Source organism: Motacilla alba, chromosome 8 (assembly GCF_015832195.1).
Source record: "Motacilla alba alba isolate MOTALB_02 chromosome 8, Motacilla_alba_V1.0_pri, whole genome shotgun sequence".
Classification (NCBI taxonomy): domain Eukaryota; kingdom Metazoa; phylum Chordata; class Aves; order Passeriformes; family Motacillidae; genus Motacilla; species Motacilla alba.
The window spans coordinates 16,037,880-16,182,058 of NC_052023.1; the positions used below are offsets into that span (position 1 = coordinate 16,037,880).

At 38.8% G+C, this 144,179-nt stretch overlaps 3 protein-coding genes across 15 annotated transcripts in view; 1 reads left to right on the forward strand and 2 right to left on the reverse strand.

Moving 5' to 3' along the window:
- Positions 1-863: 863 nt before the first annotated feature.
- On the reverse strand, positions 864-74,377 carry ZNF644 (zinc finger protein 644). 11 transcript variants are annotated; one of them, XM_038143766.1, is made up of 9 exons: positions 48,791-49,062; positions 29,541-29,596; positions 18,100-18,172; positions 14,800-16,843; positions 13,815-14,370; positions 13,038-13,643; positions 10,386-10,508; positions 3,051-3,153; positions 864-2,559 (listed from the first exon to the last, which is right to left on the reverse strand). In XM_038143766.1, the coding sequence occupies exons 4-9, from the start codon at positions 16,810-16,812 to the stop codon at positions 2,367-2,369; spliced, it is 3,594 nt and encodes a 1,197-aa protein (XP_037999694.1). In that variant the 5' UTR covers positions 16,813-16,843; positions 18,100-18,172; positions 29,541-29,596; positions 48,791-49,062; the 3' UTR covers positions 864-2,366. The 11 variants fall into 11 exon arrangements, with proteins under 11 accessions (XP_037999694.1, XP_037999684.1, XP_037999692.1 ...); XM_038143764.1 differs by lacking the exons at positions 10,386-10,508; positions 48,791-49,062 and adding exons at positions 17,280-17,372; positions 49,069-49,163 and having other exon boundaries at positions 1,988-2,559; positions 13,815-16,843; positions 18,067-18,172; XM_038143765.1 differs by lacking the exon at positions 10,386-10,508 and adding an exon at positions 17,280-17,372 and having other exon boundaries at positions 1,988-2,559; positions 13,815-16,843.
- Positions 74,378-87,156: 12,779 nt separating this feature from the next.
- HFM1 (helicase for meiosis 1) lies at positions 87,157-118,981 on the reverse strand. Its single transcript, XM_038144496.1, has 38 exons — positions 118,911-118,981; positions 118,488-118,609; positions 116,743-117,049; positions 115,717-115,982; positions 114,167-114,214; positions 112,457-112,527; positions 111,845-111,977; positions 109,478-109,629; positions 109,012-109,089; positions 108,707-108,868; positions 108,075-108,275; positions 107,905-107,993; positions 107,199-107,242; positions 107,006-107,107; positions 105,581-105,726; positions 105,070-105,164; positions 104,163-104,296; positions 103,219-103,266; positions 101,208-101,288; positions 100,497-100,588; positions 99,572-99,678; positions 99,436-99,483; positions 99,124-99,221; positions 98,905-99,036; positions 95,970-96,055; positions 94,936-95,019; positions 93,773-93,930; positions 92,973-93,076; positions 91,353-91,508; positions 91,009-91,104; positions 90,477-90,595; positions 89,566-89,648; positions 89,365-89,474; positions 89,162-89,284; positions 88,640-88,730; positions 88,268-88,373; positions 87,558-87,715; positions 87,157-87,288 (listed from the first exon to the last, which is right to left on the reverse strand). The coding sequence occupies exons 1-38, from the start codon at positions 118,979-118,981 to the stop codon at positions 87,222-87,224; spliced, it is 4,368 nt and encodes a 1,455-aa protein (XP_038000424.1). The 3' UTR covers positions 87,157-87,221.
- Positions 118,982-142,563: 23,582 nt separating this feature from the next.
- The window catches only part of CDC7 (cell division cycle 7), a 17,257-nt gene continuing 15,641 nt past the window's right edge, over positions 142,564-144,179 (forward strand). For 2 of the 3 annotated variants that reach the window (XM_038145110.1, XM_038145111.1), the window contains exon 1: positions 143,292-143,390. In XM_038145110.1, coding sequence (XP_038001038.1) covers positions 143,335-143,390 — 56 coding nt within the window. In that variant the 5' untranslated portion in view covers positions 143,292-143,334. Of the gene's footprint in view, positions 143,044-143,291; positions 143,391-144,179 lie in introns of those variants that run through there. The other variant, XM_038145112.1, reaches the window with a different exon arrangement.

Below are 144,179 nucleotides of genomic sequence, written 5' to 3' on the forward strand. Positions count from 1 at the left end.
TAATTAAATAGAATTAACTAGGATTTTAAAAATTATTTTTATGAATCTAGTAAGAGTCTTTTGCTAACGCAAAATTCTGCACGGTATGGCTTCACCTTACAAGCATTCTTAACAACACTAGATAAATAGCATTTGCACTTAATTGATTTTTTCATTTGCTAAACAGCCATAAAATATGGTGCTCTCACAAGCACCTTTTTTGGTGAGAAGGGTAAACAAGCACTCTATTAAAGCATTATAAACATTCAAGGTGATGTGATCACTTCCCTCTATTCTGTTTCAACACACTGCTGTAAATCTTCAGTTTTCACGTCGTATAAAAAAGCTCCACAAGTATCCACAAATTCAGAAATTTGTTAGTCTGCGTACACTATTTGTCTGCAATACACTTCAACATCCCAGTTATCTTTTCTAAAATCTCTAAAGTATTTATTCCTCCAGCCTTTAAATGTAATGATGTAGATTTTCCACTTACAAGAGAATAAATTTCAACAAGAAAGCTAAACTTAACTGTAGTAATTTGTACAGTTAAACACCTGACGCCACTAGTTCAATGACAGCCTTGGCAGAGCTAGGATGGCCTTGTCTGAGGCCTCTGTCTTGCACAGCCGTGCATTTTTAGCCCATCTATTCTATCAGAACATGAACAAGCCTCATGTGTTAACTCTGAACTCTGTGCATCCAGGAAGACAGACATTTATTCATACTTTCCACCAATCAAATGTAATGCATCTGTGAACAATTCAGTTTATTGCAAGTAAATGTACTTTTACTTAAGATCATGAGAAGATTCTAATCTCAAGCAAGACAAATCAATTCCACAAACTTAATTCACACAATGCAAATAAATGCTTCACATTATAGACATTTAGATTTTCTTTAAACCTTTTTATTTAGAGATTTTTCTGGTAAGGAGATATACCATAGGAAAGCAATTTCACTGGCAGTGAGGTATGTATATACTCTACCAAAATACTCCTCTTGCTTTAACTGCTTTTAACTTTATTTACATATAAAGAAAATATCAATGCATATCCTTGGCTTAACTACAGTATCTGTTACCCTATATGAGTAAAATGAAATGTTACTTGCATACAAAATTGATTTGTAGAGGAATCTAATTTGATTTAAACAAAAATCATGTTCTGAAGACAGTTTAAATGAACAAACACAATTCATCATGACCAAGACACCTGCACCATATTTCCATCCTCACAGCACATTTATTTCAATAATTCTGTAAGTAGGTCCTTAGCATGAGCATAGTGTTACAGTTTTCATACATATAATCACATCCAAAACAAGCTCTAAAATTTAAGTTGTAAACATTCTCTTCATACGTGGAAACATTTCAATCTGTGTTTGAATTTTCTAAAATGATCAATCTTTTAAACAGAATTATAAATGAAAAGCCTACTCTAACCGTGTAGTGAGCAATGCTTATTAGTACATTTCTACAGTGTTAAATAAAATAGTAGAGGCAAACTTCTGTAAGCAAGTCAGACTTTAAGTAAATTGCCATAAAAGTAACAAACTTGTTAACAAAAAAGATGCTTTGTAATAAAGAAAGTTGGATTGAATCTACTATGATACAAAAACATAAGGGTAAATACCATCTTTGTTGACAAGTAGGAGGTAGCATGGATGCACCACTTTATTGTCAGTGAGAAATGCAACTGAAGTAAAGAATATTTCCTTACCACAAATTTCCAGTATTATGTACATATTTCTCTTAGAAATTTGTTTAAACAAGTTTCCCTCCACTTTTTAGTACAAAAAGCCTCATGTGATTTAAAAAAAACACTTACACACCTAGATAGAATAGTACTAATTGCCCTATTTGAACGAAACAGTCTCTTGAACTATGAAGTACATGGTATTTAATGCCCTAAGTTGAGTAAATTGTATTAGCAGTTCTTGGTATTATACAAAACACTACATACATACAAACAAAATATAATAGTATCTTATTTTACTATGTAATTCTTTTTGGAATAAACAGAACCTTGATTTGGGTAACACTGAAGAGAATGTGGTTTCTTTGTTTTATTAAAATCTGTCCTTTAAGTACCCATGTGCAACAATTTAAAAATGGCTGCCATACATATAATGGTCTTGTATTGATAGTGAACACAGTAACTGACAAAAACATAATAAACCTTAAAAACACATCTTCCACCCTATATAAAATATAAAGACTACTTACTGTAACTGTTAAGTATTCAATTTATTTTGATGTTACTGTAATCCACTTCCTCTATTTTCTGTCTTTAGCATTTATAAACATAATTTAGTGTAGCCATTTATTTTAAAAAATGAAGTATTTCAAATTTACATCCAATTAAAATTTAAAATGTTTCTGTGTTCTATGATGCTGCTTCTGCCATCAGTAAAGAAAATGAAGTTTCAGTAATTGAAGCAGGCTTTTTAAGTAGTGATGTGACCTCAACCATGCCAGCTCCAGTCCGTGGAAGATTTGCGTTGACAATGTGTCGCTGCAAGTGCTTTATCCAGTCTTCTTGAACAGACAAAGGTCCTCGAAAGACCAGACCACAGAACCTATGCAAATATTAAAATTAATCCATAAGATACATCTCTCACTACTGAAAAACCATAAAAAAAGACAGTAAGAGGGAAGTCTTAATTTTCTTGAAGTTTGTTTCTACATGTTTTAGCCGAAAAGCTTAGTAATTGAGTTCATTAGTAGTAACTGTGAGCACAAAACCCTGCAGCTTATACAACTCACATTCTCACACTTTCAATGCCAGTAATAACAATCTGTTGTTCTTACATAAGGTTTCTTTTGAAGGACAGAATATTACTCAGACACAACCAGTAAGATTTTAGCTAGAGACACAATTGGCAATCTAACACCCAAGAGTGACTGAATCAAATCCTCTTGTTCCAATTAATGAAAACAGGCAATTCTTTTCCCCCTTCATTATTCAATTTAATCACAAACATTTATGGATGCAATAATGAATGTCTTTATGACTTACATTAGTAAGCTCTTAAGAATGTATTCTTCCAGTTAAAATAGCACTATGTACCTGCATCTGAGTATGTAAACTTCATCAGCACTATGAGGTAACGGCAGCATTTTCTTCTTGCTTCCAGATCTTGACCTTGACTTCTTTTGTTTACAGTCTAAAGCTAAGAAGAGAAATTTTCATATGTGAAAGTAATACTTCAATGAGTGTCAGTCAAAGAGATATTCAGTAAGTATTCCCTATAGCAGTAATGAAAAGACATCTACCTCCTTGTTTTTCTACATTTAATTATAACGTAAATCCAAAACAATTACAAAGTATTCTAAGAAATATACTGGCAGAACACATGAAGCTGTTTTTTTTAGCTTAGCATTGTGCTTGCTCTTTGAAAGACTAGATAATTGACATTCAGCATTAAACTGTTGTTTTAGTATCAGCAAGCACCTACAAACCTATTGCAGAATTATACAGAAGCAAAGCACCATCGGAAATTCTCTTTCATGCATTAAACGCTGTCAAAATCTCAGAACTTGTTTTGTAGTTCAAGTACCATCATAAAACCACTCATGTTCGACCAAGTTACAACTTTATGAAGTTGTAGCTTTCAGCTACTACAATCAGGAATTTCTAGCTTGAATGAAACACCTGCCATTTGTTTTCAACACAAAGCAAAAACTTGTCCTTTTGTTCTAAGAGTTTCAAATGAAGCTTCCCTTTCACTCCTGTCTGAATTCTAATGAAGTTTACAAAAACTATGTATTAGTCCTTGGCAGTGGGAGCTGGTATTAGGACAATCAACAGACAATCAAAGGCCACTTTTTAAATTCAGTCTAAGCATTCAAAACTGTGTATGAAAGTAACGTGTGTGAACAGGGAACATACAGCAAATGAGTTCAGACAGCTCTGAGGTCTGTATCTCCCATAAACAAATGTAATGGGAATCTGAAACAAAACCTGGAGATTCTAAAAAGCAGCCAAAGTGGAGGATGAGTGGATTAAACTGAATTAATATTGTTATGATACAAACAGTTTATAAAGCTCAAGAAGTTTGTGACTGTTTGAACTGAGAAGTGTATCTACCTACACTGTATTCCAAAACACAAGACACCAACAATGTAACTCCAACACCAAAACTTTTGCAAACAACCAGTTACACCACTTCAACCAAAACTCCACACAAACCAGAAAGACAGCACCAGGTGGTATTCTTGATACCAAGAAGGCATAATGCTATGCTACTGAAGCATCTTAACAGTAAAATGGGAAAAAAATTGTTACACTTGGCTAAAGTTTTGACTCCTAAAATATGAAAACAGAAGAATTAACTTCTCAGCATTCTGAAGCATAAGACATTGTCTGGTGAGGTAAAACATGTTGATTGAAAGAAAGCACAGTCTTGATTGTATCCTTAATTTTTCTCATGCCCTCCAAATGAGCACCTCTCAAGCTTTTACCTTGTAGCCCAACTTTCAACTTGGTAGACATACTAGACGTTTTTCAGTTCTATCCCCAGATCCTACCTATCTAAAATTTAGAATGAATTTCTCAGGTTTGAAGGTATCAGAGAACCAATAAAATAAGTGGAAAGCAGACACCAACCTAGAGACTTCTTCAACATTAGGAAAATGAGGCTTAACAGCATTTTTTTCTGACAGCAACAACAAAACCAGTCTGGATAAAAAGGCAGTAACCCAAGGTGGCAGGGGGGAGAGAGAGACAACTGGCTAAGATGCTTCTGGAAAAGCATCAAGGGGTTCTTAATACTTCATTCTCTCACGAGAAACATATTTTTCATTTAATTAGGAAGAAAAAAGCTAACTAGCATATCAGGTAGGAACTACCACATATTAAAGTGTTTTACATACCACAACTTCAGTAACACCATCAGCAAGGTGAGCAGATAAAATACTGGAACCCAGACACCCATGCTTTGAAGAGAACTGTCTGTATGAGGCGCAACTTATCTGCAGCACTTACTACAGCAAAAGCTTTGCCTTTGCTATTTTGTGGAACATCATGGGAAGAAGGGAAACAGAAGTCGGTACTACCCGAATGCAAACGTGTCCATGAGCTGCATCTGATGATAAGTTAGTTGATGTCAGTTTATATGAGTGGAAAAGAAAAAGAAGCAGTAGTGACAACAGACTCCTCCTAGAAAGGCCAACATGCACTTGGAACAAGAACTTGCTGATTTCCTTGATGTTGGCAAAGACATTCATTCTCACCAAGAAATTTGATTCTACTCACATGCATCTGGAGCATTTCACAGAGCTTTTCCTTGCCTCTAAGACCTGGGTTGGTCTTCTGCAACAGAATGCTGACACCTAATGGGTTTGTGTGTGTGTGTGCGCGTAATCTTCTAAGAAAAAAACCGTCTGAACTACTGAGCAATCAAACAACAGCAACACTGACAGAAATTGCCATAATGAACCAGGAGAGGTAGTTTCTACTTTCTTGAAAGGTACCTTTTCCATGAACAGTGAGAAAACAAGGAAAACAAAAGGAAGGACATTTCTCTCAGCCATTTATGATGGAGGCTCTATATAAGGAAATTATAAAACCAAGAGAAGAAAATACCACAGCAAAAGACCACAAAAAAGGACCCCAATTATGCTACAAATTCTCAGAGCAACTCAGCTAAATTTCAAAGTAGATTTGCACAAGCAAGAAGCTGTTAGACAGAAAACACTAAGAACACAAATCCTGTGTTCTGCAAGGGTCAGTTTTTTGATCCCTTTGTCTTCTGAGATACTGAACATATACTTTCACATTTTAGGGAGCTCAAAGCAGCACGAGGGTGTTTTGAAGTTACTCCCATGAAGATGGAAAGTGAGTGAAGAAGGAGGAATGTCTGAGTAAAGCTCATTGAAAACTACAATTTAAACAGCAGTTATGAGGCATGCATACCAGTAACTATCACATTAATTTCATTTTGTCTATCCAGAGAACAAGTTTAAATAAAGTCACATGCACACACTTGAGTACTCTGTTGATACAATGCTTACAAGCAGTTGCAAACATCAACTAAATCACACAATTGTGTCAGCCATTGCCCATAAAGTAGCCATGTTCTGACCAAAACTCAGTTCCTGCTTTTTCTATGCCTTTAACTGCAACAAAACATGATCTCCTTAGAAAGTCTTTTATCATGTCTGGGAAGAGACCAAGGATAATTTAGCTCTAGTAAGCTGCATGGAAACTGCAGTAAATTGCTAGAGAGAGGAAGGATCTTTAACAGCTACTTCGTAGTTATAACAGCTTCCAAACTGTCATTCCTCATTCTCCATAAAGGCCTACTTCTTTTTGGAAGAACTCTCTCTCTTTCAAGTTTGGCCAGCTGGTGTTTCCTAGCTGATAACTGAAAAACTTCTTGTGAAGTCACACAACATCCTCAAACTGCTGACACAACATGATGGAGAAACAACCCATTTAAAACAAAAGACCATCAAACTTAGCAGCATTCTACTTGAGATACTTATGTACAATTTCAGAGCACACTACTTTGAAAACACTAGGTAAAAACTCTGCATACAAAAACCTCTGTGATGACTTATCAAGAAAGACTACAAGCAGATGGACATAGGAGGTTTCAATGAGCATGCCTAAGTGAATCAGACAGGTCACAATTAGATGCCCTTTCATGCCATGACATTTGGTCTGCAGTTCCAAATTAATATGCTCTGCTTCCTGATGTCCCCCAACATGAAATGCTTCTTACTTCAGGAAACTGAAGCTGGGTCTTTATTCGGACTTCATTACTTTTGTCAAAGTGTACATAAGCTAAAACAAGTTGAATAATGGGACACGGAAATTGAACTAATTTGAAAACACTACCAAGTAAAAAATAATGAACTGTCTTTCTTGTACATTTAGTCACTAATTTTTCAAATTCAATCACTTGCTAACTATCCTCATCACTACTGCACAGTGAAGTACATTAAATAAACCCCTCCTATCATCTGCTCTCTGTAAGATTTTATAGGATGCTGAAAATGAGCTCATCATGCCGGTTGATTTGTTATGACTGTAACAGCACAGAACAATGACACACAAAGCCAGTGGATCGCAGATTCCTGCATGCTTGATATGCTTCCACCACAAACATCCCAAAGCTACAAGTTTGACAAAACAACATTCGAAATTATTTGAACATGTAGTACCCCTCCTGAACCACTACCTCAGTCACACTGCTGGCTTGAAGGCCAGACTCCTTGCTCTGTACTTTATTGCTCCCTCCCAAACTTCTGACAAAGCAGTCTCCCCCTATAGGAGCAGACCAAAGAAGAAAGTGGTGATTCCCAGAAGATGAAAGCCAGTAAAAAAAGACTCAGTATGTGAAAAGGGTCAACAAAGAGAAGATGTAAAAAGCCAGGGAGCAAGAAAGAATCAAGAGACTTGGGGAGAGCCAGGACAGGAGGGACCAAGAGAAGCCCAGAGAGAAAAAAAGAAAGGAAGCTGAATATACAACTACACAAAGAAGAGTGAGATGCATTTTGAAGATTTTGTGTAGGTTTGTTCAATGATCTAAAGATACTCAGAAGAAAGAAGCAAGTTGATCACCTGTTCTGAGAAACACTAATGTGTTGCTATACATCAAAATAGGTATAAAAGGAAATTAACATCTACTCAAGATGAGCAATTACATTGTTAAAAATTGGACTGAATAACAACAACAAAAAAGTTCCAGCCAGACGTCTGAAGACACAGGTATCTGCTCTACAGTGGATCGATAATGCATTGGTATAGGCACAAATAAAGTTCAATAAAGAGTAACCTCAAACAGCCAACAGCCTAGGAACTTTCACTTCCAGGATGTTTTTCTTGAGTCCATTCTCCAAAGCTACCATTATGTCTATGTCTACTATACTGCTAAAACTGTCAAGTTGCATTTGAAAAGAAAAACAGGCTAAGATTTAACTAAATATGATGACATTACTGACTGAAGAAGCAGGACATCTGCTGGAAAAGCAATATGGTAACAGTCAATATCAAAAACACATGCAGACAAATGGAAAATCTGAGACTAGTACATAAGCTAATGTAATGCTTGGAAAGGCCTCACTTTGGTGGCATGCAGGGATCTCGTATTTCTCATGTTATTTCTCCTAAAAAATGGTAGTGCCTGGACAGGTCCCATTACACCTGCTAGATAAAATAATTACAGTGTTCACGTTTAGACACCATTATTTTATTACAGCAAGAAACTGAGATAATTATTCAACTGGTGTGAATTATTTTTGGTAGTTATGTTTGCTTTATAAGATACAAAAAAGGCTTAATGAGAAGCAACGTGTACAAACATGTCCTCATTGTCTCCATACAATGGTTGAAGACCACTGAAGGTTTAGCTGTGGTCCAACTGAAGACATCACAAAACTGCTCTCAACCACAACCATCTTTCAATAAGAAAACCCATGATCTACTCAAGAGCAACACTCATAACAAGAGTGTACTTGTGTGTACTTTAAAACTAGTGTGAACTAGTGAAATCTTGCATTAAAATAATTCTCTTCACAAAACTTATATAATAAAGTGGAATATCAAACAGAACAACTGTTTAAAGCATATTTTTTGGTCTACAAGCCTTGCATTAAGCTTGCTTGAGTGAGAAGTCACTGAGCAAAGTTTACAACCTTCACGGAGGTGCAGCAGAGTAATGAATAAGTTGCTACAGATATACATTGGTTACATGATGTTATAGCTAGAATTCAACACTGACTCCTTAAGTCAATGGTTTCAGCTATAGGCCTTTATCCATGGTATAAGTTACTTATCTGGCTTAGCTCCAGCTTCTGAGAGCAAAAGATTTTTTTCCCCAAACTTTTGTTTCAAATCTTTTATATAAACTTTGTTTCTAACCCCATTTTGTTTCCAACCTAATTCAAAACCAACTTCTAGGTCCAATGACACAAGACTCATGAGTTTTCTTTCCATTCTTTTAAGAAAAGTGGCACATGTTCTGATGACTATGCAACTACTTCACTAGCAAAATACATTTCTTAGAGAAAGCAAACAAAAATCCCTGAAGGTACCTAAACCAGCTTCCTTTACTTTTCTCACTTAGCAAAAGGGAAGCTAGGTACAAAGTACTTCAATCTCTGTACTATCCTATTTGCTTTGCCAGTGTCTCCTTCACTGATTTACTGTTAAGTTATTAATGTGCAATATAAATATATAGCTATTGAAAAATATTTCCTCAGTAGGTATATAAGAAAAGGAACTTACCACAGGGCTAATATCAAATCACAGCAGTGGTAAATGAAGTTAACTACTATCACCCTTCTATACTGAATAAATATGAAAATATTCAGAATCACTGACTAAAGGCATATTCTTCTACATGTTAGGTATTACTGCATCTGCTGACTTCCTTCCAAACCTCCTTTGTTATAGCACTAATGTAAAGAAACAGAAGACCGGGCAGCCACAGGCCTGTATCACAAAAATATTACTTTCAGCCTTCTACAGAGAAAGCCTGCTACTCAGTTTGTCATTCTTAGCATAATGAATTACATTTGCAGATCAAAAAAGGATTATGCACTTTCCAAGAGCATTATATAAAAGTCTGTGTTTGTTGACACAGAAAACTGAAGGTTGCCCTTCTTAATTACAGAATATTTCAGGCTTCATATCTCCAAATTTTCCTCATTATATTGCATCTCTGCTCCTCAATTTGCTGTTGACCATGTGAAGTCCCACTAATCTCAGCAATAATCCGAGTAAACTCAGAAACTGCCTACAGCCAAGCAAGCTGCAGGTCTCTGAAAACAAATCAAAATATGGCATATTAGAAGAAGTTCAAAATGAAGTGTGTTTTAATAAAACACATTAATAGCAGTGCCAAATGCTGTACTACCCTCACTCAATGTCAGAGCAGGTAGTTTTTGGGTTCTGAGCCAAACAAGATATGAAACCAACTGCATATCATATGTTGTCAGAAATATACAGAGTGTAAAATGACTTGCTTTTCCTATTTCACTGGAGTATTCTTTGTAACTATATGTACTAGACAGCAAACACTACTTGTTGTATCGTTGCCTTTTTTCTCCCCACCGCTCTCATTTCAGAGATACGTTAAAACACTTCATTAGAAGGCCAACTATCTGGTTTGGAAGTTGCAATATCATAGGAGAATGAATTTAAGCAACCATCTCTTAGTTTTGCTTACATACCTTAAATGTTGGATCCAAAATCAAAGACTAAGAATGAAAATCAGACATGAGAGTGGACAACAGCAACAGACGTTTTCTTACAAGTTGCTGAAGTTTTATGGCAAATAAATTGTTTACCGGCAGAAGCGTCAAAATTATTTTGAATTAACATATGCTTTTGTCCAGTCTGATGAAGAAAATGTATCATAGACAGACTTGCTTTTACATCTGTAACAAAACATACCTGTCCCAGTCAAAAGTCCAGCACTCTTCTTTCGTGCATAAGCGCGTAAGTGGTTGGACAGGCTAACAGCACTTGTAAACGTCGTATTGCAATGCACACACGTTCTAAGCTTCACAGGCATACCTATCATTCAAAAGAAAACTATAATCCAGTTCTCTCTTCAAAAAATGAAATTCTCAAAGCGTTGTAAAAAGATTTCTGCAATAAAGATGGTTTAAAATATATTCACTGCATTGACGCAATTGTTTAGTATATTAGAAGGATCCAAGTTAACCGTTATTAGTTTTCCACCTAGTGCTTTAAGCCAAACCATATTATTTGAAAAAGAACAGAAAGGAGGCAACTTGAGCCCAGTAGGCTACCCTGCATTTAATACCTACAATCAAGCTCCTACAGATCTCCACATAATGAAGCTCTAATTCCAAAATACAATCCTGAAATTTGAATAGCACAATTCTGTTGAGAAATTTCAGAGCTTTCAGAATTTCCAATAAAGAGAATTTGAAAAGTCAAGTTGACAAAGTGGTAATTAGAAGTGTTTTTACCCATAAGACTAAAGCACTCAATACTAAAATTAGGCTGCTGTTGAAGGCTCAGAGAAACAGGTGGTAAAGCACACCACTGTACAGCTGTTAGACAAAACCTTTTGTTCAGTGCATTTTCTAGTCATTATTTTAGATGCACAATTGATAATGAAAGTAAATGATTTGCAGGTTTTTTTTGCTTAAATCTTTGCGCTAAATAAGTATCAACAAAGCAACATGCTATTTATCACACGAAAACAATGAAACAATACTGAACTCCTCACTTAGAGAAAAAGAAACCATTATAACTTATCTCCTGCTCAACTTCACCATATTTCTCCCTGCATTTTACAAAAGATACGCTGTTTTGGTGAACTAATATTTCAGGTTGTCTACTAATAAATTATTAGAAGAATAAATGAAAAAGCTAAAACTACTCAGTTAAAAGTCTCTGCAGAAAAGAAAGAATGCTATTCTCCAGCAGCCCACAGAAGACATGCTGTTTTTTCAGGCAAGTTACAGAAGAAGAACACCTGGTTGGTAAAAGCTTTTATAAAACTAAAACCAGAATTAGGAATATTTGCCTTTTTTAGGAAAAAAGGAAGATTTTCAACTTGATGTTAAATATTTTCTTATTAACTCAACTGGCACAGTGCGTTAGTTATCAAATTCTGTTACCTCAGCCACAGAAAACTACCGGGCCACATTCAGAACTGTTAGTACTATGCGAGCGTATGTTCATTTTTACTTGGTTGTTCATCATAACCAAACAGGTTCTACCTAGTATTGAGCAGTAAATACTACACAGAAAGCAAAACACATGTCAGGTTTGGCAAGCTATTCCTTGAGCATTATTTTTCAAATCATTAAACCTGTCAAAGATGCACTTCCTTTATTAAGCAATCTCCTGTCTTAAGGGACAACCACAGACGTACAGAAGACACAAAATGTAATTATTTTCTACTTCTACTATGTCATTTTAGAAAGCCACCCTTCTTAAGAGATTTATTGCCACACTTTTATAGCCCCTAAAAGAACTTCTGAGCACATCAGGTTGTTGGGGATTTTTGTTTAAAGAAAGAAAAGAATACAGTTGAAAAAGTACTAGGCACTGCCAGTTTTACTAACCTGGTTAATAACAAGAAAAGAAACAGCACAAAAAAAAGTCAGGGGTATAAAAATAAGATCCTGCTCTCCAGCAGCACTGGTGGTGTCCAACCAAGAAACCAGTAAATGCAAGCTCTACACACACATTAAAAAGGATGTTGCAAGAGTTCCCCAAGACTATAAATAATTCTCATGTGACAAGTAAGTTAAAAACATCACCCTAAAAAACTGCTCTATTAGTATACAGAGTAGCTAGGAAGTTGATTGTGGAATTGTTTCATTAGCACAATTCTCAGTGGAGGGACAATCTAGGTCCTTTTTGGTCAGAGGCTGTGCACTGGAAACCTGCTGGCTACAACTGTATGCCAACAAAGCTTGAACCAGCACAGGTTGTCACTCAGGATAGACAGGCCCTAAGCAAGCATGAGTTTCTCACAGCAGCCACAATTTGCAACAAGCAAGAATTAATCTATGTTGTAAGAGTATGTTTGCCTAAAACCATCAAAATTAGTTGATAGTGATTCACCAATCTGCAGTATTATGCATTTATAATGGTATCAACAGTTCTGTTAGTTTGAGCAAATGCTGCCTTGCACAAACCTTGAAGACTTAAATGCAGTATTCCTAATCCAGCTGTTTAACACCCAAAAACAGGGTTGCAAGCCCAAACATTTCAGAACTGTTAGTCTACCAAATATGCATGGACACGTCAACTTTACTGCAGGATGTGTCTTCTTCCTTACTGAGGCTCACTTTGTGTCCACTTTTAATTTGCATGCCCAGTCATATGCAGAACAGGAACTATATTCCATACAAAAACCCTTCAGTGATGCTGAGGGGTTTTTTCACTTTCGGAAAAACATGTCAGAAAAATTTGCTGCGCTACCTCTCGCAGTCAAGTATCCTCTGGAAATGAAATAATAATTAAATGAACAGAATCCCAAATAATATACTCTGCACTGGTACATTTTCTCTGAATTATATGATTCTTTGGAAATGTTGTCAAGAAACACCTTCTTACCTGACTGCATAGTCAAGTCCATTTTTTGTGGCTGATACATCAATGGACTGTCTTCATTTAATGGAAGAACACATTTCTGAACAAACCTCTTTCTTGCAGTTTGGTTATGAATCTTTTGAGGGGAAATATCAGGATTCCTCTCTTCTCCTAACCTCTTGTTTTTCAGGAGTTCTATCAGTGTAAGTGACTGATTTCTTTTTTCATCATGTAGTACTGCTTTTGCTTCATCACATTCGTTAAGGAAACTCAGCCCTTCTTCCTCCGATGCAGACACAGATATATCTTCAGTCTTTAAGCCATTATGGTATGCTTCAAGAGGTATAACATTCTGAGATAAAAAGTCATCATTTGATGCAAATTTCTGAGCAACAAATGGTCTGGGAATAATACGGCGACTGTTCAAAGCCTTTAGGATTTTTTCATACTTCTCTTCATTTTGCATCATCTCATTCAGAACACAGATGGGAGACTTGTGTGCGTCCCACTTGGTTTTGCCAAGCCTCTTCAGGTGTCCTCGCACATGATTAGACAATCCAATTTTAGTATCGAACCAGCCACCACAGAGCTGACATGTATGCTCAGAGGAAGTTTCAGATTTCTCAATCGCTACAAAGAAAATAATTATAATGGTTTTGGACAATTATATACAATTCAACATGACAATTGCAAATCACAAGAAGAGAGGCTTTACAAGAAGCTAAAGCAAGCCTTGTTCAGTGCTCAATAAATCCCTTTGTCCACCCAACTTCATACCCAAATAAAAAAACCAAATCTTACCTTTTCTAACACGTTTAACTGGAGTCCCTGTTCCAGCTCTTTTAAAATGCTGCATTTTGTCACTTGTTGCTATCTGTTCTGGTGAAACAACATGACGGGCTTCATAGCTTAGTCCAGCTCTGTGAAGATGTCCTCTGACATGATTGGACAAGCCAACACCTGTTTCAAAGGTTGCTGGACAGTATGGGCATGATTTCTTTTCAAGAGACAAATCAGTCCAGTGGAAAACTGAATTATGCTTTGGCAATGCTGATCCTACATTTTCTAAATTCTGAGGATCATGCAAGTCATGCAAGAAGTTATTACCCTCAGCATCTTCATAATACTCAAAATAAAAGCCATCATTCTGCTCATAACCAAGTGAAGATTTATCACCAGCTTCATTATCTTCCATTTTACCTTTGAATATGGGGTATAGGTTTACATGCTCCTGATTAATATCACTGTAAGATTCATCCTCCACAGACTGTGTAGTGTAATCACATAGTTCAACATTATCCCATGAACTTTCATCCTCCGTTTCATAGCTGTCTTTTTTTTCAGCAGAGTTTAGTTTCTGTAAAACAACAACAGTCATTTTATGCAGAAAATCTGGACAGCAATCCAAATCATCTCCTGTAACAGAGCCTTCCCTCTTGGATTCTTTAACCACTCTTTTTACAGCTACATGCCTATGATCTTTACAGCCTTCTGCCCTTTTGCAATCAAGGCTATTTGAATCCATGACAAAACAATTATTACTTGATGAAGAAAATAAACATAAAGCACTGACAGATTTGGACTCTTCCTTTTTTAAATGCAAAGGGTAAGAGTCACTAGATTTTTTAATAATCCTGTAGTTTTCATATTTGTGTCTATATAAATAATTACTTTTTTTGGCACTAGCTTTCTGCTTTGCTGCTTGATGAAAACATTTACGTTTTCGGTCAATGCTATTTCTAATAAAAAAGTTCTTGTTTGTAGAATTTAGATTGCACACACTTACAGATGACTGTGAAACGCTTTTCCGAGCCTTCTGTATCCTGTAGGGTCTCTTGTGAAGTTTTGCGAAGTTACTGGATTGTGAAGTAGAGCCAAATGATCTTTTTACATCCTGTTTTAAAGCAGAGTTCTTTGGAAAAGTAGAAGAATGTTTGATCAACTGTTTTGTCCTGCTACGAAAATCTAAAGATTCTTCTATTATACTGCCTTTTCTTTTCTCTAGTCTAAGATGGCTACCAAAGGGATCAAGGCATGATGCTGAATGCAAATATGCCATGTGTTTTTTTAAAATGCTTCTAGCTGAAGTAGCAAACGGACACAGCTTACACATATAGGTCGATGACTTTCTTGAGGATCCTAAATAAGGATCTTTCAAGGATGCCTTTTTCTGAGTTTTTCTCTGGGACAAGTCGCTACCAATAATTGAACATTTGACTACTGCTCCATGAGCGATCCCTCGATGGCATTCCAGTTCATTTTCTGTCACAGCCATGAAATTGCATTCCTCGCAACAGTAATATCTTTTATCTTTTTCATGGGTCTTTGCATGCTGCACAAACGTTTTGGGACAATTGGTACCAAATACACACTGTGGGCATTGTAACCGTGCACTCCTACCCTCATCCTGAAGTTCTTTCAGCTCACGGATTTCTTCCATCAGTTTCTGCCTTCTTTCCTGGTGAATTATCATATGTTTAAGAAGGGAATTACGATCTCGAAATGTCCTTCCGCATTCCCTACATGCATAGGGCCTGGGGACATTGAGATGCCGGAAATGACTGTTCCCATCTAAATGGTACATCATATGCCTATGCAGATGTTTCTTCTCTCTAAAATTCACATTGCACTTTGTACAGGGATAAAATGATGGTTCATCAGTACTGAAAGTAGATGGTGGTTCAGAATCATTCTCTTCACATTTGTTTTTCAAAGTATTGGATAGAAAAGTGCTAGTGTGAACAGGAGAAGTATCTTCTGCACAGTTACTAGTGGGACTATAAATGAGCTGCTGGATACCATCAACAGCTTCCAGCTCTTCATCTGTAGATTCAGGCTTTACTTTACTCAACAAATATTTCTGTGGTTCTACTATTTGTAGCTCCTCATTCTGCTCTAAGAATTCAACATTTAATAGTTTTGATTTACTAGGAATACAACTAGTATCATCAAAACAGTCTTCAGTATAGCGTGTTATTTTACTAACATCCATTTTCCTTTTTCGTTTCTTTTCTAGCCCTACCTTACAGTGAACGGGAGACTTTTCTATTGTTTCTTCATTAGTCATAAGAAACTGTATAAACTCTTTCTGTGGATCCCAGCTGGGATCACATCCTGATCTGAAGCCACCTGTACCTGAGGAAATGCTTGTTAACGTATCGACACAATCATCTTTTAATAGTAAATTTTTATCATCCTCACAAACTTCTACTTGGTCTACTAAAGTGCTATCTACACTATTTCCTACTGTTTTCTGTGAATCACAACCAACTGAAGCAGAGGTAGGTAGATTTTTAATGGAATGAGTCATGTTCTTAGCATGTGCTACATCAGGTAACAAAAATAAAACTTGGTGCTGATTGGATTTCTGTGTTGTACTCTTCGCAGGCAGCTGAAGATCATGAGCCACTGTCAAAGTTGAGCAGGAATCTGTGAGAGGACCTCCAGGCTGTCCAGTGGTTAATGAAACGCTGCCTTTATTCATAATGGAAGTCTTTGTTGAGGTGGAGTGTGAAACTGGTCCATTAACAGCAGTTCCTCTAGACAACATAAAGTTTTCACTAGAAACAGTAGGAGCACCAGTGTGTATAAATAGAGAAGCCTGGCCTCCACTTAAGGCTTTTTCAGATCTGTCCCTTGATAGCTCCTCAGTCAGAGTCAATGTGTTGTTCTGAAATGATGTGTCACTCTCTTCTGGTTTGGGAATGCCACCCTCTTCCTCAGACGCAAAATTGTCATCACATAGGATTTCTTCTTCTTTAGCACCAGTGACTCCAGTATTTGTCTCTAAATCATCCATATTGCTGGTCTGTCCATTAAGTACATTTATACTAAAAAACAAACAAGAAAAAATCAGGCAATTGCAGAAATAAATAATGGCAACTTTAATTTACAGCTTTTCTTCAGGATCACTCTTTACACTGTAATCTAAAAAGATGTTTTGAACTTGCCAAAAATCTACTTTTCATTTAGGCTATCCACAACATATATAGTGAATCAATGAAGCAATTTTTAAAAAATTCATTTTTTTTGCTATACAATATTAATAACTATACAAACTAGTCACTGCAAATATCCCAGTTCAAAGAAGCCTGAGACCTACACACAAGCAAGATGGGGAAAATCAGATTGTCAAAACAAAAGCAAATACATTCTATATGTACATAAATACAGATTATCTTCAGTTGTTCTCCAGAAGTAAAAGTAGGCGGTAAAGGCTACTCAGATATCTACCAGCAATTCTGTTGTTTTTTTTTTTAAACATACTTTCTTTAGGAAACTGAAACAGTCTTTATATTTCTCAAGGTAGCACTTTTTTCGAAGTACTTCCATGCAACTGACCTGATGCTACATGGAAGCCTGCAGAAGGGAAAAACACAATTTTTTGATTTTGAACATCTGATTAGTGACAGAGACACAGCAAAGGATCAAACTCACTGAGGAAATTAGATGTCTTTCTATTCCCTTCTTACAAAAGGACCCTCATTGCTTTAAAACAAATAAATCTCATTTGCTTATAAGGCTATTTAAAATGATAAGCAAATTAAACAACATCTTATCAAAGGTGGGGGGGAAATACTGTAAGAACAAGACATTTCATTAGGATCTACCTACCAGATGAAGTCACCGTGTTGAATCCAGAGCATGACACTAACAATATTTTCCAGTACAGAGAACTACTGCATATTAATTCCCCATGGGTGGCCTTGTCTTTCTTTAAGTGACTCTTACTCATACATCAAATCATCTATTCAATGTTTAGTGAGCACAAAGGAACTGCCTTACACATGAAAATCAATGTGTGACCAACACAAATGTAAACTTCAGTCCACGCTGGCATTCACTTTTTACACAGGTCCTCAGAACACAGTGAGCATAAGGCATTAAAACATTCATCTAGGAGTCAGGACATCTATATTTTACAAAAATCACATATTTTACCCTTAGAGAGTACTACTCACTTTGATCTTTTGTGGGATTTGATTCCTGCAATCACATAGTTTCAGTTACTAATTAACATTTTGAATGGAACTCAGTTAAAAGGAGTTATTACCTAGACTCTTTGAATTAAGATTTTATAACTCACAACTAATATCCATGGCTTCCTGCAATGGTCCTTTATTGAAATCCAGGAAGACCACTTTGGACATCCTTTTTTCCTAAGGAGAGAAAAACAACCTAGTTAAACAACACCAGTTTCATCTTCATACATAACATTTTAAAATACATCCAGTATTTTAAACTCAACAAAATGACAGTAATCCACACAATTCAAAGCTAATAACTATGACTTCACAGAAATTCTCTTTTATTGCACTTATTTTGTTTCAAATCAGCAAAAGGACAAAACAATTACTTAACCTCTTCTGAGTCTGTAATGTAAGATAACTTACTTTCGCAGATAAAAAGTAATTCTATTTGGAGCAGAAATACAATGAAAAATTAAGTCATTAAAAAAAGTATTTCCTTCACTACTCCACCACTGAACTAGCCAATTTAGAAATACAGCAATGCTCACATCAGAGGCATAATAAATATTAAAAGTGTGTGAAATATTTTATTGTATCATTATCTATAACATACCTTTACGCAAATGTTCTACTAGACACCCAGTTCCTCATCTTGCCATTTCTTAGATTTTTTCTTTGCTTTGCTGTTTTGAGATGGGTCATTTTTCACTATAATAACGACTTCCAATAAGATCACATCCAAAGCTATCACCCTAAAATGGTGATAATGCACCACCCAGCAGGAGTCTTTACATCACCTACATAAGTTAGAAACGGGCAGCGCAAACATGCGCTGAGAATCAGCAATGCTAAAGTCAATTAAAAGAAGTGAAACCTACATTGATGCACAACAGCTCCAGCAATTTTACAACTCAAAAATGTAGGCTTCGTATAGTATCAGGCAGCAAAGTACATAACTGTTCACAAAACCGTGGTAAGAAATTGAGTAAGACAATTTTGCCTGGAAGATGTGCGTTTCCCTTGGTTTATTGCTGCACAAGCAGACAAAAGCGTGCTCAGTCAATCGGAGAGCCTGTATTAGCTTTTCTCAACAGGAAGCAAAGTTGCTAACGAAGTGGTAAATTCAGTGTTAATGAGTGGCTTCACTGTTACCACCTCTGAGGTAAAACCTTCCATGTTCCAAGTTCCACCCATCTGTTCTGGTGTGAGGGGTTCAGAGGAAGAACAGACGCTTCCCATTTAAAGCAACTGCACTGGTACCCCCGAACAGCGGGGAGGCAGACTGAGAATACTGTGCTGCTTGGAGACTGCAATCCTCATTATCAGAACGGCTCCTCCAAACTTCTCACAGCTTTACAAGATCAAGACAAAACTATGTTGTTCTACATACAAAATCATACTGCTAATAAATATTAGTATGAAAGCTGAAGTTAAGAAAGTGGCTAAGACACCCTGTGGTCACCATTAAACTGAAATTCTGTTCAGAGTTCTCAGAGATATCTAAAGCATTACCTAATGCAATCGTGTAAGAGACTTCTCTCCATACTGTGTATTTATGGAGATTGGGAACTGCTCCATATGGGTATGATTAGAACTCTTCTATGGTAAAAGAGGTATCCCTATAGATTCAGTCTTTGAATCAAGCCTGAAATGCTTACTGTATCAATAATATCACTGCTACATTTTAATAATTTTCAGCTAATTATAATTTTTATTCTTATCATAACGTATTATGAGCCACTCATTAACACTGAATTTTTCCAGCTATCAAGTTGGTACAATCCACTATTTTTTTGTGCAGGACAACAACAAAGTTAACGGAAAACAGAAAATGTATTTTTAAATTACAATACTTTAATCTTGTGATAACACTGAACTAAGATGCAATAATTCAGTTACATTATCTACTCCACATGTCAGAATTTATGCAGTTACAATGACAGTTATAACTAAAGACACAATGCTATGTTTTTTGAACAAATGTTATCATCCAACTTGTCTCTCGGGAAAAAAAGAAAAATCAATCATTGTAACTAAGATGTAACCAAGGCTATGCAATACAGTTTGCATGCTTCCACCAGAGTTTTAAAATTATCTTCTCTATACGATATCAGGAATACAAAATTATTAATTCTGTCAAAATAGACAGCATTTAATACTTGGCATATTTGAAAGATTAAAAATTAAAATATTAAAAATAAAAAAATTAAAGATTGTTGAGGTAATTTTTATTTAAGCATCTAGTGCAATATACCTAGGAGATATATACATGTAAAAATGGTGATGGAAAGTGTCTGGAAAAGCCTACACAAGTGTACACAATTCCAGCTCCTACCTTTGAAACACACTTTATCTAAAGGCTAGGTTGTATTCAATTATTCAGTTCAATTCAATTATTTCAGTTAAGCCTAGAGTAACTGCAATGCACTTAACAGTGTTATTCTTGGTTTACATGCTATGCTATTTACTATACAGAAATTATTTCATGTCCAAAAGTAGAAAGGAACCAATTACTTATTCAGCTAAGCCACACTCCACTCTCTATTAATTGATTTAAAATCTACCTAATTTTAAATACTGTTGTTATTCATAAAGTATCAGTTTTAAAAATCATAATGTGTTCTGCAGATATGACTGCCTGTGGCCAGACAGTCTAAGCACTAAAAAAGTGTAAGGTCAGATCTATCTTCAAGCTGACAGATCATAATTTAAATGCCTTAAGCTAATCTTATTGTCTTAAAAAATCTTGCACATCAGTATTTTTGCAAACTATCAGCACTTGCTGTAACACCCTTACTACACTACATCTTGAGGTTACTACAGAAGAAATGAGGTGATAATTGCATATTAACATAATTATTTGGTAATCCCTCCAAGCAGGCTTCCTAGGTCACTCAGTAATTCAGATTAGATGCAACCTTCCTGACATCAGATCTATGCTGTCCACTTTCTGTTCATTAATAATTCTTTTTGATAGGAATGTATTTAAATCCATTGTTCTATGTACATTATTAATTTGTATTTATTACCAGTCGGCTTATGACTTTTCCAAGTTCTTATTTCATAACTACAGCCTTTACTACGCAGTAGGGTCACACACCAAATTAGGAGCACAGCCTTCATGCAATGCTAGATCAGTAAAGCTTACACCTCAGTGCAAGCCCACTGTCATTTTATAGGGATTTACAATAAATTTGAAAGCACACTGGAGCTGAAAAATTAAGACAGAAGAATTTGCCCGAGTCTCTGAAAAGCATGAAGTGCCTTTATATGTTCTGATATCAAATTTCTCACTAAATTCATAACTGTGAGCCAATGAGCTAAACGCACAGAGCGACAATTAAGCAGCACAAAAACTTAGAAGCCATCTCCTAAATGGCTTGAATTTCTTCAGCCTACTTAAAGAAACTGAAGAAATACAGTGTCTTTCAGCAGTGCTGTAACAAAGGTAAAAACATACTTGCCTGTGCTAGTAACTCCTCATAAGTCAAGCTCTTTTCGCAGATATGTGAATAACCAGGACACTCAAGGAATTGTTCAAATATTCAAGACATAGGAAAGGTGCTTCAGGTTTGCACTGCTCCCATTTAGATTTTTCTTCAAAACTTCATTATGTAAATAGAGAAAACTAACAAAACCTACCGCTTTTCCACAAATGTTCCTGTAATAAAGCTTTCTCAAGTGACAGATTGTATTATGGGTGATGGAACCAAAGTCACAGATTTTTAGGCAACAAACAGAAGACCAGAGAGAGTTAAAGTACATCATGGTACAGGACTAAAAAAGCATCTCCTTCCATTTTGCCCAATCAGTCAATGCTTTAAAACCTTAATCATTGCAAACATCAAGCACAGAACTTCTGCCAAAAGAGAAAGGTTTAAGAACCTCTGGAAAATGAAGGTCTGTACAGAGTAATAGAGGAACTGGTAGTGTACCAGCACAAACCAGCCACATCTTGAGAAAAAAAGAACAACCTCAGAATTCAGCTGCACAATATTTTTGCCTCCTCCATATAGTGATGCACAGAGTTTATGCCTCTGGAGCTTTGGGTGTTATCTAGCAATATAAATGGCCCAAAACAACAAAAACACAATACTTTGAGCATTAGAAGAATACCTATTACTTGTTTTCCAGTTTATTATTCTTTTAAAAAAGCTATCCCACTCCACCCATCAGATGGAAATAAAACCACAAAGCCTGACAACTAGAGATGAGCCAGTGACTCACCTTGCCTTCCCTCAGTTTCTATTTGTGTTTGCAAATTAAGTTGTTGAAAATACATTTCCTTCTGCACAGCAGAAACACTGTAGACTGCCTTACTCAGCTTTGAAATCTACAAATGAACACTTCTGCATTTTTTTCAAACTTCTGTAGTGAAGAGACAGCTTGTTTAATATGCCTAACACCATGAGTACTGCCCCCCCACAGCTACTTTACACAGTCCACAGTTATTAATCTAACTGGAACACGAAGAGCTCCATTCAAAACTAGTTATCTTCAATTCAAATCCACAGCTGTTCATGTAACGATACAAACACTGGAAAACTCCCATAGCTAACTAGACTGCCATAATACATTTTTTTAAAGCAGTATGAAATATTACCAATACAACATTTGTATTATACCTAAATAAGTACTAAGTTACTGCCACCCACAGTATAACCTTTTTAATACTGTTAGAAAGTTGACTGAGTTGTCAAATATCTGCGGAAAAAGGTGACCACAGAGAAATTCTCAGTTATAGAGCAGCCATGACAAGAGCAGCTCATCTTTTCAGTAAGATTATAATTGGGAAGATCAAACCCAAAGCACACTTTTTTCAGAAAGTTATTTTCCTAAACTTAGTTCCTAATGCAACAATGTCTTCAAAAGCTCTCTGTCAGGAACAGTAAAGAAACCCAAAATTACTTAAAATGTCAAAATTTCAGAAACTTGATTTCTGGTCTAAAATATCTAAGAATGATATTAACATCTCATGTGAAAGGAAATGGAACAAAACTTAAGAACAACCATCACACCATTAGAAATCACAAAAGAGAATTCCATTATTGCCACCAACCATTCTTAACCTTACTCCTCTAGTATTGATTTGCTTGGGGAAATAACCAGTTTGTCACAATGGGGGGCATCATGCTAAAATTCAATACTGAAATCAATAATAATAAATGACAGTACAATTTAAGTGTGACAAAAACCACATGTATCACTATAGAAAATACTCTGGTTTTAACTGCTCATGCAGCAGTTTAAGACAGTTTCATGGGCAGGTGCTTTTCAAAATGAACTAGGTATTTCTAAAAGATGACTAGCCAGAACACAAAACCAAGATGTTGAATCTGCTAACTTAAGAACAGTCACGCACCGTCTAGCAACTCCACAGGCTTTGTAACTCCTGCCCAGAATTCCACAGCCCTGTTCACAGAGGACAGCCAGGTACTTGTCTTCATGTTCCTGCAGCTCTCTAGTTTGGATTTTTAGTAGTGCAACGTATTTTAAATTGTACTGTCATTAGCTCTACTAGAGATGAGAACTACAATCAAATATTGAATTGTCCTAAATGCAGACATACATGGTAATGACTAGCAGTATTCCAATAAAGACATAGAAGTATTAAAAATACAAAATTATTGCTCTGTGAAAACACACACTATTTCTCCTCTAAACTTCTTTAATATAGATATGAAAGTATTTTTAAAATGGTTTCCAACTACCAACTTTGAATTTATCATTCTGACAGCTGCAGAAAATTACACAAAAATTATTAGGGATACGGTAAAAGCATGTTCTCTCTATCCCAAGTTATGTAGAATATATTGACAGCAAATTTAATGTATATAATTTAATGCTCTTCTCCCTTCTACCTCTCTTCCAGGGATCCTGTTTTCCAGAGTTCTCTCACTAAATAAAATAATGTCACTGAGTACTATTATCACACTCAAATTTATAAAAACGCATTTCCCAAGTCCTACCTAATTTTCTAGTTGCATTTCTACAATTTTAGATTTTACACAAGATGAATCTCTCTTCTTCACCACCATATACTTAAATACCTTCCTCATGTGTCACACCTCAATTGAGACTTGTCAGTGTCAGCTCTTCAAGCAACACAGGAAAAGTATTTTGTCCCTACAGAACCCACTGCCACCAGCAATGTTCCTCTCCAGTCGCACTAAGTGAGACATTTCACAGAGACCATGTTTAGGAAAGTATCTGCACTCCTCCAGACTTTAAGATTACCACTATAGTCATTACATGGGGCATTATACTAAAATTAAAGAACCTGCTGACTACTGCAGAAGATTTTGGCTTGCAGAGAAGAGGAAGTATTTTCAACATGGCATCATATACTGTCAAATTACTGGGCCATTCACTGGAATTATGCTTTTCTTTGAAGCAAAGCCAGTTTAAATAATTGCTGCCTTCTTCCACTCTCCCAAGTTCCTCCTTTCACAATTTATCAACCATTTCATTATCCAGTTTAAAAGGCTGGGACCCAAACACCGCTGAATCGGCACAGTCGAGAGGCGACAACTAGGGGTAAGGGTACAAACTTGTACTAGCTTTGTTGGCAGAAAAATCCACTGGGGAATCTTTTCCTGAAATCTACACGAATAAATAAAAAAGTAAAAACGTAGAGAACATTTCATAAGGCAAAAAAGAAGCTTTGACAGTCCTCTGCATTAAACTGCAGAACGCAGCACTATAAAGAATTCTACCATGAAGCAAATTTTATGTTCTAAAATTATTTGAACTAAACTACTCAACTGAAGCAAAATACTGGAACTAAATGCTAAAATAATTCAACTGGGGAACATTAAATACATCTTCTGAGAATACTATTAACACAAGCAATACTCTTAAATTGCGTATTAGACACGATAGCTAGATTTTCCATAGAGACATACAAATGCAAATCCTTCCAGTAGGGTAAATAAAAAGTATTTTCATTTCTAAAACACATAACGAACTTTCAGAAATTTAAAAACTAATTCACTCCTCCTTAACCTGTAGTTTTACGGGATCAGCCACCTTATCTGCCCAGAGACAAGTCCTTCTGAAGCCAGGTACTGCCACCAAGTGGTGGTGAAATTTGGATTTACAAATCCAGTTATTCCCCACGTGTATAGCATACACAACTGAAACATGTTCCTGCAGCTGCCAAATATGAGCAATGCCCTGCTAACACAAGACATTTAAAAATTAATCAAAGCAGAGCCCAGGTATCCAAATCTAAAACTCATCTTCAATGTAAAACAAAGGTTTTTCCAACAATTTGGTCCTTTTGTTCAGAGACCGCTTGTAAGCAGTTGGGTAAAAAAAACCTTTTTTCCAATACAAATCCAATACATACCAATAAAACAATTAGGTGTTTTATATAACTTTATGCAAATTCCCAATGATTACAACTATATCACCAGAGAGGTCTTATTTTCACGATTTCAGGACAAAGAGAATTCTGTAACTGACATAAAAGACTTCTTAATGTATAAATATCCAGCTTTTCTGGATAAGCTGCCCACTCAATTTACATTCGTTACTATGTAAAGATCACAATCAGACTGAGAGGAATTTTTAGAAAACAGACATATTTGACTATTTTTACAGGAATATTTCACAAGTTAATTAAACAATATTTTTGGTTACCTGCATGAACTAGTTGTGAAGTGTCAATCCAACAGATCACAGATGAAAACTTGAATGACAACATGATGCTGCTGCATAATGGATTTAGACAACAACTTTCTTAAACATGATTTTAAGGACACTTTAACCCAGTTAACACAACACATCTTTCAACTTCAGAACAATTCTAACCTTATTTACTGTTACATTGAATAAAAGTTGTCATTCTTTTTATCCAACATGACCTAAAACACATCTAGCAGTTTCTCATTATTTTTGCTTTTTTTGGCTGATAACCACTTGCTGTACAAATGTTAATGTAATCACAAATTTTCAGGCTGTATCTCCTGCTAATGTAACTTTTAAAGCATTGTATCTTTCCCAGTTATAAAAACACTAGCTGGAACAAACACTCTGCTTTTACTAATTTAATTCAGAACCTTAGAGTAATGAAATACATTCGTGATATTCACTCATCAGCAAACTGGCTCTCATCCTACATTCTTTCAGTTACCAGGGGTTAAAAAGCTAGTAAGATTTGAAGTAGCAGTACCAGGTAAGGAAAAAAAAAGCCATCTTGTACATTTTCAGGTTAAGAACAAAAAATTCTGTTGACTTGGAGAAGGTGATTGCACTTACTGATGAAAATACAAAATCAGAGCTTTTAAAGAACTCAAATCTATGTAACACCGCACATGACCAGAAAAACATAAGTGAGAAGAAAAGCTCAGGTCAGCCCACTAATACTTAGTGTTTTTTCTTTATTTTTTTAATTTAAAATAAAAAAGTCATTACCAGAAGTGATTAATGGCAGAAAACTGAACTTCATGTTACCAGGATAATATGAACAAGACAAAATTATATGAGATCCTCTCTGAGCCAAAGAAACAAAAAATTCCACATACTAAACTTCAGCCTGTGCAGAATTCTGTATATAACCTATCCTTGTTCACTATTCCTGGTACTATTCACTAATTACACCCTTCCACTTTTAGGTAAAGCAATACTAAATACATTCAAGGCAGTTTCTGGAAGCAAGTTTGGTTTGCCTGGTATCTAAAATGCTTAAAATATGACCTCACTTCACTGTACACACTTAATTACAGGGAAATTCAGCACAAGCATGCAACTTCTGCAACCTATCCTGCTACACAGAAGTGTGCCCCATTGCACTTTTAACACACTGAGATCAAGTTTATTTTTTCCTAACTTTTCTCTGTACTTAAGACAGATTCTCCTGTGGAATTCAGAAATGCAATCTGTAAATCAGAAATTTTAAGACCAAATACTATGGTAACCCCAATAAAGTACATTCACTGTTTGTAAACAGTATCTTATACCTGTGTGTTTTTAACTAGTAACAGATTTCTTTATTTATTTACATAAGTCAGGACATATTTTATATTTGCCTTAGGAATGTGAATGATTTGAAATTGTAAGAACAAAACTCCAAACCCTTAACAAAAACAAAAAAACCCCACAAAAACCACACAAACAAAAACCAAAACCAACCCAAACAAACAAACAAAAACCAAAACCACAAAAAAACAACCCAAACCCTACATGGAAAGCACACTAGCAGTCTCAACAGGAAATGCATTATGGTCAAGTGTACAAGAAAAATGCTTGAGCAAATAACTAAATCACATTTTCAGCTACTGCTTTAAAAGACATAAGCTTACAGAAAAAGGCAAGTGTGCACTGAGCTGTGAGAGTGAAAATTACTGTTCATAAGTTTCTGAGATGCTGCAGCTACTACACTCATGAGTGGAGACTGAAAACAGAGGCAGCTAGGAAATGCAGGTTGTTCTTGAAAATTCTTTCAGACATTCCTGCTGCCTCTCTCTGAACCTTCTTCAGCTCTTCTCTCTTGTTTTTCAGTCACTTGACTAGAAGAAGCAATACACATTGCAATGCAATGCAGTTATGGTACACCACAAATCCGCAGAACTGGATCTGGGTTTTGTTTTGTTCCCTAATAAAGCACAGTAATTTCATTGATTTACTAACTATTCAGTTGTCATTTTTACTGAACTCTGGGAACCTCAAGATCTCCTCCAAGCAACAGCAATACTGATGAAACATCATTACACTGTTTCCACTTATTCTTTTACACATTTTTCTGTCCTTTTGCCATGAATGCAATCCTACAGGCATTCTCCTCAGAGACCAGCTTTTTCCTACTAAACACAGATAACCACCATTAAGATGAAAGGTCTTCAGAGTTTCATTCAGAAGACTTCATGCTTAAAACTGCACTCAGTTATTTATACATCAGACTTTTCAACTAATTTTCTGTATTTAAACCAGTAATTAGATAACCACACAAACTAAAAAGAAACAGAGCATAAATGGCAAGCTAAGGCAAGCTTTAAGTACTGAAAGCATTAGAAGGCACAAGGAACAGTCTACTAAATTGAATTTTATTGAATTTTACTGTCAATTCAAGTCCCCTTTCTAGCCATAATTTTTGTTTTACCCTCATCCTTAGATGAAGTATTTCCTTTTGCAGAGTTATATTCATTTGTTTTCTCAAAGCAGCACATTTCAGAAACCAGTAAAGTCAGGCTAAGGCAGTAAACATCTTCTACACATAAGTATATGCATAACACAGTGGTAGAGCTTATTTTTAATTGTTCATAGTTCAGAAGACAATTCATAATCAAAGTCTTGAATCAGTTACACATTATACAAAAGATCAACACTCAATAGAAGAGTTATTTTAAATTCCCCACAAAGCACTCTTCTATAATCAGTATTTTAAAGTTGACAGCAACAGCTCTGAGGAAGTCTTAGTGCAACAGAAGATATGAACAAAGCAGTCACGTCTATTTTAATATGTACAAACTACAATTTCACGGCAATATTAAGTCTATGTAATAATTGGAGCTTGGAACTGAGGAACAAACTCATTTAAGCAAATGGGATCTCCCTCTCACCTCTTCAAAATATCAAGTCACTGCAAGCAGCTACATTCTGAGACGGTACATTAGTCAAACAGCAAGCAGGAAACTTGAGGAGACATCTTTGGTTTGTTACAGAGGTCTCTGTAGCTGAGTCCATCATGCCATGTCTCCAAAGTAGAGCTTACTGAACTGTGGGGCCTTACCTAAAGATTCTCTTGAAAGACTCAAGTTAAAACGGATTAAAGTTCATTGTTACATGTTTCACATAATTATATGGAGACAAGATTAATTTTGTAGTTCAAATTATTCCCGGAGTAGCAAGTAAATGGAAGAGAAAAAGATAAGCTTCTTAATTCTTTTTCTTAAAATAACAGAGAAAGGGGGTGGGGGAAGGAGGGAAATGCCAGTCACAGGAAATTTTTCCTAGATGGACACTTTGCAATTGCAAATGGACACTTAAGCCCAACCAGCAGTAAATCTCCATAAACTTTGTCTTTCAAATAGCTTGCAAATGGATTCCTAAAGACAGGAAGAGAGGACAAAGTTCCAACAGAATTTCACTGTTTAAAACTTGAAATGCTATTCTGATAGTTGGTCAAATTTCCCACAGTTATTTATTAATACATTAGGTGCAAGTTTAACATGCTGCTTTTACAGTGCAAAGTACACTTTCAGTTCTTTGAAATGAGGAAGATAATATGTAGAGAACAAAATTATTTAAAGTGCTCATAATTTTGTCTCTCAACAGCTAGCAGAACACCTTGATAGCTTTTTAACTATAATAGTTTACAGAAGAAAAACATTATTATCATCATAATACAAAATAATGGGGGAAATATCTTTTGTTCCTATTTTGGTTTTGTAGAAGTAACACTGCACCATTACAGTACATACACTGGGTACATTATAGTGAGCAAGATACAAATTTCAAGAGAATTTTCACTGACCACTTTTCTGCAGGTTTAGCAGTATACCCAAATGGCATTTTTTGGGAAAAAAAAAACCACCAACATAAAACTCCTACTCACCTTTGCTTGTTTGATTTACATTATGCTGTAAGATCCACTTCCACATTAAAACAAACCTGCAAAATAAAACAAGAACTTACTGTACATCTGTCATTGTTTTCTGCTTGCGTCCTAGTCTATGAGACAAGACAGGCAAAGCAGGGAGGTAAGATATCGCCAGCCATAAAAGTATTCTACCTTTTTGATCTCAGGGTAAAAGTATCAACATTCCAGTGGTCTTCTCTCAAACATGTGTAATTTCCAAATAACATAGCTACTGGCATTTTCATTTCAAAAATCTACCAAGAAGTTGCATCAAATATACACTTCCTATTAAATTAAGTGAGCAGAACAGGGGAAAAGAAGTTGCATGGCAAGAAAAGCTCTGCATTTGCTGCTAGTGCCTTCAAAGTCAGCTATCTCAAGATCCCTGAACAAGGAATGATGCACAGAAAGGAAATTGTTACAAATGAATACTTTTTAAAAAATCTTTTTAGCAAAAATGATCAACATATCTGAGATTAAGTGTTGGAGGACTTGAAGCCTGGGCCTTTCTAATTTCCCATCTTTTCTAAGGCAAAGTTAAGTTTATGATTCTAAGGTTAGCTGGCTCCCTTAAAAATTATAATTTATTTGTCTGCATGAAAGCTGATCAATGTCAGATGAACTTGTTTTGCTCATGTATCTTTAGAACTAACTATACAAGGTCATTTTTCACTTCCTATTTGGAAATTTTGAAGAGACTCCAAAAGCAACTGAAGCTGCACAAAAGCAAGAATGGATTTGGGTATGGTATCTCTACAGAACTGGGTCTGCTAACGAAGACACAACTACCAGCACAAAGCTTTACAGAAAGGGTAGGTTGTTCTTATGTAGACTAAATATTTAGGGCATCATCAGAACTGACTCTGAACGAAGTAACTATCATCACACACCGTCCTTATCTTATTCACACACAGCTTTTTGATTCAGAGTTCCCCAATCAATCTGCAACTGTCTCATAGTCCCTTGCCTAAATTACAAAGACAGAGAGTAAAAGAAGACAGACCTCTCAAAAAAGTTTGACAGGATAATTTAAAGCAACAGAAGATAAGTATTTGAGCTCCTCTTCCTAGCACCAGGATTGTGTCCCAAGTATCATATTAAACTGTAGCTTTATGCATGAATGTTACTCAATATGCATACTTATTTCTCAAGTAAGATTTATTACAGAAAAAATACAATTCTTTGGTCAGATTTTAAAGTAATATTCATTCACCCAGAGAAGCAGAAGTGCTACTTTCAACCAGCAGTGGAGCTCTACTGCATGTTACAGGAAGTAAATGTAAAGCTGCAGTTATATTCCCACAAAAATAACAGTCTCCATATGCGAAGAGGCAAAACACCTTCCATAAAATGAGAAAGTAAGTCAATGGTCCTGGCTTTACATGATCAAACACTATGATGAGCACTAAACCAGACATCTCAGTAAGCCTGGGCACTTTGGCTGGGGAGTGACAACCCCAGTCTAACACTTCTTTAATTAAGAACTACAATGACTCTGCCCCCGTGCAAAATGGCCTCAACACCTACATCTTCTACACTTTGCAATGAATAATCATTAGTAATAACTGGTCTCAACACAGATCTCATGGCTTGTGAGTCAAGTGCAGACAGAATCTTTAGGTCAAAGGATTGAGCCCAGACAACTGCAGATCACTGGGGTGATCAGCAGTACAGTGTCATACCACCCAGTACTCTCTGTAAGTGCGCTTCAACAGGAACACTTTGGATCAGTCAATTGACTTAGTGTAGGGTAAGACTTCCCATTTTATGTGAACAATCTATCTAGAGGATTCTCATACTCACTGAAGGTGCACTTTGCAGGAAACTCAAATGCAAGTACTGTTGCATTTCAGTACTCTTTGGATCACAGGGAGCTCACAAACGATGCTGGGGATAAATCTGGGTTATTCTACATCTGGCAGAGAGGGAAAGAGAAGGAAAAAGAGAAGATGGGCCATCATAATTTGGATATTGTCCAGCTGAAGGAGAGGTGACAAGTTTCACAAAGAGATCACCAGCAAGTAAATTGCTGAAGGACCAAAAGGCTGGTCACTGTAGTCCTGCATCAAAAACTTCAAAGGGCCCTACAGAATTAACTCCCCTTTTTGGGATTTCAAACCCTCTGATGTACAAAGCTCCACCCAATGTGAGATGGTACTTGCAGTGTCATGCAAACATCTTCATGAAGGCAATACAATCCACAGGACACCAGATCTTAGCCCAACCTATTGACAGCATCGAGACTGTTTAAAGCCACCCACCTACAGTGCTTAAGCAGCATTCACATCTCTCAAAGGTCTTTCTGCTGTCAAATAAGATTTCTCTCACTCCACTACAAACCCTAACACCTACTATTAATTTCGAGGGTGATGACATTTGAAATAACTGAGTACCTGACATTCTTTACCAGCAGATTTGAGAAAGGTAGTTCTCCAAAAATTTCCTTAGAGAAAGGCAAAGATTTCAACATCATAAATGCTTTTGCTTCAAATCTGCCTGTCTTAATTCTCATTATCAGGAAAGGAAGTGGGAATGAAAGTCACTCTCCCGTACCAGGTAATAAAAGAGGGCATGAAAAGGGTGACAGAACTGAGTAAGAAATGTAGTTACAGAGCCCTCACCTGAAGGCCTCGATATTCAGAGTGAGAAGGGGGACCACAGCAGGGAAAAAGGACTGCGGTAAAATGGTGAGGGTTCTGAGAAGCAGCTTCCTGTTCTGGTATGGGCAGTGAACAGGAAGTGGAAGAAAACCAAAATGGTAGAGATGAAAGAGATCACAAATGCACCCCCAGTGATACTAACCAAAAAAGATGGGACTGAAAACTCTTGCTACAATGAAGGATCTCCTAACAGCATATCCCATCCCTCTCAGAGGAAAAAGTTTAAGAAACACTGGAATGCAAAGGTAAGTAAAGTTTGCTGTAATCAAAACAAGTGCTTTGACCCATTTGTTTACTATGCAGCCCTTATTTCGTAACAGATCTGCGTTGTAACTGACATTTCCACATCCATCTGGGAAAAGACACCATCACCTTTAACTACCACCTCCTCCTGGAATGACTGCAGCGAGGAATGTAATTCATATGGAAGCTTCTTAGGTGGTTTATCCAACGGTTTTGTTTTGCTGTGTGTTGCTGTTTAACACAAAACCAGTTTTGCTCCTATAGCTGATTATGCTTGTGTGGGAAGAAATAAAGAGGAAGAAACAAAGACCAGAATAACTCTACTATACAAACTACTTTTGTTGATATAAACTGTGGCTAAACAGTCAATTCCACCAGCTTGACATAACACAGCAAAAAGGCTTGCAACTGTAGACTTGACTTCATGGCTTAGAAAATTTGATTAGTTAGTCGAGAGAGGCAGCTACATTTATTAGGGTATGACCATCCCACATTAAATTCAAATGCAGGGTGTGGGGTGTGCTAATATCTGTTGCAGCTCTGGAAAAAAATCTATACTCTTACAAAAATCTAACAATCTTAAATATCAATGCAGGAAAAAACAGCCAGCAGAAAACAGAGATTACTAAGAAAAGGCTATTACAAGAAAGCCAGAAGGTCCTGCCAAAATTGTACATGCAGTATGAGGGATAAAGTAATTTCAGAAGACGACTGAAAAGGCAAAAACTCAGCTGATGAGAGTCCTACATCAATTGATACAGCTGAAAAGCTCTTTAAATACAAGCTTATACCGCCATTTTCCAAACAAGTAGTCAGCAATGACCTTGTCTGTACAGAATACAGTTTCCTGCTTTCTATTTGCAGAAGGAGCTTTGATTGTCTTTGATTTCTATTTAAAAAGTATAAAAACAACTTAATCTACATTCTGTACCCACAAATATCTAGAACTAACAGCCAGTGTAGATTAAATAATCATTTGAATTTAAACATGAGGTTTTCTAAAACCACAAAATTAATTCCTTTCAAGAATTTGTAGAACCTCTCAATCTGTGCTATTCCAACTGTAGTTTAACCAACTGAATTATATATGCCACAACCCCATTTACCAAAATTAAATTTGTAAAGAAAAAAATAATAAGCACTCTTCTTAAAATAGTTAATGAAGAGTAATACTTAAGAATAGGCATTATACTAGAACCTGAATTACCCAGAAGCCAAATTAAGCAAAAGTTCAACACTTTATAACGTGAAGAGACAAAATTTAAGTCTTTACTGGAGATGCTCCTGACTTCAAAGAATCTGCAGTGAGTGAACAAAAGCAAACAAGAAACTGCAAGAGAGAAGACTGCCTCTTGCATTTTGAATCTCCTGCTAGATTTTGAGAGTTATCTGAAAAACAGTTCAAAGAAGTTACAGTTCTTCCTTTGTCTGTTCATCACAGTAAAAGCCACATGCACAGTTCCCAAAGCTGCGGTAGGGCTTTCACGTGGAAATGTTGAAATCTCTCATTTTTCTACTCGCAGAAAGTTTTGCTTTTTGACAACACTCCATATGGGACAGTGAAGCACTTCAAGGAAATGTGTGACAGCATAGGAAATGAACACAACTGATCATACCTCAGACTGGGAAGCTGTTTCAGTCCAAACAAGATTACAAGTAGTTGAATGCAACATTAATAGGAATATCACAGTAGGGAAAAAAGTAGTCTCACAGAGTAGCTTGAATGGGAAAAAAGGAACCTCTGTTTATATCATCAATTTGTCTAACGAGAGATTTAATTATTATTTCCAAAATGTGCATACCATAAATAAAAAAAAAATTGAAAAGTCATCACAGCGAAAAGTATTCTGAGAGGAAAGAGTTTGAAATACCAAAACATATTGGTTGAAAAGGTTATTTTCCCCCTCTATCAGTAAAGAGATCAGATGCAAACATTCAAAGATGTACACAACAGACACACAATAAAGATGCAAAGATGTCTACAGAGAAGCAAGGGGAAACAAACAATTTGAGAGCTATTTACTGTGGGCATACATTATCCAGTAAGCAAATATGTGACAATGAACACACAAATGAAAGCATCATAAAAGCACTAAACTGAAGCATCAGTTTGAAGATGTGAGTCCTTAAAACATTTAGAATTTCAAGACCTTATGAGAAAATACTACCATGTTGTTTCTAAAGGTTACCTACCAATGCAGTTTCTCCCCTCAGCTAAGACGGGTGCATCATTCCAAGTATCACTGATATTAAAAAGTTTAGAGTCCATCAATACCCTACTAAATTGAATAGCATTTTTCACAATGACATTTAGCATAAGCAATAAGCTGCAGGGAAATAATTACCTGTCTTTATAATCTCTGCCCATTTAAGCTACAGATCAATCTACCACTTGCATAATAAATTTCCATACATATTCAGTTACCCTTCAGCCTATTCATTTAGACCACATGAACTAGCTTTTCATTACTGCACTTATACACCTTAAATAGAACAGCTTTTCTTAAAAAGGGAAAGCTTAAAGCCCAGAATGACATCATCTCTCCATTCCACTCCAAACTACTAATGGCACTGTACAAATCCTTGGCATCATCCTTGTCTCTGCACACTCCTCTGTTCATTACACTGGCAGCAAAATCTCATCAATATGTTACCTGTACAGGAACTGCCTTCACCCTTCCAGTTATACAATCACTCTGTGCCCAGTAATATATATTCCTTCACCATACATCATCACGTAAGCTTTACACAGAGCACCTCAAAATACAGTGACATACCCTATGACTATAAGCACTGCAAAAAAGCATTCCAGAAGATAGTTACACAAAATCTTCTGTACCTCGTAAGAAATTGGATTATGGTTCCTTAATAATTTTTAGTCCAAGTTTGCACCTCCCATTTCTCAGCTGAAAAGTAACTGAAAATGCAAACCAGGAACGCTTGATCACTGAAGTGCTTTCTAAGGAACCAACAGCCTTAAGTAAAAAACATGCATTTTGCGTCGTAAACAAAAAAAGCAAGCTTTTGGAAACATCTGAGGCAGCCTCTTATATTTCAAGGTTTGTTTTAAAAATACTAAACTGCACAGTGATGTTACATATTTGTAGATTTGTCCTCTCCTTTCTCCAGAACTACAGAATTTTAAAAAAAATGAAGTTTTTATTAAAGTTAAGCATAAAAGTAAAAAAGTTTAAGCTAAGATTGTGTCCATCAAATTAGTTCATCTCCTTTAGTGTACCACTAAGCAATACCATTCTACAATTCAAACATCTGTCTCCACATACTACTCATTTTTCTACAACTTCCAAGTTTTATCTTATGCATATTTGGCACACATTACAGTAAACAGTTTATCAGCCACACCTCTTACTGAATCAATCCAGTGCCTTTTCAGTCAAAGAACTCTGAGAGAGAAACAAAACCCCCAAAATGAAAAAAGTATAGAAAAATGGGATCTTCTCTAGGTATAAAACACATCACACATATGGGACTTTGAAGAAGAGCAGACAGTTTACTGTCAGACCACACCTGTCCTCAATCTGCCACCTGTGGAATCCTGACAGACAGAAATTATTATTCACACATTCACTGAACTTGACATATCCCCTTCCTGATGTAATGCATAAAATAACTCAGAAATTCCTCAATGTAACTGCAACCTATTAATTGAAAACCTGCAAGAAGTTTACGACACAATGCATACACTTATGTCCTTATCAAACAAAGTACAATACAGTCTCCCAAGTAGATTCCACTCTATAATCTGACCCTTATTTATATATCTTGAACCTTATTTATAAATCTTCAAACAGAATTTAGGTTGGGCATATTTATTTCAGCCTCAAAATATAAAAAAAAAATCTTAAAAAAAGCTTTGCTGCATGCAGAAAAAACACTCAGGGCTTAATTTTAGAAAGCCAGAATTATGTTATCATATACAACATATTTTGTGAAATAGTATCTCATTACTGTTTTTTTTTTTTTCCTGCAAGTTGTTTTATAAGGACATTATGTTTATTATTAAAATTTAAAACCATTAAGCAATGTTTTTAGTGTAGAAAAGGCAATAATGAGGTTTTAAAAGATATTTACCAGAAATTAGTTTCTCCACTAAGCAGACTGGTATTCTAAAACAGGAATGCCTGATGATATCCATTATATCTAAATGGATTAAAATATCTGTTCCCTTTAATGACATTTTTACTTCAAAGCAGTATCTCACACAACATTTCTAACAGTAGTTAGAGCAGCACATTAATAATCACGCCATGTTCTTACTGTAGCAACAATAATTTCTGGTAGCCATTTTCTTTGCAGCTTTAACACAGTTTCAAAGCCAACAGTCCTTCCTGCAACCTCTGTATAAATTAAACCCAAAGGCAGCAAACCGCTCTGCAGTTTTTGCTGGCTACACTCTTCAGCTGCCTCCCTCCAGACCGTGTCCAGTCCAGCGTACTCACCTATCAGCATTCTCTAGCGCTGCACTCCACTCAATTTCAGTTTACACTAATGGAAATGTAACAGCGTGGCAGTTCCCCTTTTAAAAAACCCCAAACGACCCAACCCCCACATTTAGGAGACTGAAGAGTTTGCTACTAAAGGATACTTTGCGGGCAGGGCAGCGCTGCAGTTCATGATTGTCACCTGCAGGCGCCGGGAGCACGGAGCCCAGCGCAGGATCACGGAGCCGCAGGCAGCGCCGCGGTCACCGCACCGACTGCAGCCACCAAGCTCCGCAGATCGCAGACAACCGCACCAACGCCAGCGCTGGGGCCAAACACAACTTCTTAGCAGACTTATTCTGCATATCGCTGAATTTTCTACGTTGTAAGGCAGACTAGTGTACACATTCATTTCCAAGTCTTCTCTGTGTTTCTAAAGTCTCAAAAATGACAAAATTTAAAACACTTTCTTGAATTAAGACTGCAATGCAGTTTTCAAAAAAAGGTTGAGCCTAAAATCCTACAGCTCAAAATTAGTGATTAATGATTATTTTCTTCTTTCCTTTAAAAAAAAAATACCAAAAAGTCTTCCCTTCTTGCTATCATGACAGTTTGAAAAAAAAAATAAAAACAGTAGAGAAGAGAAAGTAAATTACATAAACATTTGTAACAGCAATGGCAGGAAATAGTGAACTGGTATTAGCACATAAGTACCCCCTTCAAAACAGGATCCTAAGCCCAAATTCAGTTCCTCACAAGTTTGTTCCAGTTGAAAGGGCAGCTATGCTGGGATCACGAGCTCTAATGCCTGCTGTTGTCTGTCTAGACAGCATTTCTGACATTTCCTGACCATAGCAGGAAAGGGAATCTCCTGTTCCTAGTCTCAGAGGAAGTGTATTTTCTGTGCCCATGAAAATGTAAAATCTAACAAAATTTTCCTAGAGATTTCATGCACACTTTTCCTAAGTATTCACAACGCTTTGCTCATTAAGCGCTAAGAAATAATTCATTAAGGGCTTACTTAGAATGAAGAAAGGCTTATGGTGAACTCTGAATTGGTGCAGCAGAGATTTTATTCTGATATCCCTACGCAGTGCCTTCCAGCAGAGGACAGAGTAGACACTCTGGAGTATCACTCCCTGTAAACAGCACTGCTAACTCTCAAACAGCCTTCTTTCTTATCAGAGGACTAAGCTGTGACTACAATGAATGTTCCAAGGTGAAGAAAATAACCATATAAAACAATCCCCAAAAAATTCAAATCCCAAACCAATCACCTAAAAATATAAATTCCAGGACTGCTATTCTTCTAGCAAAATCTTTTTCCAAATAAAATATACACATATTTCATACAACAGGATTCAGCCAATGCTTATCAGATTTGAAGTGAAGCTACAAAATGCTTCCTAACTGGGTTGATATATAAGCTATAATCTACAATCTATGAAAGAGCACTTCAGGGAGCCACACATACTTAGCCAGTAACATAAGGACTTCCCTCCATTTGGCTGGAGCCTGCTTTTTGGTAACAGAGGAATGGTTTTGGTGAAGAAGAAGAGTTATAATATGCTGTCAACACTATCCCTTTAATAGCCATTGAAAACATAAAAAAATCCATTCCCCGCTGAGCTGCTCAGTGTTCATTTTTGGTTTGGTGACACTGTAAGTCTCCAGCATTGTCCATGGCCTACATAAATAGGTAAAAACTATTTCCTACCTTAGATAAGCTGTAGCAATGCAACATAATTAAGCCAGTTGTGTTTTATTTTACACCTTCATGCCAGATAGCTGCATTAGAGTTTTCGGAATAGGAACAACAGTCATTTTACAGCTGAGGTTATTCTACCAGACCTCGCCAGCAAAGTGGGACAAATGCTTCCACATCTCTCTTTGAAATGTAGCTTGTGACCACCAGTTACTGTCATGAGCACTCAATGGAGCCAGTCACTCACCACCAGCACCACAACCACAGTTCAGCTCTAACACAGCATCCACATCTCGTTGGTAAGCTCCTATGCATGGTCCCTGCGCTCAATTGGACAGGGTCCACAAGCTTTATTACTAACATAGTCATCCTACAGGAGTTCCCCATAGTGAAATGTCACAGAGTTTACTAAAGTTACTGCCTTTCTAACAAAATTATTCCATGAAAAGCATTTTGCTATGAAGCAGGTGTTTTCAAGATCTACCCAAGGACTCTACTCAAGTTACACACTACCTTGAGGTCTACTTTCTAAACTGTTTAATAAACATCTATGGAGTCTCCATGAGAGATTGCAAGAAGATGCAGGCTTCACTTCAAGATCAGGGTTTAATTACTATTTTTCTTTTCAGCAATTAACCCTTTAAATGCTTGTGAACTTATTCACTTCCTTTTGTTTCAGGGAAAAGCTAAAAATCTTTGATTCTTTTGCTATTTTAATTAGTTCTTCCAAATACACAAAGGCAAATGGAAAAACTTGGTGTTTCCAGCATGCCACACCAGTTATCCTCACCTGTGCATATCCAGCCTATTGGCTATCCTTGATTTGTCAGTTTTCCTAACCAGAGCAGGTTTCCCAACCAAACTTTCAAAAGTAGCTCAAGAAACAGGAGAGACAAGACAGATCTCTAAGCCTATTTCATACACTTTACAGTGGATTACTAGGATAGCACCAAAGAGCTGGATCGGCAGGGACTAAGACTGCATAAAATCCAAGAGTATAAATGGCACAAGTCATTCACATCATTACTTTGTTTCAGAATATAGTCATGGTTTTTTAATTGAAGCAAAGAAACCTGTATTTTCCCACCCTAAAAAGGAAAAAAACCCAAGACAGAAATATTTTCTTCTAGCAAGTAAACAGCTTATGTTATTTGCAGTAACAATGAAGCTTCTTAAAACAAACCAAAGTCAGCACCAAAGATAAAGGAAACTTTACCAGCGTCTTGGACATTCACAGTTAAAAAAACCTCTGAATACCTTGTTCAAAGGCTTCATAAATTCACAATGACTAATATGTCCCAAAAGCTTAGTGTTCTGTATTAACAGAGGTTCTGTGCCTTCTTTTGGGCCCCTCAATACAGCTGACTATTTGCCTACTGACTGGCCCCAGAGCTACCACGTTTCGTCATCACCAGGAATTTTGTAAGCATACAAGTTAGATTTCAAGACCTCCTGGTTGTTTTCCACTGAAACGCTGAAGAAAATATAACCAATACTTAAATGTTGAGAGAACATGTATGAATATGAAATCTGGTTTAAATGGATAAAAGGAGCAAGAGTAACTTTTCCTCAAGTTCAAAGACAGAATATGGAAGCACACTAAATTAAAGCAATTCTGATAAATAAGTTCAGAACTTACTTAATACCTACTTAACTTTAAACAGCTTCAGAGAAAACAAGAGCCGTGAATGACACTGCAGAACTCTGATAAAAGTACAGAAATACATAAGGGATTGTTAAAAATTTAAGAAATAACCTGTGTTTATCCTCAGATTCACAAAACTAAAGAAATTCCGAGAATAAATAAAACAGAAAACAAAGGAAGTTACAGCACAGAACAGGTCAACTTCTCCAAAATTAAGCCTTCAGAACATCCTAACCAAAGCTCTTCCTTGAACCAGAAAACTCTCTGGAATTTACGATATTTAAAGGAAAACAGTGATATTTGTATCCTTGATTTTTTATGAGGTATAGGCAGCCAGAAGGCACTTGAAAAGTGCTTGGTCTTGAAAAGTCAAGAGGGTTTTTGGATGGGGTTTCTTTTTGTTGTTTTCTGGTCAGGCTGTTTTGTTTTGTTTTTTTTTTTTTTTTTTGGAGGAGAGGGCTGAGAAGTGAGGTGGGTTTTTTTACACTAACAGGATTGTCCTGTGGAAAAGTACTGGCAATTTCAACAGTTTTGCATTCTTTCAAATAGCTGCCGATTTAACATCATACAGGTTTGGGTTTTATTTCTGAATGCTAAAATCTCCTTTAAGGACAGGAAGAAATGCTAATGAATCTACAGTGACAGAAACCATGAAGAAAAAGAACAGCCTCAAGCAGGTAAAAACCAGAGCACTCTTTCCTGCTGAAAGTGGCATTCTGGAAAATTACTTTAAAAAATGGAAGGAAAGTTAAGGTAAAACTGTCTGTCATAACAAAAGTGAAATCACAGAGATTTTTTTTGGACAAAAGCACCCTAGCTCCTAGTATTAGCATCACTAAGTTGGAAGAAAGCTTTGATGAAAGAAGATCATGGAAACCACAACACAGGTGATCACTAGTTAATCCTCCCTCCTTTATATTTACATCCTTTGAAAATAGTATGCATCAGCACACTTCAGAAGCAGCTTACTAGATGGACCTAAAGCCAAGACACTAGAAATATATTGAATAGAACTTTATTTAAAACAGCACTCAGTATCCTAAAGATCAAAGCAATCACCTCACAGAAGACAAACAAACCCACTTTTCTCTAAATGGCTCCACAAGAAAAAAAACCCGAAACAACCAAAACCCAAAAAGTAACTCGTCATTTTTGCTCCAAATTACATGAAGGAAGGTCCTGCTGTGATACTGCAGTAGTTCTCATGCAAAACTATCAACTCATCTCTCTAATTTCCTAATGGACATAGCTGAACTTCTGAAAAGACTACAGAGCCTGGATGCCTTCAGTTTTACTGAACGTCAGTACATTATCCTAAATACTGCCTTCATTTAGAAGTTTGTATGATGTTCCAAAACACAGTATTCCAACTTTAAATTTTTTGTCTACATACAAATACTGGTAAATATCTGTAAAGATATACAGACAAAGAAACACAACTGCTTATTTGTTCTTGACATAACTCCTTACTAGACAAGTCATCATCTCTGCTCATCTCAGGTAACACTTCACAGAACTACAAAAATGAAAGGCAAATTCCAAAGTGGTTTTTAGTGTCTAAAAGACATTTCTAAAAATGAATTATCACAGTACCTGTATGGTGTTTTTAGAAATACTGTGATGTTTCAGTTTAATAGGAACCTGGATGGCTTCTCCCAAGCATTATTTCTATTTTTTGCACTCTCCTTAGTGGAAAAATACATTATACCTTTTAGTGATCATTACTGCTGGTAAAACAGTGAAAAGCAATAGCAGTCTTACCACGGTGATACAGAGTTACCCGGAGAACAACTTTTTTCAGGACAAGCTGTTATTCTTCCTCTCCAAATCTTACAGGAAAGAAACAATCTCTCTCATCCACCAGCTCTTTCAGCCACATGTACAGCAGTGAGAATCACACTGAACATCCTCAGCAAGTCTCACCACCCCCAAAGTCTGGGAACAAGGGCCTGGCACGTAGGGGAACATGGCACGGACCACTGTGATGTAGTGATGTAGTTACTCCAAGACACTGACAAAAGGAAAGGTCTCTAAGAATCCATGCTAAAGCAGTTCACCAACAGCTCAACTACTTTTCATCACCTGAGTCACTACTGTCCAACACAGACAAGGCTTCACAAGGACACAGAAAAAGACAATCACTATCCTAAACCACTTCTGTAAGAAAACAAGTTAAATAAAACAAATGTTCAATAGTTTCCCCAAAGCGAGGATCTAGAAAGACCACGGACAGTACCTACTATCTCTGGTTTATGTAACACATACGCAACCTTTCCACCTCTGTTTCTGCAGCATTTCAGCTCAACTTGCATTCCAGACATTCAAGTTCTACTCCCTCCCATTCTGAAATTGCTCCAAACCTTTCCAATTTTTTCACTGTGGCTTATCTAGGTTAATTCACCATCACGTGTCTCCCCAACTTATCTTCCCCCTCTTACCCCAGCAAAAAAACTGTCACAACATATTTTTTTGTTAACAACTACCTGATTAGGGAGTTCTGCCATTTTGTTCTCAACTTTCTACAAGATGAGAAACTGTTTAAAAAGTAATTTCAGAATGCTAATATTCACTACAATTCACAGTGAGGTTATTTTCATTACATGCCACAGATTCTCAAAGTTTTGCCCAAGAACACAAAAGATCAGGTGATTTCAATATGTCAAGAAGTATGCTATGAAAAAGCAAGCAAAAGAGGGCAGAGTACTCACTTCAGTGTGGGAGTGAACTGCGAGAAGCCAGCTGCAGAACTGCCACTTCCCACTCCCTGTGATAGCACACACAATCAAGACTTTCTCACAGAAGATACACTCACAGCTATGGTATTAAAACAAAAAACCCAACACTTCTGTGAGCAGGAAGAAAGTTATTTATATTGGAACTTCGTAAGCAGAGCATGTCCTCTGATGAAAATATTGTTTCTAATACCAAGCTGACTGGGTAGCAACAACAAAAATACAGCTGTTGGAAAAAAAACACTCCCCTCCTCTGCCCTCCCTACCAATTATCACGGGGAGAACACAGAATCTGGTGTCTTTGGTGAAGGCTCCTAAGAACATTCATAAGAATATACAATATTCTTATATGCATAAATACAATGACCTACATAAGAATAAACACAATAATAAATACAACAACCTACAACCACTGTTTTAGTTTCTTGGGAGCCTAATTTTAGGATACAAGTTCTATAAATTTCCACACTCTTCTGACTGAAAAGGATAAATTCAGAAAACTTAAGTTAATATCAGAGACAGTTCCTGAAACTCAACAGTCACAAAACTGTTGTATATGCCCACATTTGAAGACGAAGAAAGCCATCAGCAACAAACATTATAAACATTGAGGGTTTTCCAGAAGTAAGCATCAAAAATTGTATCACATAGGGCTCCTAGGAGAGCTGAGTAGAAGCAGGGGCAAACAGCAGAAACATACAGAGGACAACCACTCCAGAAAATAAAAACTGAAGCTAAAATAGAAAAAAAACCCTATCAGCCAGAACACCCCACCAAACCAATGAAAACCCTAAACCATAACCACCACCCACCACCCCACTGACTGCAGCCAGGCAAGTAGCAGACACCAGCCACTTCCTACCAGCAGCAGCAAGGAGCAGCTTCAGAGCTGCCACGCTTTAAGAGCCGACATAAGGATCGGTTTTCCAAAAGCAGTCACCTGACCTCCTGTTGTATGCCTTTTCTGGAAAACTTACCCAGTCCTACCAAAGAGCCACACTGGCAGAGTAGATGGGAGAAAGCACAACTCAATGCCATCAATGATGGCAAAATACCAAATATTATTCTGGGGAAACACAGGCAGAAGGGACTCATTACTATATTTCAATGATTACATTTGCTAAGGAATTCCCTGTCTTTCACTCAAACTAAAAATGGATGCATCGGGCAAAAGCCTGTAAATAAAGGTAAATTACACAAGAGATACTTTGCTGTGAAAAGTATTTTTACAAATGGGTGCTAACAGTTGGTCCAGAAAACAGGGAAGGTACAGTGATCTCAATTCATAACTTCAGCTACAATTGGACCAATCAATAAGGCACCTGTAATTCCTCCCATCCTGTTTGCCAAAATGCAGCCTCTCTCCTGTTCTACTGCTTTGTAAAAATGAACATTATCAAGTAGACAGCAAGCAAAAAACACAGTCATTCAAATACTCCCAAAATAGTGTCCCTTTATGAAGAAAAAAAATCCAATTAAGTATGATAAATATCTAAGTCGTAGCGTTCAGCATACTGAGAAGTTACAACACACTAACAAGGGGCCTGAAATATTCCTAAACCCAGCCATCTGACCTTTATTCTGATTTGAGCATGAACTTCACATAAACTGGATTAAGTTTCAAGAAATACCGAATTACTAAACAGCCCATCATCCTTAAACTAGTTAATTATTTGTAAGACAAAGCACTCGATATCAATCAATAAACATCAACTCGAGAATTCCATTTCCAGCATCTGGATTTAGTATGAACCATCAGTTCCCATACCAAAAGCATTACAATTACTTTTCCTGGAGCAAGAGTTCCCTGTAATCCCAGGTTTGCTCAGAACTCTCATGTCAGTTAACACTTAGTGCAACCAAAACACACACACACACAGTTAAGCCACTGTCTTCCCCCATTTAACCTCACTGGCAATGTAAGGGCATGGCTGCAACATTTTGTCAGCCTCACAGCTGCTGAGTGCAGATGAACAGTGACAGGAAGGCAGCACAACTGGATTTAAAAGAAATTACTTTATATGAAATTATTGTCCAATATATTTGATTATGAAATTTTAAAAAAGCTTGCTCTCCTTCTCCTCTACCACTATGGGTAAATCCTACAGGTTCTTGGACTTTGTGCCAAGATGAAATATTCACTACACAACACTGAACTGCAGACTAGGTAAGTAACAGAGCCCATCATGCTTTTTCAAATCTTGAAAACAACACATATCAGAAGTTTATGTAAACTCATTACATGGTATTTCTTGATGGTGAACTGTGATTTGAGCATCAAATTACATGCCATAGGATTACTGCACTGTAGAGGCGCACAGTATTTGCACCTGGTTTTACATGGCCATTTCACATCCTTGCCATCAAAGAACTATTCTACAGAAAGTTTTTTTCTTCAGAAGAAACTTCTACAGAAGTTTTCTGTGAACAATGTGGGCTACTATCACTGCTTGCATAAAAGGTTCCTCTTAATTGATCTAAAGGACACAATGTATACAGACATTAATGTTTATGTGAGCTTTCTGTCTGGGTTTTGGGGATTTTTTTGTTAATTAGGCATAAAAAGGATATTTTTTCATGACACTACAAACTTATGAAATCCTTTAACTCATTCTGAGAGTATCTTTATATTTATTAGCCAGAGTGAGCAACAATCACAATTTCCACAGGTAACTTAAGCTCTTTATGCAGTACCAATATGAAATTTACATCTACATTGGTAAAAAAATGCAGCAAGGAAAAACCTTAATTAACAAAATTCAGATTACAGATTTGGCTTATAGGCAGAGTGCTCAAGAAGACCAACAAATATATTTTCAGAGATGACAAACTGGTTTTGGTTCATTGCACCAGGCATTCCTTTACATTCTGAAGTGGGGTGGACATTATTTTCATCTGAACAAATATGGTTTTGGAGGTTATGCCAAGTTTACTCAGTCTTATAATCAATTTAAAAGAGTGCAACATTGTTTAATTTTATTGTCATTTCCCCAATCTCTGAATACATAATACAAAATGCTCTGCAATCCAGAGCACAAAGGAAACTAATTAAATGTGGCTTGTAGTAACTAACATTGCAGCAGTGCATTTGGTACTTAAAGAATAAAGGGAATAAAACAAGTATCTTAAGGCAGCCCTGACAGCCACATCACTTGAACTTTGCTGAAGATAAAAAGTTGCTTGAAAATGTAAAAATATGAGGACAGTGAACCAGCAGCTGTTCAAAAACCTTTAATTCAAACCAACTTCAGGTGAAGCTGCAGAGCAAGTGACATTACTACTCTGTATTTTCTCCAGTTGTAAGTCCTCAGAGCTTTTAAAAACCTGAAAGGGTTTGAAACTAATAACTGTGTGTGCTTTATTACTATTGAGAATTTTATTCATTTTTCAGCTCCATTTTCTCCATAAATTACTTGAAAAGGTGTGCATTAAAAATGTAAACACGCTGGTAGGCTGTGCTAATACTAGCAAGCTTAAGCACAAACTACTGCTCCAGAAACTCCACTAACAACCCTTGACTTCAGTGTCCATTTGAAATTCAGTTAAAGTCGAAGGCATTGCCATTCTTGTTGAATATCCTGTTTATTCAGTTGCTGATGCTCCCATTTCAGTCAAAATTTTCTGTATTAAATGACCTCACAAAGACGCTCCAAGTGGTCAGTGCCTTTTTCTCCTACTAGCCAGGTCACCTGCTGAGAGTTCAACTACCTTTTTGCATCAAGAACTTTCACACTTTCCTAGGCATATTCGTCCTAGTGCTACTAAGCATAAATCAGACACTGGACTTCATGAAATTTAAAAAAAAAAAAAAAAAGTCAGAGTAGTACACCCTCAGTTGTTTGGTTGGTTTTGGGGTTTTTTTTTTACAGTAATACTTGCCCAGGGATTTTTTTTAATTTAAAAAGAAAATCATGCAGACTGAATAAAAGAAAAAAAAAGTATAAAAAGACAAGTCAAGTCTCTTTGGTGACATTATGGGTGTTTTCCTCTGCAAAATTGTTCTTCCTTGGGTAGGTCTTTTTAGTAAAAATGAAATCTGTAGGAATGAATACTAGACATCAGAAGAAACTGTTCTAAGAAGATATTCTGAAGATTATGAATTTCAATTCTCACTGTATTTCTTGTATAACTCTGCACCATATTCCCATGCAGTTACATTATACAGGTTTGCAACATCAGCTCTGACTCTAAGTCAGTGTAACAGGATTGTCACACTGCACTGCTCTTTGATGCACCCTGCTTAAACTCCTCTCCAATAAGAAAATTGCTGCATTTCTCTGCACCTAAGTGACCCACTAAAAGCTTCCCCAGATTTATCCTGCATTGTCTAATCAGTCTATTTATTCTGTCCTCAAATCACCAACCTTGCACAAGTCAGGAAGTAAAGACTTCTACACAGAAAAATCACATTAAGTTACCAAAACTCTGAAGCACTTTGCCCTCTACTGTAAATAATCTTCTCTTTAAAATTTGTTTTAGGATTTGAATCAAAAATTATGTTGCAACTTGTATTAAAACCCCTGTCAATTAATTCATGCGTTAATTCATTATTCTATACAACATGAAATGACTTCTCACTCTAAAATCTGGTGCACATTCATTCTTCATATGCGTTTGAAAGCAAAGTTCCATGACACAACCTTCATAATTAAATTATGCACTGGATGCACTGGAAAGGGAGGCAGGAATCAGAATACCACTGCGAATGCGGCTTTGCTTAAAGGGCTAGAGCTGTACAGCACTGATGGAAACGTATTTTGACATATCATACTTGTTTTCCACGACCACTTGATTTGTCAGTTTGCAGACCACACTACCACGACAGGGGTGCTGCCAACAGGCTGAAGGTTACACCCAAGCCGTAAGAAGAAAAAGACTTTCTACATTTCACACCCGTTCTATTTGTCAAGATGATGCTCATCACTGCAAGCTGGTAACACAAACTTTGTCAGAGAAACCACCAGATCCTGAAGCTGATGGGAGCCCGAACACACGACTTTGGTACCTGAACCGGTAACTTTTCCCTCGCTGTTGTAAACCACCTCTGCGCCGGGAGCTCTACCACCGCTCCCGGAGGGCACACCGGCCAGCGCCGCGGCGGGCCGGGGACTCGCCGGCCCTTTGTACCGACACCAGGCGCTTCAGAGCCTGCCCGCTTCACGCCAAGAAGGAAGGGAGCGAAGGGGAGGGTGAGGAGCGCACGCTCCCCCTGTCCCAGGACGGCAGCACAACCTTTTCCGGGCTGGCCGCCAGCGAAGGGGGGCGGCGCGGGCGGGACCCGCACCGGGGAGACGCGCGGCGGAGCGCAAGCGGCCTTGCGGGACCCGCCGGGCCGGGCGGCGGCAGGGCACGGACGCCTGCGGGCCCCCAGCGTGAGCCCGGCCACCCTCGAGCGACGGCGCTGTCCCGCCCGGCTCCCCCGCCCGCGGGGCATTACCTGGCTCCCGCGGCCGCGCTGCCGCCGGCCCGGCCGCAGGCCCCGAGCGGCGGCCCCGGGTCGCCCAGCTCCTCCGCGCCTGGCAATGGCGGCGGCCCCGCTCCCCCTCCCCGCTCCGCGCTCACTGGCTGCGCCGCTTCATGTGACCGAACAAAACCCTCCTCGACACAGCCCTTTGTGTCCCGCCCGGCCGGGGCACCGGGAACGCCGCTCGTCGGCTCGGGGAGGTGCCGAGGGGCGCTTGTCGGGACGGAGAGAGGCGACAAGGCGGGCTGGAGAAGGAAGGGCCGGGGAGGGCAGCGCCTGCCGCGGCCGCTCGGCCTTCGCCACGCCGCCGCCGCCGCCCCGGCCCGGCCACTTACCGCGGCGCGGGCGGCTGCGGCCGAGCCGCGGAGCCGTACCAGGTCGGAGGCGGCCGCCATGTTCCCGATGCGGCAGGATGGGGCAGAGCCGCCCGCTCCGCCGCCCGCCGCTAGGGCGGGCGGCCGGCCCGGCCCGGATTGGGTGGGCTCCGCTCGGCCCCGGCCCGCGCCCCCCGGCCCGCGGGGCCCTGCGCCTCCCGCTCTCCCCCTTCACTCCGCGGCCGGGCGGGGGCGGCGGGGGCGCGATACAAAAAACTAAATCGTAACGGGAAACTCACGGGCTCGCCGGGCTGTGCGTCACGCCGGGGTTACGTCCTGCGCGCGCCGTCGTGACGTCATCGCGCAAGCCTCCCGACCGCCCCGCCGCCCCGCGCGCGGCTGCACGCACACGCGCGCACGCGCCCCGCGGTGGGCGAAGGGCGCACGCGCACGGCATTCCCTCCCTGCCCCCGCCGGGAGCGCGCGCCCCCTCCCCGCCGCGGCAGGCGCGCGCCTTGCCCGGTCCCGGGCGCGGCCCCGCCCGCTCGCAGGGAATGGCCCCGGGCCCGGAGGGAATGGGCCCCGGCCCCGGGCCCGGAGGGAATGTCCCCGCGGGCGGCTCCCCAAACGCGCCGGACGCACAGCGCCGGCTGCCAGCGCGGCCGCCGCCCGCCCTGCGGGCTGCCCTTCCCACAGGCCTGGGAAAGCGGGTCAGGTGCGGCAGGATGCGCGCCGGGGCGCTCCCGAGGCAGCGGGGAGACAGAGGCAGGCTCAGGCTCAGGCGGCTGCGGACGGTGCCGGGGGCGCGGGGAACCTGAGCGCAGCGGGCACTGCCCGGGGGGCGAGAAGCCGTGAGGTGACAGAAAGACACGTTCGGTGCCATTCTCTCCTCAGACTAATGCTGCTGAAGCGAGCCCCGGCTCACAGAGGGAATTCTGCCGGAGTCAGGGGAGAAAGCTAAGTGCGTAGAGACTGCTTAGATGAGTTAATTTTTTCCCTTCAGACTTGCCGGGCCCGGGGGGTTTCACACTCGAGCGAGAAGCTGATAAAGGCAACGTTAGAGGTGTGAGCGGCGGTCAGAGCGCTCAGGGACACGACATATGTCAGGAAAGGGGAAGAGGACACATACAATTCAAAGCGGAGGAACAGGTAGAGCCAAGCACTGTCAATCATTCCAGCCTCTATTCCCAGACAAGTACTGAAGCAAATGATCACACATCTTTAAGTACATGATAGCTAATGAAGTGGTAAGTTACAGCCAACATAGATTTGTCAAAAAAATCACATCGAGCCAAACTCGTCCCAAGCTGTGACAGAATAACAGGCCTTGGATGGGAGTAGTGCTCGGTCGGTTATGGCTCAAGTCAGATTTTTGACACTGTCTGAGAGAAGTCTTAATTGAGCAAGCAAACGACATAGCATAATGAAATGACTGCAGTGGTGCAAAGTTACATCGGCAACGTTTCACTGTGACAAATAGCAGGACAGCAAATATGGTTCCCTGGAGGTGAGTATGTCATGACTGTGGTCCTAAGTCTAATTATATATGTGACAAAATACAGTTTACATGGATTGGATTTGCCAACAACACCAAAATGGCAGAGCTGGAAGCATGTTACAGCACAGGGAAAGAATTCAAAACCTTCCTGAAAAAATAGTTGCAGAAATATGATGCAATTGAATAAATACAAGTGCCAACTTCAACATTTAAGCAGGAAAATAACAATTGCACAATTGCAAGACTGGGAACAGAAGAATAAACACCAGGTTTACAGAAAAGGGGCTGGGGATCAGAGTAAATCTCAAACTGAACATGCATCAACAATGTCACACCGTTGTGAAAAAAGCTGCAGTACAGAGAGATGCGTAAACAGAACTGTCATATCTAGGACATAGGAAGAATTCCTCCTCTTTAATACTGGTGAAGCTTCATCAGTGTGTTCCGATTTGGCCTCCGCATTTCAAAAAAAATTTCTTGCAAAAACTTCCAGTAGTAGACAGTACAAGGAAAGGAGAGGAAAAAAGTCACCATTTTAAAAGATGTGCCCCTAACTGAAAATAGGAATGTGTGGGATTTTTTAGTCTAGAGAATAAATGACCATGGGGAGAAAAATCCATTGTTCACTGAGTCCACTGCAGACAAGGCTAAATGTAACAGCTTCAAACTGTACTGAGAAATTTCAGTTAGACATTAGGAACAGTTCTGTTGCGATACGGATAAGTAAAACTGGCATATATTCTCTACAGGATCCTGGAAATGGTATTAGTATGGTTTTTAATACTAAGTTAAATATCTATAAGGAAAATATAGAATAATTTGACTGCTGTGAAGTAATGGAGGCACACTAGGTTATAATTGTTTTCAGCATAATTTTCTGTAGCTGCAGTTACTATCCAGATACCTAGATATCTGTTCTGATCCTATTTTTTTCTGACAAAAGTGAATCCCAGAGGCATTTAAACATTTAATGTGTTGTCACGATCTTATGCACAGGTGTAGATATCCCCTTTGGGAGCCTCTGTCATGTTACAATCAGTATAGTTGTGTGGCAACATATGTCACATGCTCAGTTAATTTGCTAATTTATACACTTTATATATCACTATAAATTCCACATTTTAAAATAATGTGTGTGTTGGCGCTCACGTAAGCATCGTCTATCGCAGCTTTTGCTTTTCTTTGCTTTTTCTCCATGGTACCAGAGGCTAATTTTCCCCAAAATCCATTAAATTCAGGGGTTCCTCTGGAGCTTGCCAGTTAGGAGAAGGCAGTGTGAGTGGTTTATGTTGCGGGACTGAGACCCACCAAACTCAACTCATTAGAGATGACTAAAAGGCCATTAAATAGGCCAATTTTCAATCTCCACTGAGTTAGACTGAATTCAAACTGATAGCCCACAGGCAAAAGGCTATGAATTTCATTAACAGTACCCCAAAGCATTCAGTCCCCTAATGAGTGCTAATATTATTCTTCTGAGAATTAAGCTTGTTTTCTGAAAATATACATTTATAAAATCGAGTTCTAATTATTTTGGAGCTTGTAAGGACAGTTTTTCCACTGCTCTTAAACAAAAGAAACATTATCATCTTGTGCAACCCACAGATTCCTTCTAAGATTCTTACATCATATGTGCTCCACACTAACCAAAATACAAACAATAAAAATGTGAAAAAGCAAATATTAATACTACCCCTATGCTTCTTGCTGAAAATCATATATTTTATTGCACGCAATCGTTTTAAGGTCATCACACTTATTTAGATATATTTTGTCCCATAGAAGGTAAGATTTAAGAACAGCAATTCTTGATTCAATTCTGCAATAACTGAAGGAAATCACCAAATTCCATAAAAGTATTAACTCACAGAAGATGCAATGTTTTATTACATTTCACATCTATTTGTGAACAAGCAAAATGCTTAGCTTAACAAAACCTGAACTTCAGTTCTAATGCTGCCCAATCCCACAATTTATTAATAGTTTAAAGATATCTAGCAATTTTTTAATCTCTCAACTTCATACTTGAACTAAGAGGCCCAATTCCATTAGCACTAGTGGATTCCTAAAAATGCTTCTGATTCACATAATCTGTGGATCAAAAAATCCACATTTGGTGTGAATGAATAAAGAACATAAATGCAGTATTTCATTAAAATAGCAGTGTGGTAAAAGATTATGTCCAGTGGTGTCAGAAGTCTTTTTTTTATTTCTAATTCCACTTCTGTTGCCATTTGTAGTATGTGAAAAGTAGTACATGATCTTAAAGGTTGCCTGATGGATTAAGAAGACTTGAGAAATAGACACAAAATGACAGAAAATTGGGATTGCACGTCTGCATGAAATAGAAACTGTAGGACCAGTGAAGCATTCTAATGTCAGTAAAAGAACATATATGGCCAGTAAAGAACCACACAACTGGATCCTTGAAAATCAAGCCACACACTGCACAGCTGGCCTTCTGTTTGCAGGAATTCTGGCTGTGGCCTCTATTATTTCTCCACCGATGCAGACAAGGCCTAATAATGGTTAAAACAGCATTTGAAAATCTCTTGAGAGAATGATGCTCCTAGTTCCTCCTTTCCTCCTGAATTCAACATGGCTATAAAAAGCTTAAACCAAGGCAGGTTCTTTCAAGTTAGCAGCAAAGTATGATTAACTGGAACCAATTTAGAAACTGTTTCTTCATATAAACGTTTTTGTAGCTGAAGCTACAGAGGGAGAGTTGGAAAATGTTTAAGCTGAAGCATTTTGAATGAAAGAAGACTGCAAATGCCTCCTTGTAACACATAGCAAAATCCCAAATGCCTGGAGGGAAATACTTTTTAATGATAATTTCTTACATTTATATAGCACCTTTAATTCCCTAGGACCCCAAGCACTTCATTAGCTCTATGCAAAAAGCTTCACCATGGAAATATAGCCACTATACGCATCATTCCTTGAAAATTTCATATTCAGTTGACATATATTCTGGTTATCCTGTATACAGCAAACAAAAACAACAACAGAAAAAAATTAAGCTATATAATTTTGAGTTATAGAACAATTTAAAGCTGTATGGTTTACAAAATGCTGTCATGTAATGGATACATCACATTTAGCCCATCAATTTTCCTTCTACATTTACTATTTCAATCTCATCTTTATACCAAAGCCCTTGATAGAAAATTTTGTCTTCCATAACATTTTCAAAATTGAAATGATTCTTGATGTCTGAATTTCAGACAAAAATGGTCTCTATAGGAAAAAGTAGCATCTTTTATGAAATACACTACTACAGTCTGAAAAAGTAGAGTTTTTGAGTACCTGAGATACAGTGATGGGATATTTTTAAGGTGAGATGGTTATACTAATAAAATCCCTTATCTTTATGTATAAAATTTGTCTTGTCTTTGCCTTTAGACCCCTGTACAAAAACAAGCACACAGAAACACGATATGAAAGATATCTGTGCTTCATTGCTCTACTTGCCACAGAGTTTTTCTTTACACTCTATAGAGATGTTTCTGGTTTCTTGGCCTTTCTTACAATGACATAATGCTTATTTCACTAATATCCATGAATTTAGGAACTCAATGTACTGGTTGTTTCAACAAACAATAATCAACACTATTTCAACTGAAATATTAGAAGAACTAATAAAATAATTATTTGGAGCAGTTTGATTTATTTCAACATTGTAAAAACAAAAAGGGGGAAGGTGACTTTTCCTAATCTTTTTTTTTCTGCTTGAGCTGTTGATTCATGTTTTGCTGGCTTGCTTCTTTCACAGGCCCTTTTGAGATACAGTTGTCATGTCAATTAAAGAGGATTGTGTCATCTATTTTTCAGACAGAACAAAAAAAGTATTTTATTTATAAATTTAGTCTCTGCCATAAATCAAGATATTCTAGTCATCTTTATCAATATGAATTAAACTTTTAAAATTACCAGTAAAATAATAAGAGAGCAGTAAGAATATATAGATAAAATTAAAACCATTAACCATTAAACCTGTGTCTCTCTTAACAGTGATCCCAAGATAAGGTTAGTCCTGAAATAAACTATTTTGCCACAGAAGGGTGTTTAGACAGCGTGCCTAGGGAAACATTACTGTTTGGCACTGTGGATTGCCTTTACAACTGTCCTACTGTTGTGTGTGTTTGAAATCTCAGAGAAGATTGCTCAGATTACATAATAAAGACAACTGCCACTGTTTTCTCACTGCTCAGCTTCTGTCCATAGGCAATGGTACGAAAATTTCCGTGTCTGCTGCTCAGACCTGCTCTCCTTGGCTAGGCCCGTGCTTGCAATTACAAACCAGCTTTTGTCAGGACAGCAGCTCGTTCCCAGCTTCCCACAGTCGTCTCCTGTTCTCAGGCTCACCACTATGGAGCGTTCCTGTCATCTGCCACCGATCAGAGGGGAGCAGCTGCTGGGGCAGCACTGCCAGGCTCCATTCTTAGCTGTTCCACAGGTACCGCCACGGTAAACATTATCAATTACAAATCCTGGATTAATTATCAATAGTCATTTGTTAACCTTAGCCCTTATGCTTATTTTATTTCCTCAGGTGTTACTCTAATTCATCCTCCAAGACAATAGCTAAGCCTACATCTGTGCTCCTTTCAGGAGGATCTGCCATCTCTCTACTCACATCTGAGTTACTGAGCTCAAGTCTCACAGAATTCAAAGATCACAAGAAAGCAGATTAGTGTAGGAAAATACCACCATACATTATAACACTGACCTTCTTAAAAACAATGCATTGCCTTGGAGAGTTGCCATTTGCATCACACACAGGAAGCATTAATATATGAAAATATGCTACGAGCAACAAAACCATAGCAGGTTGCTTCCTCAATCTGTTGATTAATTATAATTTAGTGTAAGACGAAGAAAGCAGTGGCAATAAACTGGCCTTCAATAGATGATGGAAAAGGACCTAGACCTAATTGGTATAAATTATCATAGCTCTGCTTAACTGATGATTCAGTTCACTTTACAGTGCCAAAATGATACACAGGGAGAAGACAGATGTAGTAATTTCAAGATCCTTGTTTCAAGTGTCACACTGGTAGCCTCAACATCCCCCGGCAGAGGTCACAGCATGAATGAATCCAGCTCCTGTCACTTTGGGCCACTATGGGCCAGACCTGTGCCACGACTGTGCTATGCTGGCAGAGTGCTAGTGACGAGAGGGACACTGCACTAGGCCTGAGAGGGTCATGTTCTGTCTCCTTCAAGGGGTGCCACCCCACTTCCCACATCCACCTCTGTGACTAGCATCAGGGTCACACCCATGGCTGCAGAATGTATTAGAAACGGAGCAACGTCACTGTGGAGAATTAGTGACAAGAATCCTTTCAGGCACACTCCATCTCCAAAGTTGTGATTTTTCTATGTCCAGTGAGGGACACAGGAAGCACAACACGGGGAAATCACGTCCCTCAGACAAAGACCATTTCAGCATCCTCCCCAAAAGGAAAAGGCATTGCTAGCCAACGCCCCCCACTTCTGTACTTCAAAGTCATCTGGCCAGATGGAAGCCAGGACAAAGATCCAAGTGAAGACATCTTCACCAAAACCGTTTGCCTTAAGAAGCAAGTTCCATATGTTTCAGCAGCACTTGAAAAATGAACAGTGTCTCTCAGTCGTCAAAATCATTGCCAGGCAGGATTTCAAACAGGATTTCTTTTCCCTGCTATTTCCTACTCCTCTGCCTGGCAGGCAATTGCTATATCAGCAATTCTGATTTCTCTCACCATTCCATGGACATACACACCTTCCCGTCCTTATGCTTGACACAATTACAAAAAGCTTTATTATTGTTTGTAAAGTGCCAGAGGTTTGTGTATGGGAAGACATAGCAACCGCTTTTAAAGAAGTAAAGAAAGCAAAAAAAACCATTTTACTACTATTAATGTGGAAGTACTGTGGATCTTATTTTGTGTTTAGGTAAGATCACAGCAGCAGAAAGTCTGTTTGATATGCCATACCTTCTGTTTGTTTCTTAATTGTAAGGAGTTTGGTTTTGATCAAGACAATTAATTATGAATATACCTGAGTTTTTTAACATCAGGGATAAAGCTTAAAAAAAACCTACAAAAGCTTTTTTAGACTATATTGTAGTGTATAGATAAGAATATATCTTCAGGGCATAAAACCAGCATCTTTGTAATTGAATCCTGAAAAGAAGGGGGGGGGGAGGAATTACATAAAATTGTGATAGTTCTACACAGTCTTAGAGTTAATATGCATTTGTGAAAAATTATTTATTAAATTTTTGGTTGCACAGAATCAGTATATGGCATGGTTTGTTAACAAAATGGAAAAGACCAAGGTACATCTAGGGTTATTATAATGACAGCATTGTTACCCAGTAACTTTTTCCTTTCCAACCTCCCTGCCAATTCCTATTTATGCCAAAGGAAGAGGAGCACCTCTTAGCTCCTCACTTTGACCCACATCCATTACCGCTCATCTGCTAAAACGTACCTTCAGTGCAATGATCAAAAGCTTTATTAAAACTTTTGCTTCCCTCTTGTCCATCCAGTATTTCCATATCACATCCCACTGAAACTCTCAGGTGAATTATTTTGAGCAGCAGTTCATTTGCCATTATCTCATTCAGGAAATACTGTCAGGTTTGGGATTTGCAGGCAGATCTTGTATTATACCACTACTGGTTTAGTGTGAAGCTCATATGAACATAAAGTGTCTCATTATAAGCTCATTGAAATAACTGCTCATTGAAAGACTTTAATGAGCTTTCAACCAGGCTCTGGTTGAAAATTCTAGCACTAATTTTCCTACTAACAAAAATCTCTGTATTTAAAATAACTGCAAAATAGTTATTTCAGTATCCTGGAATGCATGCTGAGTAGTGGTTTCTCAGACAAAAGAATGAGTGAGGAAACTTAGAAGAACAGTCATGTTCAGTTTTAAAATTTGTCCCAGTTTCACAGGCCTTGGCTCTGGGTTCCAACAAAGTGTGTGGAAAAGGACTCAGATAAAGCTTTGGAAGTGTATTTTTAGTTAGATTGTTCAGATAATTCAAAGAGTAAAAATGGGATATCTGTAAAAACAGAAATAGTCAGCAGAGTAGCGTAAGAATTTCAGCAGAAGAAGCTATATCTGAACACTCAGGAAGCACTCAAATCTGTCTATTAGTGTGTCAAACGTGTCCCTCTAATTCAATCCCAAGCATATAAGAATTTCTTCTTCAGACATTATGTGTGAACTGTCATTCAAATATACCTCTAGCTTTTACTCACTACATTTATACTGTACTCTAAAACTGCAAAGAAGTTTTTACTTAATCTGCACAAAAGAGAATACTGATTTTGAATTTTAACAGGAGCCACATAATGGCAGTTTAAATATTTCATGTAGATGTCTTAATCAGCAAGTCATTTAACCCAATCCAGGTAAGAGAGTACTTTTTAAAGGATCCCATTTACAAACCAGCAATAACCATGTTTTGTCACATTTTATCAATGATGCTTTCCAAAAGAGGAGGGTGTCATCTCATTTGAGATAATTTTAGGAAGCAGAGCTTTCCACAGTGACTGTTAAAAAGGCACATGCTGAGGAAAACAGTGCTTATTAGGATTAATTTAGGACTACGGGTACTCACTAAGCCTGAATTGTATGCGATCACTTCCACCATTAATGCATTACACATTATCTCATCCTTTAAAAAAAAGTCTATACTGACAATTCCTTTTTTTTCCCTGACAGAAGCTGACAGAATTTAAATCTCAGGCCCAAGGGAGGAGAGCAGTGGCTCGAGGCCCACAGCCCTCCTGTGCTGCAGCAGGACAGCACAGAGGGCAGCTCAGGCCAGCAAGGGCTACGAGGAACAGTGACAGCCCATCCTTTCAGGAGTTTCAAGTAGTATGTTGTGGAAAATTAATGATGCCTGACTGTCAAAGCTTGTGTTGATCAAACAGCTCTGCAGCCTGCTGAGAGCAGAGAGGCTGAAAACGCCCTCTGAGAACACATCCTGCTGTTGCTGCACAGGACCCAGGAACAGGAGATCATAGTGCTTCATAGCGGTTCAGGGAGCTGAGAGCTGGTGTTAACAAGAGGCCCAGGCTGGAAATGAGGGTGAGCATTCAGGACACAGAGCCACTGTTTCTAACCCCAGGCGTACGTGAACTCCAGCCCCTTTGTACCTCTTGTGCCAGAAAGGGTCACTGTGAAGCACAGCCTGGGGCAGCAGCAAGTTGGGGAGCTCCTGAATGCAGAGATGTTGGGAATCAAGGTAGACAACCACAACACGTGCACAGGGGCTGGCTCATAGGTACTTCTATCCCATACCAGTAGGATACCATGTGAAGCCTTTCCAGTACTCATGTGACATCAGAACACACATACCACATACAACCCACCACCTACACACCCCTACCTGTATGTTAAAAACCTCATCCATGACCAGCCTTCTGATCCTGCTGCAGCAGCCAGCTGGTGTCCTCCTTGGCATGGTGAGCACCTCTGTGGTCCTTCAGTCCATTCTAAAACAATCCACTCAGGCCTTCAGAAACAAAATCTGTAGTGCTCCCTCCTTTAGCTTTGCAAACAATTTGGGGGGGGGGGGTCACTCTTCCTTCCTTCCCAGAAGGAAGAGTGATCCTCCTTTGGGTTAAGAGATGCAGAAAAGGCTTGGCTTGTAGCTGTGGCCTCCCAAACATGGAAGACTCTGAAGCCCAAAGTGTTTGCAGATGGCAGCCCAGGGCCAGGTGGAAGGGTAATGAAGAACACAGCACTGTTAACCAGAGGGCCACGTGGCCAGCTGGCACTGAACAGGCGTGGGCAGGTGTGGCACACACACAGCTGCAGAGCTGCAGTGTAAGGACCAAGGCACATGGCTCTGTTGGACAGGTATGGGGGTGCTTCAGGCAAAGTCACTTACTGGAGATGACCCAGATTCTATGCATGTGGGGGCCAAACTGAGAAGGTTTCTGAGCAATTTTCCTGGAGCATCCCAGGTGGAGCACTCGCAGAGAGTCCCAGAGGGCACATCATGCTCAGGCAACACAGCCTTAATGCTAACACAGGAGCACTTTTACTGGACGGAAGGACAAAACTATTTGGCCTGCCTACATCTGGCAGTTCTTTCTTTTTCTGAGAAGGATGATGATATTTTACTTGCAGGGAGGGGAGGCTGACTGAACAAGTCCCATTTCCCAGCAGGAGCAGGAAAATTAATGGCTTCCCCACTGCAAATGTCATGTGAGTGATTACCTGTGCACCTAAAAGGAAAAATAACCTCATATAAAATGTAGTATGTATCAACCTCAACTTAAAATGCCTCCTAGCTATGGGATCCCAAAAAAACCCACAAACTCAAGCCTTGAGTTTCATTTAATTTAGAAATTAAATTTTTTACCTTTTTTTTTTCTTACACTGGCCTGGGTTTGAAAAGAGACTAGAAAAAGGAACTACCACAAAAGAACTTGTAGAAGACCCCAAAAATTCTCATTATTTTATATTTTACTTCAATGGAACTTTAAGGGTAAGAAGACTGGCCTGGTCCAGATTTGATCATTCTTTTCCAGAGCCTGGGAGACTTGCAGGAGTGCCTGTGCTTCACATTCTGCTTCATGGGAATGTTATTTTGATTTTTATTTCACTAGTATTTAAAAGCACTCACTAGAAGTTCCTGCAGCTGTTTGGCCACACAATAACAGACAGCCTCTAATTCCTCATGCATGGCACTCAGCATGGTGTAATCAGAAAAAAGGCCCCAAACCTGTTCCTGCATTCTAGTGAGTGTGTGTGTCACTTTGTAGGAGATCAGAATTCTGTCCAAATTCTGCGAAGTCTAACAGAACAACAGTTGCCAAATGACAAAACCTATCAGAAGACACAGAGTAAAAAGGCACATCTTTGTTTCTGATCCTCACAGCGCCAGTACTGGCAAGAGAAACATCAAGGTTTCCAAAATAAAGCCAGTTAACCACCGTAACTGCTATTAAATATAAACAAAGACATAAAAGTAAGGTCCTTGGAAGACAGTATATGAATGTTTGAAACAGTGGCTATGTATACAATTACTGCTTTGTTACCATTATGTACTCCTGGAGCTGTGCAGCTCCACTGCCTGTGCTGGGAACACAGCCACAGACCTCTGGGACCTGCAGCAGAATCCCAGGAGCAAAATTTTTGCGCGGCCACACTGTGGAGTGGTGGGAAGAGAACAGGGACTGCAGAGATGTGCAGCTTCTCCCCCTTTACTGTCAGACAGGACACATTGCACAAGGAAGCAGCAAGAGCACCTTCACTGTCCTTCTCCCCTGTAACTCCCCTATCTTAGTGAAGGCCAGCAAGCCAAATTCGTGACAGCAGCTAGTTGTTTTAAAGGCTCTGCCACTGTGGTGGTAAGAAAGTATGTGCTGGCAGCCTAAACCGGGTAAAATTACTTGGAAGATAACAGTGAGAACTTAATGGGTATTAATTAGTATGTTAAAAATACAGCCATTTTTCTTGCATTGACACAAAACCTGTATCCATTCAATTTAATCAGTAAAAAAATGGATGCAGTATCGTCAACATGTATACAAAATGCAGGGAGTAAAATGACATTGTATGGGTCTATTCAATACTTACAATTTCAGCAGCCTTGTTTTCTGCAGGTACAATGCTGGCATTTTTCATCTGAGCACAACCTATAATGAGCCAGATTCTGGATGTGAGGAACAAGACTCTGATCCACTATCCACTGGAGTACAAGCTGGTCTTTTGGGGAACTGCTAGAAGATTCCAAACAGAACTGTTTGTGCAGAATTGGACTGAACTGCTGTCCAAGACACGGACATTAACTGGAGCATTCCTGGTGCTTCAGTATTATAAAAGAAATACACTAAAATAATTAATTGATGTCATTAAACTGCTGTGGTGTTGAACACATATTGCACTCAAACATACTGAATGTTGACAATTTATTATTTCAGCTTTCATGACAACACCTCTGTGGTAATATTTCTGCAGTATCTGTAAGATATAGGAAGGGGAAGTCTGCACACTATAAAGTGCCACAGAACTGAAGACTTGTCAAAACAAAATGAGCTATAAAAACAATAATATTCAAGCAACATCACTCTCATTAAACACCTAATGATGCCACAGGCATATTAGTGGGGAAATGCTCATGAGACTCGTGAAGAATTAGGAGAAAAAAAAATAAATAAAACCCCTTCTCCTAAAACCGCTTGCCAAGCTGTTTGAACATTCTGCCGCAGGCAGTTTCTCGAAAAAGATGGAGATGTGAATGGAGACAGGCAGTGACTATTAGATGCTGATGATGGTGAGGGCAAGCAGAACTGATGCTAGAGATTAAGGGCTGCATTTTGCTTTCAGTTGTTTCGCCTGTCCCAACATTTCATAGTATTTAAATGTTACATAAGGCATTTCTCCTGTCTGCGCCGCTCAGCAGCCATATTTCCTTTCTGGTAGGGATTGTCTTGGGAAACTTGCCAAGCTGTGACAGAGCAGTGCATAAAAGGAAATCATGCTCATAAGCTGGGGGTGGGGAGAGCTGCAGGTGAACAGATTCAGTGCAGCAATATATAGACACTCTCCTGTCTCAGAAACTGAGGGTTTAAATGAAAAGGGGCCCCCAGTGCTGCTTTAAAAAAGTGCATAGGGCCGCTAAAGACCCCAAACATCCCATTCATTTGCTCCAGGGAGGGTGTGAGCATAGTGGAGCAGAATTGCTCAAGCCTTCACTGGCTGCTGCTTTGGCAGATTGGAAGAACAAATAAGTAATTTCTCTTAAGATGCCAAAAAAGCTGCATCCAGTCTCGGAGCACGTTCATGATACACAACACCTCCTTTACACTAAGGAAGGTGCTAGATCTTTTAATTAAAGAAGGAAACACAGGTGGGGACTGCCTCTTGTAGGAGTAAGTTATTACCTGCCTGCCAGGACCTGCCTGCAAGGTTTGGCATTTCCTACAGAATCCAGGGAATGCACTCATCGTTAATATTGATTATTTATTAATAGTCAAGCTCTCAGGTAGCTGCTGGCTTTTCATCTCTGTACCTCAAAATGCTTTATAAAGGAGATCATTACCAACAAAAGAACACAGACATCTACGTTTGGGCTTTGGCATGGAAAGAGTGTCACACTTCACCTGTAGTAGATTGCCAGCTCAGCTTTACTCTGGCCACCTGCCCTGGAAACAATTAAATTACTGGGGGCGGGTGGAAGGATTCATAGCTGAAGTTCAATAACACAAACATCTAGAGGAGATAAGGCAACCCTACACAGTGTTGTGCCTGGCTAGAAGATGTGGAGGTCAAGGAGACTCTCAGCTTGAAGTCTGCCACACTGCAGCAATCTCCAGGCATCTCCAGATCAGATTCATTACTACAAGGTGCTGCTGTGGATTACTACACTGAACACTTTTAACTGCTCCATCCCTGACAGAGATTTACTGTCCTTTCACCATCTTCACTTGATAGTAAAAGACAGTTAAAGAAATGTGTTTGAGCTGATAAATTTTTTGGCAGTTTTGCACTGCACACAGACTAGGGTTTTTTATCTTAATGACCTGCAGCTGAAGCAGATGTTTTGCTTTAGTGTTTTAAAGCACTTCACAAAACTTTACATTAATTTATTCTTTCACAATGCATGGGGGGGGGAAGAAAGCTTGATATCGTTACTCACATAACAGAACAATGTGAAAAATGGAAACAGATGTGTCTCATTTAAGCATGAATAAGAAGGAAATGAAAGATTAAGAAAATGCCATGGCTTGGTTAAGTCAAGACCACTTCTTATGGATCTCCAGTGAGTCCCGAAAGATCTTCCTAACAACTTGGTCCCTGATTCTGCAAGCACATGGAAGTGCTTAACTCCAGCTGCAGAGGTTGTCTCACATGATTCATTTATAATACTTTTAAAAGCTGTATAGTCAAATGAATGCTTTACAGTAAGGAATTGAGGGATCAATGGCATCGTTCCTGAAGACAGTAAGGCACTTACTATTTTCACAAACTGCAGACATCAGAACTTGAATATCAGAATAGAAATAAAGTCAAACTCAAACTACATTGTTCCTGAAACATGAGTGCTTTGATTTTCTGCAGCACCAACAGAGAATTGCAAGATCCATAAACAGCAGCCAGGGATCTGCTGAGAGCTCCAGCCTTCCCCCTAAGGGGTGCAGCTCCTGGCAGCAGGCATCTGATCTGCTTTGGCAACTGCCTCTCACCAGAGACTGTCCCTGCAGAAATAAAGGTCCAAGTTCAGCTGCAGGGACTTTCCCTTAAAAAATCTCCAGTGACATGAGTTTTACTGAGGGAAATGCAACCTTAACAATCCGCCACTGAGAAAAAAATTACTTGCAGGGATGCACTGAACCTGGGCAAGGGGTGTATGTAACAGTGCCCCTCTATTTGCACGTCTGGTAGGACTTGGGTGCAGACAAAGAACCCATCTTTCATTGTTGGCACTAATTTTGTCTTAAGCCTGCCTTGGACACTGAAGGATCAGACAAGTTTGTTCCCTCCCTCCTTCTTTCCAGAGTAAAACCCAGACCAAGAAATGTGTCCTTGTCCCAGAGGCATTGCCATGGCTCCCAGTGGCCTCCAAGGTGCCCTGGGGCTCTCACCACTGTCAAAGGCAGGACAACCCCAACTGTGCTCACAGCCACGAGTGAGGTGCAATGATTTCTTCCACCACAGGAGATCTTCCTGCTATTTCCATTTCATCAAATGACTGCTCAGACAGTTTTCACTCTTTGTTGCTCCAGAGCAAATTATCCTCTCTCCAGCCTAACTGAATTATTTTAGGTCCATCTGCAACTGCATGTCCTTCCCCACCTGGAAGAAGTGTAGCCACTCCTGATGTTCCCAACAGGGAACAAAAGCAAAATACATGTTCAGATTCCCCATGAATTACAGCACTGTTAAAAAAAATTAAATCCTTTTTTTTTCTAGACCGTACCAATTTATTAGGAACCATTGGGTAGAAACATGGAGCAGTATAAAATTCCTTTTACAAAGGAATTCTTAGAAGGAAAATTGAAAATAAGGCTTCAAATATTCTTGTTTGACTTTTAAGGACAACATTTCAGTTCTAGGAAACTGTCACTTTCCACTCAGCATTTTTAATATGAAAATAATGTTTCTTAATTTGTCACTGATTTCAGCACAGTTGCCGAGAGAGATTTGGCCCTGTGTGCAGTCCACAGACTGTGCATGCAGAATTAATACTCTCGTTAACATTACTATATGCAAATGCTCCCAGGATGCAAAGAGAGATTTGTATTTCAGATTAATATTTTATGGGAGTTTTGTGTGTACATGATAAATGAATAAATGGAGGGACACAAGGGGACATGAAGAACATGTGCATCATGTGTGAGAACTGCATTAATTCTTAAATGTTTGCAATGGCCACAAGATGGTTAAGGAACAAAAAAGATTTATTATTGCAATTACATAGGCGGAGAGAACAAGGGAAGAAAGATGACAGATCAAGGGAGTTGTTTCATGTTACAGTTTCTCCAGCTGCAGAGCTGCCTTCAGAGGTTCTCCAGACCCTTCTGCCCCTACCCCTTCTACCCTGTGTGCCTTCCTCTGTCTACAGATCACCATGCCTTTAGTTCTGCCAATTCAACCGTCTGCATGATCAAGCTTTAAACCGGCTCTTAATTACAACATGGAATCACACTCTTCATTTACTTGGTCTCTCCTTCTTTTTCATATTGAGGGCCAGTACCATATAAAATCTCAGCACTAATACAGTGCTGTGGATATGAAAAAATAGGCATGTCAGGGAGACTGAGAAGAGATCTCAAAATTTGTGGGTTAAAAGGGAGAGTTATGTGGAAAAACTGTCACTGTTTTCCCTCTGTTTCAGCTCCTGGGTCACCCCTTCACTACCATTCCAGTTGTCCTTATTCCACTGAAGCTTTATTGCTGCTCTAGAATGACATGAAGCTCCCTCACACTTTAACTATAAAAAATGTAATATTGTATTTGTCCAAAAACCTACATGAGTAAAAGAAGATCCCTGAGGGGATATTATTAACTGCCTGCTACTTATCATTGATGGTTATTCTCTGAGACAACTCTCCTGTTTAATCTTTATGCTCTCGACAATAACCCTTCTCTCTTTTTGATCAAGTGTTTAATTTTCTTGAAAGATTTTCTCCGACTTTAGTTATTATTGAAGGGGATTTTAATTTTACCCCAACTCTTTAATGGCTAAATCTTGCATATCCACTATTTCAAATAGGGGTATTTAAGTTACTCTAAGTAAATAGTTCAAGGATTTGGTCTTGATAGGTAGCTGGAAAATTTCAAATCAAAACAAAATTGAAATTGCAGTTTCTTTTCCACTTTAGAATAGCGTTTTTTGTCTCCCTGAATGACCTGTCAGTGTATTGGAATAAGAAATGGATACTGCTAGACTGCTACAGAGCATACTCCCATGTCAGCACAGTTTCATCAGCAAGAGTGGCAGCCCTGTATAGGAAATCAGTTAGCTGGTTATTTCATCTGCAGCTGATCAAAGATAAACAAGATTAAAAAGACAAACAAAGGAAAACAGTGATGCAGAATGTATTCTTACTTTCCTAGCCTCCACAGACAACATTATTGCTAAATTTCCTCTAATTGTTTATAGTAGAACTTTATAGCAAAAAAGATGAGAAAAAAAAGGAAAAAAAAAACCCAAACCAAAACCAAAAGAAGTTCCGAAGAAAGCAAAGCCAGAAACCCTTGAAACTTTCTTGCTGCCCCTTCTAACAAATATTCTCAATCCTTCCCAATTGTCACTGCATTCCACAGCACAATTTAAGTCCAGATCATTGGTAAATATCTAATAATATAACAGTTACATTTAGAGCAGCCCATTGAGCATGGAAATATTGCACCATAGGACTGAGAAATCTTTTTGGGAGGCTTGTTTTGTTTTGTTATCCTGCGTACTTCTGTTTCCAATGACCTTGTTGTCTGTCATAATTACAGTCTACAACATTCTCCTGTTCCTGGAGCCAGTAAATTATTAGAGGGTCCGTGATTTTGTCTGCATTCTCAGTGTTGGTTCATTGTCTTCTCTTGTCTGATTTGGATGTCTGGGAATGGAAGCACAGAGCCTCAGTCTGCTCCCTCCCGTGCAGCCACTCTCCTTCCCTTGTTCCCATGTTCAAAATGGGAGCTTGGTACACCATTCTTGGAGCCTGAAGCAAGACAGTCATTCCCTTATCTTCCTTTCCCCTTCCCCACAATAACCCATCCTCACTGCTAACCTCCCTCCCAGCATGGACTTGCTCACGGGCTGCAACCAGAGAGGTGCCAGGAGTTGCATAGGACACAGCTGCTCCACGACCAGGAGTTCAGGTGAGGAAAGACTTGAGTAGAAGTAAGCAGGGCCAAATGCCAGTTAGCAGACACCAGAACATACAGATCTACATCTATACATCTGAGCCTTACGTATCCCAGTCTGTAAAAACAATGTTGAAATACTTCCCTATTTCTCAAGGAAGTTACTAGGGTTAATAAATGAATGCTCACATAACACCGTACTGTCAGAAAAATACTTTCCCTAAATCAACATGTTTTCAAATATTTCAACTGATGAAATTAATTTTACAAACAGGTACAACACAGACTATAAATGGTGGCTAATAATATCAAAATAATCCCCTTAATATTCTTCTAATATTGCAAAATCTTTCAGATTCAGTTCCCCTGTTGCATTTCTGTTGAGGCAGTTGGACTCAGCAGCCCCATTTGCTTTCTCAGCATTAGATGCCAGAGTACACAACAGTATGGGTGGAAAGAACACAGCAAGAGCGAGGTGCATCACCAAAGAAATGGAGCAACAGATTTAAGAAGAGCATGATTCTCACAGCAGGTCAGCTGAAGTGGCAGCTGTGTGTTTCTGGGCTCGTACCAAGTGCCTGCTACCACCTTACAAGAGCATTGTGGCTTTAAATTTTATCCCAGTTGACTTGAATACATACATATTTTCTAACAGTACCACTGCTCTTCATGAAGTATAGGTTCTGCCCCAGCACAGGACAAACTTCGCCCATATTTCATTTTCCTACCCTCTAAGGCTCAAACAAGAGATGTGTGGAGAATCTTTGTGTGCTGCCCTTCACACTTGCCATCAAATCTTCCCTGCTTAATGAGCCATGGGCTGTTGCTCTGAAACAGAGGACATTGCAGTTCAGAAGAAATAAACCCCTGCAGATTAATCACCTGGCTTCTTCATGGGCCCAGCTCCAACCAGCAGACAGTGTGAAAGCAGAGCATCTCCACGTGCACTGCCTGACTGATAAGCATGTGAGCTGATCCCCATGCTTGGCTTTGACAAGCATATAGCACATGAGCCTGATTTCATTGCTTATTTCAAATATATACCAGAGGTCTGCAAACGTCACTATATCCACAGAAATTAACAATATGCAGCCATTTCATGATTCTCTTAGTGTTCCCCCCTTCCTGCCCCAGTAAAATAGTATCTATTTCATGCTTCTTGATTTTTGAAGTGAGTGTTTTATTGCTTTCTAAACAGCACTTAACTGCTAGGTTATCATTTCTGCATCCACCATGCAGTAATCCTTGCAAAGACAAGGACCTCAATTCATCTTGAGAACTACACTTTGCTAGAAAGTGCCCCCTGACTAAGGGTTTTCCTGCTCCTTGGTAAATCACTAGTAGCTTTATTGTTACTCAGTCTGTTCACTGCATTTTGGTACAGGAGCCATACTAGTAAAAGGAAGCAGGATTAAGTGCTGGGCAAAAAGATGGCAAACCCATCAAAAGCCCTTTGTCAAACCTTGAACTTAGCATAGGCAGGACACAGTGCTTAATTTGCTGGAAACGCAGAGAAAAGAAACAGCCAAACAACCAGTTGTGCAATCAGCACAGCTTCCCCCTTTCCACTGCAAAGTAAGCTCAGAAAAGACTAACAGGATATGGCACAAAACAGTTAAACAGACTTGAAATGCTCCAATTTATGTAATGACAATACCCTTCCATCACCATAACCCACCTCTTCACCCTTGCCTGCCCCAGCTCTCCATGGTTCGAGAGCCTTTTTGAACAGAGTGATTCTAGCATAGCATGAAGGAAATACCAGCTTTATCTTTTGGTCATTTCTTACCTTCTTTCTCTTGCTAGCTCAAATGTCAGTCTCATTCAACTCCTGATTTAGCCTATAGCAGGTAACAGTGAACCCTCATCCTCAGTTCAGATATCTATGAGCTTGTTTCCCACGTTTCCATTTGTATAGCCCTCAGAGGCTGCAGGAACATGCTGCTTTGATTGCCTTTACCTTATCCTTCCTATGGTCATGTGGGTCAGTGGCATACCTGCAATAAACCGGGACTGCTATTTCAACCATTAGTCACTCTTCAGCTGGAAGGCAGAGTCCTGTGGGCAGGGAGACTCCAGAGCAAAGCAGAGGACAGTGGTGTCCTTGATGGTTACTGTGTACTTCAGCTCCCACCTGCTAACAGGCATCCACGGGCACCACTGTTCCCCTGGCTGTTCCTATCTGATCAGGTTGCGTTGCTATTGCAGCATTTCAGTAAACAGGACCCAGAGCAGGGTGTCTGCCTCTGTGACCATGCACCACAGCTAAATCCTCCACAGATTACAAGTCGAAAAAGGTGTGGTGTTTACCTGAGCTGAGGATTTGGCCCTACAGGGGCCACCAAGCAGGGCTCTTTTCAGGCAACACAATGAACAGCATTTGATTAAGGCCAATGTGAGTGGATTGTGCACAGCACGCAGAAATTTCCCAGAAATAGTCCTTTAGAAAGAACCACCTGGATTCTACAAAAGGAGCCATAAATTTGGAGATCTCATAAATTTAACAGCACTTCAAACTGGACATCTTTGTAGCCCTTCAGTGTCTGCTGCGGTCACAAGCCCTGGAGTTGGGCATATTAATTCACCACATCTTCAAGGAGGCAAAAGCACTGCTGAGAGGGATGCAAACATGTTTGCTTTATTATGACGCATAAGGACTCTGCCTGGAGTCTCCCAAACAAGCCTTCCCTTTCCTTTAGTGGCACAAGAACAGTGCACACTACATGCTTTAAATGGGATTCAAGTCACTTTTTCATTGCTACTAGAGCAGGTACTGCTGGAGATAAAAGCAGCTGTCTCAGAAGAGCAGGTATGACATCTGGTACATAGCACCAAAAATAAATCTTTAACTTCCTCTCATACCTGCCAAACCTGTTCCAAGGAAATAAGCCTGGGAAATATTACAAATACACACTTCTCTCTGATTTCAAAGGAAGAACTGACCTATTTTTTCTTTGCCCATTTAAAATATTCCCTATGAGAAGATCAGTTTGCTAAAACAATAGGCTATGTTTGGAATAATCCCAATCATAAAACAAAACTGCATGCATATGAAAAGGGCAAGTGGCCTGATGTTTGCACTGGAGGTAATTCACGCTAACACCGCTATTTATAGTGCAGCAGCACCTTAGGGACACAGTCATGCTCAGCACACCCACTTGGTACACACGATACAAACATGAAATCTGATAGTCTCTCCCCTGCAGTGTACTCATCATGCTGGTGATTTATGGAAACTGGTTCTGTAATGACATATAATTTGGGAGTGGTCCTTTGTGAAATCATTTTCTCTGGTCATATTTGTGTAGTATTTTCCATATCCTTTTCAACAGCTGACCTGGCTTACCAGAAGACAAGAGATTTGTGTATTGGAGAAGATGACCTACTTAAATCAGGAACAATTAAAGACCCAGCTCCTATTTACACGCTTGTGTAAGGAACCACATACACACACACAAATCAAAATGAAGATGCCAGGAAATGTTTCTCAGTGCTACAATTCTGGTCATACAGGAGGGTCTAAGACAGGGGGAAACAATAAAAGGAAGTGCTTGTGATTCATTATTAGCAATGTAAATAGGACACATTTGGAGCCTGTCATCATCCTGATCGCTCATCTGCTTTTATTAGTCCTCATTCTTTATTCTTATTGTCTTGTTTTCTGTGCTTGTCGTTAAAGTTAGTTATATTATAGGCATCTGTTTAGCATATTCTATATGAAAATGCAAATAGAGATGAAAACCACCCGTTAAATAAATATATGCAGCTTCCATGTCGTGTACATATTTGACTGCAGCATGTCAAACACAAAAGAATTATCACTTCCTAAGTCTGCACGTTCATTATGTGCATTACTTTTCTACCAGCAGATGGCAGTTTACTATTGCTTCAAATAGGTTATTTTGTTAATGGCAGACGTTTCAAAGTCCTGCGGGGTTGGTAAAAAAACTTTCAGCTCATTTCACAGCTAATTTTTAACTCAGTTTTCTTCTGCATCATCCCCTCTAGAAAATGTAATCAGGACCAAGCTATTTGCTTCAGTTTACAGTCCTGCCACTGACCAATGCTAAGCACTATCTAAACAGCTCCCTGACAGCAAGTTCATGCACATCAGTGGGTATTATCCAGCCTCAAATACTCACTGCTGCTACCAGCCCCTTAAGGCACACCTCACACTCCCCAACTCCCAGTCTGTGCTCGGAAATAATGCACAACATTAACACTGGTGGCAGGGGCAACATGAGGGATGTGACTGTACAAAGAGGCCAGCGGTTTATTTACTGCTGTGTTACTTACTGCTGTGTGAAACTGTCTGAATTTTAGGTAACAAAGAGTTAAAAATACCATCTGGGCAAGGCTGGCAGCCTCCTGCACTGCAGCCGAGGAGGTCCAAGGGCAGCAGGGAGTCTGTGCCAGGAGATGCAGCCTACAGGGACTTTCAGAAATCCTGCTGCTGCCCGAGGCCATCCTTTAACCCAGTCATGAGCCCATCTTGTCCTCCCTAACAGGGCTGAGAATGTGAGTTTTCCTAGTGAAACACTCCAGCAGGGAGCACAAGCAAAATGAAGGGATAAGTCAGTCCAACAATGCTGTAACACCTGGGCACGGATTGACCCTGGGCATCAGCTCACATGTACAGACCTCACAGGCACACCAGTGCCATCCACATCCTAAAACCAGGCACTGGGAGAGACTCATGCTCCAAGAGCCTCTGTCTCCACTGACCATGTGGTGACATTGCTTGTCTTCGCTTCCTGCCCCAAAAACTCCCTCCTTTGAGTCAATATCGGCATTCAGGGCGGCTGATGAGGACACATCGTCATAGCTCACAGCTGGATTTGTTCCCTCATCCAACTCTGCCACCCACCACAGAAAACAAATGCTCCTTTTGGCTGCATCAGCCACAGAGACTTGTGCCGGATTACAACCACATGACTCCTGGCTTCCCAGGGGAGCAGAACTCCTCTCACACCACAGGCGTGGCCCTTCACTACATGGTGGTATTTCAGGCACACATCCTTGCCAGCCACTGATCACAATGGTGGGTTGAAACAGCCTGTACAGAGGGTAGGAAGGAGGAAAGGACTCCTGTAATCTGCCCATTGGCTGAAGACAGACTAGTTTTGTGACTGGACGGGGCTTTTGTTAATTTGATTTTTTGCTCTGCTTTACACAGGAAACTGCCCTTTTCCTAGGGCTGCACAGGTCCTTTCAAGTCCTGCAACTCTTGAATTTGTTCTTTGTAATCTCACGCTGGAGTGGCAAACAAGAGATCCAGAGATCACTCTGCATCTGATAAAGAACTAAACAAAGCTAAAAGTTCCAAAACAGAGTATTGACACACACCAGTTTGTAACCTGTCTTGGGAATGCAATGTTTTCTTTTACAAGTAGTCCCACATTTTTAATGATCTGCAGAGAGACACAAATTCACTGGTGGTATTAAATTAGAAGTGAAAAACAACAGAGACAGCAAATGCATTACGAATGGGAAAGAGAAATGAAAAACAGAGGAAGGAGAAAGGAAATGTAACAACATTTGGGAAAAACAGGAGAGCAATACAGTGTGGGGAACAAGAAGACATGTACATGGTATCAGGCACAGACTGACCAAGGGAGATCAAACATGTGCCAAGAGGAACAGGTCAGCAGTAGGAGGGGAAAGACTAACAGTTTTTTTCTCCTCAATGCTGCAGACTCCTGCAGATGGAGGACACTGGAAACCCTTTGTGGGGAAGTCCTCATGCATAGAGCTGTGCTTGTAAAAAAACACATGGACATAGTTCCAACAGCCTTTTGTTGGAACAAAGAGCAAATGGAAGGATTTAAGAATCACATAATGACTTTTGATAATTCCTAAACAATCACATAACCAGAAAACACATGCTGATCAACCTCTTCATGTGGACAAAAGTAAAGGTGATGTCCATTTGAACCTGACACCATCCTATCAATTTCTGTTTCCATCTGAGAAATCCTTTAAATAACATTCAGAGTAGGTTTAACATCCATTATCACTCTGTTTGATTATTCCACTCCTAAGAGAATGGACTTCAAAACTGTATTTTCCAGTTGGAGATTAAAGAGCTACTTCTAGGCTTCCTACCTTCTTTAACAAAGTAAAATTCCGCTGCATCTCAAAAGCTAAACACTAATACAGATAGGATTTGCTATCATTTTAGTAAATGTTAGCAGCAAACATTTAGCATTCCCATTACTTTCCCACCCAAACCTCATCTCTCATCTTGAGAAGCGAACTGGATTTTTTATACCCTCATGCAGCCTTGTCTTGTGCTCAGGGATACCTGCCATTGTCGGACCCCAGCTTTTCTGCTCGGCTTCACAAAGTGAAAGCAGGTTGTTGCCTCAGGGCCTGAAGAGAGCAGCTTTTCACGCCTGTGATGCACAGGTACCCCGCTGACCTTTTAAGCAGCCCGCTGCCCTCCAGGGAGGCTGCTGGAACACGGGGAATGCTGCTAGCTCACCGCATGACACACCTGCAAACAGCAGCTCCCCACGTCTGATGCTGTGGTATGTACTCGGCACTGGAAAGCAACACACATTGCTTCAGAGTGCAAGGCGAGACGGATTCTTTTCACTGCACATCAGCAAGCACTGCAAGTCCATTTAGCTTGCCTTGCATTTCTTACAGTAAATCATATCACTTTCATACGGCAGGCAGAGTCACAGCACTTGCCTCTGACTACAGCATACATCCCCAGACACAGGGGTGGAGGGGAGGTGGGGAGATAGGACAAGTCTCTCAGTAAGGGACAGAGCTGGGCTCTCTCAATCTCACCCTGCAGAACCACGAACTCCTGGCCCTGCTGCTGGGGAAAGCAGAGGGAAAATCCCACATCCTGATAAGAATCCAGAGCAAAACCATGCCCTGTGGAATTTGTCCCAGGAATGGCATTGCCTAAATCAGGTCTAATTGCCATGCAAGATAGGATGAAGAACCTCTTAATTCCCCAGACTCTGTCCCAAAGGCTGAGCACTCTTAGCGCTCATAATCTTGTGCACTGAGTCGTATTAAATAAGTTGCAGGACTCAGCCTAGGTTTGCCACACCTCCTCCAGTGCACTGCTTTAGAAACAAGGGCGAGTTGCAATCTGAGCCTAAAAACCAGGGTGTGCATTCCCTTCCTCGACTCACCCCAGGCTTTATATTAAAGCAGAGCAGGAACTAGGTGGCTTACCTGCTGTCATCCCCTTCTAGGTTTTAAAGTTTTCTGTCAGGGCACAGAAGAGCCATAATAACTAAGAACCACATTCTTTCACTTTGCATCAGATTTTCCACCTTCCTCTGTGATTTACCATGCCAAAATCTCTGCTATTTGAGTGATATGGAAAGTGGCAGATGAAGGCTCAAAACCTGTAATGCTGCCTAGAATATGCAGCAAATAGAGCCTAATTAGAAATTAATATTTATGAGCTGTGATCCTCTAACATAATTGGTTCTGCCCCTAAGTATCACTAGAGTATCACTCAGAAGACGAGAAGGTTTGAGGTGAAGTCTCTTAGTAGAGAAACACAGCAGATACCATGCGGGGAGCAGCAGCCTGGAGGCTGACAGGACCTGGTTCTGCAGAGCCGCCGGCCTGCCCGACAGGGGCAGAGGAGCCCACGGACAGGAGGGCTCCGAGACATTAAATACCTGCTGGGGCTGAGAGCCGGGAGAGCTGCAACAACCAACAGGGGCTGGTCCTCATCAGCCGTGCACAGCAGCGGGCTCCTTCCCGGCGGAGGCGGACGTGGGCGCGTCACGTGCGGCCGTGTCCCCGCGGCCCCGCTTCCTGCGGCCGTGGCCCTGAGGCCGGTCCCCTCAGCCCCGCTTCCTGCGGCCGTGGCCCTGAGGCCCTGAGGCCGGTCCCCTCAGCCGTGTCCCCGCGGCCCCGCTTCCTGCGGCCGTGGCCCTGAGGCCGGTCCCCTCAGCCGTGTCCCCTCAGCTGTGTCCCCGCGGCCCCGCTTCCTGCGGCCGTGGCCTGAGGCCGGTCCCCTCAGCCGTGTCCCCGCGGCCCCGCTTCCTGCGGCGCCCCGCGGAGGGCAGTGCCTTGGCCAGCGGGGAAACGCCGCTGTCTCGGCAGGGCTCACTGGGAGAGTGTCCCGGAACAACATACCCGCCTTTGCCCGCTGGTTTGTAGAACGAAGTCCTAGAAATGAGTGTTCCCCAAAACGGAGCTTCCACATAACTGAATGCCTAAAGAAACTGCACCACAATGTGTATAATGAAGTTGGGAATTAAAACTGGAGAGATTCAGCATTTGACTGTGTGTCAAAGGAGGCCTTGTCCCATCAGAAGTCAACCGATGACTAAAGCCAGGAACAAAGCAAACCTGGAGCACCTGCAGAACAGAGAATACCATCGAACGAAGCGAACAGCTGAAAAAAGAGAACCATTAGAATTATATCCCTTTTCACCTCCTAGCAGTATTAACCACAATAAGGTGAAACCTAGACAGAACTGTTGAGTGTATGACAAGTTTTCTCCAAGAACCTGTAATTTTGTTCCAGCATGTGAGATCTTCGCACAAGCTCTGCACTCCTGCATACTCCACAGTTCTCCTTGGCTGGGGTGTGGGACAAACACAAGAGCAATTCTTCAGCCAAGACTCATCTCTATGGCAAAAACAATGGACTAATACACTCACTGTGTCAGCAGGTCCTATACATTAGAAGCACTGCAAGGGTTAATAACAAAAGAAACGGCAGGATATATTAAGTTTCAATTACAGCTTGTATACTGAAAGTAAGGATCCTTATTCAGGAGTGAATCCTACTCAATGAAACACGAATTTTAAGTAAATGCAAATAGCCTACACTGAAAATGTGAAAAATAAACAAAATATCATTTAATTTAATTTGAGTGCCCAAGCAAGTAATTTTCAAGTCTGTTTAATGTTTCAGAAGAAAAAGCCTTAGTTCAGTCTCTGCAAATGGTTTTAGTTACTTCTGTGACTTTCCATCTCTTGAGGATAATCTACTCCTAATAAGGACAATTGCTTAGATTTATTACCCCACTGAGGTCTTGTTAAAGATCTAACAAAAATCCTATTTAAATGAAAAGGACAATAGAATTTAAAGTCAGTGTAGAGTTTAATTAAAACCTGAAACAGAATCAATGTTTTCATGCATTAGAAAAGCAAAAACAGATTTCAAAGCTGTTAAACTATGTGTAATTGGCATAAACTATTCATTGAGCCAAAGTTAAAAAAAAAAAAGGCAGACTATCATATGGAAATTGAAGTCTATTAATAAATAAAAAACCTGATACATGTGCACAGCCCCATATTTTTGCATGTATTTTTTTATTTGCCTAATTTGCTAAGCATATCTTAGAGCAAACACGAAACAAGCTAGCTGTTAAGTTGAACAAATCCAAAAGGGACAAAAAGAGACTGATTGAAATCAATGCATTAACATGAACCAGCATTTAAAAACGTTTCATAATGTTCCCAAAGAGAGCATGTAAACTGCAGCAGTCTCAGTGCAAAACTGCTGTAATCTGTATTCCCATATAGTCGTTATTCATACATGGGAGTATACAGCTCCTAAGTCATTTTTCATGCATGAATAGTTTAAAACCCAAAATCACTGACATAAATCCACAAGGGAGACCTCCCTTTTGGAAGTTAACGTCTCAAGAACTCTGGGAAGGAATGTGAAGCCAGATCCCAGTCCATGTGCTGACAAAACTTTTCTGCAGGGAAGGATCTGTGTGCAGCCCCACTCCGACAGCAGGCACACCCAAGCCTTCCCCAGCCCCAGAGCCACCGCTGGCCTCTTGGGTCCCGTTTGCAGAGCCAAACCCCGCAAGGTCGCAGAGACAAGCCAGGTCGGGCCACCTCTCCCTTCCCTTTCCAGCATGCAACGGGGACCTCGCACACAGGGAACGGAGGTCAGCGCGACAGCTGCTTTGGGCACGCACTTTCCTTTGCAGGAGAAAATAATTTCTGAGACAAAAACTGTCCCATAACCTATTTCTGCATTAAGGAAAAGGCTCTTTTTTTTCCCTTCCTTTCCACAGGAAGGGTGACGGGCTGGCTGGGGCGGGCAGACGCGGTGCAGAGGAACCGAGGTGCTCCACGCAGCAGGGGCTGGAAATAGTGCCCCGGCTCGGCCGTCCGCTCTGGCTGGCCCAGTTGTCACCCGAGAGCGACAAAGTAAAAGTCAAGAGGGAACTGCGGTGCTGAAGTGGGTCACACGACTCCCTCGTTTGGAAAAATCCCGAAAGGATGGTACGTCACCTTCCCTCTGCAGCACATCAGTGCCTTGTTAACCCTTCAATCAATCTGGTTACAACACACTGCAACTGGCCATCTTACGTAGGCCTCTCTCCATTTAAAATTACAGCTCTTGCCGGTGCTACGGTACAGTCGGCACCCTTGCTTTGAGCTTGCATTTTTGCATGGGTGTTCAGTATTTAGGGCTCCCTTTAAGTCCGGAAACACCTGCCCGAGCAAGGCCAGCTGCGTGCCCTGCAGTCCCTACGGGGCGCGGGTGGGCGGCGGTGGCGGCCGGGTCCCTCCCGCCGCCCCTGCCCGCGGCTCTGTGTGTCACCTACCCGGCAGTGCCGAGACGCGAGACCCTCTGGACAAGCACCGTGGAACACACCATGGGGTGCCTGCAGCACAAGCTGTGCCATACCTCGGTCTCGCTCTGCGCCTGGCGCCAGCACCGCGGGGGAGGGCACGGTGACACCCGAGTGCCACCGGCTAAAGCACCCGGAAGGCGGCACCCCCCGGCCGTCCCAGGCCACCGCCGCGCAAGGCCAGCGAGGCGACGGCCTCCGTCCCGCACGGCCAGCGAGGGGGTGGCCCCGTCCCGCACGGCCAGCGGGCTGCAGGGAGCGGAGCCAACGCCCCCGCGCTGTCCCCGGGCCCGGCCCCGCGCTGGAGCTGCCGCGGGAGCGCGGTGAACGAGGGCTCCTTCCACGCACGGCTCCTGCACGGCGGATGGGCGATTCCTCAGCGCGCCTCAGGCCGGCGACTGTGAGCGCAGTAACGGAGGGCAAATGTCCGATGTGTGAAAGACATTAAAACACTGTCCTGTGTGAAAGACATTAAAACACTTAAGTGTGCGGACCATCCCGGGGGTTGTATTCCTCAATGACCTTTTTAAAGAAATATGGTCTGAAATCTCTTGTCAGGGCCTGCAGGAAAGACACAGCTGCTTACAAATGGTAAGGAGTACTTGGAATTATATTACCCGTTCCGCTGCGTGACAAAGAGCTCCTCATTTCCCATTCCATCCACACAAGGAGTGGAAATGTCAATTTAGTGCTGCTCTATTTTTAGTTCTTTCACTACAGATACAAAGCCTAGCACAGTTTCAAGGCAATAAGGAATGCTATGAAGCTGGGATGAAATCTTGGAGTATCCCAAGCCCTTCCAACCACTTCTATAGCTAACAAGCAGAACTACATCTTGGTAAGTTATGACTAAGCTCCAAATAAAAAATACTATTGAAAATATACTAATAGCTGCCAATGACTATTCTAACCAGGATTTAGGATTTTCATTAATGTTATGTAGCTCACTTGCCACATACATGAAAACAAAGGCTACTTTCTAATTCAGGATGAGTGAATGGAAGGTACAGCTATGGAAGGTAACATTGGAGTCAACTTTGCTCTTTGTACATATGCACTTTCTTCTGGCAATAACAGCATTGCCAAGAGATAAGAGACAGGCTTCTCAAAAGATAATTCACATAACAACCTCACAGAACAACTGGCCTGGTACGACAGCTGAGTGGCATGGGGCAAGAGTGGAGCTCCAGAGCATCAACAAGCTTTTCTGACAGAACACAGATTTACACTCAGTGACTATTTTCATTACTGATTAGGTTTCCACGTCTTCACAAGCACATTCCAGTCATACTTCCAAAAGTATCTAGCCAGTCAGCACAACCTTGTATAGCAGTAGACAAAATGGCATCTGCATAAAGTTTGCCCACAGGGGAGAAAAGGCAAAACACAGGCACGGAGGTGAGGCTTGTCCCAAACTCAGCATTACCCTCAAAGCCTCAGTGCTTCATGTAAGAAGCAGGTGGTTCCTAAAGCTGTGCCTCTGAAGGAGGCAATACTTTGTCCACTATTTTTTCTCCTGTTTTGATTTTTAGTCATGCTATGTCCTGAATTCAGTGTCTTAGAACAGCTACCCCACTCCCGCATTAAAAGTTATGGGAGACACTTTTTTATAAAACCACATCTATCCAATGCTTCTTTAGTGAACTTATTCTGTTGGGCTAATGGATTGTTGTCCCTGTCCTGGAGGGGGCTGATGCTGGGCATGTGGCTGCTCTGTGTGTCCTTCCTGATGCAGAGCTCTGGGACTCTCCTTCCAGGGCTGTATCACGATGTTTACATGTCTGACACCAACTCTACCTATGGCTGCACTCACAGATTTTTCAGTGAATACTTACACAGCTACAGCACCTGACACTGTATCAGCCCAATATTTTCCCAAATATTAGGGGTATGGAAGAATGCAGATGAAGTACTTTACTTCCTTCTGCACATCATCCCACTCCAGGAAAGGAAACTATTTCACAGGGCTTAAGTAAGCAAAAGGTGAGGCCTACAATTAACTAGGGCCACAAATACCTCAGTGAAAGGTAAATGTTTCAGCACAAACACCTGAAAGCTTGAAATTTGGTGACATATTTTCAAATCAGCCTCAGAGTGACTAACCCAGAGGAAAAGATATAGCTACTCTGGAAAGTGTTAATGCAGATTAAATCCAGTCAATAGCAGAAGTCAGAGTTATTAATAAATTTTGGTTCTCAGATCTGCTCTTCCAGAAGAAAAGCACTTTAAGAATGCAACAGATGCTTTGCTTTTGAGCACACTCCAGTAGATCTCAGTACCGCTCATGTACACCTGAACAAGCAGGAGTTCATTCAAGGGAGGGAGCCGGCCTGTCCCACATCTGTTATAACTTACCCACTTGCAGGACTAACACCCAGTTATCTCTATAAAGCTAAAACCAACCAAACAAAACCAGGAAGAGGTAAGGTGTAAGAGCAGTTAGCTCTTTTTCATCCTGCCCACAAGGACCCCAAACTAGCAGTTGTGTAGATGTTTTTCTGTTTGATAAGCACATACACAATCCAGATTTATAAATGCAAATGTTACTGGAATGGGAGGATAGAATTGTTCTTTAAATCACGACAAGTCTGATCTGTTGGACAGCTAGAATTAATAAAAAAGCTTGAAAATTAAGGTTTCCATTGTGTCACTGCAGGGCAAATCTTTCTTTCCAGTCCTCCTTCCCATCTGAAATGGTTCAGAGGTGCCATAGACACCTGCTCTAGGAAACTTACCTTTCTCCTGTCACTTCTAAACCTTGCTCTGTCCCACAACCAAAATCCCAGCTCCTCCACAGTACTGCCTACAAGATCTCAGATTTCCCTTCTCTGCCCAACTTGGGAGCATCGGGTATCTTCACCCCTGAGCACGGCTTAGTTTCTCTTAGAGGAGGAGATGTCTGCCCCTTCCAGAACACAGGAGGCAAATGGGTGCCCTCTGTATAGCTTTCCTCACAAATGCAAAAGTTCCAGCAACAGAGTACAACAGTACTTCTGCAGTGAGCTCAATGTTCACCACCCACACAGGAAGGGGAAGTACAGGAACATCACAAACAATTGAGGAGGGACTTGTGTTTTGCTTTGAGACAATCCTTTTTATATACAAAGACTGCAGAAAGTTGTATTTTCTTGAGCACAGTTGCTTTTTAAAAGCAGGACTTATTTTTTTGCTCAAAATTCAAAGAGGCACTCAAATGTACTAAGCATAGACATGCTTTTAGCATTTTATTAAGCAAGCTGCTTCTACTGTTACAATGACTGGTCCTATCTTACTATCCCCCTTTTCCCAGTCACTAATGCTGCATGAACACGCACATGCACCCATCTACTAGAACAAAATGCAACAAAACCTCTACCCAACTTTGGATCTGCTTAAACTGACAGTAAACTCACAAGTTACAGTAGGAACTATTTTTAAGTATTCTCAAGAAAATACAATTAAATAACAAAACTAGAAAAAAAAAATCACAGCAGATCCTATACAAGTATTCAGACAAGAGCTTAAAATAACACCTTATTTCTTTTCAAGTTACCATTTGTTTTGCACTACATTTAAATAATCTACCATGTCTCCAAGCAGTGTGAGACAGTCATTCTGCAGCAAAACTTCTGCCAAAGTAGGCTCTGGTGGTGGTATGCATTTAGAAATGATGGCCAGATGATGGCACGGTAAACATCCTTCTTTTGACAGGCTGTACATGTCTATTAGAAATATTCCTTGTTCCATATGCATGTGGAGGATTAGACACATACACTCCTCACACAGAACAACTACCTCTTGGAACACGTCAGCAGAGTATTTACTACCAAATCCAGAAGGAGTTTGTGATTCTTACATTGTCCCCATTAATGAGAAAAATGTCACTATACAAAAGCTCTCTCTTTTTTTTCCCTTTCTTATCAAATCCTTCAAACAGCTGATAACTAGCTTTTATAGACTGGAGAGTCAGATGGAATTCTGAACCTATTATTTTACTAAAACCCCAGGGGTCAACTTATCACCCGAAAACCATTTTACATGGACAATTTGACTTTCATGTGGAGCGTCAGAACATACCCTAGATGGAAATCTAAAATAAATTATATGGAATAGTGCCTCCTTTGTGCTGAAATTTATCGGTCCCACACTACAATAATTTTGAAAATTGTATCCCTTAAGCTACAGTGCTGAGATATTATTAACTGCTTGAACTGAAAGAGCAGGTCTGATCGGCTGCTATAAAGTCTATGGACAGAGACTAATTTCTATTGAACCACATGCTTATCTGAAGCTGTGTTCCACCATTGCAAGCTGCCAACTTTATTTTCTTCCAGAATACACTGCCCATCTTTTTGCCATCATCCTCAGTAGGGGTGTCACTTCAGCAAATCCATTCCAGGAGCTAAGAATGTGTCTAAGCTTCTGCTAATACGGTTGTCTGAGACAATCACACCCAGGAGACAGGGAGGGAGATCCATCCACTTGTACCTCTTATCTTCCTAACACAGGTTATTTTCCTCACTAAGCAAGTCTCCAGTCTCTGAAATGCATCTCTGGGATGTATCACAAGATAAGCATATCTATTTCATGGCCGACAGTTCTTTATCACTTTTGCTGCCATATTTAAGAAATAAAATTATTTGATAATGTGTTGATGCTTTGGTCAATGCACCTTTTACATCCGTTAGTACAATTTTTAGAAACCAAACTGACCTCAGAACCTGAAATCTTTATAATTGAGAATATACTGAAAATGATAAATGATACAGCTGCTGGGTGACTATTTTTTGAGTGGAAATTCCAGAAAAACCTTCTCCAGGCATAACACATAAGACACAAGGATAGAGTTCTGGGATAAAAGAAGTGTATTTCCTACACCCAGGAACCTAACAAGTCTGGAGTAAAACAGGTAAAATATTACTCCACAACCAGGAAAAATAGTAATTAAATCGTACTGCCTCATTTTCATTCATGTAATTTAATGGCCTTTATAAACTGAAATTGCTAAAAAGGAGGTTCTGATTTGCACATCCAAGTTTCTAGATAGCACTACTTTCACTTTTTCTTTACTTGACAGAGTCAAGCTCTCCATGAGGCATTCAAAACTAATGACCATTCACTGTGGCAAATCAATCTCTCTAAGCAGAGAATCTATTGCTTCCAGCAATGGCATTCAACTCACTAAGACCTTTGCCAGGCAGGAATTTGAAAACCAAGGCATGGCAAGTCTCTTCCAAACCTTTTAATACCTGTCTGTCTAACATCTTTCTTTTATTTTAGGATGGATCTAAGAAGCAGCAGGAGCCTGTCAGTAAGTGGACACCTGTCCCGAGCGAGTGGCTTTGCTGCTTAAAGAAACACCATCAAAGGTATTGGCAAAGCAGGATATAAGAATCTGTGAAAATATACAGAGTTCAATGGCAAGTTCACTGTATGACTTATTGTATTATACAGATTAAAGCATAAAAAAGAGTAATATTTCTGTGTCTACTTTCATTACATCCTACCATTTATTAAAGTGACTAGAGCAAGTTAACAGCCTTTTTCTGTCTCACTCAAACAACAGAAATTCTTTCACATCAGAAATTCACAGTACTGGAGATAAGGAAAAGTGACAAGTTAGGAGTTTTCCACTTGCACTGATGAATATTCTGAGTACTTTTAAATGCTGAAACTGATGACATAAATGTTTTGGAATCTATTTCTCTAAATTATAGCCTAATTAGGTCAAAAGAAGAAATCCATAATTTCAAAGGATAAAGCCTGAATCTAGCCAGAAGAGTGATCAGGTATCAACATGCAGCAGCTCAAAACAAGTTACGCAAGCTGACCTTAGCATGTGTGAATATCAGGTTTCCAATGCAGAAATATGTATTTTTCAATACATTTTTCTAAGCAGAAATCATGTCAAGTCATTTATATGCAAATCAGACTATATTCTACAGCTGATACTTCTGTGCAGAAGCCATGGGAATTATTTGCACTTAATAAAGCCTCATAAATAGGTTTTGCCTCTAAGTGGGTGGGGGAACAGCAAACATATCATAGCCATTTACAGTTACAAGCGTCTTTTTATTTTGAAAGTTATATGCATCCTTTAATAGGAAGTTTCACAGTTACAAAAGAAACATTGTTTCCTTTATATAAACAAAACAACCTTACAGCCTTCAAAACAAAATGTTTTGCCTTATTCCCTATGCTCAGCTATCTAAAATATAGAAATTGCTATCTAGCCCCAGTCAAAAAGACATGCTAGTTCCATGCAGTATATGTTAAATACAGGAAGAAATTACTTATTATATCCAGGCAACTTTATTACATTTGAAAGGACATACACCTTCTTTATGTGAAGTATGTCCACCCAGTATCATCTATTGTATGTCTGCAACACACGTTAACATTTTCACACACCACCCATTAGATATGCCCATCAAGCCCTGGCACATGGATTAAAGCCATTTAAAAAGCACAAGAGGACAGACTCGGGACCACTCAAAGCACATTCCTCGAAGTGTAATGTTTCAGTGTGGTAGCTAGCACACTAAAGCAAACTGGGAAACAACTCTCCCTAACCGGTATAAACAGCCTGGACTGGGACTCCTGTTAAGGGCAGGACTGCAAGTCAACAGTAGCACATCTTTTCCAGTCTCTCCACAACCAGAGGGAAGAGCAACAGTGATAAGCATTGCCTAGAGACAAACCGATAAAAAAGGGCCCCAAGGGCCCCTAGTGCTTACAGAGGTGCGTGCACTCCTTATCCCAGCCCATTCCGTCTCAAATGCCCATCCAGGGCTCATGGAGACCAGGAGTTACAACACTGAGAGAAAGTGAAAGCTTAAACCGATACAATGTAATGTCACACAGACTTCAAGAACAAATACAGAAGCACGGCTAAGCAGGTTTATCTCAACTGAACAGTGGTAGCCAATAAACACCTGCCCTTTTTCTATCTGATTGTTTTCAGTCAAGCTGAAATTAATCACTGAAAGCACTGTATGTGCCTCAGTTAATTCTCATGGAAGTCTTCCAAAAATTCAGTGTGTTATTAGCCCTCTGCAGGAAGAGAATTTTACCCTGATTAGTACCTTGTTTTCTATTTCCTTGTTAAGCAAAGGAGCTTGGAAAAAAAACCCAGGCATTCACAGATCTCATTTCAGAGACACCATTAAAGATTCTAGCAGTAAAACAATTGACATGATACAACTCTTTTACTCATCTACATAACAAGCAGACAAAGTGACATAAAGAGCTAATGCAAGACACCCTTTCTTTCAGAAGAGGTACCATCGATACTGTCGTAATGATGCATTAGAGTGGTATCATTTGTGTTCTGCAAAATGACTGATTTCAAATATTTTGTGTATACTGGTTTCATACAGTGACTTCTGTTCATTCTTTATCATTATTCTGACTGCCTTTAAGAGCACCAACTTTTATACATCACATAACTATTCCGTGAAGGTATATCTAAGTAAAAATACACCCAAATAACAAGAGTCTGACTTGTTGCAACTGCTCTTGACAATTACTGTAATGTTTAACTCATTAAAATCATTAAAATCTTCAAATAATGAATAAAAGCTGTATAATTAAAATGTGCTCAAAACATGCACCACACAATGAAAATTATGCTACAATAAATTTGCAGTATTCTGTATGCTGAAACTTACCTTGTACACAAATATGTCTGGCAACATGTTTAAACACTATACTTATTTTCCCACTATTTTTGAATATTATGGGTTTTGAGTGCATATTGCATTTTCTTCAAGCACAGATATGGTTGACCTCAGTTTATATTTTGAAACCAATATGTCTGATAGGACAAGGAAGCATATAAGGAAGTTGAAGTTAAATTAAAAGCAGGTATAAGCATGTATTTTATTATGGAGAATCACACAAGTAAGACAGTAAAATCTGACTTCTCATCACACTGAATTTTCTTTTACTATTCCATTATAGAAAACAGTATTTTTTATAATGTAAATTTTGTAGAATCATACCCAGCCTAAAGTCTGAGGCATCCTGCTGTATCCCCAAAGAATTACTTACACAATCCCGTTGATTGAAACTCAAGCCATTCATTTAATGTTTCAACTCTATGTAGAATTAAAATAAGGATCAGTTTAGACTCTGAAAAAAAATTTAATGTATTTTAGTCTGTATTTTACTCATTGTTAGTAGCTTAGTGAAAATGTCTGATGATATCCTATTGAATTTGCCTCTTTTAGCATTTGGTCAGCGCCTGAAACAAAGCACAGCCATCTTTTGCCCTTTTATTCACCTTAGGAAATTAGATCCTTACATGGATAAAGAAATTCAGTGTCTCACATGCACAAGCAAGGCAATATTCAGCGAGCCTGTCTGTGAAATTACAGCACAACAGCTTCTCCATGTCACTCCCATCACAGGTAATTTGGAGAGTTCCACCAGAGAGCAATCAGCCCACTTACAATCCAAAATATCTTCGGACAGTGTCTGCCTCTTTCTAGTGACTAGACAGGGAGTGCAGGTAAACTAGGTTTATCTCTTAATGGGATTCCATTAAACAACGGCAATTACAGCTCTCCATAGCTATGTCCACACTTACCTTCTGGGGCACGACCTGGGGTTTTGGTCTCCTGATCATTCATATGAAGCATCTTTTGAGAAACACCACTGTATCTGCCTGGGAGCCATTTCCCACAGAAATCAGAAGATAGTGATGGGCAGGAGATAAAATCTGCATTCTTAAATCCTACCCTGACACATAACTGGAATGTGTACATGACTAGGACTGCTGGGCTAAATGCAGCAGTAGTGCAGTAATTCTGAGTTACATCAGCTTGGAAGCTTAATTTAAAAGAAATCTGACAAAAAGAGATCTGACATACTAATAACTTTGAGATGAAATAAAATACTTCAGGTGTAGAAAAGTGAGTTAAGCTTGGGCCTGTTGGCATTTGCATAGTCAAAAACATATTGAGGGGTGAGTATTGAGGCTGCTTAGATTAGGCCATTCTTTCAAGCAGAGAAAGAGTTATATTAAGTCAGAAGTGTATGGAAACACTGGAGTCAAGCAAAATGTTATTAGCTGAGAAAATTACAACCTGGTAGTGGAGAAAAACATGGCTGCATTTAGTTGAAAGAACAGACAGCTAATGTTGAAAGAACAGACAGCTAATGTTCCACATGTGATTGTAACATTTTAATTCCTCACATTTTAAATAATTAACAGTAAAAATTAACATTCTCTTGGATTTTAGGCAATATCGTATATTCTACTAACTGTTGAACTTGCAAAGTCTACTATTCAAACATTAAAGCTACAAGAAAATATCCAAATCCAATGCCTGGTGCCTAAATCTGTATTAGGACACATGAATGTCCATTTTATGACCTCGGGTATGAAATTGAAGAGGCAAGAGAGTTTTAGAGTATTCTTACAGACATTTAACAACTGTTTTGCTGAGAATCTGGAAACATATCTGCTTAAGTTGCACTTTTTAATTAACACATTCATAGCACTGTCAAAAGGAATATCTAGAATCTAGGATAATCTATCACCCTATCACTTCTATTTATAAATCTAATTATTTTACAGAACCAGCACTATGAAAAATGCAGTTTTAGAGAAACTGAAAGAAAAACCCGAAAAACATGACAAAATTTCCAAGGAAAGAGTCTTTCATTCAATTAAAGATTACTTGAGAAGCAGGACATGTCACTATAAACACTTAATCCTTTACTTTCTCTAATAGGATTTTCTGTTATCTATAAAAGTACCCTCAAATTAGGAACTATTCTCCTTTGACACATTTCAATATTTTTCTTTATAATCCTGAAAACAGCAAGATCAACAAAACATACTTTAATACTTGTAAAACAAGGTATTATTTCTTATATTCTATAAATTCTACAACAAAACTGTTGTCCAATTTATTATAGAGTCTAGGCAGCAATCCAGCTACTAATAAGTAGGTATACAGCAGAAATCAAACTCTTTTGACTGAAGCCTTCACTGTAAAATTGACTGTTAAGTTCTTTCCCCAGCACTTACAATGTATTTTGTTTACATGTTTTACAAAATACCATCAAATATTCCAAGAAAGGGCTTGACATCACTGGTTTCATCATCAAGAAGAAATCTAAAGAAGATTAAGTAAACAAACAAATTAGGTATAGCACATCAAAACATATGGAAGCAGGAACACTACAGAGTCAAGAGAAACCAAGACAATCAATATAATTTTAAGCAATGTCTTGTAAAAAAATTAATTGTTACTATTGTTGTGAAAATTAAACTTTTTAGCAATGAATATTAGAAACTAACACATTGCCCAAAACTCTTAGTTCCATGAAGAACTAAGCACTGGAACACTGAAGAAACAGAAAAACATATGTAAGTTTTTCTTACCTTGGATCTACTTCTTTTTCCTGTTCTTTTGTGAAAATAAAAAAATCTTCTTTCCTAGTGAATTTAGAAGAGTCTGAGATTATTCCTGGGATGGATGAACACTGTACATTTTTTTGCTCTTGAGAAGGACTTGAATGTGTTTTTTCTTGAAAACTGAACTGCAACACAAAAGTTTAAAAGTATATACGGTTAAACCAACTGAAACTCCCAGACTGTTGTAGAATGCAGACTGGTATTTAATTGATATCATGGTGTTTGACAAGGACCAAGCATGTGATGAATCTAACTTTATACTGGACAGAAAAATGATCAAATTGAGTAAATAATTTTGAGATTAAGCTATATAAAGTAAATTCATATCCTATTTCTTTGTATCAGGAATGTCCCACTGTAGACAGAATGATTTGACAATTTGAAATTCATGATATCCTAACTGATTCATAAGCCAGATATGGCTCAAATATTGGTCAAATACTGGAATCATCTGCCCAGGGAGGTGGTGGAGTCACCATCCCTGGATGTGTTTAAAAAAAGACTGGATGTGGCACTTGGTGCCATGATCTAGTTGAGGTGTTAGAACATGGGTTGGACTCGATGATCTTAAAGGTCTCTTCCAACCTAAAAATTCTGTGATTCTGTGATGGCAGACATATTTACAAAAAAAGTACTTGGATCATAGAAAATTCTGTTGTCAATATATTTTTACTCACCAAAGTTATATTTCTATTCTGTACAGATAAATTCACTTTTGATGTGCTATTGACCACAGAAACATCTGAGTTCTGAATACTGGACTCATCTTGTACTGTGCATGAACTGAAAATACCAAGTTGAATAATTTCAGTATTTTTACAGAAGGGAAAAATTACTTGCTTTTCAATACAGGTTTTTCTACTTATTTCCTTGCATACTTAAATAAAAACTAAATTAAAATAATGCAACAATTCATACCTTTTAAACATTGAAATTTCCCTCACTTTTATGAGTGAACAACCTTTTATATATTTAATTACACAGATACATGTGAAATACAGACAATATTTTAAACTGAATAAAACAGTAGTAAATTATGTAAGTCTTACTCTTTTGAAACGTTATTTGTGGCTTTGCTTGTTGTATACTGGCAGAGGGGTTGACATTCATCTGGACTTTGAAGCCAGATATTTCCATGTTCTGTGAAAGAATGAAAGTACTAAAAAGAGGGCTGAGAAGCAGCCACAACCCCTCCTAAATACTTCCCATGTTATGATAAATAATACTTTGAAAATTATGAAAGTGACTTAACACTTGAAATATTTCTTCTTTGGGTTTTGGGCTAATATAAAGATAAGCAGAGATATACTGTCAGTAAACATTATGAAACAACAATTATGCGGTTGCAGGCCATGAAAAATTTTAATTGTGAGTTTTTCAACTCTCCCTTATGTATTGGATTTTTCACAATATATATGACATTCAAGGCAGAATAATAAATCTGTCAGACTAGTCAATTAACCAAAAATTTCAGGTGGTTCTAGTCATTCTCTATTATAATAATTTATTCTCAAATAATAGCCTGTAGAATAATTTGTAGGAAAGAAAAAAGTTTGTTGAAATAACCTTACCTAATTCTCTACTGACAAAATTACTGGCAAATACCAATTTCTCATCATCAATATCATCCCAAATATCATCTCTCAGTTCAAAGTCCACATTCAAAGCATCTGAAAAACAGTATTTGCTTTTATCTGTGGCAAAAAAATATGAAGCATTAATTTAAACATCAAAACAGTGAACATTGTAATTTTAAACATTAGCAACAACTTACTACTCTTTCCACAGTTCCAGGATTGCAGTTGTTTCTGAGATACTTCTAAGGTATTAATATTATCTGCCTGGTCCACTGAAGGTGATATAGATGACAGTTTATTGCTAGACCTATTTAAAAAAATAAATCAGGGATGTGTCTGTGAAACAATTGCAGAAAGTTGCAAAATAAATTTATTCACGAAACAATTCTCAGTAATACCTTGGCAAGGCTGGCAATGAGGACTTAGGTGTAAAAACAAATTGTCTGAGATCCACATTTTCAGCTTGATTTAACATCTGCATCTAAAGAAAGCAAAATATTTTAACTTATAAGATAAAAAATAATAGTTCTTACTATGTTTATAACAAGCTTGATGTCATAATTAATATTGCAAGTTAGGATAATATTTAAATGTCATTAAACCTTTCTGATGTCTGTCTATCTAATGCACTCAGTTAAAAAGGTTTGAATAACGTGCTTCTGGTGGAGGTATCCAAGCATCCTGGCACAGCCAGACTGGTTGACTCTCATCTGCGTTAGCTGTAGGCTAAATAATCCTCTACTGCAAATAAACAAGCAAACAGAACTGTGAGGTGGAAATAAAACCCTCTGATACCTCAAATGTCATTCTTGCTGCAAAAAGACCTAGTTTAACACTACATTCAGAGGAATGAAGTGCAAGCCATGAAATGTTTCAGAAGTTTAAAACTAATAGGGAAGGTTTTCATATACACAAGTGGATCTACCTGCCAGTGAAAAAAGGACTCTTAGTAGCATGACTAATAAACACCACAATTTTTTTCATTCAGGTCATATTTTGCCAAACCAAGTCACAGTGCAGTACCTTCCAACAATGCCTCTGAACCTCACCAACCACAACCTATCAAATGCCATAAAAGAAAAAATACAGAGGACGTGCACAAAAGTGGACCAACGGAAATGTCCCAAAGAACAGCAGAACCTCTCAAAGATTCCTGGACCTTTGTACTTCTTTACTTTTTGCACTCCACACAGAAAAGTCAAACTTGAATGTTCATATTTAGTGATAAAATTCTCTCTGCAAATAATGCCTACAAATATGTAACAGATTAAAATAAACCTATGAAATGGCTGACTGCGTTCAAGCGAACCTTTAGACGTTTTACTGGAGGTATAGATGAAACTGAGTTCCTGCTCCTTAAATCAGCTAGGTACAAAGAAAACTTTGTGTCTCCATTCATCTGGGACTTTGGAGGTACTCCAGTTTTACCTGAGAAAATGAAGTAAAATAATCTTTAGATTAGTTATAAGGGATAAATCCTAATTATTTTCAAATGACTTTGAAAAACTTTGCCACTAAGCTTAATACCTTCTGTTAAAAGATTCTGAAAGATTTAACATGCTAACTACAAGATCTAACACAGCAGTCATACAAAGAATAACAAGCCTGACATTTTTTAAAATCATATGCTAAGTACAAAAAGTATTATTAGTAATTGTAGTGCCTATAAAAGTGCTATTGCCAAAGCGACTTATAACTGCTTTTATGACTGCATCATAACAACTCAGGCCCCATTCTCTTGCTTGTATTGTTTCTATTAACATAGCCATTGGCATGATGGGAGCTGTCCTACATTGCATTTCTCTAAAAGTATCAGAAGTAGTAGATTTAATGAAACTCACAGCAGTCATGCCCACACACATCTTTATTTTTACAGCGGTGGTTGCATTCTCTGTTGCCATATTTCTTGTAAGCAATCTCCTTTTTAGATCTGCCTCCTAGATAAATATAATACAGAAATTCAAACAGTAATATTGGATTCCAAACACCCATGATTTTTCTTACGTTCAAAATTGTCAAAGAATTGCAGTGTAGTACTTTACAAGTAGAAGCAGCAGAGTTGTGTTTTTATTACCTTTGAGAAAGAAACAGCAGGGATGAATAAAGATCTAGCTCCCTAGTGAAAGCAAAATTCAATTTTCTGTTGACTTTAGTATCAGCCAGATATGGTGATCTGACCACTTACCTGTATCTACTTTTGCTGCTGGCAAGCCTTGGGGTGAGCCATAACATATATCAAGTGTAGATGCAGCTTTTAATTTTTGATTTGTAACCACCTTATGTCCCTCTGGTTTCGGTGTTAAGTAGAAGGCTGTATATGCTCGCTGTATATCAAGGCCAACTTGGAAAATAAAAAGACAAAAATATTAAAACTGCTTTAAACTGTTTCTATAGTACAATAATCTTCAGTTTTCTAAAGTGTGTAAGCAAGTAAATGTTACTCAAAGATCATGGAAATTTTAAAAAATAATTTGCCCTTAGAGCACACTCTTGTATGACCAAATTCTTTAGGATTGAGATTAAAAACCCCAAACATTTTTTGGAATTAAAGACATAGTTACTTGAAGAAAAACAAAATTAGCTCCTTTAACCAAATGTTCTTGTATTGTGTTAAAATTACATTTATCTACGACTTTGCACAGCTGATAAAATTTTAACTTTTAAACTGTACTCCAGTCTGTGTTCAGGAGTATCAGCAGTTCTGTACTGGCAAAGGCAGAAAATGAGTATGTTGATAATGCTTCTCAAGTTGAAGACCAATATTCATGAGAGACTGACAGACATGCTTTGTAAAGAGAGTAATTTTGTCTTTTATTAGGGAAATAAAATTTGCTGGAAAACCAGACAGGCTTTTAAAAAATGTGAGATTTCCTCAAAGTCTGAAATAGGAACAGACTTAAAAATAAGTAGAGACTAGGAAGACCTGGTTTTAGTCTAATTTCACTGTTACCAGTTTCAGAAAAATTAAATGTTGTGCTGAGTTTTACTGAACTCAGTACTGAGTACTTTATCTACTGTACATGTAGATAAAAGGACAATTTCTGTGTGGTTAGAAAATCCTTTTTTCCAGAGCCACAGGTCTAGCTGTAGAAATATAGATTATTCCTGGCTTGATTATTGTAATAATCTCAATGTCAGCATTTACCATGGAAGCATGAACTACACTTCAGTTTACCCACCACACAGCACTCCTCTTTACTGGTGAGGCATGATGACAGAATTGAATGGAGCCAGTTTATCTTTAAATTGTTTTTCGAAGTTTTGTGTTTCAAGGTCACAAGGTGCTCATTTGCTGCTATAGTTCCAATTGTAACGAAGTTGACACTGAGGGGACCCATGTTTAATCTGCACATGGTAAGGCACAACATTTTCAGCTGCGTAGGAATTTCTTGTTACCAAAGTGGAGATGAACCACATCCAACACCTCTTTACTACAATGCAAAACCTAACCTTTCACAAAGACAGCTCTGCTCAGCATAAATAACCAGTCAGGCTGATAGGTTATCCCTATTGAAAGCTAACTCACTTGAAGAAGGACAAAAGAGAATCCCAATCTGTATCAACAGAGAAAAATACTGTCTCCTAGGAACAGTTTTGATGACTGTCAGTTCCTTAATGTGGTAGTAAATTAAATAAACAGATAAGTAATTGTGAGAGGTAGTATGCAACCCAGTAAAATACATGTTATAGAGATTTGTTTCCAGACCAGCTCATTTTATTATACTTTGGCTTAATAGAAAGTGTTTTAGTAATTTGTTCCAAAATCTTATGCATATTGTTTTTTAATTCAAATACCTTAACCTACCATAATCAGAACTAATTAAATTTATACTAATGTCTTCTGATTTAAGAGCTCTTTTAACTTCAATTTTCTTCATCCAATTTCCAGTTTTCAGGAGCACAGAATCCCTGTAATATATTAGCAAAGTTGTTAGCCAAGGACAACATACTCTGGTATCTGTAACCAAGTGAAAGAGCCTGTATTTGGTCCTAGTTCTTTAGTTTTGCTTGATAATTGGCCTAAGAATAACTTTTCAATAATGTATGATTTATGGCCATAAGAGGGCCAGATTCCTGCAGATCAGTTTCAATTTTGCCAAAAGTGCCAGACTTTGGCCAGAATTCTCATGAAGGTCAAGCAGTTGGAAAAGATTTTGTTTCTCTTTTCCCATTTGCTCCAAGCATCTCAGCCAACTGGAGAATTTAAATCCATCCCTGAGGGAAAAAAAGAATTTCTAAAATATAATTAAAGAAATACAGCTAACAGGAGCAAGTAACAACTGGTTTATCTATCTTTTTAAAAGGTGTTTTACTTGTTTTATATTTATGGGAACATTATTACGACTTTTCCATAATATGACATTGATGTTGAACAGATATTTACACGTGCTCTCTTCACTGACAAGCACACTGGCATGTTTTGGGGGTTTCTGAATCTCGTGTAGCATTTAAAATGACAACAGTGACTAGAAAATGCTGTAGGATAAAGAATAATTTTGTAATATAAGACATTAGCAGGGAGCATTGAAAATCTGCAAGTCACAGAACAGATGAAAAGCCAACACCCTAAAACTATGTGAGGCAAAAAAACCTGATCATACATACATAATTTTCTGATTAAAAATGACTTGGTTGTCAGCATCTCCTATGACCAATGTAACATAGTGAAAGTCTGGCGCTGTTCTCTTTGTCTGGAGCTGCTCATAGTTTGTTAATTTGATGGTTACTAAGATTTCGGCCAGCGTGTCACTGTATTTGGGAAGCTAGGGAAAATGATACAGAAGACAGAACTGCTAAAATATGCAAAGGAAAATATATGCCCCTCCATAAATTTCTACCCGTTGATACAAGCACAAAAACTCAACTCAAGCAATTTGAATTTGTGGTACAATTTTATTTGCTCTTCTGAGACACTGATTTTCAGTACTAACTTGGTCATAAGCTGAATATCCTAAGTTTAATTCAGTACTGACAATCAAGGACACATGCAAAGAGAAATATGCAAGAATATGATTTGTTACATAGAAGTTATACTTTGGCATCCCAACGTTCCTCTGTAAGATATAACTGTTAAATCTTCATTCTGAGAATTGAGCTACTCATCTGGTATTATGTCAAATGAAAAGTAAACTAGAATTGTTTGTTATACCAATAGAATTTCACACAGCTATTGAGCTTTTAACTTCCAATGTGTATTCATTTCTACCAACTTTAAGGTTACTTTTCAAATTTTGCATTTTAGAAAGTTAGAGTGTCTTTGTGATCCATATAAAGACAAAATGCGTATCAGAACCTCAAAGCTCTTGATTACACATAGAATTGTACCCTTCCTTTGAAAGGGCACCAGCTAGGTTAATGTAATAACTTACTGTTTCTCTGTATTCCTAAGTGTGCTGTAGAAAATAAACATGTGTTATTACCATTTCAGTAAGCTGTATTTGGATGTTTTGCTGTCTCTAGGGTTTGTTTAAATTCAAGACAGAAGAGACCTCTCAGACTCACATATAATGCCAGAATGTGAATATATTGGTATACATCTGTAACATAAAATGCTATCAACGAGAGAGGCCAATGTATTATGGGGATAGTCTGTTCCAAGGCTCTCCTTTGAGATTGAGGAGTTTCATTCTACCTGCTAAGCTGGAAGGAGGTCACAATATTCTGTGATCGTCTATCTGTGAAGACTCGGAACTGCTTTAAGTCAGTACTTGCTTTTTCATTTTTAGAATACCAGCATAAAAACATAAAATAAATATGAAAGAATGTACCTGTTCAATTTCAAGTTCGTATTTTGGAAGGTGCAAAACAGACTCTTTTATCTGGTTTCCAAAAGGAGGATGTCTGTTTAAAATCTGCAAAGATGTAAATCCAAGGAATCAAAGTCACCTGAGTAATTATGTTAATGACAAAAGCCCCTTTCTCTCTTGGTTCTCTACTGTCAGTGATGCCCAGAACAGCAACATTACCAAAAGAAAATTCCAACACTTTTACATGTTGCTACTGCTTCTGTTCAGTTAACAGCCAATCAACTACCAATGACTACTTAGGTTTTATACGAGATGACTCTTCTCTGCTGCACAAGCTTTAACTAAAACAGAACAAATGACAAGAAAGAAACACAAAAGGAGCCAAAAATGAGAAATCAAATTTCCAAAGTCAAAACAGAAAAATCCAAGTAAGATTTAGAAGTCTGTTATATCTTTCAGAACACTGGAAAAACAGCTTCCACAGAAAAGAAGCCAAAAGGCAAAGAACCAGTCCTAGGGCAACACTTACCTTTCCTAAAATAAGAAGTGCTTTACAGATGATTTAGAAGATTTTTATTCCACTCCTATCTCAAACTTGCAATAATGGAAATTTGGGATTTTTGTAATTAAGATACACTAAGAGAAACTGTAAATACACATTCCCTTTTTTATTTTTCCAACACTCCTAATAGAGAAGTGCATGCTGTCCTTTGTTTCAAACTTGTTAATGATGACATTCTACTTATTTAAGCATCTGCTTTCCACAGGCAGCCAAATCAGTGAAATCATCATTCACATTAAATATGCTACAACAAAACATCATACACCTTTTCAAGGAAAACCAGCAGTAGCAACACAGTTTTTTAAATTCTACTAGTTAAAATGAATAAATCACCTAAACATCTAAATTTTGATATGATTATACAGCAAAATATATATTAACTATACTGCTCAAATTAATACTGTATTAATACTAATTGAATTAATACTGTAACAGTATTAATCCTCAGTATTTTTCCTATCATATTTATCTATGTACAAAAATAGTAAGTTACCAATTCAAGCTCTCTTGCATTTATGTCTTCAATTTTTTTAAATGACGTCAGCCCAGCATTTACCATAGCATTTGACAATGATACACCTGTGAAAAACATGTATACAAGTTTCATGCTGTTAAAGGACAATGAATAAACTCAAATTATTCTAACAACTGCATTACAGCAGGTAAACCCAAAGCATAAATAATTCCATGTCACATTTGATGCAGCTTTCTGCCCAGCAAATCACTAAATTTATTTTCATTTAAGTATTTCAGTAGTAATTAATTTCTCCATTAGTAGAGAAAAAGAAATGCAATACAAACCAAACATGAAAATACACAATATTTCAATGATGACAACTTTTGCATTTTCTACAATAAAACAGATTTTAGATCACTTTCTGCAGGAGTCAAGAAATGTGTTCTGTATATATATGATAAGAAAGCATGCCACACAGTATTCTTTGTCTCAGAATGTTTTCCCTGTTCAAGAAATCATTTAACTATGTTAAAATCATAAAGACCTCAATGTTTTTGAACAAGTTAATAATGAAATACGCTGAAAAAGAAGTATTTATTATAATCTTCTACAAGTCATTCCAGCTTTAGCAAAAAACTTTCCCATGGCATGTAAGACACAAAAGCAGAGAATTCCATGTACGCTTCTATTTCTCTTCATGATTCACAGTACTTCCAGTGAGATTTAGACTTATCACAGCATATGAAAAGGCGTTTAACTGAGCTGGCATTACAGCCTATTACAATGACTGCAATGACTGTAAGATAAAAATAGTACCAAATACTTAGAATGAGTATTTGGATCCTTCTCACACAGTTCTGCTAAAGAACTTGTGAAAGTTCTGCTGAAGAGCTCTGCTAAAGAATAAGTGCAAGAAATCTGAAAATTAAGTGGGAAAACTCTTTATATACTTTTAGGTTGCTTCTTGGAAGACATTACTGTAATGTTATAAGAAAAGACTTAAGAATTAATAATTTAGAGAAACAGAAGACCTTTTGTCTTTTTATGTGTATTTGAACATCTTTTGGTCTGACTTGGGGAAAACATCTTTTACCATCTTCCTGCTCCTTTGGAGAAGCCCTGCAGTCTGAATACTGAGAACTCTCACATATTACTTCTGCTGCTAGAGCTGCTGCCCTGTTTCTTTATATCTGAAGCTGAAGATTAACTCTTTTATCCTAATTCCTAAAATGGTAGAAGGATTTCTACCAGTCAAGAGAATACCAGATATAAGTAAGACTTTTTATTTTCATCTACACTTCTGAGCAAAAAGAATAAATGGGGGTGGAAATAAAATTGAACAAGTAGTAAACATCATAAATCCTGTATGACAACTGATCATTATCCTGTCTGTCAGAACAAGCAACCAGAAATCAAACCTACCATTCAATAACAAGAGGGAGCATCATTACCGGACAGGAGCTGTAGAAATGCAGTAAGAATTCAACTGAAATATCAGTCTCAGTAAGGCCAAGTGTCAGTCAAAGAACAGTTGCTCTTATAATGGAAATACTGACTAATAAGGCATTTTTAAAGTTCAAAACCAGCACACTGAGATAAGAGTTTAAAAATTAAGGATTGTTGAATATGCTACATGTAGCAAATTTCTAGGAACTTAATTCATTTAACTTCAGAAAGAAACAGAAGAAGATTAGCAGCCATAGGCAGAGGTTAAAAAATCACATCATACACAGGCATCAATTCAGTGTTTGATTCAGGAAAAGAGTGAACTGTCAGAAGAACGTTCAAAAGAAGCTTGTGAGGGGAACAAATGACACTTTGGAAGTTAGCAGTTCTTTGTAACATATGCTGCAAGAGCTATGACAGCATAAGAAAAAAGTACCGAAAAAAAGGAAAATTGGACAGAGATGTCTGTATATTCACCTCTTATTAAAAAACTAAACGTGACTTTATTCTGCTGAATATAGTGTACAGGGAAGGATTTGTCTACACTGCAAGTGCCACATTTATCCCACTCATCCTAACTCCACAGAAATGCTGAACATGAGGCAGATTCCTCAGATGATTGTCAACATTGCCACAGGTGTGGGATAGGGGAAATGTGTTCCCAGCACTGTGCACTGTGCTGTGCACAGGATAACAAGCCCTGCCCTTGCTTTGAATCCACATGAATGAAGCATTACAGCCTCTGCCCTTGAGCAGGCAAGCCTGCAAGGTACCAGACCCGATGGACCTCTGGGTTTAGCCATTCTCTAATTTGCAGATCTCTGTACTACACTGTTCGGTGCAGAGCTGATGTGTCTCTAAAGAAATACAGAGAATGCTGCAGTGAATTTTGAGAGCATGAAGGTATGATAAGACCAGACATCAAAGCAGAGAGATACACTACTACCTCAAACAAGTATGACTACATTTTTATGAAACAGAAGACTCAAAAATTTCTGAACTCCTTTTCAAATAATTATGACAAGCCTGTACTTCAGCCAGAAGTTCATTCAATACAGCTACAGTGAAAGGAAGATCATTAGAAACTTTTGATCATCATGTGTATAAGAACCTCATGCACAATAAATTGATTTCTAGTTCATGATTCCTATCCTTTTCAACGTGAATTAAAAGGTTTTAATGCATACAAGTAAGAGGACCTACAGCAACAGCTGCCTGGAAAGGAAGGCATAGCCTAGTCAGGGACACGCGATCAACATCAATGTGGAATATGCCTGGGATACTGAGAGGAACATTAAGGAATAAGAACAATTCTGAACTACTTTGAAAGCCTTAAGAAAATTACTAAAGAGCTTGCTTTTGTTATGGCAGATTCTTCTGACAACTGTGGTACTCAATTGTGGCAAAAAAGTAATTAGCAGACTAATTCAATTATGTACGTAGATACCACAGAAATCAGCAGGCTCATTATGAGTTGAGATTCTTTGTCAAGATTACACTTTTGTAATTTTTAACTAGTACCTACCAATTTTTTCCAATTGCTTAGACACATGAAGTGAATTTTCCCAAAGTCTGCACCTGAAACACTTTGCTAAAATCAAAGAGTTTAATAAAGCAGAGAAGTTGTTCTTAGATGATGCCAGAAAGTCAGATAGCCCTGTAAAAAGAAGACTGACTTAAGTTAATACACTAAAATGTAGCTTATTAGAATATGTACCAAAAAAAAAAATAAATTTTACCATACATCTAGTAACTCTCAAGCCATTTCTAAATATTCTGCCAGTATCTTGTGTCAAAGTAAAGTCTTGAATAGGAATACATCCCAGCTGAGCCTGAATGAGACTGGAAAAAGAATGGGTTTGTAAACAAAGAACAACATCAAAGTTTTTGGGAAAAGAACTTTCCCAAAACATGGGAAAAAAAAGGAAATTCAGAATAGAAACAACAAAATACAAGATCTGGTCCTCTGCAAAATGACAAAAAACTCAGCAGGGACTTCAACAGCCATAAAATGGCAGTTTTTAAATAAAAAATAAAAAGGCAATATAATATTTACCAGTTTACTTTCATTTCTCTTGTTTTTATCTTCCCCTCCATTGGAAACCTATGCATGAAAACATACATATTTTCTACAATTCATTTTATTTATTGTTAAAAAGGTACTTTCAATTTTCAATGTATTTTTAAAATACCTGATAGTTATTTTGTCTTTGTCTTTATTCAAAGTGTTCAATATTTTCTTTTCATTTGTTCTTAACTTCACATCCACAAATTCTGTGCAGTTGGAGATCATTGTAATCTGTAATAAATTAAGTTTTTTAGCAATTTTTTAATTTTCCATTTTTTGTATCAATTATTCTATTTTTTTAAAAAAGAACACTTAAAAAATTGTCTCAACAGTATGAGCATGAAGACACAATCCATCAGTTCTTTTTAATACTGACCAACTTTCTTTCTTTTCTCTTCCTATAAAGGCTATTAATGAAAGGGGAAAATTTTTCTTTCAGCTTTTAAATTACTATTTCAGTTGAGGTTATCTAAAATCAACCACACACGTTGCTAACACTTTATACAAGGCAAATACAAACAACTTGTTCTGTTATGTATTTCACCTTGCTTTCTTCACACTTTAACAACAAAGATAGTCACAGGAGAAAAAGTGTTCCATTTTTTTCCTGGCAAATCTGTTTTACCATAGTATTTGCTTGAAAACAAAATGTCTTGTGCTTCAGATAACAACTTGTTAGCTGAAGGAGGAAAGTTACTTAAAACAGAAAGACAATTCCCCTAAAAGTAAAACCTGCTCTTGATGCAGCTGTTTTTTGCAACAAATAAAACCTACTAAAGCAGAAAACATTAAGGCTTTTAATACATAAACAGAACAGCTTCAGCAACTTTGCATCTTCATAAGCAAGTTCAGTATGGGGAGAAAGAGTTGGAAATCAAAAGATGTTAAAGTACAAAGTCTCAAAAATACGCCATATAGAATTTAATTAGATGTATTCTCTAGAACTTTATACAAAGCTGAGCTCTTTAAAATAAACACCACTTTACATTTCTTTTATCAGACTGTTTAAAAACAACTGAACATATGTAATTAAAAAAAAGTCAAATTACCAATTCATTTAGTGTCTCAGTTCCCTTAATTGTGAAAAACTGCTTCACTGTATCAAATGCAATGTAATACCATGCCATTAATCTTCCAGTCTCTGTAAAAGAAGAATATACTTAAAAAAATTAGTATATCAAGTATATCTTAGTGGCTTAAGAGTTTTTTAAGCCACAAAATTAAATTGGTTTTCTTATTACAGGCCTCTGTGAGATTGACCCCCACTGCTCAGTATGTTATTGCCCCTAGCTGTGTGATGGACACTGACTCAATCACAGAGAGGCAGAAAGAACCATGTAGCAATTCTTTCCAATGGAGATTAAGTCCCACTAACACACCAGGCAGTGAACTGTGGCTGCTAAGAAGCCAAACACCTCTAGCAGAGGACTCTAGAGAAGAGCTGGTACTGATAAAACCTGTCCTTCCTTGCACTGTGCCACAACCAATTATCCTGTCACAGTGCTCTGCAATCTTCTCATCTGCAACAAATTTTCAGCAACAAGGGAAGATCTATTAATGAAACTAGATTAACAGAATGAACATCCATGACTTGGTCAAGAAACTTGTCCATATATTCTACTCAAACAGTCCCTCAGATTTTACTCTCTACTACATTTATGTATCTTATTAATGGGTCACAAAGGTAGCTGAGGCCCTTCATAGTTCACTACTATCTCTGCATCACTTCTGAAAATTAGTTTATTTGAAACAAGTGTTACCTGTTGGTTTGAAATTATTTGCTTCATCCATCCTGATCAAATCAAAAGATGATAAATCATTTAAGTTCTTCAGACACAATTCTGTCAAAAATTTGAAAAATGTTTTCTGCATGTACTAAAAATACCTTATCCATGTACAAACCAGAAACATCATCATCAAATTGTAGGAATGTGTACCCAAGTAATTCCACTGAACACAAGTAAAGATTTTGGAATCCTTCTATTAAAATTGGTGGTTAACTTCTCTCTGGGAAAACTCACTGAAAAATAATTGATAGGGTAAGCCAACTATTTTTCAGTAAGGCAAAAGTTGCAAAGGAAAAGAAACTAGATGCTGGAATGTAGGTTGCCACATTCAATTTTGAATGACAGATCAGAGAGCCCACAAGCAAAAGACTACAGAGCTAACACTGAAATGGTTCAAATTTCAAATACCCACAAGCATTCATGAATCCTTCATTAGAAATTTTCATACTGTATCAGGTGCATTTGTATTTATTTCACTAAACCCACTGTGTCAGGTATCTGCATAAAAATGACCAAGTGCTTCTGTTCTCTGTTTTTCAAGACCAAGGCAATATTCAGAATTTAAAAGTCAGTTAGAACAGCACTCAAAGAGATAGTTCCCCTAGCAATGGTTCCCTTTCCACATGAAATATATGAAAACATTATATAGATTACTATAAAATATTTCATGTTGCAAGGAAGAGAAGCTAGTTCTTAACATCAGAACTGCCACAGTAAAGAAGCATTAATTGAATTTTTCTAGCACTATCTGTACATTTTAAACCATGCTTTCTCCCATAAAGGCTTATTTAGGTAGTATCACACTTCATTCCCTCTATTCCTTTCAACCTACATGGCAAGAATAGAAAACTTCTGATGTAAAAGATGGGAAAATATAGAAATCTACTGAAAGAGGAAATTTTCATACTGGTAAGTACTCCTCTTTTCACTGTCTGCAAGTCAGAGTCAATGTCTTTCACATTTGGGGACTTCAAGTGGTAGCAAAGGTACTTGTGTTCCTGAAGGCCCCTGAAACCCTGACACAGTGAACAGCCTCAGCATCATTCCATCAAGCCCAAAATCAATCACAAATGTTTCCTACACAGTTATGTTAAAAATGTGTAAGTGGAGTCCAAGTACAAGCTCTACAAATTTCTGGGCATTTTATTTGTTCATGGACCAGACCCTCCTCCAGATATTTTAGCTCCAAATGGTCTGGATGGACATGAGGATTTTCACTGAAGAAAGAAAATTGTATTTGTAGATTGGCAGATCTTGATAGCAAGTACTCTTTTATAAACATACTAACATTTAATGTACCAGAAAACTTACATTAAAATAAATTAACAAAATAAAACCACCTGAAGAGTTGTATGCTATTTCTGTATTTAAAGTTAATAGGCACCAATTCCCAAACGATTTTGTCCGCTGTATGTTTTCTAACAGAATTGCAAGCAGCTAAAATGCAGTATTTTTTAAAAAAGATTAATAACTGGGTTTTATTCAAGTCTTAGCAAAAAAAAAGCCTCTTAAACTCATGCAATTTTAAATTGCTTCTGGACAAGGCTATGATGTTTACATTTTATATGCTTTGTTTTCAAGGCTAAATTTATGAACGAAAGATGACATTTTCTGAAAAGAACTTTTTTGAAAGTATAGTACCAGAAATTAATGAAAGCAAGTGAGATCAATCAAAAGAAAATTAGGAAGAATGACAAACAATCAAAATTAAAGTGTTCTGCTCCATATTTCTGAGAATGTATATGGAGACGAGCTAGGTAAAGGCATTTAACGATTTTCCTCTATACAAGAAAAATTTTTCTACCAGTTAAAAGGCACCAATAGTATTTAAAAATATTAATAACAAAATAAAATTAATAACACACAGTAAATTACATTTGTTCTACAAATGGATCTATTGAAATTAATGGATCTAGATAATAAACATGGGTAAACATGCCCTAAATTGTAACATTTTACTGAAAAAAGCTAAGTAGCCACTTACCTTGTAATTTTGCTTCAATTCCAACTTTATCTAATCCAGATGAAAAACCTTCATGGCAAAGACAAAAGCTGTTTTAATCTAGTACTATCATACACTTCCTCCTCAATGTCATTACCCATTAAAACTGATTTGCTGATTTTTAGGAGGCAGACAAATACCCCAAAGTGTAAAATGTGGGAATATGTATTATACTGCAAACAAGTCAGGAGTCTTAGAGGGTGTAACTATCTAAGTATCAGTAAGAGACTGCTAGAACACATGTGCAAGGGTAAAAGCTGCAGACATCCCTCCATGTAAAATATCAGAGTCCTAAAAGTCTCAGAAATGTCAGTAGAAACTCCCAGGTACAGTTTTCTTATTTTGGAATATAGGAAGTGACCTAAACTGTAACATCCATTCAAGTACTAGATGTGCTGTGTTCCAGCTATAAATCCTCATAAAAAATTGTCTCCAGCAATTACCCAGTGACTTCAAAATCACGCATAGAGCAAGTGGGCAGGAACAAAGATATGGTCAGGGCTGGGGACTGGGATAATGTTCTGGACAAGATAAACTGAAGACATTGGAATTAAGGCAACTAGAATTTTATTCTAGGAAAAACTATGAAATACTAGACTATTCTTTTTCTGAGCAGATTACATATTCAGCAATGCAAAATACATTATGGCTTGATACTGTATTAATACATGGTCCAGCATATTAAGATAAAAAAAATGGATTATGAAGCTGTAAATGGCTTCTTCACAGTTTTGAAATGTTATACCATGCTGAAACTCCCACTGCTTATGTTAAAGAACAAAATGTTATAGGCCACATTGCACATCTTGTTTTCATCACGTTATGAAATAACAGTCCATAAGAAAATTACAGAAACAAGTAATATGGGCATAACACATCCTAATGCCATAGTTAGATGAATTAAAAAAAAATAAAACCAAACCAACCATAATGAGTTGGATTTTTTAAGGCTCTAATGTACAAGAATGTTGATCGTATCCATTCCAAAGCTACACTGACATCTGTGACAGTATGTAGCACTATTTCTGCATTTAAGTGTTCAACAAGGTGCCTGTGCAAGCTAGTGCAAAAAAAAACAAGAGTTAAGGACATTTACCAATGAGCAATACAAGAAGTGCTACAACTAATTTTTGGGAAGAAACAAAATCAAACTAACTCCTCCCCCCAAACCAAAACTGTTCACTGTAATCAGTGAAGTTGACAGAACACAGTAAAGATTGTGTAAGTAATCAACAATGTAATTTGTTTATTATGGCATAATGCCTAGCAAGCAAAAATAAACTGTCAACTGTGAAGTTCCACATTTACTAGAAAGCAAAGTCACATAGATTTAAAAATTACAGCACAGACATTCCATGCTATTGATATTCTAAATAGATTTGAAAAATTAAATGTTAACAAAATTAAGTTAGGAGAATTTCCTATTTTACCTTTTAACATCCTAGCTTTCCCACATATTTCTCACGTTAATCTGTTAACAGCAAATATAGGTCTAGTATTTTCCAGACTCTATCATCTAGAAATTCAGAGACATGGGCTGCATTCAATTCCTGCTTTTTGTCTTTGCAATAAATACTCTTTCAGCTTCCTCAGGTTTCAGCAGGAATATAAAACTTTTTTTTTTAGCTTAAGATGTCTTAAAGATTCTTTTGGCTGATAAAACAAGAGACCACCAACTACTGAATAGCTTGGCTTTATTTTCGTTAATTCTTTCTTGATTTCTTCTAAATAGACAAAAGCAGAGCCCAAAACCCACGTGAAGAAAAACACATTCTGTAGAAACGATGAAGTTTAGCTACTATCCACAGAGTCTCATAAAACATACTTAGTTACCTGCTCTCTATTATATCAGCACCATTTAACATCTGCATGTATCTCTCCCTGGTACTGCAACGAGTCATAATAACGGCTGTGGCAGTAGTGTCAAACTGAAAAATAAAACCCCAAATAAAAGCTGCTCTTCAGTTCTTAGAAAAAAAACCACAGTTGAATATGCATCACATACCTGCTGAATCCACTAAAACTCTTTTCTCAAAATCCTGTCTGAAATGGGTATTGTAAGCCAGTTTCCTACTTTCTCTCTAATCCTCATTCACTATTTAACCCAAAAGTAATCTTCAGATCTTTTTCCACTGCAAGGTGAAGCAGTGATTTTTGATGGAAAATACAAAAGCAAGAAGATTTCTTTCTCAACAGAAAAGTTACTTAGGAGTAATTTAAGTATTAATAACCCTTTAAAAATTAAATGCTGCAGTAAAATTCCTGGCATTGTACTTTCTTCTGCAAGAATAGCTTCTACTAATTTGCCTATAGACAGCACCAATACAATAAAACATTCACTTACCTGAGGCCTTCCAGCTCGCCCAATCATTTGCAGAATATCAGTTTCACTGTACTCTTGAAACACTCCTCCAACATAATGCATTGTGGATTTTATAACCACCAGGTGTGCAGGCAGATTGACTCCCATAGCTAAGGTGCTAGTAGTAACTACATCAGATCAAAGTATATGAACACCATCAAAATGTCTAGCAGACACTAATGAAGCAGCAAATAGGTAACTTAACTCTTGATGCCTAAGAGCTCTTAGTTTCTAGTGGAATCAGTGGGCATTCTGCACCCATATTTGTTCTCATATTCTTTAACAAATTACATCCCCGATAGTTTTACTTAAACATTCCTTTATACTTGGAGATAATCCAGAATATGATCCATGTTCAATATAACAGACACACCATGGAGAAACCTTACTCTTATTTCTTCAAGGGTATGTATTTGAATAGAGCCATGGCTTCATCTTGCTTAGTAGTGGTCAGTAGTAAGATATATTTTTTTAAGTCATCAGTCATCAGCATTGTTTATATCCATGGTACCAAACCAGAATCACCACCAATACTATCACAACATTACCAGTACACACTCTCACATGGAAAACATCAGTCAAGTATGTGGCAAGTAATCTTAGACTCCTGTTTCCTAATTCACTTTCTCTAAAGAATATATGGAGTGGCAAGAATTTAACAAAGAAAGCCAGTCATATGGGCCAACTGATATTACTATTCTGCTAGGAAAATGATGGATTATTGAAATTTCCAATTCTTTTGGAAATGAAAATTAGTAATTATATTATCTTTTATGACCATTGTAACAGGAAAGAAAAAAATTCACAAATCATTTAGTGTTGTATATGAGTCACCCAGACAATTCCCCATAGGCTCTAGGTCTTTTTTTTTACAGAAAAAGAAAGCCTAGATGAGATGAGACAATCACATCTCAGATCCCTTCTCATTTCACGTAACAACAGATGGAATATTTCTTAGGGACCTCCCCATCAGTCACAACACCTTGCATGGGAGTTTGAAAATAGCATCCTGCTCACCTAAGGTACATAAATGTAGACGATTACCTTCAGGGAAACCACAGTTGCAAAGAAAACATCTTGGAAACTTGGAGGAAAGATTCACTAGCACAGAACTCCACCTCAATGGGAGGGTTCAGTGGTAGGAAAAGGAAACAGACATGGCCAGACCTATATGGACATAGGAGGGGGATGACCTCCGTGTGTGGTGAAAAGAAGTTCTATGGTCTTTAGAAACAGTGCATATGTAGGCTCACAGGGTGAAAGTACATGTGAAACACAAAACCACCTTTACCTGGATTTCACAACTTCCAAAGGTTAAGCAAACTATAGAACCATAAAATATTACTTCCAAACTGCAATCTTCTCAGCATATATAAATGAAATTTTGGCTAAGTTAATTTTACTTACAAAGTACTGGCAAGTCTCCGACAGTAAAAGCTCCTTCAATTATTTTTCTGTCTGAGATCTCCATACCCGCATGATGATAAGCCACACCATATGTCAAAAGGTCTGATAATGAAATTATTATATACATTATTTGACTAGGTTTTCTCAAGCAAATATTCAACCACAGAACAGAGAAGTTGTAGGTTATATTTACCTCTCAGTTTGGAGTCCTTCAATGAATTTGCAAACCCCTGTAATCTATGCAACACACACGAACAACAACAACAAAAAAACCACAAATTAAAAAATATACATTCTTTGGTTGTTTTCAATCACCACCTTTCCCATCCTCACAGAGAGAACAGACTGACTCTCGGGGGCAGCTATTGCAGCATTTTGAGCCTGGTCATCTTTCCAAGTGACAATCAACAATCTTTATGTGTTGTTCACATAAAGCAAATAAGGTCATATTTTAGGTCCAAAGCCAGGAGAAGCTTCTGCAGCTGCCATGACTAGGCAACCCTGAAGTAAATAATAATTAATATGGCTGTATTTATTAAGATTATCTGAAAAAGTAAAGACAACTTAAAACACTAGTAAAGTCACATCCAATTCAACTATTCATATGCCTAATCTTTGCATTACAAGGTCTCAGAGGGCCATAAGAACTAGCATTTTTATGTTCAGAAAGCAGTTTTGAGAAACAACTTAATGTTTGTGAAAAGTATCCTAAAACTCTGAGAAGTAAATAAAACTTCCCAAGAACAGTGCCAATTTACCAAAAAGAATGTCAACTGTGAAAGTGATTTTGTTCAACACTCCTCTGCTAGAAACTGTATTAGCTCAATAGCTTTCTTCACAGATATCACAGGTTTACTAACATGTACAAACACTTATTTCCAATTTAAACAGAAAAATACCTTTGTTTCTGTTCTATACTCAGTAGAAATTTAGCATCTTTTGCAAGAACAGAAGCAGCCTGCTGTACTCCTTTTCTTGTAGCACAAAACTATAAATAAAAGATATTTTTTTGAATCAACACCTTCACGAAAGAAACAATTTCAAACATGATAAAAAAAAGCTGCTGTACCACAAGTGCTGGTTTTTGCTCCGAGTATGTTTGTATAACGCCAGCTATCTTGTAGTTAAGAGTCAAGTCAAATTTGAATTCTGTCTGATTGTCACTGCAAGGAAAACCAAGCACAATTTTGCGTAGCTTCACTGGTCGTTGATCCTCATCTATTTTCAGGCATACAGCAGGCATCTTACTATCTGAAAGCCATTCTGCAATCTTTAAAAAAGAAGTAGAACAGAAAAGATACATTTCTTCTTTTAATTGTGCTCCAGCTCTAATAGCATAACAAAATAATTAACTTAGCTTTTGTCATGTGTAAACTACTAACACGGTTTTTTATTTTTTAAAATCACAAGTGAGGGTCTGCTTTTTTCAGGACCAATATAATTTGTACTGAAATCTCAAGTCTGTGATTTGCACATAAGAGGCAAAAATCACAAGCAGAAATCTAAAACTGAAGCATGTCCATACATGGCTGACATTTCCATACGGTTGAAGGTAATCTTACATTAGCAGCAGCCTCATGGCTGTATTCAGATGACAGCTTAAAAAATACTATTTTGCTATCCATCTAAAATTGTAATTCCAGACAAATTTTATAAAACACAACTCCATTAATCAAAATACAGTTAAAATGTAGCTCTTACATCTTGAGTATTCGGGATTGTTGCAGAAACAGCTACAAATCTCAAGGGAGGAACAGTGTCATGCTTCTCTAAGTGACGCCAAAGAGAAGACTGAATAGTTTTCATCCGACTGACTACAACTTCCAAAGTTGCACCACGGCTTTCATCCTTTATAACGTGTACCTATCAGGAATTTTAAAAGATGTGCTAAATATTTTCCAGTTACAATCTGGACATATGCTAAATACATTAAATATTTTCTAAGATTCCTTTTATCTCCACAAAAGATACAAAAGCAGTGCATAAATCCACATTCATTTTCTTACCTCATCAATGAGAAACAGTCGCACAAGCTGGACTATAGAGTTGTCTCTCCACCTTCTAGTCATGCTATCCCACTTTTCCTTGGAGGAATAAAACAACACATCAAAACAACAACAGAAGCTGAAAGATGTTTTAAATGCCAACATATGCCACAACTATAGTACATGGACACATGCCTAAACTTCAATAAATCTTTAAACAGATACAGTTAAATGAATTCAAGCTAATACCATCTATTTTGCATCTGGCACATTATTATATTACTAACTTTTGTTTATATGAACTGAGAGTGTGTACAGCACTGTGCAGACAAAAAAAAGGACCATAAAATTACTGTGTATTACAAAAAAAAAAAAAAAAAAAAAAAAAAAAAAAAAAAAAAAAAAAGCAGTCCTTGCAGCATACAATTAGAAGACCACTAATGTCTCTTTATTCTAAGTTCTTGTAAGAACTGGGAATGAAACCTACAGGTGTAGTGATAATAATATCAGCATGATGCATTTCAAATAAATCATCCATCAGTGTATCTCCTGTCAGCTCCTTGCAGGTGAGTCCTATAGGTCCAAATTTTTCTTTCCAGTCATCAAAACGCTGACTGCATAGAGCTTTTATTGGAGCCACTAAAAACAACACAAAATAATGAGAATTAAATCGGGAAAACCAAATCTTCAACTGTATTAGAAATGCATGCATTTAGTTTCTTTGGTAAGATGCCTTCTTGAAATTAATTTCCGTAATTTTCAGCTTTGCTTCCAGAACCATAAAATCTGTACCTGATGTTACTGTTCTTATTATCCTACTCCATCTGCACAATCAATGTTGAGCTTTGGGCCCTAGTTTTTCCCATCAGCAACCAGAAACAGAACCCTTTAATTAAGATTATTTATGCTGTCTCTTAATCCTTTATGCTGTTGGGTTTGATTTTCCTTTGCAGTACCACATGGAAACAGTCATTCAGCTATCAAAGGTTTTCTCACAGATGGAAGAAACCACAGGAAATACATCTTTTCTGATGGAAGATCATACAAATACCAACCTTTTCCCAGTTCAGAATTATTTGAATACTCTGTATTCAGAGAGCAAAGTATAAGTGAGAAAACATCCAAGAGCAAGAGACAGGCTTTTATTTCTTCTGCTATTCTATCAAAATCAAATGTACAGTTAAGTGTAGGGTCATATGAAGCAGCTAACACAGCAGGTAGCAGTTCTCATGCTGGTTCTCATGAACAGAGTCCTAAAACAATCAACTCTTTTTTTTTTTTTTCCTGAGAATACACACTGTACTTTTGTAGACTCTTTTTTCCCCAGAAATCAGATGTCATTCTCAATAAGGACTCATATTAACAATACACGTTGGGCTATGCTAGATGATTAAGCTATATAGAAAATGCAGGGATGTAAGTGAGACAATCTATGCATGAGCAATAAACAGCCCCAGTATAACAGATCTTGCAGGGATGTCTAACTAACATTCTAGGTTAGTTAGAGGCACTGGAATATTAATTATTTCTGCATATTAGCTCACAAATGACCTCTAAAACAAAGAGATTTAAAGAAGCAGTCTCTGCTTCAGAAAGAGGTGTAAAATCTCGTAAGAGTATCAGAGAAATAATTAGCTCCAGAAAACTGATTTATCTACCAGCAAGTAATTCACAAAATCACACAGCTAATCATCTTCAGCAATGCAAGAATGCAAGAAGCAAGTGATTGCTCCTGGAACCACAGTCATCAGTCCTTCGATGTAAAGCTACTGGAAAACAACTCTACAGAACTACTGCAAGCTAATTCACATGTATGGGGCCAGTGATAAACCAGGCACCAGTGCTCACACAGCAGGACATGGTCTGATTCCCACCTTTTTTCCAACATTCAGAAAGCTGACAAGTCTCTTCTCCATCATTGTGGAATCTGGAAGGTCAGCAGATTTAACTCCACTAGCAGCTAACTGCTTCCTTACTGCCAGTTCCAACCAACCAAGTTGTAGCAATTCAACGAAGGCAAGTGGAAACTATTACCATAAACTCAAGGTGGTCCAGCTGACAAAGAATCTGTAGCACATGCCTGCTTCTAAGACCAGTTTACAATACAGAGTAAACTCTAAAGCAACACTAGCTTTATTGTAAGAAGTTGAACAAAATGGAATAAAAAAACAAATATGAAGTTTTTGTAAATATAAGGATAAAACTTTTAATAGCAAGGCTGACAAACATGTACAAATAAATTAAAACTGGGACAAAAGCACCAATTAATTCAAATTTACACAATATTAACTCAGTTCTCCAGGAAGAAAAGAAAAAAAGTTTAACTGGTGTGAGTATCTCCAAGTATTTTCATATTTCTACACAGATCAGTTAAATTCATGAAGATCACAGTTCTGGTGCCTCTGAGGTAGTATCCAGAAAACAGCGGGAAACCTTGCCAGGTAAGTGAATACTGAAAAATTTGATCCTCATCTCAGAGCAACAGCCAGCCGTACAAAAGATAGTGTCAGCCAGACACCATGCGCTAAGAATTTGTTTTAGTTTCCTTAGCTTCCTCCTTACCGTTTTGTGTACACCTCGCCTTCTTGGAGGACAAACTTCTACAGGATTTTCTAATTTTTATTTGTATAGGCAATGCTGAACACTACAATCACACAGTGCTGTTAAATACAAATAATAGCTACAATGGTACCACAAATAAACACTAAATCAGCTTTTTTAAGAATGAAGCAGGTTGCAATACCTTAATGTATTTAATCTCAGTATTATTCCTGGATTCACTTCAGATATCTGCATTCCCAGAATGACATTTTCTGTTCTGTCACCAAAATGTTTAAAACTGCATAATACTTACTGTAAACAACTTTAATATTTAACCAAGGCAGTGGGGCTTCCATGAGTAATCTGGTAATAGCTAGTTCGAACATTACAGTCTTTCCAGAGCCAGTTGGAGCACAAATCACAAAGTTCCTATCTGTATACAAAAGCTAGGAAAGAATTGGCAAATTCTGTAAAGTTTTCAATAATGACAAATGAAAAGTTTGCATGACTGTGCTTCCTTTCCACACATTTTATCCTTCACCACCTTAGAAGCCAAGTGTGTCCATGTCAAGCTCACTCATTTTTCTCTGAAAAGATTGATTCTTCTCTCCCTCCTCCTCCGCAGTGTCATTCACCCGTGTCACTCACTCACCCACCCTTCCACCTCCCTGCAAATATATTACCATTCTGTATGCAAATATATAATTCTCATCTTAACATAAACGTATTTTAAACTGAGAAAAACACTTTTTAAAGTTCTTCTGGTCTCTTCTCCCAGCTAGGCACAACCCTGATAAACTATTCCAGGGAGAGGTTCTAGATATATTATAGTTTTCTAATCCATTTTATGCTCTGAATATCAAAGTCCCACTTAAACTTATCTACAAAGCACTACTTGCAGCTGCAGTTTATGTTCCATACTTACATCATCCAAAGCTTTTGACTGTGCATAGTTAAAATATGGGAACTCCTTAAAAATACTTCTAAATTGGGTTGCTTGAGAGAATTAAGGATTTTAAAATGCTAGAGTATAAATTATAAAATTGTAGGAATGTAAATGCATCTTGTCCTTGCAATCTAAATGCAAACTTAAAACATACCACAATGTTACACAGGCTTTTAAAAAGTTACCCAAAAGTAACCTATTAAATGATTCAGTAGTTTTAGATTCTTGGCATGCCATGTATTCCATACCACTGAAAAAACCATAACCTATTTGAGAGGTCTCAGGATTATACCAATAATCGAGAACCTCCTCCCTGGCACAGGCTTCACGGCATAGCAGACAGTTACAGAATGAAGCTGCAAGGGACAAGCCAGATACACGAACAAGCAGAACACTGCTGTTAGCCTATCCAAGGTGTCAGCGGTTACACAATTGTTGTAACACAACACTAATTATCTAGCATAATACTGTATGCCCAGACAAAACAGTAGCAAAAAAATTCACCTATGATCACTTTTAAAGTGTTTTTAAAGGTATTTTTCAGTTGCCAATAATGCATGTTCTTCAGACAACATTCTTATCTAAAATATGTGGGAGATGAACAGGGAGCATTGCTGGGTTACAGCTCCAGAGGAGTGAGCTGATCCCTGTCTGGACTTGCAGAGCAGCCACACAAGCAGCCTGACTGGGAGCATCTCCTCAGGCTGGGGTGAGCACACAGTCAGGTGTGACACCGACAGCAACAGGAACAATGAACTGCCAAGGCCTCAGACCACGTCACACTAAATGACTACAAAGGAAAAGATACAGGAGTAAAGCAAGAAATAAAAGCAGTTAAAAATGGGTAAAGAAAAGCAAATAACATTAGAATAAAGAAAATAAGGATTAAAAAAAATACTTATTTGAAATCCCTGCTCTAAATAAGTGATTTATTTTTAAACTACAAAGCATTAATGATCCTTAATTGGTAAATTCACAACAATGAAATCCTTACCAATTTTGAAAAATGTGACTTTTTAAAGCAATTTACATGAATTTAAGGTGTCTAAATTTAGACATTTCCTCTTCCAGATATTTAACCTAACATTTGACAGGTTCCTAGAAACAAAGTATTGAAAAGAGTGTGTAAAAAACCCAGAAGCTTGATAGATCTAGATGAATGCTTGATTGGATTTCATGTTTAAGGCAGAGCCAAGAAGAAAGAAAATTATGGTAAAATCTGCTTAAAGAATGGAAATACAGTATAGGCCCACTACAACACAGGTACAGACCAACAAGGAATACATTAATTTTATTTTAAGAGAATGGGACAGAAAATAAGACACAGTTTTCTTATAAGCCTAAATAATAATTACTTTTTCCTCTCTTTAAAGTGTATACATTATGCTAATTAAAATTTTACATTTTATATTTCAAAAAAAAGGTTTCTGAGGATAAAATTTGAGTGTTTGAAATAAGAACAAGCTTTCTTAGAAATGAATGCTCTACAAGTTGTCTTATTTCACTCTTGCTTTGGAAGTCAAAAGAAACACCTATTGTACATTTGATTCCCAGCATTATGCCACAAATTGAATCTATTACAATGGAATGCATTAATTTCTATGGCTACAAATCAAACACAATAATTTTGCAAATGTAAAAGCACTGTAATAAAATCAGGAAAACCAGATCCAGCAAATACAAGGATACGTATTTCTGTAACAGCCCTCAAAATTTCCAGTTTTCTTCCTGTAGTTCCTAAAGAAGTAAAAATAGTACATTTGTAAAATAAGATTTGTGTTCAACCAATAACCATGAGAAGTATCTTCCTGACCCCAAGCTGTGTGTTCTGTAAGGAGTTTCAAGGCTGCAACAAGGTCCAGGTGATAGAAAGGAGAAGGTGGGATAGGACAGGGAGGTCACTGTCTCATCATTTTAAAAGGCCATAGTGGTGGCCCTTTCATGAACTCACTCCAGTTTAAGGGTATCTTGCATGTACCAGAGACTCAGAACTTGATGCAGTATCTAGTTGTGGTCTTGAAAGTGCCAAGAAAGGGACAATCACTTCTCTAAACTTCCTAGCTTTGTTAACAAAGACCAGGATGCTGGTGGCCTTTGTTACTGGGGCACACTGCTCACTCAAGTTCAGCAAGCTGCTTGCCAGGCCCCGGGCACTTTTCCATGAGCTGCCCTCAGCCAAACCATCCCAGAGGAACCCCACGGGTTTTTCCATTTCCCTGGGGCAGGACGGTGGATTTGTTCCTGCTGAATTTAATGAGACTGCTGTCAGCCCTCTCCTGCAGAGCATACCCTGCAGTAGTGCCCTTGCTGCTGGCATGTGGGCAGTAAGACCCACTCACCACCACCCTCCGAGCCCGGCCAACCACTTTTACACCAGGCACTTGCTGAGGCACTTCTGGTGCCCTACGCAGGTACTCAAATGCTGTGGAAGTGGTTTCTCAACCACTGTGGTATGAAAACCCTTGCTGAAGGCAAAGTCAATGGTATCCACTGCTGTTCCCTCACCCACAAATCCAATCACCACTGCTCAGACAGCAATCAGACAGGAATCGCGCTTTTCATTCCTGACCTGCTTCCAAATCCCATCCGAAGCCACTGCTCTGCCCTACATTTTTCTACTAGAACTAATTTTCTACTCCATATTTCTGTAGTAGTCAGGCACACAAGGTAGATTCCACAGATGTGTCATGTCCCAAAAAGTTTAAAATCTAGAAATAAACTGCACTTACTTAAAAACTATTAAAAGCCAAAAATAATTTCTTAACCACGTATTTTATAATTGCATCAAAATCTCACCACTTTCCTCCATTTTCTAGGTATCTCCTACTTAAAATCTATTTCTACAAAGATACAAACATGAGCCACATCACAAATAAACATTTAATTTTCAATTTCTGTTTTCAAATGAAGATGAAACTCTTTACCACACAAAAGGACAAGGCTGTTTTTTTTCAAATTGCTGAGGGGATGTGAAATGACATTTTCAAACTGGTTTACATGACTTAGCACTTCTGAAAATGTGAATCTTGTTCATAAATTGTTTAGCCAGTTCATATTAAACAACAATGCAATTAAGTTCCACAGGACTGCAATACATTCTATCAATTTTAGCCAATTATCTCACCTTGAGCTGGTGGGAAAATTTCTTCCCTCTACCTCAGATCTTGGATACCCTTTATTATTATGTACCAAAGACAGACAATGGACTATTTTTCTTGAAATTGAGTAAAAATAATTACCTGTCACATCCAGAATCTCTGAAGCATTAGAAAATGATTGAATTTTAATTCCATTTTCAGACACAATCTCCTCATTATTTACCCCATGCAAAGTAAAATCTGAGTCTTTAGTTATTGGAGCATGATGATTATTTCTCAAAAAACCTTTTTTTGTCACTTCTTTCATGTTCTCACTTGTATTTAAGTAAGCACCAATTTCTTTCACATCAACAGAACCAGCTTCAAATTCTGTATTTTTATGCATATTGCCAGACGTTTTAAATAAACTGCAAAAGATCCAAAATTTTCATTAGCTTGTTGTAATGTTACAGTTTATCTAATATTTGAAAAATACTAGATGTACATTTGTATTAGCAGCAGAACTAGTAAGATAAATAGTAAAATTGTATCTAACTTTATGTAATCTGACCTAAAGACTCCTTTCAAGATACATTTTAACTTCACTTTCATTCCAGAAAGAACACGAAAGAATAAATCACTTGTCCAGATGGGCTCTGACTCCCAATAGCAGATTAATTCTGAATTTCTGCATCATTAAAACCAATAGAGACATCCAGTTCTGAGGAACGGGAGGAGCTGGATGCAGAAGAGCAGTTTATTGATAAAATCTCTCCTCCTAGGCAGCCCTGAAATCACACTGAGAACTGCTCAAGGTATTCCTGACTAGCTGACCTGTGCTCAGTCAAGCAAATTATCTCAGCCCTCCTCCTTGTCACCATGCACATAAAGAATTCAGAGCAGTATTTTCCAAAAGCTTTGTTACCTAAAAATTTATTTAAAATTTAAGCAACAAACCAATGCTCACTTTTCTCACGAATGAAGCTGAGCTCAGGACACATTTAATTAAATTGCTAAAATATTGCCAAAAATAAACATTTTTTTTTCCTTCTACTGAAAGAATTAGCATCTGGAGCCTGCTAAAGTACCTTCAATTGAAAGATCCCAAACTTTGTGTTCAACAGATTTATCTAAAATAATAATATGACTCTGACAGTGATAAATTGTCTGAATTGACTAGACACATACCTTTTTCTTAATGTTGAATGGTCACTCTCATCATCACTGTTTTCACTTAATGCTTTATTTTGCAGTTGCTGAGAAAAACCTATTACTCTTTTAGATTTATTTTCATCAAAGGAGAGAAAAGATGAAACCACTTTCAGATTTTCATGCTGAAAACTAATTTTCTCTCTTTCTCCTAGACTTAACTGTAGGACTTCTTTTTCAGGAGCTATGCCAAAATGAACAGGCGCTGATGATTTATCTTCTACTTTCTCTGTGTTACTCTTACATTGTTGTACAAACTTCTCATGCTTGCTCCCCCCTAAAAGAACTAGAAATTATTATTTCATTAATATTCAGATTCTTCACATTCACATCTATTATACACACTGACGTTTCTATCTTATTGCAAGAACTTTAGTGTGTATTTTATGACTTATGCTAATGAATGTAATGCATGCATTGTCAATAAAAAGTTATAAAAATAAGGTCCCTTCCTTTCCTCCCTATGCAAAATAAAGGATAAAAACTATTCATCAGAACTACAAAATAGTTTGTATGACAGAACTCTTCACCCTGTCCCAGAATAAAGATGGTCTCTTAAAAAAATGACACAATTGGAGTTGGAGTTCCTGCTACAAACAGCTGAGACAAACACTGCAATCTCAACAGCCAGAACTGGTACCGATGTTGGTGACAGGCTGGTTTCATAACCTTCTTGGTTAAATATCACGTTTTGCAGGGTTAATTCTCAGTAGAATCAGTGTCCTGATCTGGCTGACCAGATCAACAAGCATTGCTGTTGGCAACAGGAAGGGAAAGGCACAAACAGAACCAAGCAACCAAATGCAACAAGATAACAACGGCTCTGTTTTGCTGTCTTAATTTCAATGTTGTCCACTAGAAACTCAAAATTACAATGCCCTGTTTGTGACACAGCCCCGACAGTTCTAATTCTACAAACATCAAAAAGCTTGTTTGAGTAAGTAGCTCTAATGGAATTATTCTTGCAGAATAATAGAATAATATTATTCTATAAAGCAGACCTTTATATAACCCACCTTCTGTTTTACTAAAATTCCTAAATAGAGAATATTATAAATCAGCACAACAGCTAAGAAATGCACAAATCTAGCTGACAGAGATAAAGTAATGGCATTCTTTAAAATAAATTTCCTTAAGATAATCCTGAATGTCTAGGAATATGCCACTTAGTAGCAATTAATGACCAGATTCAAATTTGGCTGCCTGAATAATTTGATTAAAGCCCCCAAAAAGGGAAGAAAAAAGTGACTTTCATATAAACTCGCTGTTCCTTGGGTGGCAGACAGGCCATCAGATCCATGTGACAACATTATGCTCTTACAGCCGCTTCCCACTGCGTTACAATGCTTTGTGAAACAATGTGCAGTGACTGAAATTTTGATTATACTTCTCACCTTGCCCATTTCTGCACAGAAAACTTGTGGTATGTTTATGCCTAAAGAGGACTGCTATGCTCCTGGCACATCTAACACCGTCATCCTCAACTCAAATACATTCTTTGTCTCTACTTGCATACCTAGAACATTTCATATTTCACAGCAAAAGAGGAATAATCTGTCACACTAATTATTTGTTGAGAATTTAATATCAATGTCAAGTAATACTTGACATTGTCCAACACTACTCGGACTTTGCAGTGTTGGGTTTATGGGTGCACTTGATCATCCTAAACATCTTTTCCATCGGTTGCAATGGTTCTGTGATTCTATTCTCTGATACTTTACCCATATGAGTGCTAGCTGAGTTTTTTTCCAGTTCCCTCTGTAACTCCTCTGCAGCTGGAATTTCAGCAATAGCTGGAGCAGGTGCAATAAACCAAGTCTTCCCATCTTCATTTTCCAGACACCTATTTTTAACACACAAATGTGAGGTAAAAGCATTTTTAAGCACCCTCCACAACAACTAGCTCAAAATCACTAGTCATAAATAACCTGACTTCTGCTAACCCTTATTTCTCATAGCCGTAAGATACACCCGCATTGTGGAATGTGTTTGGAGAAACATTTCAAAGTATGAGTTATGGAACCAGAAACTTCCAGCCTCACATTTCTATCAGTGGATGAAAAAGTGAGTCATAAGAAAAAAAAAAGCTGCAAAATGTTCAGTTTGGAAAACAATTATATATATATCTAATAATAAAGATTTACCTTTCTCTCATATCTGGTTTTTCATAAAATAAATTATCCAGTGAAAAGACCATGTCTGCAGAGTTGAACATTTTTAGATCAAATGTGAAGTCTCTTAGTCTGCAAAGAGCAGTACAAGAAGATGTAAAACTGAAAATACTAGACTTGAACCTGTCTACAGCAATACAAAGTTTATTAGTTGTGCCAATATTTAATTTCTATATTGTTTTCTTTTTGAGCTCTTTACTGCATTCTCAATCCTTCTTCAAATAGAGAATCCCTCTCCTGATAAAATGTGGTTCCTATTGCTTCTGCTAAAAAAGCCCTCTAGAGCAGCACTTGAATCAACTTTTACTATGATGACATATCTGGGAAGAAAAAGTGGGTAGGAATGAAGATCCAGATAAAGTTTATGTTCAAGTATTTAAACTCTAAGAACAATGCTAAAATTCAACCTAGAGAAGGCTAGAGAAGAGACTGAGGGGACACACCACATTCTTCAACTTCCTCATGAGGGGAAGAGATGGGCAGGCACTGATCTCTTCTCTGTGGTGACCAGTGACAGGACCCAAGAGAGTGGCCTGGAATTGTGTCAGAGGTGGTTTAGGATGGACATTAGAGAAGGGCTCTTCCCCCAGAGGATGTCTGGGCACTGGGACAGGCTCCCCAGTGCAGTGGTCACAGCAGCAGCCTGACAGAGCTCAACAAGTGTTTGCACAATGCTCTCAGGTAGAGTGTGACTCTTGGGGTGTCCTGTGCAGGGCCAGGAGTTGGACTCGATGATCCTGAGTCCCTTCCAACTCATTTTATTTTGTGATTATTTTATACAACTGCAGCCAGTATTTTTCTCCAATCGTTTTGTTACGATCACAGTCTGTCAAGTTTTTGCAAAACAAAACTCGACTGTTATCTAAAGAAGTAAATTTATACTGCTACGCCCACAATCATTTTAATTTACAAGCAAATTAGACTTTTTTCAAACATACATGCAAATTGCTTACCTGGATAACTGGAGTATGGTCCCAACACCAAGTTGTTAACAGGTTTATTCTGAAACATCAGGACCAGAGATTATTTCTAAATTACTTATTATATACATCAGTATTAAGAACAGTCCAGCTAATTTCAGTGTTTTTCATTTAGCACCATCTGTAGGCATTAGAAATGCTTCTTTATGCCTTTCTGTTGAGAAGTTTTACAGCTCTTCATCTTGCTTGAGGACAACTTCAAAAAGCAAAGATCTTACTAAAAGAATACCACACAGATGATTTCATGAGTCAAAAACCTGAGACTCACTGAAACAAACAGTAAAACACAAAGTAAGTTTATAAAGTTCAAAAAAGGCCAACTCTGGGGGTAAAATAACAAAGCAAAGCTTTCTTCTTTATCTACAGAGACAAAACCAAAGGTGACACTTCTTTTGTACTCCAGCATCTCATTAGAAATATATGAAAAGGATCTTTAAGAGTGCTTTGCAAATGGGCTTACTTAATTACTGTAGACTGTCAGCTGTGAATCAAAAAATTTAAAGGTACTTTTCTTTCACAGAATCTATAAGCCTTCAAATATTCCAGAGAGAGGTTTCAAATTCAAAAAAAGAAAACATTTCACAATACCAGAATACAGAGCATGTAATCAAAATTATCTGTGAACACAGTGAAGAACCTCAAACATGAAATCTGTCAATGCCCCTTTCACACACTGTAGGTCTGCAGTGCCACTTATGCCAAGTCCTGCCACTCCCCCACCGCCAGGTTGTGCCACTTTCACATTAATAAATACAGATTTTAGAAATCACACTGATAAATCTAACAAAGGTGCTTAATTTTGACTCCATGCTTTTAGTGTCCGTAACCTCAAGCAAGAACTCTCAGGTTCGGTATCAGTAGTGGCAGCAGAAAGTATCTGTGAGGAGCACTAATCAAGATGTTATTGAAGTAGTAATAACCTTAATAACCTGAGTTAATGCCTATCCAAGTGAATAACCACTGCTCCATCAGCTACAAGGAGCTGCAAATACTGCTCACCAGTATGAAATGGTTTTCCCACCTCAGGAGGGGAATCATCAAATGTGATTATGCTACTTCCATTTAAATAGTCTGGATTTCTGATTCCCATTCTTGAGCAGCCTTTGTTATGCACAATGTTTGATCTCCTGGGCCCTTGCTCTGCTCTCTATGTGTAATTTTTTCCTTGACCAGCTCTATTAATCCCAATTGCTTGATAATGTAAATAAAAACAACAGATTTCGTGGTCATTCCACAAGACTGTAAATCCAAAAGAAACACACTCCTTCATGCAGCTCTGCATTCACCCACCTGTTCCACCTGGGAAACACTAAAAAGTCTCTCAGACTTTTACAAAAAAAGAAGCAAGCAAAAAAGGCGGGGATGGGAGTGGTGGGGAGGAGGCCAAAACGCTTCCAAGATGGCCCCGAAACAAAGCCTCTTTTCCACACGCTCTGTGCTGTTGCATTCCACTGGGAAAATGCATATTCCAGATGGCAGAATGAGGGAGTAAGTGTTCGCAGGAGCAGCACAGACCACAAAATCGCATTTACTGAGAGGTGTTTGCCAAATACTGGGAGCAAAGCCCTCTCTCATGTATCTGCTTTAACAAACACCTTACTACAAACACTACAGGCCACGAGGGAATTGGCTCAGCTTCGAAGCCACTTTTCACCTTCCTCCTAAAACAAATCCTTTCCTCAGTACGCTTATTTCATCACAGTGCTCTCTCCAGGGCCCAAAGCGAAGGTGACAACCTTTAATGGCGCTGACCCAAACAATCCGCAACTGGCCGGTGCCCCGGCGGCGCAGAGCGCACCCCCGGCCCGCCGCGCTGCTGCCCGGGCCCCGCGGCCCCTCACGGCGCCTCACGGCCAGGCTCCCGCTCCCTGCCCGGCGGAACGAGCACGCGGCGCCTCCCGCCTCACCAACAGCGCCTCCCGCCGCTGCCGCCGCGCAAAATGGCGGCCGCGCGCTGCAGCCGCCTCAGCGGGGCCGGCGGGAAGCGGCGGTGGCGGCCGCGCCTCCCCCGCACGCCCGGCGCTCCCTCAGGGGCTCAGCGCGCCCTCGGGGGCTCGGCGCTCCCCTCAGGGGCTCCTGCGCCGCTCCGGGGCTCGGCGCTCCCGCCGAAGCGAAATGGAGGCCGCGGGTTCGCCTCACGCCCGCTGCCTGCCCTCTGAGGGGCGGCCTGGGAGCAGCACCTGACAAAGCCCCTACTCGGAGAGCCTCTAATGGGAAAGAATTGGCCTAAATTCCCCCTAAAAACTGCCAGAGAGGAATGTGGAGACATTCCATTGGTGCTGGATTTAGAGCTTGTCCAAGCATGGATTTATTGGGAATTACTCTCTTGAGAAGTCCTTACTCACATTAACCCTAATGGAAATAAGAAAAGGCAGTTGACTCCTGAGCCATATAACTCAGTTAGGAAAATTATTCTCGCAGGAAGAAATAAAGATAACAAAAATATTGATCCTTTTAGTGGATTTTTGAAAATAATAAGGTTTCTTTTCCTTGCTGTTCAAGTGGTACAACAAAATTCTTCAAGTTATATGAATTGAAACAATATGACAAAGTATTTGTAAAATGCAGAATTAGGTCGCTTACCCTGCTCCTCCTTGAAATACTGCAACGTAAAATTCTGGACTTGCCATTAGAGCATAGCTTTTGAACTAGCAATTTTTAAATAAATGGCACAACTGTCTAAGAAAGTCTAAATTTTAAGCTGGTTCAAAGCTTCATGACATTCAACAAATGCTATAGAGGCAGCTACTGTAAATATGTATTTCCTCATACATAAATAGATGAAAAGGAGAATATTTTCTCAAATATTGATTGATTTTAACATAAATAATTTTTATTTAATGAACTTTTTTGGTTTTCTTTCTTGAAAATATGAATTTTTAACTTTCCATTTCAAATTCTTAGACATTGTGTATATTTACTTAATGTGCATTCACTCAAGTTGTGCAAGCCCAGGTCAGTTAAGACCCAGGTCAATGCAAGAAATATTATGTTTATTTTTACTACCCAGGGTATATTCCTGTCTTTCCTTTATTTATTCTTCCTTTTAAAAGATTTGCATCAGAATTGTGTCATATTACAATATTCCAATTTTTACCCCACACATTTAGATGCTTTAACCCACCTCCCCATCTAATTACTGGGCAGACAGCCAAAGGTGAGAAGCACTTCATTCCTACTTCCACATGACAGGATCTTGGCCAGCACGGAATAACAAAAGATTTTATAAGGAGCTTAGAATACAGTCAGGATTGATAATGAACCCATTGTCTGAAATTAGATTCTGAAGCCATCAATTTATTCAGTAATCTGAATAAAAGTGGGAAAATGTTTGTGCATAAGCATGCAGTAAGCATTCGATTTTTTGCTTACAATAAATTCTGAAACCAGAAAGCATTTTTTCTTCTTACTATTAGTGAATGCCTTCTTTGATTCTGGCCTCAGGCAAGTTTCCATCTTAGTTCACAACATCTGCTTTTAGCTGACCAGACTTTAATGTTTAAAGCCATAATACAAACAGTTCATTTTTTAAAGCTATTTTTTTCTTCGATTCCTTTCCCTAGGTGACATCTCCCTCAACACACACACAAATCACATAAAATATATAGCAAAGCAGTCTCTCAACTGCTCTGAGACAGTTTAATTTTTGATTTTCCCCAAGCCTAACATCTGATCTGCCATATGTTTTGAGTCTTTCCAGCTCATGGAGATCACATACTAAGTCATAAACTTGCATGTTCTGGAGCAACACAACTAGAAAATCATGAACACCAGACATTGGTCAGTGATCCATATGAGAACAGAGTAATTCTCATACTTGCTAAATACAGAGCTGTTAGAACATTCCATTTTCTCCAGAATTTACAAACTGAACAAATCAGCGACAAATTAAGTGTAGAAAAGTAGGAAGTTGTAAGTGAGCTCACAGTCGGTGGTGACTTATCTCAGTTTCCTTTGCTGAGCTTTATCCACAATTTCAGAGACGTGACAAAACCACTGGTCTCTAAAAAGCACCTTTCCTCACGGCAGGAATCACTGGGGAATGTTAGAAGCCATGAAATCACAGGCAATCCCTGAACTGCATGACTTTCATCAGTGCTTGAGGTGGATGTAAACATTAATTTATTAAAGAAATTGTAAAACTCAATAATAAAAAATATTTGCACCTGTAACCTTTTCTAGTAAAATAAAATAGAAATATAGCAAAAATGAAGTTACCTAGTTAGGCGAGGAAAAGGGGAGTTCCTTCCATTTTATCCTGTTGGCTTTGATGGATTTACACCAACATTTTTAAATGTAGGATTTACAAATGTGAGCCGGATGTTGCACCACCCCTACAAAAACTTAGAACAGGTGAATAAGTAGATTAGTGGCAGCCGAAATTGCTCCCGTGCGTCAGCGTTGGCAAGGCTGGGTCCTGGGAGAGCCCGGCGCGGCTCCCCCGGGCCGCGGCAATCCCGCTCCGCGTGTGCGCCCCGGGGCTGGCCCCGCGCTGCAGCCAGCCGCTGCTCCCTGGGCGCTGCCGCCAGCCTGCTCGGCCTGCCCTGCAGATGCTGCTCCGGCAGCTTTAGCTCCTCAACTTCGGTTTTTGTATGGCTAAACGAAAATAGTTTTAGCACTATTGGTTTGGTTTTTTTGGGGTTTTTTGTGGGTTTTTTTAAAATTTTTTTCCATGGTGAGGTGGAGAAAGTGTTCTTCTCTGTACTTTTTTACTTTTTTACCTTTGTTTGGTTTTTCAATTTCTTACCCAAACACATTCTTTGGTTTTGGGTGCTTGTTTTTTTAACCACTTTTAAGAGATGAACCCTCAGGTACTGACTAACCAAGAGCTATTTTCATTATACATAATATTAGGCTCATGCTTCAAATTAACAAAACAAGCATCTTCCACATTTACAACCCCACCCTGAACAAATCTTGTCATGTACATACACTTATGTCCTCTACTAATTGGAGACATTAGCAATTTTGCACATTGACAAAGGGCATGTGATATTGAGCATAGACTTAATAGTTCACATAGCTGATGCTTTACAATTCCTGTATGTCTAATTCAAATGTTCAGCTGATAAAATAAGACAGAAACAGAAGGAAAGAAAATGAGCTTAATGCTGCAGTGATATTTGCTCTTTTGCAATGCACCTCCTAGAAGCCAAGTCATTGCTGCTTTCCTTAAAAATGAAACAATGTCTCATTGAAAAGTGTCCGTGGAGTCTGCTTTTGCACAGATGACAAACCTGTAAGTTATGTCTGCAACCGCTGTTTTGGAAAATATCTGGCTATTTTCATCTTGTCAATTCCAACAACATACTTTTTAAAAAGGTTGGGATGGAATGGATATTTTTAAGCTAGAACTATTTTGTTGAAGCCAGCTCTCAACAGAAATACAACCAATGCTCTTATTTTTTAAGCTTCTTGTTTTAAATTATTGTCAATCAATTCTGCTTGCAGCTATACAGCTAACATCTGGATTACAGCTCATTTAATGGTTCATGCCCTTTGAAAATGTTTCCTGTCAGCAAGATTTCTTGCTTTGGATTGGAAATTATAATTCTAGAATTTAAAAATATTCAGAACTCCTGAAAAGTAACACTTTTTTAGAGTTCTTCCTTTAAATAGATAAGTATACTAGGAAATCTATAGATTATTTTCCTAGAATAATTTTTTAATTTGTAAAACATAAATATGTCTGTAGTCAAGGAATAGATGAAAATTGGTGAATTCTGAAAATATGGGTCTGATATATGATGAATTTTTAGAATACATTTTGGTTTACACACAGCTTTTTTATTCACCAAGAAAGTTCATATTTTTTCACATGTGGTTTATTATTCTGGCAAACAATGATTTGAGGAAACTATGATACAATGGCCACTTACCAACTTTGTGTCTGATTCTTCCTCAAGGGAATTTATTTTCTTGGCTTTGTGTCTGCTCCATTTTGTTTGGAAAAAAAAAACCCAAAAAAACAAACCAAATATTTTAGGCACTGTTCTCTTTGAAATGCTCATCCAAATATTTCTAGATAACTTAGTCTTCACTTTCTGCCTTCCCTGGTCACATCCTAATTATTAAATTTATACTGATTAAGGTGGTATAAAACAACTCAACCGCAAACAGTGTTTAAAGCAGCAGTGTGATCCATATGCAAAGTGTGGGGGGTCCAGCCAGTATGATTCACGGCTTGATGCAGTCAGGGCTAAGACACATATGTATTCCAAAGATAATTCCATTAATTTGAAACTGTCTTTCCTAGAATGACAGCCTACTTACTCAGTTATTTCTAATAATCTTCCATACTGTAGCTATGCTGTGCATTTTAAGTTAAACAGCAACAATATGCCAATTAAATTTCTGCAGACTATATGATCTGAACACCCTACAGATCCTTCACTCTTTCAAAGTAGGTCCATGTATACAGATTTTGTTTGATCTCTGGTTCATGTCAACCTGGTTTTGAAACATACCATAACTAGAAAATGTTTCTTTATGATATGTTAGTTATCAGAAATGTGATATACTCTCTCTCTCTATATTGATAGAGGAGGAAACAAGTTCATGCACTGATCTTTCTTCAAAAATGAAGTTTATTCTCCTTGCATTAAGGTAGAAAGCATACATTCTTCAAAGTTCATATTTTCTCCCTATTTCAACTTCTATGATCATTGCCTTAAGCCTTATGATTTTAAATTTACTAATTCAATGCTTGATAATATATTTACTGATACATCATAAGAAGGTTAAGTGCAAAACTGTGTGTCTTGTACCCAGGTACAAGACAAGGTGGTCTAGTCCTGAGGAGATCATTGGGATATTACTGCAGTGCAAGTAATACACAACAGAGAGTACAAGTGCAGAAGTATTGTGCATCCTTGCAGGTGATGAAATGGACACAAGCCAACCCTCCTGACTCATATCAGATAGCAGGAAATTGTTTTACAGCACTGGAACCAAATTGATGTAGGAACTCGACATGACCTTTGAAACAGTACTCCTGTAGATGCAGCAAGATGCAACACACAAGAATGACACAAGTATCTGATATCAGGATAAGAAGAAATGGCCTCAAGCTGCACCAGACAGGATGTAGATCAGATATTCTTCACGGGAAGGCTTATCAGGCATTGGAACAGGCTGCCCAGGGAAGTGGAGTGACCATCAGTGGGGGGATTTAAAATGTCTGCAAACGTGGTTCTTAGGGATATGGTTTAGTGGTGGACTTGGCAGTGCTGACTTAACAGCTGGACTTGATGATATCAAAAGTCTTTTCCAACATAAAGGATTCTGTGGTTAAGTTATCTGTTCAGTACTTCATCACAGTTCATGGGCTCGCTGCCCTTCATGCACAAATCCATGCAATTCCATGCACAAGTCTCAAAGGCATTTGAACAGAATTTTTTTCCAACTCAACCAAACTTGTATCACTGTAAACTCCAGCAGTATTGTATTTTGGAACTGAAAATCCTGGTGAAACAGTACAATTCAAAATTTTAAAGTAGCAAGTGTCTTACATTTTGGAATGCAGTAACTAAATACAGATGTTCAGATTCCAGTTGGGGCACTTGAGGCAATTGTTCCTGATATGTTCTGGAAAAAAAACCCCAAACAAAACAAAAAGTTATATGAGAAACAGCAGAATAGAATGTCTGAGTACACTCACATTTAAGAAATTGTCCATCACCAGATGGGTTTGTTCCAAGCAAACTGTGGACTCCAAACAGCCAAGCATCTCAGGAGTAGGCACAGTACTAAACAGAACACATTCTGGGAAACTTCCAAACTAAGAAGTAAAGACAATGACTGAAGCTTGGGGACTTCTCATCATCACAAAAACATTTGAGTACAAAACACCACTGCACTTTGGCACAAAACACTGAAGATGGTTAACACAGGCTCAACTTATCCTCAAAGTAGCACAGCTGCTTTGGTGACAGTGGAGAACCTGAGATATCAACATGTTGCAAAGAAAAACTTCTGTCACACAGAATTTTTGATAAAAATGGAAGAGGCAGCAAGGAGCACAGCTGAAAAATGCAGTATGTCGACACACTACCAAAAGAAACAGAGTTAGATATGAAACACTTTTATAACAAGCTGACTACTGACAACGATACAGAAAGTAGGTGACAGCATTTCAAAGTCAAGACATTCTACATACTTGTTGATGTGTTTACAACATAGATGAAAGAGCAGTTTCAAGATTTCACAGAGAAATGCAGTCTGACATGTTGACATTGATAAAGTTTTTAAAACATCTTCTCATATAAAGCCTCAAAGAAAACTTTGTAATTTGCATATTTAGTCCAGCTATTCACTAATCAAGCCTTTCATGTATAATTCAGACCATACAGACCTATTGGTAAATTTCGGGTTAAGATGTTCAGAAGAGGACATATGCATTTAAATGCACAAAGAAAAGATGGAGTGATCACCGGACTTTGCTTACAGAAGAATTCAGGGTGTCATAATGGTCTGACAGTTTTGTGAGTCTTCTTCTGGAAGGTGGTATGTGTGTTTTCTGCTGAAACATTCTGTAGAAAATTGAAAGCCCTGGATTCCTATGTATTTCTAAAGAGGACTTGGGAATTCATTAAGTCTAGCCAGCACTATGAAGTATGGTAGGGTTCTCCCTTCTCATTTTACCAACTATCATTATAGTATTCACTTGAGATCCCTTCCCTTTCTGTGAAGCGATTCAGTCCACATCTCCCATCTCATGAGCGAAAGCTCCAGTTACTCCATTATTAGGTTTTGTGGTCCAAGCCTGTACCAGCTCTTTGAGGGTAAAACCATTTAAAGTTGTATGGAATAATTAAACCTTATGTAGAAAGAGCACATATGTGCCAATAGCACTGTTTGACTCAGGAAAATCACCTTAGACTTGCGAGACCCCTCCCTAAGCCAATCACTGCATTCCCCTAGGCACAAGAGAATACAGTCATTTGTGCTCTTGTCCAAATGTTTATTTCATGCAAAGGAATTAAACCCACTATATTTGGGAACCAAATACCTGCTATAAGTAAGCAAAGTATTTCTAGTGACATTGGTTCGCATTTGCAAGAAAAGCCAAAAAGTCAAATCACTATGTAAAAGTGAAAAATTGTTCTCATGCTAATAACACTGAATTGCAGGAGTGGATTTTATATAGGTCTTTAAACTGTTTAATTTAGTATGAAAGAAATTAAAGATTAAAAACCCATGTCTTAACAGAATGTTTCTGCAAGTCACACTAACTTACAAAAAATAAGTTATTATGCTGTAGCATTGCTAAATGTTATAAAGTGTGAATTTCAAGTGTTTAGTAGCCATTCATTACTTCTTTGTACTTAAGTGTCATGCTCTCCTGTTAAACAAGCTAGATTTGCAACATCTAGGCAAATTACTTTAACATTTGGTCTTCATAAGCTGACTATAAAACACCCAATGTAAAAATAATTTTTTTCATAAAAAGTCTTATTTTCTTTGTTGAGAAGTTGCTGATAAAATTTTCATGATATTCAGACAGTATTTTATATATATATATACAAAAAGAAATCCATCTCCTGTCTCCTTGTTTTAGCTCTTTGTTCTGACTTAACCTCTACAGAGCCAGAATGGTATGACCAAGGAGGCTGTAAGAATCCCCAACCTGAGCTGCTTCATGTAAAAAGCCATTAAAGTTCACTAAGTCACCCCCTTTTTGAGACCTGTAACTTTTCCTTTTCCCTCTACCTTTCTGTTTTCTCCAAAGTGTAACCTATGGCCTATATTCACAGTCTGTGCATAGACTGTGGAAGCAGAGGGATTTGAGGTAGAAACATTTCCTTGGGCAATAGAAGTGGTAACAGCAGGAGTACCAAGGAAAACAAAGTGTTAGGATAAATCTCTTCTTAACAAAAAAAACCCAAAAAACAAACAAACAAAAAAAAAAAAAAAATCACAAAAAGGTGTTCCTCATAGCTACTCTATAGGTATGGGGAAGAATCTCTATAACCTGTGCACAAGGTACAGAATCTAGAGCTACAGAATTAACTAAAACTCACAGTATTTTTTTAAAATAATAGTAATTAAAAAATTGGACTGTGAGCAAGAGAAATGCACTAAAATGTTAAGACAAAGCTCAGCAATCATGCAGTTTTAGAGCACATATTTATCATGTTGCCAGTCAGCTCCAACCACTGCTTTCCAGATGCCAGAGGAGAGCAGAGGCACGAGGCAGTTATCAGGAGCTGAGATCTATCATCACAAGAACAACTCTGCAATCAAACACGAGATAGCATAAAAGCAGAGGAAGTTTACTCAAAAAAAACCATAGAAAAGGGCTCCAAGAGTGGCTGGGGCTCCTGAGAGGGGCATCTGGACCCTGAAGCTGCAGCTTCTGTAGCACCTGCCTAGGTCAGCCCCAAAAGAAAGATCTGGTTACATTTACTTACAGGTATTTCATGTTTCAAAAGTACATTCCTGTTTCTCCAAATGCATTCCAAGCTTTTAATCAAGGTTGCTACTACTGCTTCTTGTCATCTGTTTCCCAAAGACTAAAGGGAATTTGTCTTTCACAGTCTTTCTGCTTTGTCAGCAGCTCATGGGTGTGCATTGTGTCTATTTCAAGGTTTGGGTGTCCCCTGGTCCTTTTTATCTGACACCGAGGGCATGAAACATGCCTCTAGCACTAAACAGAGACCTTCATACATGGGAAGCCCAGAAACATAAGCACACACCTGTACTAGCACATACCATTCTAAGAGCATAAACTAATCTACAGTAATTATCTTAGGGAATGAGCAGCACAATTTCCCCTGTGAAACTACCACTGCTCCACATTCAGCCTGAAATCAGCATCTTACCTTATTCCTTTCCTTCCAATCAAACAGTTTTACAAAGTGTCACTGAAAAATAAGGAATTTCAATGACTCAGACTGATTTCCCTGTTACTGCCACCTCACTTCTCTGGTAGTAAAGCATAGCTGTATTTTTAATGATTGTAACTAGTGATTTCTTTGTTGATTTCTGGGAAGCCCACTGGCATCATAATCACAGTGTAAGATTTTACCACACATGATATTAATGTTAGGTAGTTTGGTTGCCTTTGTCTTTATATCTAGACAATTTGGTACAGATTCAAGATGATGTTTTAGGAGTTTGTGCTTTAATTTGTTAAAACCTTTTTTTTTTTTTTTTCTGCTGAAGACTATTTCAAACAATATGGTGGAGTAGGATAGAGTGAAATTTGTTCTCCAGACCAAAACCACTTTTACTTACCTGTCTTGTCAGCAATGAAAAGCTAGTGAAATCAAAATGACACAGGAATTAAAACAGTGCATTTCCACCTAAGGCAGGCTGAAAAATAGAGTTTGGAGAGGATTCAAAAAGCACTATACTCACATTAAACTGGGGACAGGGGCTTGCTACTTACATTATTTCTATTCATGTTACAGTGTTTCAAGTAATTTCTATTTTAAGCATAACAACCCTCAAGAAATATCTACAGAAATATTGGAAAAGAGGAAAAAAACCCCCTGATACCAAACACAAAAGACAATGCTGCATTTTGTAACTATAATTGCTGTGTTAAACCAAGCATCTAGGTTAGAAATGTACCAGCTCTCAGGAAAAAGAAACAAAATTTCATTCATATACATCCAATTTCTCCAGTTTAAAATTAATTTCTTTCTAAGAAGGTATCAGTTAACACCACAGAGAGCTTTTTGCACCTTTGCAATGCTCTATAGTTCTGAACCACTAGCTGAAAATAGGACTTGAAGGCAGTGGAGGAGAGTTTGAGTTCAGGAGCTTTCTGTGATTCTGCATCCATTGAATTATTAGTACTTCTGAAAGTCAAGAAAACTGGGTATTGTGTAAAATAGCTTGAGGGAACAGCTTCAGTACATTAAAATACAGTCCACAGGCAATTTTCTAAAGGAACTCTCCTTACCACAGCTCTGTCCTCCTTTGTAATACTTTAAGCTAGATGCCTTAAGTGATGTTCGTGTCACTCTCCTTTCAGTACCACACTTCTCTTTGACAGAGGCTTTGGCGGGAGGGCCCCGCTGCTCCCATCTGCGGGGGCTCCCTGTGCCCACCAGGATGCCGGCACAGCTCCACCAGGGGCACAGCTCCCTGTGCCCACCAGGATGCCGGCACAGCTCCACCAGGGGCACAGCTCCCTGTGCCCACCAGGATGCCGGCACAGCTCCACCAGGGGCACAGCTCCCTGTGCCCACCAGGATGCCGGCACAGCTCCACCAGGGGCGGGCACAGCACAGATCCTCCTGTGTGCATTTCCTCCTTCTTCTGCAGGCAGCTATGGAGCCCTTCTCTCAGGAACCGTGGCTCTCTGCTCCTGGGAACAAAGTGCAGCCGGCTTAGGGCAGCCTCAGACAGTCCCACTGTGGCTGTGCCTTAGTGAGCTAAGGGTTAACTCTACCTCTGTTACACTGACGGAAACAAGGAGGAAACACAGTCTTCTCTACAACGCTAATCTAAGAGAAAGCAGACATTAAAAGAGTAACTAAAGCCTAGAGTTTTGCAGGGATGTGGCAGCTTTTGGAGATTTGCAATTTTTTGATTTTTATTTGTAACATCACCCGTAGGGGTTTGTTTTTTGGGTTTTTTTTTGTTTGTTTTTGGTTGGTTTTTTTTTGTTTGTTTGTTTGTTTTTTTTTCTGCCAAACAATGAAAAGAAAAGAACCAGAATTTAAAAGCTACAGTTCAAAAACATAAATACCTGTAACAATTTCTGGGTTTAGAGTAGTAAATCCTTGTGTGCACGCATACTTGCAGATAAGTGGGCACAGTTTTGCTTGTATGGAAAGCTAAGTGTTAGATTAAAATAACTGTTCTCACATCAGTGACAACTTCAAAAATAATATAAATGCTACAAGTATAAAAGATATGACAAGAAAGGTGTTTCAAACAAAGTCAGTTTTCTAGCTTATTAATTCTGGGAGATTACCTTCTTCTTTATCACCTTTTTTTAAACCACTGATGCCAAAATATTGGAAGCATGAATACCAGCAGCATAGCAAAAAAACAACCAACCAACCAACCAACCAAACAAACAAAAACCCTCTAATTTTTTCAAATGAGGATCAGTGCATAGAATGCACAAAGAATTCAGTTTTAAAATCTGAATAAAATAATATACTGTTCAAGAAATAGAGTACAATATCATGCTTTCCTAAAATGATCTTTTAACTTGAAGAATTTAGTCTTGCCAAAACAGAAGACCAATAAGAAACAGGTGAATTTTTACTTATAGAAGATACACAAGAGAAGAAATTCAGCAGTATCTAAGACCCCAATGAAGTTGCACAATGAACAATGAAGTTGCAATTGCCTAGAAACAGCATAGGAGACTGGAAAGTCTAGCCTTGTGTACTGATTTAAATAAAAGCTTGCATGTATGTTGTTAGATCATATTGGAAGTGACATTGTGTTAAGAGGTTTCAGCCATTGAAGTTGTACCGATGCAGGCTCGGGCAGGATTTGGCCCTGCCTATCACATTTATTATACATGTGCTGCTCCCTCTCTTGTTTTGCTCCAGCCTGACCTATTGGCTGTCCCTGCTGGCTGGGATGCTGACTTCATCCTTGACCCTGGCTTTCTTCCACACCCTGATTCTCCTGTGGCTGCACATTACTGCTCTCATTGCTTTGGCAATCTATTTTTTACCGTCATTTCACCCTCACTGAAGTCTCCCATTAAGAAATCTGATCATTTCAAGCTATTATCGAAGCTGTTTGCTTTCCTAATTTGAAATACTTGTATTTTGACCTCAATGTTTCTCAGTATAAGCACCCTGCAGAAACGTTAAAATTAATCCTCTAAAGGCCAATTTTAATGTAAAATTATGTCAGTTTTCATCTTCAGCCTACCAGCTCTTCATTGATTGCAGGATCTGTTAAGAAATGGCTCTCCTTGTTTTCCTCCATGGATTTTCTCCAGACTACCTTTTCATCTAAGGCTGGACTTTTCATTCCACCGCTCCTTAGGAAGTAACTTTCATCAGAGCTGCGTGGACACCAAATGCCATCAAGTAAAACTGTTACACACAGCTTTGTTTGCATTGTATATATGCAAATGCAGATAAAGTCAGCAGAGAATAAGTTCCCATTGGTCAGTGCTATGCAAGAATGCACTGGGATAAACAGACCATCTACAACACAATACCCCTAACTGTGCCCAAAGGATACATTTTGGATAAAAAACAAGAGGAAATTGAGTTTTCCGAGTTGAAAGGGAATGGTTAGGACACAAAGCCTGTGGCTATACGAATATTGAAAATAATAGGGATCAGGAAGGCTGAGAGGCTGTGCCTTTCTTCTGGCATGAAAGGCAGCGTTCATAGTGAGGGAGGCATTACAGTTGCCTCATTTCTTTCCCTCACTCGAATCTCTGAAGGAAGACACCCTGCTAAGCTGTGTGTTTCCACAACAGCTTCACGGTCCTTGCTAGAAGAACAAACACGAAGACTTCAGCTCTCCCCAGCCACTCCAAATGAGCACTGTCATGTTCCTGTGAGTTCCCACCCCCCATTAAGCACCACTGGCTCCAGTCTGTTCTGTCCTTTGTTAGAGTTTTAACAGCATTGCTTACAAAACTGGTTCTGCTATCTGTAAAAAATCCTTTTCTCAGTCCTTCCATCCAATCCTATTGCTTTCCCATCTGTTTTCAAAATCCCTATGATAATACCTGTTTCTGAGTGACTCCTTGTACTTAGATGCAAATTGCAGTTAACAGAGAAGAGAGAATATGAGAGATTTCAGTGACAGGGAGCAATGTCTGAGAATGCCATGGACTTACATAAAGGCCAGTTTGCTACCACATTGGTACCAAAACCAGGGACATTTCAACATCCTGTGTTTGTTGAATACATGGGTTAGTCACTAGGTAGCTGACAACTCCTACGGACAAAATATGAACAACAGCCATTGCATCCCTCCTGCCCTTTCAGGGAATGCTAGCAGAAAATCTATTTTCAGTTAGGCAAAATATCTGGAGTACTCCCTGTGCTACTTGTGAATTAAATTAATTTTCAGTTTTCTTCTTAATATTAGATATTTTAGAAATCCCTATTAGACAACAACATTTCCATTTTCACAGGTAAGTGTTTTGGGCTTGCTGCTTTCTTGAATAGTGACATAACTTTTGATCAATTTAACTCATCGTTTCCATATTTTGTAGCTGTAATAGGAAGCAGTTTCATAATGAGTACACATATTTCTGTGGCTGTACCATATGGTCCTGTGGCTTGCATACCACAGAGTGAAGAACAGAATTAAAACCAGAATGTAGTCACCAAAAGTCTCCCTGGAAAACTCATGTGCAGCAAAACCCACAACTTGGAGCATGCTCACACCAAATTACAGCACTAAAATATTTCCTCACTGAGGATATGAACGGGATCCACAAGCCCTAGAAATGGTGTTGTGTAGGAGGAATTTTGGAACAACTAATGACCTGTATGCCTCCCCACAAAAAACATATTACAGCAGAAAGCAAGCAACCAGATACAGGCAAGGCAGTGTCACATAATAAAATATTCTAGGTGAATTTCTGTGCTTAAAGAACATTAGAAGATTGAGATACTTGAGGGCTCAAAAGAGTTCCTTTCTAAGTGAGTGTCCTGTCTATTCCAGATGCAGCCAGATGTGCTATTTGGTCCATTGCCTCACCTGTCTAGAGGGGGCTTGTCTGAGACACCTGGACATGTAACTTGATAACAAGACCATGGCTCCCACGTATTTGCCAGAGGTCACAGTAGACTAGAAACATGGCATGCTTTTCCATGCAGGAAGGAAGAGAAGCAGAACTGCCTTTCCCATGATCACATCCCTGCCTTCCCTGTGCCAGTTTGAGAAAAGCCTTCTGCTGCATCCTGACACACGGGGCTGAAGCCACAGTGAACTTCACCATGTTCCTCTGCCAGCCCACACAACTTACACCTTATTCTGGCATTAGAAAAGTCACCTCATTGCAGTTTTCGATATAATAACAATGAAGCTGGTTTTCATTTCATCACCTGTAGCTGAGAGTAACAACAAAAAAAGGAAAAATAAAACACCCCAGACAATTGTCTTTAAAAATAAATGAATCAGTCAAGTCACAGCAAACTACTCACAAGAGAATTCATCCTTGGAATTTAATACAGAACAAGCTCTGCAGTGCACCAGTACACACTTAAAATAAAGCCTTTCCAAGGCATGTTATCCCTCTCTGTGAAAGGAAAAAAATCCAAAGCAAAAAACAACCAAAAAAAGGTTCTATATTCAAATTCAGTACTGTTATTCCTACAGTAGCTGGCAAGCACTGCAGTAGCATTGGAGGCAGCTGACTTGGAAATAAGACTACTTTCAGTATGAGAGATTACATGAAATTAATATTTTTTCTCAGATTTTACTGTTTCTGCCCCAAAGAAAAATTGAAGTGGCAACAGGAGAAAGTTACAAGTACATCACAGTCAAGAGCAAGGAATTCTTCCAATTTATTGCTGGGCTGTGAGAGCCTAACAGTTAGGTTGCCTAGTTGCCCAGACTAGGATATATGGTAACTAATTTAAATTTCTATATTTGCCTCCTTTGGCCAAAGAACCTGGGAGTCTGAACCAGCAGCACATACAGTTACGTGCAAAGAGAGCTGCCAGGATGGAAACACCTGGGTCAAAACCTCCCAGATCTGGAAGGCTTCCGTGGAGAGTCTCTGCACTGGAGGAGATGAGTACAGGAGAACAGAGTGTGGCATTTCTGCCTCAGTAAAATTTACCTATAATAATCGAGGCATAATATAATCTTGGAGTGCTGGGAAGGACCTCCAGTGTGGGCAGGACCTAAGCAGGCCAGGGAGAAGACAGCCCCCACAGCCCTCTGTCACCTCCCTGGGCACAGGGACAGCCCAGGACACCAGCCCACAATCAAGCAGGGCTGGAGGGAGCAGGAGAGCAGCACTCTTACATCATCACCAAAACCCAAGGCAATGAGCCCAGGCTGGGCTGATATAGGGAGGTGGGCAGGGTGGGGAGAGGCCCCAGGTGGGGATGACCAGGCTCCTCATTATTGTATTGACTTTTTTTCTATTTAATTAAACTCCAGAAATAAAAGTTACAGAATATTATTCAAAAATTGATGCAATGATTATTTTAGGTGAAGTGTTTTCAGGTCTTATTCAATGTTATAGAAATAAATTAAGTGGTTATACAAGCTAGCATGAAAACTGGGTGGTTTTTTTAGGAATTTTCTCATTCAAAACATCTGGTCATGTGATAAAGGGCCAGAATTAATGTACATTATTAAGTTTTGCTCTGACAATAATTATGTCCACAATGACTATGCAGAACATCCTTTGCCTCTGTGGTTGGGTTATCCAAAGCAGGATCCTTCAGGTAACTGCTTGCCCATTTACACACACTCACAAACTCACCTATCTACCGGGCACATGCAGCTAACAGCAGCACACAACCCAGCCCCTCTGCCCAGAGGAGGCATTTTCTCTACCTGCTTCTCCCTGGAATTCCTTATAGTCTTCCTTAGGCACCTTCTTTTATTCACAATTGTTTCAGTGTGTATGATTAAAAAAAAGGTATTAAGTTTCTCTGCCTTTCATAGGCATTTCTTGGAACTTAGTGCTAGGGACACCTTTTGTCCATCTTCCAGAAAGTGCCTCTGCCAAGGAGAAATGCATAAAGAAAACAGTATTCATCTGGATAACCCAGTGTTTCCATTAGAATCACATAATGTCTAATTATGTACTCCATAAATCTTCATATTTTGTTATGAAGCTCCTAATAACAAAGTCTGATAAATAGATTCTCTCCCCTGGCCACTACCAATTGAGTAGAAAAAATACTTATTTATGAAGCTTTATTAATAAAATCTGAATAATTCAAACAGCTTCTTCAGTGAAGAAACAGCATATTCCTATTTGCATATAAATGAAATGATGCTTTAGTGTCAGAGTGAAGAATTAAATAATATGAATTTTTACAGTGCAGTCCTGACAGCCTCATAAATATTATGGTCATAAGTTGCAGTTTCCTAAAAACCTCATTTTATCTTTTATTACAAAAATATGACCAAAAAGCCAAGTCCTACTCATTTTACATGTGTGAGTATTCCCAATGACAACACAATCATTCAGTAAGTGAGGTTACCACATTCAGCCTCATGTCAGCTACTGGAGCAAAAACACAGTGTTATCTGCATATCCACTAGGAGACCAGAATCTCTTATTTAACCATGAGGAAATTCTTGTGTGTTGATAAAATATAAAGAACAAAGAAAACTGTAGCTCTACATTCAAAGAGACAATACACAACATAAGGAAAGGAAAAGCACACAGCTAATACACATAAAATTTCAGATTTGCTCCTAGTTACACAGGTACCAGTTTGGCCAAGCCAAATATTCCTGTTAGGTGTAAGCAATCACAAAAGCTGCTGCAATTATAAGAACACCTAAATTACTTCAAATGGACTGTTGCTGCTGAGGAAAGCTTTGATTTTATCTCTTGTCTTTGAAAGGTTGAAAAATCTCTAAAGCACAACCCCAGACCAGCTATAGAGAGAGCTGAACTAGATGAAGCACATTCTCCTAGAGGTCAAATAAAACTGAGGGCCATGACACTACTTAAGAAACTTCTCAGAGAGGTGTTGAGCAGTCTCAGAAGCTGAGACAAGAAGTGGGTGCCTCCTTAACCTGTCAGTGATATTTTTCCAGCCAGTGCTGTGCAAGTGGGACAAAACAGTCATATAGAGAGGAGACACACATGGAAATTAAAGCTAAACTTGGGGTGGGAGGAGGAAAAGAATTATTTATAGATGTTTTGGAGAGTTTACAAAGTATGTAAATTTATTTATAAAGTTTAAAGAAGACTATGGGAGTGAATAGTGTGATCTGTAAGTTACAGGCAAGTGTGTTCAACACTGAACTAAGCCTGTGTTTGGCTAGCCTGTGTTTTCCAGAGAGGCATTGGGTCTCAATCTGAAGACACCCAAGGCCAAGTAGTCAATGACGGCCCTTAACTATTCCAAGGAATACTTATTGTCAGTACTGAACTAGGTACTGAAAGCTATTTTTTTTTTGCTTGATTCCAGCTACTAGACATTATTTCTTCTTATTTCAGTCTGGCAGGTTCAAATGTCCCTGATATTCCACATCCTTTTTGTGCATTTATGCATAGTTATCAACTCACCTTTCAATCTTTTTGATTCAGTAGGTAAGGTAAGGTTTTTAGTTCTTCATAGCATTTTCTCTGACTCCTGATCATTCTGCAGCTCTCCTCTATACTCAATTCATTTTTTCAGTATCCATCTTGCAATGTGAGCATCAGAACTGTGCACACCATGGCCCAACCACTCTCAGCACTTTGCACATACAGATGAAAATTGTAACCATTAACAGCTGTGCTCTGTCAATAAGTCAAGGTTTGCACCAACCTCTTCTGCTGCAGCAAACTCATCAGCTTACTCAGCTTGGCCTTTTTCAACTTTTTCATTGTGTAGGAGAGCCTACATTCCTTATTAGGCATATATCAATAGATTTTATTAAAACCTACTTTGTTTCAAGGAGACCCAGTTTATAAAAGGCTGAAAATTCCTCTGTTTGCCTGAAGTAATTTTATATCTATTTTTAACTGCCTTTAGATAGGCTGTAGAGACTGTTATTGTGGTATGTTTTCTGACACCACAACAATTCTTGGTATTTCAGATATAGCTGATCAGAAAATGCTGGCAGAGACAGTCACTGACACATCTGAGTTCATTATTCTAGGGCTGCACTCATCTGCATGTGAGAGCAAAGCTGGCAATCTCAGTTTTCCTGGTTAAGAAATGGAAATTGAAAAACAGAAAAAAGGACTTTAGTCCCATGGTTTTCAAATCAATCTCTTCATGTTAGTGCAAGACTCATGAGTCCTGAATAATTGAATTTGACAGTATTCCTGAAGGGCACAATAGCATGAAGAGATGTGTCTCAACCTGGTGCCAAAGAGAGCAAACTTTTGCCATAGATTCATATTGCTAACAAAAATAGTAATTAGTGGTATGAAAGCCTGTGTCATTTAGGCTAATGAAAACTGAATAGCACATTTAACAGTCTCTACTGTCATTAAAATTGAATTTTGTCTATATTTGTATATGTGTACTTCTAACACTGACAGGGCAACAACTGCTCTCATTTGCTCATTTCTAAATAGCTTCTGACTTCTAAGTTTCTAATTTCTGAATGGACACTCTTGGCAGCAAGGGGATGTTAAGGATCTCCTGCCTCTGTTTGTGCTGGATACAATTCATCAATTACCTTCCTGGATCTTGCTTATTGTTTTTCTAAGGCTGGAGGACAGCACAAACACAGGGAGGCTTCTGGTTTAATTGACCTAGGAAGCAGTTAATAGATGTGCTCTAGTGTCAGCACAGATTCTTTTAGGCCTGTCAGCAGACAGAAAAAGTTTGATTGAGCTGCAGATTCTGGCAGCAGTGGATGCAATCACACGGCAATGTTTGGATCCTTTCTTGGCGAGCTCCCAGATGTGGGTTTTGGCGATCGCTTGTCAGCCGTAGGGAACATTCTGCATGGGCCTGGCTTGTCATCTGGCTTCTCACCCTTCATTTCCAACCTAGAGATAAAGCCACAAGAGAAGGCAGTGCAGCAGTTTGGCTCACAGAGCATTAGATGTGCTGCTTTGTTTGTCAATTTTAGTTAATGCAATTTCTTCTCTTTCCTTCTGAGAAGTTCCTGCCGTGGTGCATGGTTGGAACTGGATGCTCGGTGTTGAACGAGAAGATGGAGCCTTCTCTGCCCCACGAGTGAAGAAGGAGTTTCTGCTTATCCAAGCCAACAGCAAACAGGGAGTGTCTCATGCTACAGCAAAGGCACAGAAGCTGTGCAGATGCAAAGCAGAAGCTATACCTTTACTTTTTCTAAATTCATTCCAAATAGAGCAAAAATAAGCTAAAGGTACTTAAGCAAGTACTGAGGAAATAGAGTGGAAATGGCACATATAATCTATCTCTCTCCTGTGAAGGATGTACAGGGAGAAAAACATTGATGAAGAGGCGACTTTTGAGAAGATATGAGAAGAGGCATATCCAAATTGACTTAACTTCTTCCTCAGAGGAGAAACAAGAAGGTAAAAACACATAAATGAAGGCAAGCATCAAGGCTGTCATTTCTGGCAAGCTAGAAAGAGTGGGGCAATAAACTAATAAACAATATGAGATTATACCACAAGGCTAGTGGTATGCTCATAGGAACAAAACAAAAAAAATTTGACATGATAGAGAACCAGAATCACTGGAAGGATAGCATGAGAGAGCACAACATATTTGGATCAGTAAGAAAGAAGGAAATAGAGAGGAGCTAATGATCAAGCAAGATAAATGACCTGGGTCTAAATGAAAATAATTTTAGGTGTTGAAACCAAGATGAATTGAGACATTGCAGGGAAAGAAACCACAGCTAGACAGGGTCTTGATAAGAAGATACAAAGAAAGAAGATTTCTTGTCGTGCGAAAGTGCAACTGAAGTGATGAGGAGGAAGTTAGCATGGATGTGACTGACAGAGAAGTGCCAATGATGGGAGCTGCATAGAAACGGTGGTGATTTGGTATTCCACAGGAGGACAACTCCAAGGCAGGGAGGCCAAGGAAGTCGGATGGAACTCTGACCTGGCCAGGAGGCAGCAGAGCTAAGTATGCAACCTGTAAATAATCAGCAGCTCTTTTGCAAGTATTAACTGGCAAATAGAATTCCTGGTTCAACAGTATTCAGAAATGGCTGTAGGTAAGATTGTCCCAAGAGGTTAATTTAGAATGATGTTGCTTGTCATTAGCACTAGGACAAACCTGCACTCATGAATGCTTATGGTGCCCTTTGAACTTCTGTAAGATTACATGGGTAAAAGAAAGAACAGAATTTGGCCTACATTATTTTGTCATTATACCTCATTTAATTAATGTTTGGTATAATCTGCTTTTAAATTCAGTCACACTTAACTGAAATTAACTTCACTATATCTCAAGCTGCTGCACTGACTTCCTAGAGCCCTAAACAGTAAGTGCAAATGAGAACAACTGTAGGAAAAGAAAAACCCACACATCAAACCAAAACCTGCTAAAACCAACAAAGCAGCTCAGCAACTCATTCCAGCACCCTCCTTCTAAAATGTGTAATAGGAAGCAGTAGCCCAACAAAAGTGGTGGAACCTGTTTCTGCATTTAAAGATTTGTTAATCCAAGTACAGCTCGTTACAAGGTAAAGCCAAGCTAGAACATTGCCTTGGGAACTTTGGCAACCCCAGGCTTGGTTGTTATTTACCAAGGACTGCAGTTACAGATCTCTGCCTGAATTATGCAATAAACAAGATTATTTTGGTTCATATTCTAGTGAACAAGAGATCTATGCATTATCAAGTGCAGTGAAGCTACTCTTCAACAAGAGTAATATTCTTTATCTTTAAAAACGAAGAAATATTGACCAAAAATGGGTAATAGAATAGAAGTGCTAAATTCTTTCATTTACAAGCGTACAACTGCATTAGTTTCAATAAAATCTAACTACTCCAAACATCAGGAAACCTTAACAGTGAATAGTCCCAATAGTTCCACTAAGTTTCCTTGTCCTGCTTATTACTGGTCAGCAGTTATAGCCCAGACCAGAGCCAAGGTGCAAATTTAATGTTGTATTCTGTGCGATCCTTTTTGTTGTGTAATCAGGCAGTAAGGCAAAGCTCCAAGCCAAGCCCGGTCACAATGGTGTAGGTGGAGCCATTCCTTGGCCTCTGGGTCATTTGGCTGAATTTATGGCGGAGCTACAGAGAACAAGAATTTACTGGCGGCTTGGGGTTGGGTTATTTCGCACTAACCACAGGTACAAAACGAAGTCTAAGGGACAAGCACCGTTCGGGGCCCCGGGCCCCGGCGGCACCACCTGTCCCGGCGCGGGGCCGGGCTCCGGGCCACAGGCCGCGCCCCGCCCCGCCCCGCGCGCGCCGCTCCGCGGGCCCCGCCCCTCGGGCCGGCCAATGGCAGCGCGCCCTTCCCCGCCCGGCGCCGCCATTGGCCGGGGCCGCGGCTTCCGCCCAGGGCCGGGATTGGCGGCGGCGCGCGGGCGCGAAAGGCGGCAGCGGCAAAGCCCCGGCGCGCGCCGGTGTCCGCGTGAGTGGCCCCCGCTCCTTCCCCCCCCTCACCCCCTCACCCTTGCGCGTGCCGCCCGGCACCGAGCCGAGCCCGGCCGCGCCGAGCCGAGCCGAGCCCAGCCCAGCCGAGCCCAGCCGAGCCCAGCCGAGCCGAGCCGAGCCGCTCCTCTGGGCGCCGCGCGCCCTCCGCCCCTCAGTGCCCGCCATCCCCGCGGGGGCGGCTCCCCGCCCGCCCGGCCCGAGCGGAGCTGAGCGACGGCTCCACGCGGGGAACCGAAGGCCCGTCCGCACCCCGTGAGCCCCGGGGCCGATGGGGAAGCCCGCGGCGTGCGCTTGGCCCGGGGCCTGGCTGGCGGGGGCTGTTCCGTAAGGGCAGGGACGAGCTCGGGGTGCTCCCGCTCGGCGCGGCTCTGGTGCCGTCCCCGGGGCTCGCGTGTGTGACGGCTCTCGCTCGCCTGGAGCAGACGGCTGCTCTGTACCACTGAGTGTCAGCTTGCCGTCCCTGTGCTGCTGCTGGGGCCGTGGCGGCACGCGTTTGGAGCGGGCGAGTGTGCCTGCTCGCCTCTAGCCGAGGGACAGATCAGAACCGTCTCTAATCGCGTTCCAGTAGCGTGCGAGTCCCTCTCACCACAGCTCCCGCACAAAAACTGAGCTCGAAAGAGACGGCTCCTGCCTCTTGTCCCTGGTGTTACACGAGGATGACAGAGTAAAGGTAGCTCAGATTCTCTGGGGACAAGATGTATTTCTGGCTCCACAGCTGAAACAGACGAATCCTTTCATCAGGAGTTTTTCAGAATTTGTTTCCCCTGTGTGGAAAAGTTCATACAGATGTTTAAAAGTTTGGCAAAGAAACAAGGAAGGAAGGTTTTTGAATGGAATCAGTTTCAAGTAACTGTAAGAGCTGCTGCTTCCAGGCTCACTTAGCACCTGGGAGTCCCTGCCACTCTTTCGATCCTGAAAAGGGATTATTATTATTTTTTATTGTACAGTACTAGTGGACTTTACTAGCTCCCAGTTTTATTTAGTGTTTCCAAGATTTGGGAAGAAGCATTTCAAAATAAGGATGTTCTAGTTTTCTTGTGGTGGGAGGGCAATGAATATGTTTTGTTGAATTTATCTAGGAGGGAGAGATCTCTCATATGGAGAAGGTATTTT

Excerpts from the sequence above, each read along its gene's own strand:
- ZNF644 (XM_038143756.1), bottom strand. The coding sequence starts at position 16,812 with ATGGATGATTTAGAGACAAATACTGGAGTCACTGGTGCTAAAGAAGAA. Across the intron at positions 13,644-13,814 it reads AGTTAAACGTGTTAGAAAAG|CGATTGAGAAATCTGAAACT; the intron begins GTAAGATTTGGT and ends TTTTCTTTGTAG. Across the intron at positions 2,560-3,050 it reads GTTTACATACTCAGATGCAG|GTTCTGTGGTCTGGTCTTTC; the intron begins GTACATAGTGCT and ends ATATTTGCATAG.
- HFM1 (XM_038144496.1), bottom strand. The coding sequence starts at position 118,981 with ATGTTCAACTCTGCAGACATGGTCTTTTCACTGGATAATTTATTTTAT. Across the intron at positions 107,994-108,074 it reads AGCAAAAACCAGCACTTGTG|TTTTGTGCTACAAGAAAAGG; the intron begins GTACAGCAGCTT and ends TTTTATTTATAG. Across the intron at positions 100,589-101,207 it reads AAATAATTTCAAACCAACAG|AGACTGGAAGATTAATGGCA; the intron begins GTAACACTTGTT and ends CTTCTTTTACAG.